The sequence below is a fragment of the Dermacentor andersoni genome, chromosome 2 (genome assembly GCF_023375885.2).
Source record: "Dermacentor andersoni chromosome 2, qqDerAnde1_hic_scaffold, whole genome shotgun sequence".
NCBI classification, from domain to species: Eukaryota; Metazoa; Arthropoda; class Arachnida; order Ixodida; family Ixodidae; genus Dermacentor; species Dermacentor andersoni.
This window is the reverse complement of record NC_092815.1, coordinates 98,064,860-98,186,755: the sequence shown is the minus strand read 5'-3', so window position 1 is coordinate 98,186,755 and position 121,896 is coordinate 98,064,860. Positions and strand designations below refer to the sequence as shown.

Here is a 121,896-nt window from a genome sequence, read left to right as displayed (position 1 = left end):
AGTGCATTTTGCTGTGTGTGCATTCTTTTTTTTAATTGGAGCATGCGATATGAGGTGGCAAAAATATACAAGTTCCTCCATATTACCACAGGGTCATGCAGACTGTACTGAGCAGTTTCAATTGAGCATACTTGGCTATCTCAAAACTGGGGAAAAAAATAACTATATTAAACAGGTTTAAATTTACCGAATTTTAACGAAGTAATCTGGGGGTATGAAAGTGTTATATGGCACACAAAAATGAAAACATACATAGCCATTTCTTTATAAAAGAAAGGCCTTCACACGGACTGCTAAGTGATACAACAGGTCTCTGTGGCACATATTTATAACCATGTTCAGCACTGTGTAGCACGCCGCTTCAGCAGAAGCATTAACTCTGTGATGAGAAGTGCAACAATGTTAAGATTAGTAATCTGAAAAGGCAGAAAATACACACCACGCAATGCAGCTTAGTGCTTGAAAATACACACAACACATGTGCAATGGTAGCCAATTGCTCTGCAAAGCCTTCATGGCCACATTTATTTGAAAAAAGAAATTCTTGTTGGACAGAACTCCTCCAAACCATAATAAGTAGCCTTGCACCATTCACTGTCATTCTTGTGCATGTACAGAGCTGTGGCTCCTCATGGTAAAATGAGTCCCTTGTTCTCGGACATACTTAGCGCATATGAGTAGAAAGCATAGAAAGGTAAATAAGTTGATAACATCGAAATAAATAATATGCTTGACAAAAAAAGCCCAAACACAAGGGGCTGAAGTAGACTTTAGCACTCTTCATTGACCGTCTGCTGCAAGGAAATGATTAACCTATGTTGGAAATAGCACCATTAAAGAATTTATGCTAAATCCACTGAATAATTCAACACTTGCTAGGGTACAATTTTATTGCGCATGACTCATTCCCATGTCCATTTCTTCTTAATGTGCTTGGTACTCTACCAACAGGAATTGCACAAGATGCTTTTTGTGTTCCATAGCATATCATACACTCCTAAAGAGAGTGAAATCAATCTTTTTGAGGTGTAATTAACCCGTTGGGCTGCATTTAGGGTAAAAATTAATATTCGTTTCAGTGTTTCTGTTTGACTAAGGAAAGGTTATTTCATCAAACAGCTGCTGCCTTCAGTAGATAGCTTTTAACAGCTATGGCATCGACATCTTGGGTCATTATTGCAGAGGCTTTCCAATTGAGCTGCCCAGTGCAGTGTTACGGCCAACCTGTATAAAACAAGAAAGCTGTACAGGTGTCCCTAGCTTCAGACAGATAATCCAGTGTAGTTGTACTGCATAAACAGTACAAGAATACTCGGATTACTAGCCTACGACAGCATTTCCCAGACAGCAGCACCCCATGAATGAAAAGTTGTGCTCTACGAGAACTTTCAAGTACTGATCTTTCAAAGTCCTTGCCATTCAGGCTAAATTAGCTTGCAGACCTTCTCAAAGTTGAAGCTGCTCTGACAAATGCTCTGTTAACCTGCAGACAGCCAGTTCCACGGCACCCCATTATATTATTTTACCTACACAGAAATCACAAGTGCCATGAGGAATTCAAGCTGTGCCTACTTTTAACAAGAACAGCCATCAAATGAGAAGGGGAAGAAATTCTCACCATAAAGACAACTGTGTACAGCAGTGTGAGCGTCATCACATGTTGATTGTAGACCACCTTCCTACCCTTCCACACTGTGTTTATAAACATGTAAAATCTTTCAGACTTTTATAAAAGATGTCGGACTAGAAAGGATTTCCATTCCTAGGCAAAGCCGCTCTTGCATTCCTGGGAACAGATACTGGACAAAAACGTGCTGCAGCAATTCAAAGTAGAAACTGCACCATAACAATTCAGAACAAGAAAGGAGGGGGGTGGGAACTTATCGTGAGGAATGTACGCCGAGTGGCAGAAGTTCACAGACCATGCAAGTGACCATCACCAGTTAGAAGTATGCCAGGCTTCTTGCGGAAGAACGCCTAGCATTTGTTGCCGCAGGAAAGTGTGATATGGCACATTCCAGCATTTAAAGGGGCATTGCAACACTTTATGAACACGGCAAGAAAACATTTCCAATCTGTAGCCAATGCTGCCATGAACATGTGAGCCAATAATTTGCTGCATGCAGTAGAGAGCCCACAATCTCTTGTAAAAAAATAGTTCTCTCTCTCTCTCTCTGTCCTGTGGCTCAAGGGAACCCCCATAGTGCCCCTTATCTATGACGTCGTACACCTGTGCAACAGCTCTTAGGTGGATCATGAGTTACTCAACAAAAGCTGGCACATTTGTGTACAGCCCTCCAATCTTCTTGTGAATGGGGAAGCAGCTACTGTTAACCCATCTTGTCACCGCTTCTTTGTCAATCTTGGGCACTTTTGTCAGACGCCAGCCTTTAAGGGTTACCATAAATGCACTGCCGAAAGAAGGAGCAATAGGAACATCACTATCAGCGCCACACCAGCCAAGACGAAATGTGTTAAGGAACAGGGTAAGTAAGCATCACGCTCTTTATATCTCCATTTGCAACTAGGTCGCTTCCGAACATTTTTGCAGGAATAGTATACTGTTTGGAAAGCAGTGCACTCACTAAAGTGCATGTTCAATATTGATGAAAACGTGTTTTGAGTTCCCTTTAATGTTAAATGCGCTTGGATGTGTATTCCCTCTATCATATTATGGCAAAGCAATGCTTGAGATACAGTTTTAAGTTTCCAATCCTTAACGCTGACCAGCACAGACCGAGGCAATAACTTGCTTGTCCGTGCATTTAACACACACAAAGTCCTTTTACTCGGCAGTGAATATTTTTCTCTAGTTGCCCAAACTTAATTGCACATGGACATGCATGATTTTTGAAGAAATGCTGAAAATGCTGAAGAACACTGCTGCTTGCACGTCGCTCAACGAAGTGACAAGGAAAAACCTGGCCCAAGCGTTCAGTACACTAGTGCAAAAGCCGAACAAAACAATTTTCATTAAATTGTTGTTCCACCATCATTTTAAGCAGTTTGCAACATACAATCCTCTATTGCTTACAGCTACGAAAGTCTGCAATGGCTACTCAACAGTGGAGTCCATGTAACTGCTCTTATCAGACTGATGCACAAGCAAAGCGAACTCGTGCATTCAAATTGTGAGCTTGCCTTAGACTTCTAGCAAAAGCAATGCAACCTGTTCAGTGGCAGCAGAAAGAGCTGCTGAATGCACACTTAGTGAGAAAAAAATGTGTTTCACAACACAACAAATGTATTAAGCCAATTTTAAAGGAGTACTGACATGTACTTTCAAAGTTAGAGACTCTAGCACGTGCTTCTTGTCATGCAAGAGGATCACACTTAGCAAGTACTTTAAGGTTGCAAAAAGCTTAATTTAACTTCATAAAGTTGTCTCAAACTGCTAGATGTCATTAGAATTTCAGCTTGTCCATAAACTACTCACTGTTTATGGATTACACAAGCCAGGTAGCATAAAGCCCCTTAAACTTCGTAAAGTAGCGACACTCTCCTCCTCCACCTTCACTCCTCCTCGTGTCTCCTCTCTTTCACGCTCCCTCCTAAACCGTGGCGCCGCCTACACTGCTCGAGCGTAGCAACGGTGCCAACATGTGCTCTTCACCACTCCATGCAAAAATAGCACTGATGCATGGCGCGAGGGCCCAAGTGATGCTATTAGGTCAATAGCGACGTGGCGTCGACCTCGGCCAGAGCGCGCGAGGAGGAGGTGGCACTCTTCAAAGCGTGGCACTACTTTACGAAGTTAAAGGGGGCTTTAAGGTAGCAAAGCTGGTAGCGACACCTGGTGACACACTGTCCCACTACAACGCATTTGAAAAATATTTACATGAAAAATCACAAGAGGACTGCATGTTCATGATTAAGTCACTGCTAATGATTTACGCTAGCAGTTAAGTAGGAACACAGGTCACGGCAGTACTACCTTTGCGTGTTCTCCAGTTAAACTATGCGCCACGAGATGTCGCTACCAGCATTGTTGCTGCCGTGTAGCTTTCCAAGCGCTAATATGTTAACAGACCAGCTAACACTCCCTAAAGTTATCGTGACACAGAGGAAAATTTTCCGGTTTACAGAGATGGAAAGGCTGGGTATGGCGATGTTGCCTTGTGGACTGCAGTTGCATGTGGCAGCCAAAGCAATCGCACAAAGCGAGCCTGTGTATATGCCTCCTTGGTACCAAAACCAAAGCAAATTTGTAGAAACAAGTATTATATAATAAGTTACCTCGGGTGCTTTGGCACTTGCCAGTGGATCTTCCACTGCTAGTTCATGTCAGTACTCCTTACAACTTGCAGCTTGCAGTGCAAGCCATCTTACTTGGTCTGCAAACTTCAGAAGCCACAGGATACTTAGCAGCTCTCATTCGTCTCCTCCTCACCTCCTCCAACTCTTCTCACCCTGAATCGTGCACCTCTGCTGCAAGCTCGATTTCCTAAGGAACATAAAAAGCTCTGTCTGCACGTGCAGCAGCAGTAGCAGCAGCAGCTATGGCAGCGGTGGGGAGCGACAGGGTGTGGAAATAAAGCAACGGCTGCAGCTTCTTGGACAAAGCCTATGTCTCATTTTCTAGCAGATGCAGCTGCCTTCTTCATCCTTCATCACCTTTGGCGGTTCTTGGGGCTTCAGCGGAACAGCTGGTGGAGGGATGACGAGTTAAGGCGACTGCCACACACAAACACACACACACACTTCATTTTCTTCAGTTTCTTTGAGTGATGGTAGGTGGAAAAAAAACAGTCACCACACCATTGACATTCAAAGTGCACAGCCTGGCCTAGTGCAGGGAATAGTTTCTCCATTCTCCAAGGCTGCGTTATTAACTTGACAAGCAAACACCAGCTTGCAATGTCACACAGGCCAGCCATACTTTTACAGAAAAATGAAGCAAAAGGTACTTTGCTTTTCTGCATTTTACTTTTAAGTGCTCCATGAAGTTTCCACCTTTAACAGTTTGTGAAATACAGCTTTGCATGTCTGCAGTCCAACTTTTCCAAATGTGGCAGCTATGAAATACCTAAACGTCCTGGCACTTACACGTGGTATAACGGAATACACTATGCACATGTGCGCATGATCAACTGCTGCCTTTCGGCTGTGCACCTGGGTCGTGAAGACATTCGGCTCTTCCATGACTCTTGAAAAACTGCTGTGGGAGGGCACATGTATCATTCAGTCATACAACAGCTGGTAGCAAAACTAGAAGACTGACGCGTGACAAAAGTTCAGTGCCACACAGCACTGTCAAAGTACAATCAGATTTTCCAATTGTCTCATTTCTGCCTACTTTGTAGATTTAGGAGAATGAGGCACAATGCAAGCTTGATATTTCTTAAAATGTTTTCAAGGTGGAACTACTCTCCAGTCTATAAACCTTGGCTGACTGCTGGAAAAGCAATGGGAACATTGCAATAAATAGAACTGCAGTGGGCATGCGTGCAAACTCAATGCAAGAGCTTTTCCTCCCCTTCAACTTTGCAGAAAATGATTTGTCCCGAGTGGAAACGGCACAAGGCGAGCTACAAGTTGGTGCAAGGCAGTACCACTGCCATCTTGATGTTTTCTTAATTTAGGATGACCAAAAACTATCTAAATTTAGTCCCAATGTGCAAGGGAGGCCAAGCTTCACTTGTGCAGAACATGCAAGAGACACAATCCGTCAATGAATTATGTGGCTTGGTATCGCCTGAAAATTGAATTACAGGAAGGGCTACAAGATTTAAGCATGGTAGCTATGGTCATGCAAATATCTTTTTCAAAACAACTCCAGTACAAGGATGGTGTGAGGTGAAATACAGCATTGCAATCTAACCAGTGCACAATATTGGCGGCCAAAGTGCACTCGCAGATGCAATCTGAGACTAAGCCTTTGCGAAAAATGTGCAACGAACAAAACTCTGGTGCTTGCAGTCATTTCTACAACGTAAACTTGGGCGGAGAACTGTACAGTGGAAAATGCACAAATCTGCACCAGCAGTCTGCAAACGTGAGAGAGATTACGTCAGCAATCAGCGTTACTCGCACATCTGTCCAGTTAAATGGTCGTCAACGTTATCTATACATTAGCATAATGAGCCCTCATTGTGTACCAATGTTTTGTGCAATCATGGCTCGCACCTAGGTGCATCAACACTATTCAGCTTTGCGCAACTTGCAGTTAGACTTGGATTCTAACGCTGTGTTCAAATGGTAGGTGCTAACATTGCCTCTGTCTCAAATATGTGCTCAGGAACTTGACTTTTCTCTAACAAAAGCTGCCAGTAAACAGCTTGGAAGAAAGCAATTTTACACAGACAAGAATGCCAAGAAGTATGAAAAAAAATTTATATTCTACAAAACGAGAACGAACAGGGACACAGAATGACAAACTAATGCAGATCAATGAGGACAAACAACTCGTAGAAAGTATGACAAACTTCAAGCACGCAAGTGCCTGTTAGAATTTAAAGAAAAGAAAAGTGAACAATGGCTGCTCCTGCAAATGCAGAGCGGATTTGAGAAAGGCTTAAATAAAAGTGTAGACGTAGAAAAGCGCACCCAAATAGCTAACAATTACAAAAGCCCCTGCGTGTTTCTCGCCTCTCTACAGCAGATGCTAATTCGTGTGCACTGATGTCACATGCACGCACTCTCAATGCCTGCAGCTTAAACCACCGCAAGACACAGAGCACACATTACAGCCAACTTGCCAAGAGCATGATAAAAAAAAGAAAGATCGCTGCATCAGTACCACCTGCGGCACCTGTATTCCCATTTTCTGTCTCTGTTTAACGCACTCGGTAGCACTTGAAGATCAGCAGTTGCTCCTGCCTACTGGATGTTGATCGTATGCACGAATACATGCTGCCTGCCATACAAATGCCAGAGATAAACTGCGTGTCTGTGTGTCATGTGTTTAACGATGCGCATCACGTTATGGCGGTAGTGGTGGACGGGTTAAGTGCAGCACAGCAGAGCAGCGGGTGTGGCGTGGCTGCCTTTTTTTTTTTCGTTCTCTTTTTTTTTCCGTGCAGGCTCGGCCTTAGCAGGCACAACCACCTTCGGGACGCGGCGTTTCCGTGGGGCCATCTTTGAGATCGACGTCCACAACTGGTGGTGAAGAGGGAAACAGAGGATGGGAAGGGGAAGGGGCTTTGAGTCAAGGAGACCAACGAAAACAAACATGACAAACCAAAATAAGCAACAAAAAAAAAGAGTGAGATGATGCACACCATGCTGCATGCAGGAACAGTAGCAATCAGCTAATAGGGATGTGCGAATCAAAGGTGAACTGACCATTCCAGCTATAAATTTGAGTGCGAACAGAATGTACCAAATAGTGCTTGCATGCACTCCCAAGGCAAGCAATTGTGTGCCTATTCACATACTGCTAAAGTGACACAGGGCAGCCAGAATGAAGATGCACAGTGCACCTGTGCCTTACACTGACTAGAGTAACAGGCATTAAGGGATCATGTATCATTGTTTTCTTGTTCAACGGTCAACACTTATCCTTACACTACAGAATCTAATTATTAAGTTTAAGACAATGTATGTACACCCATATTTGCTGAGACCAGAGATGACTGAAGAACTGATAAGATTTAATGTCCCAAGGGTTACATCTAGGGCACAAGGAGCATCATAGTTTTAATGGCTTCTGAGCAATATTGGCCGTCTCCTGTCTTTCAGTCTTCAATAAAACCGCTGTAGTGTGGGCGTTTTACTACATTCCAACCTGATCAAGCTGCAGTTTTGAAACCAGAGTCAAACAATGGCTAACGAAATTTACTTCAAGTATTAAATATTCGCACAGCCCTACTAAACTAACCATAGCGACGATGAGCAAGAAAACAGCACACACCAGAATGAGTAGCCAAAAAGGAACAGAAAGATAGGCAACACATGCTGCACAAGATTCAGACACTTTGTGAAAAAAGGGGAGAAAAAAACATATATAGTCAACTGCAAGATAACCACAAAGAAGAAGGGCACTACAGCAAACAGAAAACAGCCTGATGATCTCACTTTTTGCAAGACCCTAAGCCAACAGTACAAGTAAGAATGCAGCTGTGAAACTGTGCTAAGCCACTGACAACAAGTTATGTGCCTTAGACGTGCTTGCAGAACACAATTGCTGTAGGTGGCAGTGCCATTAGCAAAGCAGTGTCAGCATTCCATCACAAGCACACCTCGCTGAAGCAAGGTGGCAAAGAAGAGACAGGCAAGATGATGGTGTAACATGACAAGGCAATGACAAAGTGCAGCCGCCCATAAACTATTGCAAGGCATGCAAATGCATGGCGGCACTCCACAGAGTGCCAATGCAGCTGCTGTGGCTGTGCAATGCAGCAAATTTTTGCAGGCACAGTGATGCCTAAAGGCGGGGCTTCGTGTCATGTACTACATTGTTTGGGCCTGCCAAGCCTGCGTCTGTCTTGTAATGAGGAATGTCTGCTTTCAGCAGTACATTGCTGTTGTGGAAAGACAGCACTACGTTTGTATGCCATGCACCAATGGACAGTAATTTCACCATCTCAATTCTAGTACATCGCATCATCGGCTCCAGCAAACATTTCTGTTGGCGTGGCCAAGTATTGTAGCAGACGAAACGAAGCCACGACTCTAGGCATCACTGCGCCTACGCAGGTTTGCTTTGCACGGCAGCCACACTGGTGCTTCGTAGAGCCCAGCCACGAGTTCGCGTGCGCTGCAATATTTTGAGGGCAAGTACACAGTGCAGCCCAGTCTTAGGAAACAGGCGAACCAGATGCATATGTGAATTACTCTCCCACTATTCTGAAAGTATCCAGACTTCGTAGCAGTGGTAGGCATTTCTAGCTCCTCTCTGTGTGCCTGCATGGCACATTGAAGCTAAAGGTTATGCCAGAATTTGTAGCTAGAGTGTTTTCACCAAACTCTCAGCCACAGTGTTTGCCTGTTGCCTCAGTAGACTACACTGTACATGCCACAACAGCCTTTCCAACTATTTTCCTTCTTTGAAAAATACTACTGCATGAAGGTCTCCTAAAGTGCTGCAGCCTCTATACAATGTGCAGAACTTCAGTAGCCTACCAGTCTCAGCCTGGCTAACCTCCTTGCCTTTCCCTTATGAGCTCTCTCTCTCTCTCTCTATGACCACAGCTATGCAATCGAGGGAACCAAACTGCACATGAACAGTACGATCTGGCTGTTTTAGGACAGACAAGAAAACGTAGATTCACAGAATCGGCAGCAAACTGTTTGTGGGGATAGACAAAGTGTAATTCCAGTTGTCTACCGAGGCTGCAATGTTACAGTTAGCAAAACAATTTACATATTAGCCACAAGTGGTCATAATTTTGATTTTATCAGCGAAACAAGATCATATAGTAATACCAGAACGTAACAGAATGGTTCACATCATGTCGGTCTGGTTCATATCAGGTTGGTCTACCTCTGCTTTCCATTAACAGACATTTTCGTGTCACCAGAAGCCCCACTTATAAATATGGGGTTTAATGACCCAAAGCCACACATATGCTGTGATGGGGGGCTTCACATTAATTTCGACAACTAGTGTTCTTTAACGCGGACCTAAATAAAAGATTGAGCTGCAACACTAGGGTCTATCTGTGAGGGCTTGTAATGACAATAATGGTGCACCAAAGAAATATGACAAATACACCTTAACCCCACAAAGTCTGGAGACGATCTCACATCAAAGAAAATTAAAATCACGTGTTCACATTTATCTCTGGCCATGGCAAGTATATTGGCATTAAGAAAACAGTGAAATAATAATTGATTGAAATTGATTAGTATGGCAAATAATTAATTCATTTGTTTAACTATCAGCAACTGAAAACTGCTTCAAGCATATTAAAAATGCTAGTATGAGCTCTACATTGGGCTTCCAGCACTTCAGTACGAGTTTTTAGCATCAAATTCAGTGCATCAAAAATTATACGTTGGGCTTTGCGGGATTAAATACCAAATATAACTGCTGTAGTTACGTGCTCCAAAGTGACAGTTTAACTATGGTATGAGTGCGAGTGAATTAGTTTTGACCACCTTGGTTTTTTCAACATGTCTCAGAATGTCACTAAGCAAGCTCTTCTGCATTTTGCCCCCATCAGAAAGTGGTAATCATGACTGAAACAGGAACCCACAATCTCACCCTACCTTGCACATGCATTCCCATGACAATGAAAGCCCATCATCCTTTTCCGCAATGAAAAGTGGTGCCAGTCTACTTTCTAAAAATAAATCTCTTGACAGGTGTGCTAGTAATCACATATAAAAGCCTCACCAAAGTTTGGCCACAATTAAAGTAATGGAGCTGCCAGTGTTCACATAACGACTGAGCAACATGTGACAGCCTCGTCACATAAGCATGGCTGCCTGACTGAAGCTCTGCAAATGCTACAAGCTCAACTTTACAGAGAACAGCTGTTAAGGATTCAATACATGAATCAATGTTTTCTTTGTCTGTGTACATGACTGATATTTCCGAGTTCATCGCATTATTGATAGCTGCGAAGCGCGGCCTGTGTGATTTCACAGGATGGGAGGATATGAGATTACAGGTACATGCTGCCACAGAAATTATTCACCTGATCATTCATGCATTCAGCTGTTTACAAGTGCTGAAAGAATAATTTGACAAAGGCACACAGCAATGGATAGCAGCAATGGCAGTTTTATATTAAAGCACAGTTCAGCACCATTCCTTTACCTCCCTACGTGGCTACAACACAGGAGTGGTGAAGTTTTCGCACATGAGTGCACAGAATTGCACAGCTATAGGGAAGAAAACATCCATTCACTGTGTATGAGTCGGTGAAGCGATAACACGTGCAAAGATCATGCGAAGATGAAGTGGAAACTGTGTGGAAAACACATTCAACGTGCTTTCAGCATGCCACCACTATGTTCATTTCACACTGTGCAGTACATTCAGGGCTGAATGGCATTGCACTTGACTGTAGCTTGAAGCAGCCACTGCATAAAACGGATGGATGTTGTGTGGCAAACCTCCTGGCACATAGTGTACCTAATTGTCTGCACAAGGATGGATGATTTGAGTGAACTGTTAACTTAGCATAAATGAAAAGTACATAAATAAGAGGAGAAAGAAAAAGGACAGGTTGCTACCACATAACTAAAGTAACAGCAGGAGGCACAGCACACACCACCAATGTTATTCTAGCTTTCACCGATTCAATCGCAATATGTCAAGGAGTGAGATGCACTTGATGGAATGACATTTCTATTGCAGACAATAGTAATATCATTGACACCAGCTGAAACACCATCACAGGAAGTCACAACTGTTACATATTTATTGTCTAACTCATTCGTAGTTCTCAAGCCGTAGTTTGAACTATGGACACGATGCTCAACAGCCCATGGTTTGTGGGCCCACATAGGCAACCCTGAAAAACAACCTTGGTGTCAGCATGATGACAATGCTAATCTTCTCCTGCTCTGATCTGTCATGTTATCAAAAACTAAGGTTAATGTGCCGTAGCATGTACTTGAACCACTGTAACACTGTGGTCGTCGTGAGGCATAACATGTACAGGCTGCCACCAAGCACCGGGTCTCGGCAGATATGCCCAAAGTTAGCCAGATGTAGTAGTTGGTTTTGAGTCCTTGGATGGCCCCACTTTCACTTTTACAGCTGTCTAGATTAATTTTCTTAATTATTTTAATTGCTTACATTAACTTGTTTTGGTCTGGCCATGTAGCTATATTAATGTCTGAAAGCAGCTGCCCCAGTTACAGCTTTACAGGTGCATTCTCGCATAAATGATGGGGTTTCAAATCTACATTCGAGCTGCACATAAGAGATGCAGTAAAGATCTACACATCACTTCTGACCTCTTGGGTATTCCTAAAAAGTGTGCTGAAACCTAATGTGGAGGTTCTTGCACTCAACTTAGCTATGTTTAGGACGGCTGCTATGGTGTGCCGTCGGGCCTTCGGTCATTCAGAATGCCAAGTCAGCGTCACGTGTCCTCCTCCTACGATTTTGTACCAACTTAATGACAAGAAAGAAATACCCTTCTGGAAGAAAATGCTACTGCCTTCTTGACCTGTCCCCAAAATGTGTTCTGGCACTGGTGTATAAACAGTGGGAATATGTGTATGCCACTTGACTCTCGAAGCCAAATCCTCGGCAGTACTGACAAGTTTCAACTCAAATTGCAAAGCTGAACATCCTAAAACTGCGCGGAGGGTTACGAGTGACACCGCAGTAGGGGGGTGGGTGGGGGGGCTTTGGATTAAGTTTGGCCGCCTGAGGTTCACCTAAACTTAATAATGTCTTTTTTTTTTAATTCAGCCCCCAACTTCTACGAAAGCAGGGCCCTGGGCGTTGTCATAATGCTCTCTGGGATGTGCTACTTGTGCATGAGCTGAGCCCCTGCGCGAAAGCATTGCAGACGCTGCCGTGCATGCCTCTGTACTCCAACACTACAGTAGAGAGAGGAGGTTCTCATTCACCCCTATGAACATGTCTACAGAACTCATGACCTCGTGCTTAGCGGCAAAATGTAGTAGCCACTGAGCCCTCACAGTGGGTCAGAATCGACACCTGTCTCCAGATCTTTCGTAGACAATGGGCACAAAAATTGTGCTATGAAGATAGTCTAGTACAAAAGAAGGAGAAACACAGTCTGCAAAAGCACAGTGCGATGCAATGCTACATCAAAAGTGCCAGAAATTGAAACGGGGTGGCTATTTGAGGTTAACGAGAATGTGACTTGAATTAATTCCACGCATTACGATTGTGGTGCCCCTTTTGACTCCCAATAAAATCATACCAAATGGTACGACACGCTAAATATCACTGAAATGTGTTTGATGGCGTGCAAAACAAAAAAAGAAAGTGAGGCAAGGAATGAGCTAAACCTCAGTAAACGTCACAACAAGCCCTCAAGAAGCCCAAGTGCCAGCATATAAGGTAGTACCGGCCATTATTAACAAAGCTACTCAGCCCACCACTTGCTTGCCTTTCCTACCCTTCTAGGAAATGTGGACCGAAGGGAACGACACGTTAAAAAAAAGAAGTGGGAAGGTACACAAATAAAAGTAGCCACTTTTCAAAAATGAAAACCAGAATGCTAAAAGGATACTGTCTTCTTTCGTTCGCTCCGTGTTCTCCATTCCTGGTAGGGCAGCTGCCACACGTCTGAAGAGCTGCATGACAGAGAGGTGGATTCAGCTTGATTTCACAGCATTGCTCGGCATGCCCTGATAATGTGCGACGTAAGTCGTAGCAAAATTGCTCCCATGATTCATGACACGAATAAAATAAAAAACAGATCTAGATTTTCTAGAAACAGATTGATTTGCCTTGGAGACATTTGACTTAATTTAAAAATGAGAAAAAGTAAATTTTCAAATTGGAATGTACGTTAAAGGGATCCACACCATAAGATGACCACAGTATGGACCCAGCTGTAAAGGAATATTTTAGGGACGTTTGCTAAAAACTTTCATTAAACAATTTTTAAACACTCACCTCAAAGATAATAAATAAATTGTTGTAAAAAATTTAAGGTCCCAGTTCAGTGCTTTTATGAAGTACTGATTAGCAGGATAACAAAAAAACACTGCAAGGACAACTACAAAATTGTGGCCTCAAATATGTAAAATAAGGTCCACTGTTAGGAACATTAAATTAGTACTTCGAGACTGATTGTAGCTCGGTTTAGGAACAAGGGCCTTGGCAATAATTTTTTTACCATTGCAGGTGTACTCATTGAGTCATATCGAGCACTTCTTTTCATATGAAGTTTATTTATTTATTTACCCTGAGGGCTGAAGCATTATAGAGGGGAGTTGGTATACAATAAAGCATAGTAACACCAAAGTTCACATGTTCAAGAAGTGTTCTCTTTAAGAGTAGACCATACTGTACCTGTGCCCAATCCGCACATATGCACATAAACCTGTATAAACAATACATTCACAATCAGAAGCAAGATTTCCTGAATTCCTCTAGCAATGATTTTTATTACTGCATCTAAGATGCAGCAGTTCCACCATCCAACTTGTGAACTGATGGCAAATTGCATGCTTCCTGAAAGCAGTGTGGATTTTACAAGTTGCCCATATTTTTTTTCTTTACAGCGTTACAATGCTTTTTGAAAGTTCATAAGCTATTAAGAATCTGTAACCTATCAAGTTACTACCCATGCCAGAGATATTTGAGATTGTTTGCTTTTCGCTTTCTGTGAAATACATATAATGAAACACTGAAGCTCTATGTACCATTTCTTTTTTTCTTTTTCGTTGCTGTTTACTCATCAGCATGACTCACAATGGCACACACTGTATATATATATGCAAGTTAAATGAATGATATCCGCAAGTGAAGGCACTTTAATTGCAGCCCTTGAGAACAGTTCGAATGCCAACTGTGTTGTGTGTTTATTAATGTGCAGCTATTGTAGTTCACAATTAATGGCACAAACACACTGCAAAGAAAGTCCTGCCTCAACCCACACAAAGAAAACATTTCTTTTTATTCATGTGCTGACATTTCATATAATTGTTTCGGTTAAGTGACATATCCCCTTGAAGTGCTGTGTGCACAATTTTGCACACAGACAGTGCATGAAAAGCAATAGCACTTATGAAAATAACATTTAAGACTTGTCACACACATCTTAAAACACCTCGGATAGGACCTGTGCTGCAACGCTGTGTAATACATGGAAAGTGTTTTAGTAAAATGAGTTGGAAGGTAGACTAGGTGTTTGCCCTTGGTGTCGCTATGTCGTCACATAGTGAGTTCACTACTTTAATTGTTTTTCGCAACGTTTTACATCTGGCATATTTTTTCAAGTGGCTGGATAGTAGCTTTTCAAGCATGCTACAATATGAAATAGTTCATGTTCTCATATCCGATGCACCTGCAGTTGTCGCATAGAATCCACATTCTGCAAACTTGAGAAAACTCGCTGGAGAAGTTAAAATTCTTAACTTGTTCTGCAGCTGTATGCTTGTCACGATTCTGATGACGCAAGAAATGTGGCGAGACTAAATTTTCAATGGACAGAATTAATTGGTGATACAGTGCAAACTTGTCAGATGTTGCCAGCAAAAATCGCTGAAAAACCAAATACTTGTTGAACACCAGACATTTCTCCTTGCCTGCTCCGCGAAAACTTTCTGCTTCGTTAGTGTGCCATTGCTTGCATCCTCCTTGGGGCAAGTTGCGAGAGTTGAAGTGATAACTTGAGACGTTGCAATAGTCCGCCGACTCTGATGGAGTACGTGTAAAATTTTGGTGATGCCGTTCCCCACACCTTTAGCGCTCGAAAAACATTCGGTGGAGAACTTTATGCTGGACGTCTAAACAAAAATGTCGGTGCACAAGTTCTTACCAAAATCTCTGCAACTTTCTTCAAAAAATTGAATTCTCGGGTTTTATGTGCCAAAACTGTGATTTGATTGCGAGGCGCACTGCAGTAGGGGGCTCCGGATTAATTTTGACCACCAGAGGTTCTTTAATTTGCATTAAATCTAAGTTAATGAGCATTTTTGCAGTTCACCTATATCTAAATACAGCTGCCCTGACTAGGTCGAACCTGTGACCTTGACCTCAGCAGCGTAGTGCCATAGCTACTAAGTGGCGGGCCACCCATTCTTGCACTTTTCACACAACTCCAAGCTTCGAAAGCAATACGAATGAGAAGAAAGGGGGTTAACCGAGGGGCCCGCATTTTATTAATCATATCACGAGAAGTCAAACAATGACACCAAGGACAACATAGGGGAAAATATTTGTACTTACTAACTGAATTAAAGAAATGATAAATTAATGGCAATGAAAGTGGATGAAAGAACAACTTGCTGCAGGTGAGGAATGATCCCACGTTTTCGCAATACCCGTGCGATGCTCTAACCAATTGAGCTACCGCGGCACCGTTTCCCCATCCACTTTCTTGGGTATTTATGTTTTTACTACTAGAACTAACCTTGAGAGTGTTAGCCATGGCCACCACTCACAAACCTTGGCGGTGAATGTGGAACAACCTTTCTGCCACAGGTGTCACAAGTACGTGATCTTTTTGGGTGAAGGCAACTGGTCAATAAACCCACACATGCTACCTGAAGGCATCAATGTTGCCGGATTCGAGACCCACATTATGTAAGGACGAGAAGAAAGGGAGTTAATCAAGGGGCCCATTGTTATTAATCGTATCATGAGAAGCCAACAAACAAAGACACCAAGTGCAACATAGGGGAAATTATTTGTTCTTACTAATTGAATTAAAGAAATAATGAATTAATGGCAATGAAACTGGATGAAAAAACAATTTGCCGCAGGTGGGGAACGATCCCACGTCTTCGCATTAGATGTGCAATGCGGCATGTGCGCGAGCATCGCACTCGTAATACGAAGACGTGGGATCGTTCTCCAGCTGTGGCAAGTTGTTTTTTCATCCACTTTCTTTGCCATTAATTTATCATTTCTTTAATTCAATTAGTAAGTACAAATAATTTTCCCTATGTTGTCCTTGGTGTCTTTGTTTGTTGGCTTCTCATGATATGAAAAGCAATACGAGCATTTTATATCTTGTGTACGATAAATTAAATGCGTGCAGAAGTGTGCTCGAACTTCACATTTCTCCTCTTGTCGAGAAGGCATAGTTCACCTACCTGCTTGACATTGTAGCCAGACTTTGCACTGGTTTCTATGAACATAACATTGAGCTCTTTTGCCTTCCTCTCGCCCTCCTCTGTCGTCACCTGCCTGCAAGTAAAATATAGAATGCACATTAAAAGAAATCTTAGAGAAAAGTGCCCTAGCAAGTGCACCTACCAGACACTTAAACCTAAACTTTTCAAACTACTACACTACGCTTGTCTGTGAGACAACTTTATGCAATTAAGCATGAAACTTAGAAAAGGACCACAAAGTACATGAAATCATAAAGAAACTACAAATTTCATGCAATGTAGGACATTTCAGAGAGCAGATGTAAATTATGATTAATCAGGAGATAATAAGCTAACTAGGTGACAGATGACTCCATTACGTAGTTCAGTGAAAACCACATAATTAAAACAAAACCAAAGCTACAGCATGCACTCCCTCTATTCTAGCATACAAAGCCGTATGTTACACAGAAATAACATACTCCCACACAAGGCGTCCACTAAGGACTGGCAGGCCTCGTATGGACATAGGAAAATGCAAGACTTACGTATGGTAGACGTATTATTACATGTGAAAAATAATAATTGACGTACAAAGATGACTGTGAGTTGACAGTGTTTTCTTTGTTCCTTATGACTTGTTTATGAAAATGAGGTCCTCCATTTCTCATAACTTATGCGTTCTTTTGCTGTCGATTCTTCACATTGTTACAAAAGTAACCTAAGCACTTGAGCTTTAAAACACCCTCCACAGACACTATTCCTCCTGGAATAAAGCACCAAATTTCTCATCCTTCTATCCTTCAATTTAAAAAAATATATATAAAACCAGAAATAAAAGGTTCCTACTTAATTTCTCATGTTCTCGCATACTGTGCACCATCCAACACAAGCCCAAACACATACTTACCTCTTGTCAGAAAGGTCAGTTTTGTTGCCAACAAGCATGATTATAACGTCATTCCCCCTTTCCGTCCGCACATCATCTATCCACTTGGATGTTTGATGAAATGAGTTGGCATCTAAAATAGGATACAACTGTTACTGACTGTTTATAAATGGATTATTTAAACCAAAGAAGCCAAGAATCTGACAACTACACTCAACGTGAACATTGAGAAGAGCACACAAGAAAAAAAATGAAGGATCAAGATGCATGCTTGTCATATTACTGGATGGATATCAGATGTGCTCTTCATGCATCACTACAAACTGAACAGTGATTAAAAAAAAAGTTAAATTCTGGGGTTTTAAGTGCCAAAGTCGTAGCTGCATGCTGTAGTTGAGGACTCGACATTAATATTGACCACCTGGGGTTTTTTAATGTGCACCCAATGCATAGAACATGGGTGCTTTTGCATGCCGCCCCAACCGAAATGCAGCTGCAATGGCCAGGATTTTCTGCCACCTCGTGCTTAGCAGCGTAACACCAACCGAACGGCGACTGCCACATAAAAATTCCTTGCTAAGTCTATTTGCTTCTATGCTACTGCTAAAGTTGTAGCGCGAGAGCAATCAGGAAGTTGTAGAAACAGTGGTTGTAAATGGCAAAGTATACCCCAAAATGTAGTGCCTGTGGCACTGCACATGTGTGAAGATCAACCTATTGATTGACCAATCAATCAATTGATCAATCAATAGAATCAAACAAGCTTGGCTAGGGCTATCCTGTACACAAGGCAGATATGGCAGAAGTTTTGAGTCCACTATTTCTAAGCTCTCTATCTGTGCCGCATCCATAAAATATCAAAAGGCCACTTCCCCTGCAGAAACTCTGATCTCAGGAAAATAGCACACGGAAGTCTTTAACAGTGTGCCATGCATAGATTTAATGATTGTTCCATAAGTAACTAAGCTTTCCTGGGATACTAAATAAGGGGCTGTAGTGTTAACAAAGCTAGAAAAATGCTACTATGTACATTCATTTGTCTGCGTAATACAGCCTAATTGTTTTGCACAACCATCTGAGAGCACTGAAATAACATGTCAAATATGCACACTAGATTATACAAGATGAATTATACATGGTCAGCCCTTGCGCTGTTTGAAGGTCTCCTTGTGCACAAAAACCTAAATCCTTACAAAACAAAACTTGGAAGTGTCGCAAATCACATGGAGGATCACTTCACACTGATTCAGGAAAAACCTTAATGGCACTAAAACATTTCTATCCAAGAGAAATTTAAGGGCAGAACATGGCGACAACTCACTGGTTATGTCGTAAACAACTACAGCGACTGTAGAATCTCTGATGTAACTTGGAATGAGGCTCCTAAATCTCTCCTGGCCTGCTGTGTCCCACAGCTGTAGACGAACCTGCAAGGCAAGTATGCACATGAACGGAAATAATTATGGGGTTTTACGTGCCAAAATCACTTTCTGATTATGAGGCACGCCGTAGTGGAGGACTCCGGAAATTTCGACCATCTGGGGTTCTTTAACGTGCACCTAAATCGAAGTACACAGGTGTTTTCGAATTTTGCCCCCATCGAAATGCGGCCGCCGTGGCCAGGATTCGGTCCCGCGACCTCGTGCTCAGCAGCCCAACACCATAGCCACTGAGCAACCACGGCGGGTCACATGAAAGTAAAAAAAAAGTAGATTCACCAGTACCCTTTGCAGAGGTACTCTTTACGTTGCTTCTGTAACTAAACTACTGTAAAATTAAAGATAGTGATGAGAAGTTTCTTTTCAGCATACCTGACAGACATGTCGAACAAGTTAATGCATAATGATATCCATGCTAACAATAAGCCATTAATATGTTCAAGGATTAGCCTGCCTCTCTGTTCTGTAGCCTGTTCACTACATTTGAGAAACTGGTTGGAAGATGTGGTGCCATAAAAGACGAAGAAAAAAGGAATACAGTACAATAATAAGTATCTCTCAAATGCTCTTTAATTAAACTATGATGGACTTTATGGACTTAAGATTGATTGGTATGACCTTAGGTCCAACTGGACTCTGCTCAGAGGCACTGGGTCAAATTGACAGATGGCAATGGTACAAAAATGTTTCCAGTATACAACTACTACTACTACTGCTAATAATAATAATAATAATAATAATAATAATAATAGTAATAATAATAATAATAACAATAATCCACCTAATTTTTTTTATGTCCACTGCAGGATGAACACCTCTCACAGCAATCTCCAATTGCCCCCGTCTTGTGCTAGCCAATTCTAACTAGCGCCTGCAAGTTTTCCAATTTCATCACTGGACTTAATTTTTTTGCAATCTTGACTGTGCTTCGTTCCCTTGGCCTCTATTCTGTAACTAATGGTCCTGCAGTTAACTGCACTGTGCATTACATGGGCTGCCCAACTCTCTTGATGTCAACTAGAATATAGGCTATCCCTGCCTACTCTCTGATCCCACACCGCTCTCTTCCTCACTCTTAACATTGCGTCAAGCATTTTCAGTTTCATCACCCTTTGTGCTATCCTTAACTCGTTCCAGAGCTTCTTTTTGTTAACCTCCAAGTTCCTGCCCCATATATTAGCACCAGTAGAATGCAATGATCGTACACTTTTCTTTTAAAAGACGGTGGTAAGCTCCCAGTCAGGATTTAAAATGAAATTATGGGGTTTTACGTGCCAAAACCACTTTCTGATTATGAGGCACGTCATAGTGGGGGACTCCGGAAATTTGGACCACCTGGGGTTGTTTAACGTGCACCTAAATCTAAGTACACAGGTGTTTTCACATTTCGCCTGCATCGAAATGCAGCCGCTGTGACCGGGATTCGTTCCCGCGACCTCGTGCTTAGCAGCCCAACACCATAGCCACTAAGGAACCACGGCGGGTTCCCAGTCAGGATTTAATAATTCCTGTCGTATGCACAGAAACCCATTTTCATTCTTCAAATTTCCTCTCAATAACCGACAATTAAGTAAACTTTCTTCTTCACAGATTTAAAGGCTGACTGGCGATCATGAATTTTTGTTCCCTTGCCAAGCTATTGAACATTATCTGTCTTCTGCATATCATTCTTCAACCCTACTATACCTCAATTCTTTGTTGCAATTGATTCCCACTGTTGCAGAACAGTATGAGAATAATACATGCAATTAAATGAAAATGAAGAATGCTCTAGCAAAGCGAGCATATAAATTATGTATGCTTTTAACTATTTATTTCGAAGGCATATTGCAGCATTCTTTTATTGGAATGACATACACTCTAGAAGCCAACTTTCAATGATACAGTAGTCCACAAGAGTGAAGGTAACCAGCATAGTACTTCTAAATCAGCGTTTGATGCTTTACTAAAAATGGTAAATATGGTGAAGAACGTGGGATTGAAAACTTTATATCCAGCTTCTTTTACTCTTTCAAAGCTTTTCACACAGTCGAAATAAGTTTCAGTAGTTTTTATTTGTCAAGGATTATATAACACGCATCAGGAAATGCAAATATAAATTAATAAAGGGCATCACAACCTAGGTATGCAGCTTCTCTCGCCTTGACACATGAGAAAGTTGACAAATGCAAGACATTGAAGTAATTGTTCGCCAAATGAAAATATGTAGCAAACTTACTGTGCGGTCTTCTAGGTACATGGTCTTGGACAAAAAGTCTATGCCTATTGTGGCCTGTGAGAAGAATGGAGAGAACTCAGTGATTACAACGAAGACAAACTGCTGTACAATGCCCACATAGAAATGATTACAAGCTTTTCATCTGCAAATAAAGAGGCATATTTTTGCAGCCATGCTACGCAAAATGCATCGGCTGAAGGTGCCTGAAAAAAAAAAAAAAAAAACAGTGCTGCACGAGACTTTACAAAACTAGTTGCTTTTATTTTTTTAAATCATAATTGTATTTACCTGTCAATATTAACATGTCTTACCTTATTGAACTGCTGTGTACTAATGCTGTTAATTATGGTTTCTTTATTTTTTGTACTTTTCATATAATGTAACCTTTTTTTTTATTTGCTTTGTTTTTATCCTTTCCATTTTACTTGCACAGGAGGCCCCAACAGTGATTAGACATTGGGATCTCCTTCTGTATATGCATACATTTGTATTATTTGCAACAAATCTAATATGAATTTTGATTATTAAAACCTGGATTGAAAACAATTCAAGGGGGTAAAAAAACTGAGAATGGGTTTCGCAAGACCACTGCCTTTGATTACTATGTTCAGCAGCATTTTAACAGGCAAAATCATCATCAGGTGTGATAGAGTGCATCAAAATATTGGCAGACCATTGTACATCACAGGCAAACAGTATGACAACCTAAAATTCTCATTCACTTTGTTACACAAGAGTCAGCAACATTTACACAGTGAAGTGCATTGTGATGCACTTCACTGTTCCAAAGTTCCTTCACTGTTCCTTCACAGTTCCAAAGTTAAAGTTGCAGGAAGTGGCTCTGTAATTCTGTCACTAAGATCTAATTCACAACAACTCGTAACGACTAGTAATGAATTCAGAGGTGTGTTTTTGCAACTTTCGGTAAGACGAAAAAGATGGACCATGATGGGGTTTGCACACATTCTAGCACTAGCAAGTGTATTTCAACAATCATTGTGTACCCTTCCAGAAAAAATAGTAATAAAAGACTGCTTTGTGAAAGCAAAAATACTGTACAGCCACAAAGCACTAAATATATCATTCTAAGTGCATAAGCTCTACGGAGCACATAAGTGGAGATGCCACAGCGATAAAATAAATCTAAAGAAAGTGCATATATGAGCACATTTGTCTTTAGATATTCAGGAAGAACCTTCAGGCAATTGATAATATAACAGACAAAAAAAGCTTTGTGCCCACATTCAGGCTTTATAAAAATGAAGTTTGTGAAATAGCTTATTAAATGAAACTACAATATAGCTAACATGTGATTCATACTTGGAGTGACGCATTTGAGTAGCCTTCTCCCATTAGCTATGTTACAGCAAGACAACACCAATGTATAATGAAGAAGCAGACTGCCTGATAACATTGCGGGGAGGAAAGGTCAGTCACAAACAACACCACTGTATGCCACTCCAAACACCTGTGCCTCACTGCCTGCTTTCTACTCTTTGTACTGTTTTCTGTCTTTTTTTTTTTGCAGCACCTATGCAACACAGTAAAGGAAGCCATTTGAGACACTCACACCACTTGACATTCAGATACATTTGCATGAACTTTATTGTTGATGTATGACAGCATTCTAGTTATATGGACAGCTGCTAAATGTAGGTAATTTCTCAAGCTTGACCAGCACTTGGAGCAGAGACTTTTAGAATGCTACTTAACATCACACTGGTCAAGTTTTACACAATCTGCAAAAGCTTATCAGTGTTAAGTTGTATGCAGTTACTCCATGTGACAAAATTTTTGTGAAAGCAAAGTAGTTCTTAGAAAACATGCGATGCTACTTTTAATGTTGTACATTTCATGCCACAAAAGACCATTTCAATATCGAAAGAGTGTTCAAAAGAAAAGGCCATTCACGACGGGCTTATCACAGAACACACTACATTGCATCTTACAAAAATGCTGACATAAGCAGTCACCAACTTCTGTCAACGCAGCATTCAGCTCAGCCCATAAAGTGAGCAATAAAGTTCATTCTCTCTCTCAGCACACACACAGATGTAGTGATGGGAAATATAGGACACACCTGGTATGTGTTATCAAAGCTGTCATACATGAAACGTGTAATGAGGGAAGTTTTCCCAACTGAAAGAAAAAAGAAACATTTTCACTTTATTGCAACAGGTTGTACGCTATGAATAAGTGCACCAAAAGAAGTAGCTTCAAAGCACCCGACACTCATATGTATACTATCAAGCACACAGAACATTGACTTCAGTACTACCAGAATCCGTAGACTTCAAAAAGTCTCACCAAAGTTCTCAGCAGTCAAACTGAGTGAGATGTTACATTATAATGACAGTTTTACTTTGTGAAAGCGATAAACTTGCACACATATACAGAGCGAGGCCCTGTTAAAGGGAACACTTGAGTGCAGAGCACATCCAGATTTTCCTCTCTCGCAAGAGTAAAATCACCTACACTTGCACCAGATAACTTGTGGTTGGTAGCTCTGACTCCTTTCTACGTCGCTGCTCACCAGTGTAGTGCATTGACATTGCTCCTGCAGCCACTTGCAGCTAGGGTGGCAGCAAAATGAAAGCCGCACATTTGGGTGTAACTTAAAAAATGCACCACAGTGTTTGTGCTAAATAAGACGCACACGCATACTGAATGCTAACATGTGCATTTTTTACAGCGAATCAGTCATACGTTCTTCTCTATACTGCCCAAATACCAGCAAAGGCAAGGTTGTTCCTGATATGGTCCAGCAACTTACTCTGGCCTTTCTTATGATATATCAGTGCTGCCACATCCTGGAGCAACATTTTCAGTGAGACAAGCACCATAAGACAGATAAGCACAATAGTGATAAGACTGACCTAAATGAGCAAATTGCTTTACAAAATAAGAACGCAGATGTATGAAAAAAAAAAAAACAAGGCCGCAATGAAATGAGTCTTGTCGAACACATTCGCGTGAGGCTCGGTGAACCACCTTGCCCATCACCCTTTAACAAAATCGGCGTAATAACTGATGTCAGTTCAACATTATGCACCATTATATATGTGTTGGTTATGTGTGATAAGCAGCCTTGCGGGAGAGAAGTGCTGTCCTATTTGTCACCTACGGTGTGAAGATGTCTACTGCGTAATACTGCGGCTTCACGCTGCTATGTATAAACCGCGGAGAGTAACGGAAACCGAAACCCGCAGTGCACAGCGGCCTGGGCCGGCGACTTCCGCATTGGCGGCTTGTAGACAACGTAACCAGCTGACAGCATATTAATCATGCGCCCAAATCGCCTTCACGCGGGAGCGCACAATGGACCTGGAACAGCGGCACGCACTCCATTCACACGATCGGTAAGAAGAAAACTAGGTTAGTCGCTTTCATCCGCGCACCTTTCTTGCTGGTGCGTTTTTGTTCTAACCATTCTTGTTCCCCTCTCTCTATACCCGTACAGCCAGCTCCTGCCGAGGTCACTTACCCCCACGCTTCTTTTCTTACCCGGCAGCCAACCGTCTACAGCGACCAGCGGACGCTACGAAAGTAAAATCTATCGCGGCCGTCGTCTGTATTTTACCAATACGCTAACGTCACTACGTTAACTACTTGCCTATGCAGCTTCCCTATGCGCAAGATTTGCTTTATGACGGCCCTTAAAGAAAGGGGTAAGCAACAGTTATAACTTGCAGATGCGCACCCGTGCTCTAGATGCGGTCGCACCTGTTCTACAGGCGCGCGGCTTCAAGTAGCGAAAAAAAAAAAAAAAAGTAGTGACCGCATTCCAGTCGGTCACCGGACAGCGCCCTGGGCAGATAGGCGCTACGCTAATTCACGCGAAACGCAACGTCGTCATGTCCATCGAATTTTGCTCGAGCATTGCGCTCGAGCCGGCGGACCGATCGGTAAAACAGTACGAAACAGCGCGGAGGCGTGGACCCTTCACCGCCGCTACACCAATTTTGGTACTCGGTACACATTTTACTGCACACTTTACAGACGTCGTAACATGCCTAGCGAGAAAAATAAAGGCCGGTTCCAATACACACGCCTAGTTTTAATCTTTGGGAGCGTCAAGGGAACGAATCCTCAAAGTGACAGCATAGGCCTAGCCCTGTATACTGCAACGGGACCCTGTTCACGGCCAAGCGAAACAACGAAGCTAGAGCGAGATTCTTTTCGCTTTCAGCGCTGAGGCACTCGAAGGAAGAGCCCGCGGCGCCGAATTAAAACGAAGCAAAATCAAACTGGGCGCCCATGAGACGCGCAATTCTAGAGGCGATTGCGGAACCGCGCGTCACGCCCGCACCACCACAGACACAGACCGGCCTACGTGGAAGGGGCAGGAAAAGTTCGACTCACCGCTCTGTTCTCCCAGGAACACAAGCTTGAACTTTCGCAGAGGGTTGCCGAAATCGCCCGAACTGGACATGACTACACCTTCGCCCAAGAAAAAAATCACACACACCGGCGAACACGCGCACAAGGTATCCTGGGGACACGAGCCCCCGCACAGATATTTTTTTGGCCCGTCGAATATCAAAACCCAGTGGCAGACGGGCAGACGCTGCGCAATTTTTTTCGTCTCTTCTCTGGGCGTCTGCCGTCGAGGATTTCTCAACACCTACCCTCACACGCAGATCGATTTGACTAGTGCCGCCACCTGTGGAGAAGCCGGAGCGGCCTGTTTATGTGTTTACCGACAGCGATTTGCGCCGACCGAAAAGTGGTTCCTTATATACTATGCAGTGGCTTCAAAAACGAATGGGTGTCGGTAGATAAGCTAGTAGGTGTGCATACGTCAAATGAAAGAATCTGCGTTTGTCCGACTCGGTCTTTACAGTAGCTAGTATAACTGGATGAGTCTCGGCGATCTTGACGACCGGCCAGCTTCCAGTACACAACAGCTCAGATGACGCAGGAGAAAGCGAAAGATGAATGCTCGCCTCGAAGTCGCAGCTCGAGCGAAGCATCGAAGTCTAAGGAGAAGAAGGACAAGTCATTTCTCACAAAGGTGAGCGCGCCTTTTGTTTTTCTTGCAAGTTGATTTAAAGCTAAAACGTCGTGCTTCCAGGTTGTAATCCGAAGGCTGCCGCCGACGATGACGGAAGACCAGTTCCTGGAGCAGATATCCCCTGTTCCTGAAAGTGATTATATGTACTTCGTCAAAGGAGACTTGAGGTGAGCAGCAGGTTTTTTTTTTTTGTTATGAGCGGAAAGGTAACGATCGTCGTACGAACAAAGATTAACATGTTTCATCTTACGCAGTCTCGGCCCGCACGCGTTCTCGCGCGCCTACATCAACTTCGTCAATCAGGATGAGATATTCATCTTCAAGGAGAAGTTCGACGATTACATATTTGTTGATGAGAAAGGCAAGTCCTGTTGCACAATTTTGTCTGATATTGTATTTAGATTCAGTGCGACCTCGGCGGATGTGACCACGTGTGGCTTCCGTGTTTTTGGAAACACGTCCGGCTATAGCGTGTGCGTTATATACTTAATGCATGTGTTCAGCGCAGTTTGGCACGTCAGATGCCTACCATGAACGTACGTAAACAACACTGTTTGTAAATACAACGTGCAGGTTTTTTAGAGGCTTCATAACTTGGCAAAGACAATGCTGCCAACTTCTTTGGTCAGCCTATTTTTTCTTTCTTTTTTTTTTTTTTGGCAAGAACGCAGCGCGGATAGAGTTAGCGTTTTGCATTCGGGCACACAGCTGCATCAGTAGCTACATCGTTGGCCATGCTTGTTATAGCTAAGCATGTCGACAAGTGCACATGTGTCGACTGATGTGTTTTAGTTTTTCTCTCTCATTTAACCAGGCAATGAGTTCCCAGCCCTTGTCGAGTATGCACCCTTCCAAAAAATACCCAAGCGAAGGACTCGCAAGAAGGATCCGAAGTGTGGCACAATTGAACAAGACCCAGAGTACATCAAGTTTCTGGAAAGCCTAGAGCAACCGGAAGAAGTGACACTGCCTTCAATTGACACCTACATAGAGGAGATTGAAGCTAGGGAAAAAGAAATCAAAGGTATTTATATATTGCCCCGATACAATCGACCACAGTGTTCTTTGAGGATAAATGCATTGCTGAGCAAATGTAACTGGTAAATGAGTAGGGCTCTCACTTTGGGTGAACCATCATGATTTAAGAGCACTGCCTACAAATGTGACACTATGAGAAACAGGTTAATCATATTCATCTGTGCATTTGTCTGTCTTTTTATTGCATCCAATTTGTTCTCGCTGTTTTCAATTAAATATGGTTAACTAAGCGGCCTGTGTTGGTGCCCTAGGTATGTACCAACTTTGTGTAAGTGTGAGGTGGTGCCATTAACTTAAAAAAGCAAGCTCACATGAAGTAGGCGTAAATGAGGGGCCTTACAGTGAACTGGCAAGCTGAGAATTCAGGAGCAGCACCTTCCACAGAAGCAGACTGGACTTGCTCTCCATCCCTCCTATATTGAAAAAATAGTTTCCTTGGTGTTTATTGCATATAAATGAATAGACACCGCAGTAATTTTATCAGTAAATGAACATGCTATGATCACATACCACATGTACGCAAGTCGAGAGGAACTGTTCCTAGTGTGAAGATGGCTCACAGCCTAAACATATTTGCATGCAGTAACAGCTGTAACATGGGGAACTTTTCAGAAATATTTGGAGTGGTGTTATGCTGACAATGTGTCACCTAAAGTACTGGGGACATTTGCATTTTGTACAAGATCGTCTCCATTCTGGGTGATGTTCACACAGTAGAAGAAAAGGAAGAATCAGCGGAGGCCATTGTCTGGCTCACGTGTACAAACTCCATTTGAGATGTAGTTCTTGGGACTTTCTTAGTTTGTAACTGACTGAGTAACCCTAAACATCTATAGAGTAAAAAAGCAAAGCAAGGTGCTGTGTGTATGTGGTGTGCAATCTAACAAATAAATTTATTCAATGTTTGCCTTTAATGTCTTTTTAATGCCTGCCGTCTCTTGTAAGTCTTTGTACAATGCCATCTTCACGGAGGTTAGAGGACATATGCAGTGAATCTTAATTGCGATGAAATATAATATAGCAATAAATAAATGTGACTAGTGTAGTGTATAAACAATAAGTTTTGGGATGCATTTCTTTTTCCATAGCTAACAACGGCTGCCTCAAGGTGGTGACCCCTCTAATTGAGTACTTGCAGCAGAGGAAGCTGGAAAAGCTGGTAGGTCCTCCTTTTGAGAACTTGACTACTGTGATGTTGCAGCTGCTGAGAGATAATGATGGTTGGTTCAGAGCTTGCTTTCTTTTTTTTTTTTCTTTTTTTACAGTGAAGTTGTAAGGGGAGTTTTGCAATAGTTTTTGTGTGGCAAAGGCTGGCATGCCAATTTAAATGTAAATGCAATGCAACGTGTGCTGGAGCCCTTAATTTGCTTTGAAATGTAATGGCCAATGATTATAAAATGACATAAATGTCATTCTGGTACACTACTTAGATGCATGTTCTTTTTAACCAGTAATCTGCAATTTTTTTATTGCGTTGTGCTATGCCGGCTCCATGTTGGAGGTCAGCTAGGTGTTAGTATAGCTGCAGGCAGTGAAAGCTGATGTTGTGGTCCTGCACTGCAGCCTCTGTTGAGGCAGTCATTAAGAACAGCCAAACACAACCCCACTGTGTTCGAGCCGTGAGCCAGCAAGCAGATCCCTAGTGCTTCTGAAGGGTGTGAGAGCTTGCTTACGTAGCTTCGCTCTCTTTGATGTATCAGGTTCTAGATTAGCATACATCTGCAAAGAAATCTTTTCTTTTCTGAGCAAGCACCAACATAAACATTTTAATCACGTTTACTGTGTTATAATCATTAAAAAATTCATATAGTTGTGATTGGGCATTGGCCTCGTGGCACTAATTGCTGACTAGCATTATGGGGCTCAAATGCAGCCTCTTTGTTAGCTGAAACCAGCAGGGTTGTCAGGCAGTGGCTGTTGATTTATAACTTTCATTGGATAATGAGATGGGAATCTCCTAGAAAAAAGAAAAGACAGCCGTTGCAAGCCCATGCTGATTGTCAAAGACAGCCAGTTTAAACGAGTAAAGGCGTGTCAACTGAGAGGTGTGCGGGCTCTTCATTCGATGAAATGTGTGCTGTTGTCTTCTTGTTTCTGGGACGACTAAGAAAAGTATGAACTGGGCGTAGGCGTCCTTATGGAATACCAACAGGTTGAAACTGCCACGCCCATTTCCAAGACGGGGTCATTGCATTCCCCTATCCACATTTGTGCACAGTGATGGTGCATGTGTTTTGGGCTAAGCGTTCCTGGGAGGAGGCTTGGCTGAAAATGACATCCCGCTTCGAAGCATCTAATTGACTGAAGATGATATCACCTGTCTCCTAGCATCGAATTAGAGAATGATGATGTGACTGGAAAGATGGAAGGCGTATAAGACAAGACAGTCGTTTTGTTGAGAGATTGGCAGCTTGAGCCTGAACAGAACTTCTCATTGCTATTCCTATGTTTTTGTAAATAATGCAAAAATATAAATATGCTTTAAAACGTTCTAGATGTCAGTCCAGGGCCTACGATCACGACTGCACTACAGTGCATGAAAGTCCCACGTTCATATTCCTGTCGCAACAATATACATATTGTGTTTTATGAAACACCAGAACGCAGGCAATATGGACGGCACCAGCAGGGCTAGCAGCAACACCTCGTAGCAGTTTGTTCAACCACAAAGTGCCAGAAATGTCTTTCTGTTTCATGTTGTTTTTCTCAAAGGGAGAAAAAACAGAAAACCTGTGCATTGATGGTTATGCCGTTGCTGATGCCGTTGTGCCAACAGCCGAGTGTCGTATAACCCATCATTGTAATAGTTTTGTTCGCTCAAATTAAACTCGATGTCATGTGATGCTGCTACTAGCACAGCTGCTCATGTCAGCATCTCTAGTAATCCAGTATTTTTTAAATGGTAATATACCCACACAGGCTAGAAAACTTGTGGGGACCCACTTTCTCTTGATAACAAAGGAAATGACAGCACAGTCGTGCAAATATACGAAAAGGGGATGTATTGCTCCTTTTATACAAAAATGCCAGCTGGCGGAAATGCATTCACGGAATGGTTCCTCGAGGGAGACACACTGAGGAATCGAGGAGGTTCAACTCGCTGCGCAAGAACAATGAGCGAACAATGTCTGCTTGTTTTGGGCACCAAGGTCCAAGTCATTTGTGGGTGTGGTTCCACAAATGAAAGCATGCCCAAGTGATCATGCCTGCCAGTGTTGTGCTCCAAAGCCAAACAAAAAGCCTTCTGTAAGGCAGTTTCGTGGGAGAGTGTGCCAATGCCCCACCACCAAAGAGGAGGAAGCAGGTTTCTTTTGTGCCCAAGTTACTCAAGCCATCAGCTGGCGCTTGCATCGAAACGCTCGCACCATCTTTTGCCGCAGCCATGCAACTCAGACTCTCACCAACTTGTGTGTGTCATGCGGTGAAGCCGAACTTCGGAAGACGTGAGAGTCATGCAGGAAAGATGTCAGGGGACATGAGAGAGTCAAACACATCCACAAACTCTATTCTTTGTCCAATTGCTGCTTGAGAATGACAGTGCCAAATCTGCCAGTGTGAAATAACAAATTTGCAGTGAATAACCTTTAGCCCCTATGTTTTAGTTTTTTACAGTCAAACTCTGTATGTTCAACAGCAATATAATGTTACAAGAGCAGGAGAGCTACTGCACACATAGAATTGGCACTGGTCACAGGGAAGCAATGTAAAATTTCAGAGGCAGAGGCAAAGACAATGGTAGAAAATGTGCAATGATGTGTCTCCCTCTTTTTCGCAGACCACATAATCAAGACGAGACATTCCTACCACCACTTTCATGCACATGTCAGTGCATCGTACAAAAACCACTTAACAGAAAGAGCCTGAAACTGGAAATTACAGGGGCACATTTGGGAATTCTGCATTGTGAGCTGTGATTAGCAGCGATGTTTTCATTATCCCAAGCAGTGAAGTGGAAACTCGTGTTTTGATCTAGATACTGCTTTGAAATTTTTGACACGAGCAAGGGGCACCTGCACTTTTTATTGTGGCACATGAGATCGCAAGGAGCACAATGGGCAACGCACAGTTTCACTTTGCAGCTACCTTATAGAACTTGAGAGATTGAGTCTATATTGTCATGTACTAGTGACGGCAAAGAACACAGTAGCAATACTATGAAGGACGAAACTAACTTTTTTTGGGTTAACCTGTGCCCACGAAAACATGCTACACTTAAAGCACAACGATAGCAGTGAACACAGTCGGCGATCGTCAAAAGCTGATCTGGCGGTCAAGCGCGCCGGCTTTTATATGTGAACCATCAAAGGTTCCAGAGTAATTGCTGGTGCCCACGTGTCTTCCAGAATGTGCTACACAATTCGCGTCGCACATGCAATCAGATTACACAAGCTTTGGTGACAACAGACAGCAGCAAGAACCGTCTATAACGTTCGAGAAACTTGCGATAAATACGGGTGCGTCCCGTGCTGAGCGATAAAATTTTTTAGACGGTGAAAAGTGGTCACCCGAAAAAGATATACAAGCACACGTGTCAATATTCCTGTCATAGCATAACAGATTTTCAAAAACTGTGTGAGATTGAGGCATATGTGTCAGCTATGAGGTGCCTGTAGAACCTATTAGAATCATCAACAGAACACATTTGGTGAACTTCAGCAACTTAGGCAAATATTTTTGCAGGAAAGAATGAATAGAAAAAGAAAACAATGGTGGGAGAAAAAGGATGGGTGCTTTCAACTGCACCTGCTTTTTTGGCTGTGTTTCATAACGGCGGCCCAGAAACTGCGCGAGGAGCGTCGGGAGGAGCGCAAGAGGCGGGAAGTGGAGAAGAAACGTCTGCGGGATGAGGAGAAGAGAAGGCGGAAAGTGGACCGTGCAACGAAGGAGCCAAGCATGCACCGAGAGTCGTCTTCAGCCCGCTATGATGATGACCTTGCCCAGTTTGACGATACTGAGCCTGCATCAACTAAGCCTCAGGTGGTCAAGGTGAGCAAAATTCTTGAAATAGTAGCCTTATTGTCACAGGTCATTGCTGTGTGAAGTGTTTCAGTTTTATTTTCAGAGCTCCTTGCATCCTTTTTGTTCAGTGCTCCATCTAGCTCACTAATTTAAGGGATCAGCACAGAGGCTTTCTCCTTTGTAGTCTGGTCATCTTAAGTCTTCGCAATTATCAACCTCTCTGCCATTTTCTAGTACAGTAGGGGGTATATTTTGTTGCACTAAATAGAAATTTATCTGCATGTCATGTTGCAGTAATGTTCTGCCATTTTCACTACGGTATTCATTGGACTGAAACTTGCTTTAGAAATTTCAAATATCCCATATTTTGTGCCTTTCTCTTAGTCATCAGAAATATGCTGTGCTTATTTTGCTGCTATAGACTTTGCTAGGCATCGTTTTCATTACTTTAGCACAGCTCGCATTTGAACTGGAGCAGTTTAGGGGTTGGTGATTTCGTGGTTAAATATTCCCTGAGAAATTATTTGCTGCTGTATTGTGATTTGCTCTTAGTGTAGCTGTAAACCTCTCTTTATTGAATCTGATTGCTAGCTTCTCACATCTGTGAGAGAGCTCCAAATTTCAGTCAGCTTGTATCATTGCCAGCATCATTCCATCACATGCAGACCTTGTTCCACACAATTATTTTCCAGTTTCCCATTTCATTCCTAGGTTGTTGAGAATATTAGTTTATGTTGCTGGGTAAAACCTTGATGGCAACATTAGCAGAAGAGTTGCTGCTCTAAGAAGCAGCTTATAGTGTTCACTTGTTGCATTGGCCTTTGTTTAATGGGATGTTGAGCCTCATTTGGTTGAAACCGTTGAGTTTTGTTGGCAGCTTTAAAATGTTAGCCTAAGAGCATCACCCACAAGAATTATTATGAAGGACACAATATAATTGAGGTGCACATATTTGCGCATAATGTACACACTGCACATTTACCCAGGCCTGCCAATATCTTTACCATGTGAACTGAACTGTATTGGAGCTGTAAAATTTGGTGCGGTTAGCTACCCTATCTCTTTCTCATATAGTTTAACTTCACCCCGGCACATGCTTTGCTTCCTTGTGGATCTTTCAGGTGCTGTTTGCACATTGTGCATGCCAAGATAGTGCACCAACACAGTCACTGATCCTGAATGTACTGCTCTGTTATGGCTAAAATCACCACACTTTAATGAACAACTTATCTACATCATAAACTGCTTGCACACCGAAGCCTGTGGTATGCAGCACAGTGTTGCTTCGCAGTGGCTGACTTTTCACTGCGGAGTAGTGGGCATTGTACATGCAAACTGTGCTGCTGATTCAGTACACAACTTTACAGAGCTACTCCCAATACCTTTCTCTAGGAGTTACAGATTAGCTCCTATGTTGCATTGTGTGAGCAGCTAGCTGTCTTGACTGATTCAGAACAGCAGTATGGACCTGTTTGCACTTTGGATCCTATGTGCGAGTTTCACATGCCATGTGACCTTCATAGGCGCAATCAGGCATGCCTACTCCGTATTCGGCTAAATGGTGCAAATACTAAACTATTTAAAATCGAATGGATAAGGTTGCCACTGTGCTCTATGTGTAACATACAGGAAGACATAGCCCACTTAATTTGCTGTTGCTGCTTATTTACTATAGAAATAAGAGCCCTAATGTCTGCTCTGAACATTTGTTAAAGGCTGTCATATCTTGAGCTAAGACTTGTTCTTGTTCCATGGACTGACGCTGCCTGTGCGTCTCATGCAACAAAGGCACCTTTAAGCTTCCTCAGGAACACTGGTCTCATTGATTGTACTGGTTCATCAAGCTCTCGTTCGGTTTTGGCAAGCCTGCTTTTTTGTACCATTATTCTGCTCTAATAAACACCATTATTATTATTGAGATACTTCAGTTTGTTGAGTGTTGTGATGTGTTTTGTGCATGTTGGGTACTGTCAAGCGATGTGCACTGTGCATTTCACATTTCATCATACCCATCTAGAGTAGCACGCTAGGCGTGTCGCCGGGTAAACCTCTCTCGGGTCCTGAAATGGCACTTTCCTTGTGTATATTAGAGCACGACTGTTCGGCAACCCCTGGCCTAGGTAATCACAGCTATGTGCTCTATGTACTGCACTTGCTTGCTGAATATGTCCATTCCTGTTTAGGAATGCTTTAATGAGTGACCTCTTTGGCAAGTGAGGCTTGAAGCTTGGAATGCTGGTGTAATGCTGCTGCTGTTGTTGGAAAAGCAACTTACATGGTGAAATTACTAGCCACATCAGTGCCACTCTTTTTTTAAGCAAATGAAGAAAAGGAATGGCATAATCGTAAGTTATAAAAAAGGAGTGGAGACAAGAAGAAAAGGCACCACTTTAGTCTGTGGTGTAAAGTGTGCTGTATAATCCCAGCAGATGTTCCGTCGATCGAGAGGCCTTGCATGCATGGCTTATGTGCTGTGAGTAGCCAAAATGGTGCATTCTCAGAGTCCTTTATTCCTTTATATTACAAAGCTTCTGCCAGAAAGGCCATGTTATCACCACAATGAAAGCATTTTAGGTTAAGTTCATGAAACCAAGAGCATTGGTTTAATATGCGTGTTTCGTGGATTTCGTGGAAAAAAGGAAGAAAAGCATGACTTGTTCTCAGTGATGGTCATAAGCTGGGTGATGCAAATTCACCCTTTGCTGTCCAGCATTTTGATTGGGCTTAGGACTCCCATTCTAATGGAATATTTAAGGGTGTTTATCAATACAATTGTATAATCAACTTGTCATTGCATAACACAAGCGTGGTTTCGGAGATCATCGATCAGTGTGGCCTACCAATGTGGCTTTTACTGCCTTGATTACGCTTTACAACCCCATGTTCTGGCTCTACTCAGCAACTGCCATGCATGCAGCTCAAAAGATGAGGTAGACAGCATCTAAGAAGCATGCATTGATTTTTTTTTGCCACTAACAGTTGCTTTGTCGAGGGGACAACAATCGCAGCCATTCATTTTGACTTGGAGCACCAGGGGCAAATGTGAACGGGAGCAGAAATGCTTACTTTTGACTGATGTGCGAACGCAGTCTTCTGCCAAATTGTCACGGCGGCAGCAGGGCCCAGCCAGCTCCGAGTTGCGTCGTTGTCCGCCAGTTCGACCAGTCGACAGCACTGACTCCTGCGGTCACTCAGCGACTGTTGGTCAGGACGTATCACATCGGGAAGTGAGGCGATAACCTTGTTCAAAGAGTGATCAAGAGTCCCATTTAATAGGAGAAATGGAAAAGGATGCATGGTTCCTACATACCTTGGGGCAGCTTGGGAAGTGAAGAAATTATGAAATGATAGAGCAGTTTTCAGTGGCAAGGCGAGCCTTTTTTTCTTGCATTGCATCTGCATTATATTGTACACATTAATATACATTAAATTGTACCACATCATTTTGTATTACGTCTGCAAGGTAGTCTAACCAAGGCAAAGGCAAATGGAAAACATTAGAGACAAACAAGGCAAACGAAACAGAGCAAATGTAGAGAGCCAGTTGAGATTTAAATTGCTCAAGTTGAAATTATATACTAGTTGAATTTAAGAGAAGTGAGTAAAGTTGGTTAGGTCGTACAGGTTGTGCTGTTGAGCATAAGGCTGTTGGTCCTGTCAGACTGTGACCACCGTGGTTAGGAATCAAACCTGAGACTTTATTTGTTTGCTTGCTTGTTTGTGGCACACCATGAACCAACAAACAAGGTCGCAAGTTCATTTCCTAGGCAGGGGCAACCGAACTTGGCTGGAAAAACTGTTCTACTTTATAATTTAATTTCAGTCAAAACTTAGCTGCCAGGGGAAGTGCAGTGTTCTCGTCAGGCCACACTGGTGCAGCAAAATTTCAATCCTTGAAGAGGGGGCTGTCTATATTGCCGCCTACAATCAGTACATACAAGCAGAAGCCTGAGAATTTGAAGTGGTAATGAGTCATTGAGCTCTTGTCCTTTTCGCCTATACCACTGCCATGTCAGATTGCTTTGGCAAAGCACATTGCTGTTTGTGTTAACCACTGAAGTGTCACTACTGTGCATACAAAGATAGCATGTACATGATTTCAAGTATTCATTGTGTGGCTGACGGAGTGGTAATGTGTTCTAGAAGCACAAGTGTATAGCTTGCACATGTAGACACTTATTACTTCTTCCAAATTGTCTTTTCGAATATGGCAGTATTCAATATGTAAAGCAAATGATAAAGAGAAACAGAAAGGTGCTTGCATCTGTCATGCCGAAAGATAACATTAGATAATGTTATGCTAAGTGTCTATTGCTATTGAGGCACTAAAGGAGCATGTTATACTTAAACGCGGGCTGGATATGGGTTTTTAAGTTGATTTTCTGAATCGCCCCTTGAAAGATCTTTGAACTTTACCCACCTTTTTGCATTTGTTCTGATTCTTTCTTCACAGTATTCTTTGAAAAGCATGGCATATTGGCGATAGGCAAGCCATTCTTGCACAACTTTCACAGAACTTTATACCAAGCTGCCCCATTTTCCTTTTCTTTTTTCTGCAGAGAAAGGTTTAGTTATTGTGACTGCAAACATGGAAGTTTATGATTTACTTATGAAAGGAGCAGTCTTTTCATCAATTTTCATACAATTTGTTGCATTTAAAAAAAAACTAGGTCAAACAGAATCAGTTGATTAAAAATGAGGGCTTAATTTCTACTTGCCAATGAAAAAAAAAGTTTTGATCAAGGCTCATCAATTTTTTTGAAGTATTTCAAAAAACAAACATTTGTCATTGGTGCTTAAGTACTTTAGGTCAGCTGCACAAACATTGATGTTGCACATTATGTCTGTTGGACTGTGTAATATAAAAGATTGCCACTCAGTTCATGTTGCTTTGTTGCTGAACCTAATTACCCCAATTACATAAGTGCCTGCAGCAGTCCTGTGTATGAAACACTCTTTTGTTGAATAGGGCTAACATCTCATTTTTCAGGAGAACAGACTGGTGGGCTAGTTGGTACTGCATAACTTGAGGCAAAGCGCAAGAAGGCACGAGGACAACAGAATGGAACGAAGACACAATGCTGTGTCTTCGTTCTCTTCTGTTGTCCTCGTGCTTTTTTGGGCTTTGCCTCAAGTTATCTTGTTTTTGTTTGCTTTGGATGTTTTAGGGATCTTTATCTTTGTTAATATTATTATTGTTATAAACATTCGTATCACTCTTGTTTTGGAGCTTACAGCTTTGCAATCGTTACATGTTAATGTCTGGAGATGTCATTCCTGTTTTCACACAGTATACTAGAAAAAATTGGGGCCTTAATCAAAACTTCACTTTTATGAACAAGAAGGAACTTTCTCGATTTTCAGTCACTGCAATGTAGCAAAAGCTTAATGAAGGCAATCATGCATACCAGATGTGCAGTAGACACTTCTTAAGGTAAACATAAAGGGAGTTTGAAAATTTCTTCAACTTATCTGAACTTAAACCAAAAAGAAGTGCACTCCATCTCTGGAAAGCTCTTAACATGCAGATACTGTATAGCATATAAGATAATTGCACCTAGCAGAAGTAGCCTCAAAGAGTCCTACCGTATATTTAGAGGTATATGTTACTCTTTGTACCTTTGCATGTGCACTTGCCACTTTGTTCTTTGCAAAACAGCAGAATGATAACCTGTTGTCTTGCAATATCAGATTGCAACCTTTCATAAACCGCTGAGCATGGCTGGAACTTGCATGCTTGCATGTTACATCCTTGGTTTGGATTTAAATGTTTGCATCTGACGTATGTAATTTTGTATGCCATTCATTTGCTTGCATGCATTTGCATGTGTTTAGACATGTTTGCATTTGCATGGCTGATAAGCTGGAAATAAGGCATCGCTTTAGGTATGCACTGCTCTCACATTATAGGTGTGTAGTTGATGTCTCAAATAGCCCCCTGCTACTCTGAAGAAATAGTAAACGAAGCAGAAGAATTCTATACTGACCTGTACAGTACCCAGAGGAGTCATGATACCTCCATTAGAAAAAGTAATAAACAGGATACAGAAACTCCTTCTATAACTAACGATGAGGTCAGAAGGGCCTTGCAAGACATGAAATGAGGAAGAGCGGCAGGAGAAGATGGAATAACAGTCGAGTTAATCAAAGATGGAGGAGACATAATGTTTGAAAAACTGGCGGCTCTTTATACGAAGGGTCCCAGAAAACTAAAACAATGCAAACGTTATACTAATCCACAAAAAGGGAGACATTAAAGAATTGAAAAATTGTAGGCCCATTAGATTATTCCCAGTATTATATAGAATATTTACCAAAATAATCTCCAATAGAATAAGGGCAACACTGGACTTTAGTCAACCAAGGGAACAGGCTGGTTTTAGGAAGGGATACTCCACGATGGATCACATTCATGTCATTAATCAGGTTATCGAGAAATCTGCACAGTACAATAAGCCCCTCTATATGGCTTTCATAGATTATGAAAAGACATTTGATTCAGTAGAGATGCCGGCAATCATAAAAGCATTACGTAATCAAGGAGTACAGAACGCTTATGTAAATACCTTGGAAAACATCTACAGAGGGGTTTTACAGCGACCTTAATTCTAACAAGAAAAGCAGGAAAATGCCTATAAAGAAAGGGGTCAGACAGTGAGACACAATCTCTCCAATGCTGTTCACTGCGTGCTTGGAAGAAGTATTCAAGCTATTAAACTGGGAAGGCTTAGGAGTAAGTATTGACGGCAAATATCTCGGCAACCTTCGGTTTGCCGATGACATTGTTCTATTCAGTAACAATGCAGACGACTTATAACAAATGGTTGAGGACCTTAACAGAGAGAGTGTAAGAGTGGGGTCGAAGATTAATATGCAGAAGACAAAGATACTGATGAATAGCTGTGCAAGGGAACAAGAGTTCAAGATCGCCAGTCAGCTTCTAGAGTCTGTAAAGGAGTACGTTTACCCAGGTCAACTAATCGCAGGGAACCCTGATCATGAGAAGGAAATTCATAGAAGAATAAAAATGAGTTGGATCGCATATGGCAAACATTGTCAGCTCCTGACTGGAAGCTTACCATTATCATTGAAAAGGAAGGTGCACAATCAGTGCATTTTACCAGTGCTGACATATGGGGCAGAGACTTGGAGACAGACAAAGAAGTTTGAGAACAAGTTAAGGACTGCGCAAAGAGCGATGGAACGAAGAATGCTAGGCATAACGTTAAGAGACAGAACGAGAGCGGTTTGGATCAGAGAGAAAATGGGTATAGACTATATTTTAATTGACATTAACAGAAAAAAAAAATGGAGCTGGGCAGGTCATGTAATGCGCCAGTTAGATAACCGTTGGACCATTAGAGTTACAGAATGGGTACCAAGAGAAGGGAAACGCAGTTGAGGACGGCAGAAGAATGGGTGGAGCGATGAAATTAGGAAATTCGCGGGTGCTACTTGGAATCGGTTGATGCAGGAAAGGGGTAATTGGAGATCGCAGGGAGAGGCCTTCGTCCTGCAGTGGACATAAAACAAGCTGCTGCTGATGATGATGACTCTGAAGATATAGAAATTTGTTCTTTGTTTGCCCTGCAATATATTTTGCCGTCACAGTGCAAGCACTAGTGGTTGCAAATAATTTGAAATTCTGAAAGGAACCTGGAAGCACAGAAAATGTATTCTGTCTGCCACATGCAGTTGAAACACGATTCGCTAGATTTGTAGAAGGTTACTCTGTGAGCGATATATGACATTGTTAACTACACAAAACAGGTTCCAGTGCCTACAAATAATATGACGTGTCTCTGAAGGAACATAAAAAAAAGGAAGTATAATTGAACCTCATTATGACTAAGTTGCATCTGACACAAAAATAAGTTCGTTGTATTCAATCATAAGTCTGGACTCTGATATCAGCAAAAACAAATCAATCAATAAATTGCGATGGGATCTCTACGAAAGAAACTCAAGTATTTCCGATATCCCTGATGGCCAGCAAAGCTTTTGACGACCTGTCAGGGGCTTGCCATGCTATCAATATTTGTGGCGCATGTGGTTAGTGGAGGAAAGATTTGCAGCACTTGAACAACATTAAATTAACAATGCGCTTCGCACTGTTATTAATACACAATAGTAGTGCAATCACTGTTACCACACAGGATTTACATGTTGGCTTGCTAGTGGCGAGCCAGCCAAGCTGAGCTGCTAGCTTAATTGTGCAGGTGAGTCTGTACTCTGTCTCAGTAGTTCCTTGCAGCACTGTGGAAGCTACATGAATTCTTCACCAATAGGAAGGCTGAATGCCCCTGTGCTCTCATCCGCACCATGTCCTCTGCTTAGCATCTGCTTGCCATCCTGTCGGTACACACTCCAGGGTTGGTGCATTGATGTAAAAAATCTTTTGACACCGTAACCACAAGCTGCGCTTACAAGCATGCAACAGCAGGGCTTTGCTTCACCTGTATGCTTTCCCTGCATTTACATTGCAGCCTCCTTAGCAAATAGTAAGGCCTGTGCCACAGCCTCTGCTCAGCATCTACTTGGCGTTTGCTCGCTACCGTCATCACCCATTGTGCTAGAGTGGAGTAGCAAATTGATGATGCAGTGAACAATTAGACATTTATAGCATTGCACATTGTCAGCGCATCACCAGTGCTAATGCCGTGGTGCCATCTGCTAACTAGAAATCAGATCGATTTTACAGCTTGGCGCCGGGTCTGTAGACTTACCAGTGTGAAAACAAACAGCCAATCTCAAAAATTATGACAAAACATACCTAATGCTTTGACTTCAGCTTGTTTCTTGCTGACAGGGTAGATAGCCAGTAATAAGCGCAAATTCAGATTGAAGCGAGTGCTTGGTGATCACGGTTTGGGTAGTTGTTACGGTTGCAGGTGGTAACTGCCACAGTAATTCTCTGTATATGACACGCATGAGCAAAGGTAAAAGGGAACGTATTACTGTACCGTATCATGTCACGAGCAAAAATAAAACTAAAGTGGAGCCAATAATCAGCCAATTACGCCCGGAACCATATTCTGCTGCGCAAGGATATTGCCTGTGTACGCCTCATGCCTTCGGCAGTGCTGCAAGGTATTTATGAAATGAAGTATGTACCATGTCAAGTTGCTTTTGCTGAGTATATTATACATTCTTACTACCAGCTTACATATTTTGTGCTGTGAGCAAACAGATGTTCACTTCTCTGTATAATCGATATCGCCTTGGCTATTGCATTTGTGCTTTGGTGTTAGCACGGTAATACTTATCGAAGTAAAGCATGGCCAATAAAATTTTAGACTTGCTTCATTATGTCCAATAATTAATTATGTCCTTGTTCGGTATATCGAGGTTACACTGTACTCAGCTTGAGTTGGAGAGTCGCCATGAATCTCAGAAATGACAACATAATGTAGCTCTTTATATTTAGGCCAGAGAACACTTCATTTTTGCACTTGGAAAGCACAACAAAAGCCAAAGCTGAATAGTACTTTATTATAGGCATTGGGAAGCCAGAAAGGCGTGGACTATTGAGAGTGAATGCTTCTGAAGAGTGATGCATGTTCTAGCTTCATCCAGCGTAAATGCATGGCATGCATGCAAGCATGCGCAGTCATCCAGGCTGCATATCATCCACATATTTTCATCTGCTGCAAGCTGTTGAACCAGAAACCTGCGGGCAGGTCAGTGAGTGCTCGAAGAGCGCGGGGAGACCGCGCTGCAAAAAATGAGCGTGTTCCAGCAGTCCTCAAAGTGCTCGGTGTGCTTGGCCGAGCTTCTCGAGAAAGTCGGACTTCGAACAAACGTCTTGAGCAGCCTGTGGTGAGTCTGGGATAGAAAGTTGAAGCAAACTGCTGAATTAGTTAAGGTTGTTCTGCTGACTTCCAACCATACTTGCGTCATTAGAGCGGCTTATATTAATTTGTGTGTACAGTGTGCAGCTGTGACGCTTGTAGCTTGACTTGGGTAAAATGTTAAAGCAAGGACAGGAATGTTGCGAAACACTATTTCTCTGTTGTGCTATTTGAAAAGCTAATAAAAATTTTCTTATTTGACACAAGAGTGAGATATTGAAAGGCACAATAATGGCTTGTAGCAACATACTGTGATGATAAATCAGAGGGTACTATTATACTTATAATGTGTGCCTACAACACATGATTGACTCAGTGATTAAATATAATATCGAACAGAAAGAGGGAAGTGGTCATGATGGAGTAATTCAGGACATGATGAAATCAAGCGCTACCATAATTAGTAACCTATGTGTAGGAAAAAGCAACGCTACCTTGTATGCATAGTGTCAGGCATGTATTGTTGCCATAATTTTTAAGGTGTTTAAGGGTCTACTTAAATTTTATATTCCATTACAAGGATAATTACGCAATATGTATATATTAATTATGTAGATCAAAGCTCTCATTCTCGCCACTCTCTCTGTTCTCACTTACAGTCATCACTGTGCACATACGTATGTGCATCTGCTAACTCAGCAAGACAGCAATGCTTTCTAAATTCATTGTTCCTCTTGCTTGCTTCTTGTTCCCTACCTTGTCAATTTTTCTGGTGCTTGCCATTGTCTTATCCACTGCCTCTCTTGACGCTTTCAGCGTCACTGACGTACCTGTATGTTTCCATGTTTCTATCCCGCCAGGTTCCTTTTGACATTCCTTTTGTTAGGTAGGAATGTGAGGACCACACCAAGAAAGCATTTGCCATTATCTGTGTCATTTCTTCATTTCTGCATAACCCAAAATAAACTGTTGTGTTTGTTTTAAAATATCTGAGAAAAAAAATAACGAATTACAACGCTAGGGGTGCATCATCTCTGAAAAGGTTAAAGGGATATCCACAGCAAGGAGAGCAAATTGTGCATTTCTATGTAGCGAGAATTTCATGCTTTGTGATTTGACAGTGGGACATAAAATTTGTAGCCAAGAGATGAATGTTTTCACACATGATGCAAACCCTCTGCGAACGAGCTAGAAATATTTTTTTTTTACCGACATTGCTGCTGGTACCCTGTTGTTTTGTGATATTCAGATTAGGTGCCTGATAATGTGAACAATCTCGTAAAGTCAACGCTTTTCTCAGCTCCACACCACACAATGGAACAAAGGAACTGTGGAGGGAGCTTTGGTCTGTTCTTGCATAACGCTTCTCTGTCTGTAGACATCAAGCCTCCCACCAAGACACCAAGCCTTCCTCGTGTGAACAGTACTGATTTTTGCATGTTCACAGTGTGCTCACCACACCTTGCATCCTTCCTTTACTCTCTTTAGTCTTCATGCTTCTCCAGAACTGTTATGCAGTTACTGTCTCCAGACAAATTACGATTTCTAGACTGGGAAGTACAGCCGATACGGGCTTCAAGCAGCACAGAATAGGAGGCCTTTACTGCAGTATCTTTGAAAATCTAGATGCTGTTCTGGCATGTAAAACTTCAGACACTGCATTACCACGCAGTAATTTTTGTAGCACTGTGCTCTTGGCTAACACTCTTGCCTGTTTGAATGAAGCTCTCGTTATTTTTACGAGCTCTGGAACAGAGTGCATATGAACATCATAAAGAAAAAATGTACCTTAAAACACATACATATGAGAACGGGGATAGAACATTGGCTAATTGACAAGTTCCCTGGTTGTTCTTTTGTGCTCTGCATCATTGGATTGTCTATTGGTAAATTGTCAAGGTCGAATCTGTTCAACAACTTTCCATGTACTTCTAATTGCTGCCTTATTTTTTTGGTTGGTGTACTACTATTTTTGGTTGGTGTACTATTGAATTTGTAAGTGCAGGAGCCTGGTTCCTGCACTATAAAATTGGGTCACTGATGCTGTGGAAGCAACAGAAGGACAGAATGGACTGGTTTAGCTGTCAAATGCTTTTCTGATGTTGTAATACAGCCTGTTGGCAAGAGAGAGAGAAACAACTTTATTTGCTACTGCTGGGTTGGAAGTTAGGGCAGGTAGGCCTAGTGTGGCTCTCAGGTGGGGGCGTTGTCTTGGGCCCACGAGACGAGTGCCAGTTGTGTTTTCTTGTTTGCGCTCGTCAGCAGCTGGTTCCAACCCTCCTCGGAGGGAGCTGGCAGTAATGATTGTGGTGGAGGGTTACCCTCGCATCCCCAGAGAATGTGTGCCCGAGTGACGAACACTCCATGGTCGCACTTAGTACAGACGGGGTCGTAATCCCCGCCAGTGATTAAATAAAGCCTAGAATGACTGAGAATGGAATTGGTCTGCAGTCTGCGAAGCATGGTGGCTTGCGCTCGGTCGAGGTCGGGGTGGGTACATGCGTCTCGACTCCTTGCAGACGTTAGTAATGTCAGCATAGGATTTGGGGGCTTCTGCAAGAGCATCCGGGTTCGAGGGGCCGGCCTCCCAGTTAGTTAGGTAGGCCTCTGGCTAAACGGTCGACCCCTTCGTTTCCAGAGTTCCCCACATGAGCAGGTACCGACACTAAGCGTACAGTTCTGTTGAGAGCACAACCGTGGAGGATGTGAGTGGTGGGGGAGAGAAAGTGAGTTTCTTTAGAAATTTTGGATGGTTGTTTAGAGTCGCTGAGAACCGTGCGTGTGCTGGGATCCGCGATGGCTAGTGCGATCGCGACCTCTTCGGCAGCGGTGGAGGAGTGTGTGCGCACTGTAGCGGCGCCGATAAGAGTGGTGGTTGGCGTCGCTATGCAGGCTACATATGTGTTAGAGTCGCATTTCGCCGCTTCCACGTGCATGGCATGTTCGTCGGCGGAGTAGGTGACGTGTAAGGCTTGTGCCTTCAGTTGGCAACGCCTATCTTGGCGGCCGGATAGCGTATCCTTGGCCATGGGTTTGATGACCAGCCGACTGCAGACTCCAGTTGGGAGGGGAGCAGTGGGGTGGATGTCACCTGTAGAGTTGATGTTAAGATGGTTAAGAATGTAATGATCGTGTTTGGTGCAAGAAAGACGGTGTATCTGTGCAGTCTTGTGTGCTCTGTGAAGGTGTTGTATACTCCAAGCTGGAGGAGACACTGTGTGCTGGCGGACTGCGGCAGTGTGCTCAGGCATAATCTTTATGTTGCACCTGGAGTGGGTACTGGGGCCAGCACAGTTAGGTTGAGCGTCTGTCTGTCTCATGGGAGCAGCATGTGCAGGAAGGCTTATGCTCATAGACTTATACATGGTTCTTACTGATGTGGTCATATGACAACAGTGAATCAACCAGAATTGATAACCAAGCATATTTGTCAATGTAACATAGTGTATAGAAAATATCCTGATGTTTTGAGGCCTGTGTTGGTGCTGTTGAACCTAACATGGGAACATAAGGCACCTGTGTCTTTTGGCCCTGAAATACACAGATACAGGCATAGTTTCTAAATTGAATGCTGACAGGAGTAGCAACAGCTTTTGCTTATAACATTCGCAATGTCTTTTTAATGACGTGGCCTAATCAGTAAAATAATTGGAAATAAAAGCCAAATGCATGTGTGCACGGTACAGTGCAAAATGAAAAAGAAACATGATTGTTTTGAAACTTGCTTAGGTGCTGAGGAACCCTGTGCGAGAGCATGAGCCACCAGCTACGACAACGTTGAAGGACTCAGGAACAGGTGTAGTTCCGAAATCAAGTGCAGGAACAGGTGGCAGCCATTCTAAGGCCCCACCGGTGCGTAGCTCGACAGGTGGCGGCAGCAGCGCACGCAAGGACTGGGATCGACCCAAGTTGCCCAGGCCCAGCAAGGACTACCAGGGTGCCAAAGAGTACAGCAAACACAAGGCCGAACAGCCTGCATCCTCCAATAGGTTGGTCTGTTTGGATATACAATATGTTCTGAAGATGGCACCATCATGGTTGCCTGTCTGTATTTTTAAAAGGTGACGTTGCCAGAGTTGCTGGTCAGAAGTCGGACACGAGCACACATGTTAGAATGTTGGTTTTATTAGATTGCACTAGAACAGCTCCTAATCAATAATGGTATTTAGAGAATTGGCATTCGTAATTGTGGGCTTGGCCATCTTTGTGTCTCTGGTTCATAGTTGTGCAACTGTTTAGAATAATTTCAGTTGCCCGGCATAAGCCTAGAAGATATAGTATTGCAACAGCCAAGCTTTTATGTATCAGCCTTCTAACTTATTAAAGTTGCACAAATATTCCGAAGCTGTATCGCTTATCAGATTATTTGGCCTAACAGATCTTTATCTTGAAGGGAGTGTAATGTATACTAACCCTAGCTAGGAGAGCAACAATTTGCTGCTGTTGTATAGCAGGTGACTTTTCAACTTTCAGGCTACTGATCACTGCCACACGTCGAAAGTAAGTATTTGATGTAGTTGAACTGCAGTTCAAAAATTCAGAGCCGTGCCACAATACCATGGTTTTGTATACATAAGTGTTTAAAAATTTGCAGCAGCTTGGGCGGATAAATGTGCACGCCAAAAAATTGTTCAGAACTCACCACTGGTGCAAAGTGCTTTTTGCAGGGACATTACAGTATAACATCAGCCAAGCTTATTCAACAATTGTGCTCTACACTGCGAGAGATAATTAACACTTAAGTGCTTTGGACGAGCCCAGTTTGTCAACACAATGGTGGTAATCTTTGCTTTGGAGGAGCTCAGCGCGTCCACAGCAATATTCTCGTTATCGAAGTATTCAGGACAAATGGAGTGCAGCCACTTAGTTTTTCTTCTACTGCATAGACACCAGCGCTTTTCCAGCGCTTAAACATGCATTTTTGAAATCGCACTCTTTCAAACATCACATGGTGTTTTGAAAGAAAACCAGTGTCTGGTGCAAGCTCGGTGGCATAGCTCTGTGCGCCATTCTGTGGTTCATGAAATTTTACGCACTTTGTCACTTGCCTTAGCAGTTAAAGAATGGGAGAAAAATTTTCCTTGGTACCGTTCTCTGCTTTGCAGAGTAGTTGATTTTGAGGCACTGTAAAATAAACCATTTTTCTTGCTTCTGACTGTACTGCTTGTAGCAATCACTAATTAATATATATTGCTTAGTGAAGAGATAAATTAGGTTTGCATGCAGAAAGTAGGAAGTAAATTAGTTAAAAACACTTAAGTTTCTAGGAAAAAGGGAAGGTTGAAAATGTGCCATAGAAAAGAAGCAAAATAAGGTCACTCTTGGTGGGAATAATAAAGTGCCTAAACGGTTAAGTGCTTTTGTGGTACCTTTCTGCCTATTTACTGTTGATGCCATAGTGACTGCTTGGCCCTATTCATTCGTAGGCTTACAACTGCCCAAAACCGCAAACTTCATCTAAAAGCTGGTTACAAATTATGCTATAGCGAACATCTCAGTTTGCTTTCTTAGTTTGTTTCAAATCCAGATGAGAAACAGGTTTGCAAAACAGTAAGTTCTTTTATGTTGTGTATGACTATTGTGAAGGTCGGGGTCTCTTGCTTCCTTTTACATTATAAGAGTCTAACCTTGATATAATAAACATGAATATAGTGAATTATCAGATATATAACAAACCAAACCAAATATTTTTCTTGCCAATATCAGTCTGTAACTAATATCAGCTATAGCTAAGGTAGTTTTGTGTTGGATGTGAATTTGTTATAACCAGGTTCCAGGGTATAAGTTATTTTTTCCTGTGGTAATGCACAAGACAGCTTAAGCTGCTGAGTTGTGCATGAAAGCAACAGTACTTCTGATGAAGAAATTGCGGTCACTGACCAAGTCAAGGTGAAAATAACACAGAGATGTTTTGGGTGTGTTGAGTTAGTTTTACCTTGACTTGGTCAGTGACCGCAATTTCATCATCATCATGTTACCTGACCAGATAAACTTTTGTCGAACTCTTGACTACAACAATTCTTCTGTAGGCTTGTTGCACTTACAATGTTTATGTAAATACAGTCAAATCTCTATATACTGAACACGGATATATCGAATTATTGTGTATATTGAACACTTTCTGTATCACCTGGAAAATCACATGCATTTTTAATTTTTTATTTCGAACGGGGTCGGACATAAAATGGATATATCAAACTCCCCCACCCTAGACCATGTGCGCTCTGTTGACAGGCAGTGAGCTGTCCATCACGCCTGTTGACGGGCGAGATGGGCGTTTCCGGATGCTGCATACTATAGCTGCATACATCGATCGCGCGAAGGGTGCTTTTTGAATGTAGTTGTGTACACATGAGGCAGCTTGGCTAGTTCAACAATGTCAACGATGCATTGCATTTGCCGCACTGACTCCTCCTCGGTGCCACGCTCTGCGCCTGCTGCGCCTCACGAGAACTGGCGGTTTGCATCCGCAAAGACGTGCGACAGCGTGCACTCACTGGGCTCACTCATAGACGCCTTGGCAGACCCCCCTTAATACTTTGTTATTGACAGTGTTTCAAAATGCTTCGACTGACGGACATGGAGATCGCAGCAGTAGCAGCGACCAAACGAAGGCACTGCCGAGGTTGATCCCGCAAGCGCTGATGTTGCCCCACTTCCGACTACAACTGAGGCTGTAGCTGCTTGGGCCCTTCTACGCCATCGGCCTATCGCTTGTGGATCTTTTAGACTATGTTGAGGACTCTGTGTTTAAGCACGCGGCTGCCAGTAAGAAGCAGGCTACACTGCTGCAGTACTTACAGCCAAATAAATAAATGCTTTGTCTGAAGCTTCAAGTGAGTATTTACTGCACCACGATTGAAGCACAATCAGGGATCGTTGCTCGGAGCGCGCATTCGGTTGCGCCATCCATGATTGGCCTAGACCGCGCCGACTTCGCACGGCTAACAAAATAGGTACGGCATACATGGTGCAATCGACTGCGTGCTCCTGGCTGACGGAAGTCGGTGCGGCCTAGGCCAATTGCACGCGGCGCAACTGAATGCGCACTCCGAACAGTGATCCTCGATTGCACCCTTGGTTCATTGATTGATTTGCAGAAGCTTCTGACGCATTTTTTACGTGATTTGATTTATGGAATTCTGGCTATATCGAATTATTTCGCGACCACCGCGCTGTTTGATATATCAAGGTTCTACTGTAATAAGTAATGACACTGACGACATGCAAACATTTATGGGTTGTTTTGGAAAAGCAGATTAAACATGCATTGAAGGCACTGCAACATTTGTGATTGCTTTGATTTATTGGTGATATGGTGCCTCCTTCACAGCAGGCGTGGATCAACAGGTTCTGACGGGAGAGGCCAGGAAACAAGCACCCCGAAAGCATCGGCAACGACTCCAGCCACAGATGACGAGCGATCTGTTGTTGAAAGCTCTCGGGGTGCCACGTCCACCACAAGCACTCCAGCCGAGGGCAAGAACACCAGTTCAGAGAAGGATCGCGAGCGACCATTGGCACCCGAGGAGTCCTCGCAGTCCCGAGCTAAAGACCCTCGAGCAGAGAGGAGGATACGCAACAAGGTAGGCTTTCTTGCATGGCTGTCCGACTGGGAACAGCCTGAAGACCATTCAGTTAAAGCAGCGCCCATAAAGACTTTGTGATCTTCTCTAGTCAGTACCTTAGGAAGGGAAAGGAGGAGTTCTTAATGACGAGAAAAGTGGGGAGGACGGCCAGAAGAACGTGTCCTTCTACTCCTGGAAAATGGGAAAGGTGAAGGGCATGAGACTGGGAAAAGGAGAGGTAGATTAAAAAAAAATTGTTACTGGCGTTTTATGTGCCAAAATCGCCATGTAATTATGAGGCACGTCGTAGGAGGGGACTGCAAATTAATTTTGACCACCTGGAGGTGGTTAATGTGCACCTAAACGTAAGTATGCGAGTGTTTTTGTGACTTGCACCTATCCAAATGCAGCCGCTGTGGCTGGTATCGAGTGCGCAACCTCGAGCTTAGCAGCGCAGTGCCATAGCCACTGGGTTGCTGCAACGAGTAGAGAGGTAGATTGCTGGCGAGTGCACAGTAGTACAGTGTTGCTGAGTACACAGTATGGTAGTGTACGTGCACTACTCATAGGAGTAATGTGTTCACACAAAATGTTCTTGCACAAACACATTTTGCACATTCTCATTCACACCCCACATGATCTGAAGTGAAGCGTTTAAGCTCATCTCACATAAGAAGTTCAGCAGGGAGGTGAGAAAGGCATAGTACAGTCAAACCTGGATATATAGAATCTGAAGGGGATCACCAAAAAGTTATACATATAGGTAATTCAATATATAAAATAAAAATATTATGCAAAAATTTTCAAGGGGATTTTACAGCTGTTCATTCTACAGAATAACTTGTTATTTGTGGGTTCTATATATCCATGTTCGACTGTACTACACACTAGTAGAACTGTCATGTACAGTGCTTTCTCTTTTTTTGTTTCTTCTTTCTTTTTGGCTACAGTGGATGTTTTTGCTGCACTCTTGTGTTAGATGTGTATGCTTATGACAAGACATGAGTGCTTTAAATGTTAATTGAGACTTCTCATTTGGTTCTTGAATGCTACTTCCACATGCCATTTCTACAAGGTGTGTCTTTATGCTCATAGAGAAGTGGGCCTAACTTACCTTAGTTGATGTTCCTTGCACTGAAAGTCATTGGTTGTAGTTTACATGTGTTCATTTGACAGTATAGAAGGAAATGTAAGAAAACAGTTTTGGCATAACTAATGTAATATTATGTGCAGTTATGCATAAAAATGCATTTCAGTGCATTGGACTGGTATCCTGGCTTCACTGTTTTTATAGGCTGCCTGCTAACCTCTGCTGACTAAGTCAAACCAGCTTTCGACAAATTTCACTTATGTAATGACCTGCATAGCTCTGTAGGCTCTTTTATGTTCAGGTTTCATTCAATATGTAGTTTAGTAAAACCTTGTTCATTTGGATTTCATGGGACTGAAAAAAATGACTAAATTAACCGAATGTCGAATCATCGAGAGTATCCAGAAAACCATAAGCAAGTGCTTACTACATCAACACACTTTTATTTAGCGAATGAATGAGCAAACCCTTTTTCTGTTCTGCCTAAAAGCAGTGCAAAATCTGCAATTCTCGTCATGCTATGACTCGTTCGCTCTCGCAGCTGCGATCGAGGCCTCGTAACTTCCTTCACAGCACAGCCACGGCACACGCATCCTGATTATTTTCTCGCCATTGAGCTGATCGCCAACAGATCGTCTGTCCATGGCGATGTAGCTGGTGCTCTTCATCCTCGACAGCTTTGCATCGAGTCAAAACGAAACTACTGTTTTTTGCAACTGCATCGAAAGAAACTGTGGCTGCTATTGATGCAATTACGAATGGCGACATTGCAGTGCTGAAGGCACGTGACTGGCTCATGCACCATGTCAGAATGAAACTACCATTCGCTACAACAACTGCAGACGAAGCCGCAATTGCTATTGACACGATCATGGATGGCAACTACACAGTTTCTTTAGGTACGCGGCCGATGTGTGTAGTGAGTCAAAACGAAACTACTGTTTTCCGCAACTGCTGTGGAAGAAACCGTGGCCACTATCGACACAATCATGGATAACGATTATGCAATTATCAAAGCACAGGCCCAGTGTTACGTGCATGCGTTAGGCATGTGTTATGCGTGGCGGTTAGTGCAAGCATAAAGGCGTTGAAGGCACAAATAGGCACGAAGCGTACCTCCACTGCTGTCGTTAACATACGATTTCTGCTGACTATTGCGATGTGAACTCCACTGCTTCGTTTCGATTGTACGCTATTGCTGTTTTTGCTCTTTTGCTTTGCAAATTTGCGGTGCTCCTCGCTTGCTGAGCTCCAAAAGTGGTCCTAATCAACCAATGTGCAGCCAAAGACGTCCGAATTAACGAGAGTTTGATTGCATTGAATAATGCATATGTCTGCTGGGACCAGAGGACGAGTCCGAATGATCCGATTTTCCTAATTAACAAGGGTCCAATTAACGAGGTTTTACTGTAGTTGTCTGTTCCTGAGCAGTTTTTCGTGCAGCTCAAGAATGTTGGTTGTGATTCACATTTTATTGAGTCAAGCAGCTGTTGTGTATCATCACCTGTTGGCACTGAATTCAATGCTGATTAAAGCCTTCACAGTGCCAGCCTGGCAATGCTGTTATAGAATTATGTTAGCCATCTTTAGAAAAAATCAGTGTTGCTGGAACTTCCATGACATAAAAGAACACAGACAGGAGGAACATGCAAATATGTCAATCTTTCTGCTGAAAACAGTCAAAGCTCTGTTTAACCCATTGGCTACCATATAATATGCATGCTGTGGGGCTCTACGTATCAATTATTATTGCTGCTTACAAGTGCTACACAATTTACTCTATATACTAAATACTAAATATATTGTGAGCATTATATTACCCCTTCATCTTCTTCATCTGTATATATTCATCATCAGGGCCAGCGTCATCGTCTTCAGCGCGCGACCTGCGCAATAAACCGTTGAGGCTTAACAGCTGTCTCGCAACAATATAAGCATGTGAGCATTATATTGTGAGCAATATAATGCTCACAATATAAAATATCTAACTACTGCTGTCGCGAACAAGTAGTGCCATCTCTTGACAACATTTTTGATCAAGTATATCATATGTTGCTTGTCACGCCATCCATAAAGTATTTTTAGACCAACCATACCAGCCTAGCAAATTGCCAACTTTTGTAGCCAATGGGTTAAGCTTAAAGGGACCCTGAAACGATTTTGACGATATTGTACAAATGTGCCGAGGCGTTACAGTAGGTCCTTCTGATCATTAATTGATGCATCTAAGTGCTCTGCGTAAAGTTTGGAATTTATTATAAGGTTTTAAAAATGTACATCACTGCCGATCGCAGCACATCGCTCGGCTGAATTTTAAGCGGTCCCTACCATTTGACCTCATTGACCCCAGTGACGTTAGTAGGGCGAGCTATCTGATTGGCTGCCCAGGGCACGTCATCAGTAATTTTTCCAACTTTATGGTGAACAAATGTTGTTTGTAATAGTTGGAATGTTAGTTAGTTTGTTTCTGTAAAAAGAAAGTAACAAGAACAATTTCCAAGCACAAGCACTTCCGGCATGCAGCAAGCGTCTATTGCTTGTGTTACAACATGCTCCATTTTGACGACAGCTCCGCAGTCAGAGTCAGTCTCAGCCTTTTCATGAGCATCATGATTCGACTTTGTTGCGTTGTGGGCTGCAAATGTAGTGACTGGCAATATGTCAAGCTGTGACATCGTGTACCTCTGCAAGGCGGCATATGAGCAAACTGGCTGCAGCGTATCGGACTGCCGCTATCCAATCGGCGCCAGGATTTGTGCGTTTGCGGTCATCGCTTTACACCGGATGGTTACTACGGCAGTAGTGTTTCGTGAGTCCGGTATTCGTGTAAATGCAAGTGCAAGGGGACAGGGCCTGGCCGTTTGACCGTGCCGTTTCACGGGATGAGCAGAAGCGCAAATGTGAATGGTCTATACGGTGCAGCCAACTGGTGGTATAGAGCTCAACCACACACAGTAGCAGTAACCAAATGTATTCTTTGCTGCTGGTGTAAATTTTTCACAGGAGTGTAATCAATACGTTTTTATAAATGTTTAAAATGTTTTGCACTCGGTTAGAGCAATATTAGCGCTTTGTTTGGCTGGTTAAGCCCTGCGCCAACATGCGGCTGGAGTGTGCAGACTGATCAGGCCGCTCATGTACGTCTATGCTAAAGTTCCTTCATCATCTTGAGTTTATGCCTCCAGCCATCCGTCGAAATGCCCAGCTCGCCTGTGGTTACTGGAATACCAGACACGTTCGGCGCCGCAACGCATGCTGCTTCGACAGCTCTCGCTTGGGGTCGACTTCCAAGCAGCTGCCGGAGAGATTGGAGAGGCTTCGTGTGCTCGCTCCCAGAGAATCGGAAGTAGGCGACACAATGTGCCATCATGACGCAGAGCCAGTGCAGGCAGAGCTTAGCCCCGATTACTTGGCGAGCGAGTTGAGGAGAAAACACATGGCTATGGAGGAGGGTAACTTGTAATCGTCCGTAGCTCACTTAATATGAGATGCTTCACACAAATTGTGGTGCGAATGATTAACTTTAGCTGTACCCTACATGTCTACAAAATTTGTCCAAGCCGTTTCTGAGGCCCTTTAATGGAATAATCTTAATCTTCTTTGAATGTTTGTATTTGAATACTGAGCATTATATTTCTCAATTTCGCAAAGTGACTTTTTATTGCAGTATTATGTAAAAAAATTTATTGTGCAATGCATATGCACTTGGCAAATGTCATGAGTAGGACCCATGAAAGACAGCTAGAAAAGTGCATAACTTTTCTGCTTGCCACTTTTGGCAAGGAAAACCTCATAATTTAATTTAATTTCTTGCTGCTTACAACCAGAGTGGGCGCTTGATGCTCGTGCATTGTATGTATTACCAGAATATTATGCCCACATGGGCATTTAGGTATTTCTGAGCAAATATGGCACGAATGTCTAAACTCATTGATACAGTGGAACTTAGGCATATTATGTTGAATTCCAATGGCGGAGTCGGAGCGAGTTTTTCTGCTCGTTTCGGAGCAAGTTTGTTCCAATGGCAGAGTGAGGGCAGGAGTAAGGTGTTCCAATGAGAGAGTCGGAGGGGATTCAGAGCGGGAGTCGGTCCGTGGAGCAGAAAAAGATGCTCCGCCAAAATCGGCGGAGTGGACCGGAACTCTGCGTGACGTATTTCCTTTACCACGTTTGTCTGCTGGGAGGCGCCACCGGTCACGACTCGCGAGGAAGCAAAAGCTGCTGCACGCTTGCCGAGATATCCATTCTGCACTTTTACAAAAACAACAGGTGAACGGCGCTGAAGAGACAAGTGACCGGTGCGGCGGTGCTGGGAGCAAACAGCGGAAGGAAATGACAACACGCAAGGTATCCTGGGTAACTTGGGGATAGAACTTCCGCCTCCGCCTTGCTCCAGCGGCGCAGGTTGTGTTCCACTCGGGGACCTGGAGGCATTGCTCTGCGCCAGAGTCGAGTGCTCGCTCGCGGAGTCCGTCGGCTGCTCCGACTCCGCCATTGGAATTCAACATAAAATTTTGTTAACTTCCAAGTTCAACATTGCCCCAGATTTTAATGACAGTTTAGTGCACAAGACAACGGTTATGTACCTGCTTACTATTTGCGAACAGGAGTGTAAAGCCACGGAATTTTCAGTAACCTGCTCTTTGGCTGCTGCTGTGTCTTCTTCACCTTGGTCTGTTCCCTCTTAGCTAGAAGAGACTATAATTGCGGCATGTGCTCTCAGAGAGAGCAGAGTTGCATGTTTGCCTTCCGTGCACTACCCACACTCCAATTTTGCTGAGCACAGTCATGTGGTTCAGAAAGCCACCATGCATTGTGGAGAAGCCGTCACCAAGGCGCAGATAAACGAAGTTGGTAATGGCAGTGCTAATGCATCGCCACAGTTTGGCGCCTTCTCTGAGGACGAATGCCCGCAAAATTGCAATTGGTCTGTATGGTTTTTACTTTCGTTTGGGAAAAAATTATAATGCTAAGTGCTTTCTTCTTTCCTCATGTAGGTTTGTTGATCGGCATGCGTTTGGACGTATAGTGAGCTTGAGGTGTAGCTTTCCCTCAAAGCCATATCACACTTGGCATGCAAGTTGGCTGGCCTATGCGCAACTTGTACAGTAAATCTGGAATAATGACATGCACATTACCACACCTCGAGACAGATGGTCCAAGTAGCTTACCGAAGTGCACATAGCTTGATTTGTAATCCCACAGAGTGAGGCTAGGGACACAGTGAAAGACAGTGGAGCCAGCTGGGCTACTTGGGCTTTTGAGTTTAGCTGCATCATTAAATAGCCAAAGAATGCTTTTATCTGCGGTGTTAGTAGTAGCTGGCTGTAATTTTTTCTTTTCTCAGAATCGGTCATTATATTGATTATGTTGGCCCTCTTCTTTGTAAACACTGATGAACATGGTTGCCAAGGTTGTAGCATAATTCGCATACTTGATTGGATGTACTATGCTAGTGTGCCCTTCATACCAGAGCCTTGCAGCTTGTTTAAACATACAGAATAATCTCCATGTGTTGTAGCATTGTCATAGCTGAGGTGGAGGCTATTCGGAGTTGTCGCTCTTGTGTCATGCAGTGTACCGCATTGATTGCAAGACTCTGACTTACTAACTAGGCCTTTGTATTTTCAAGTCTTGCTAGTACGTAGTTCTATTCTTCAAACGTAGAAGAAATTCAAACGTATGTAGAAATTCTTCAAAAAAAGTTTGTGTTCTTCAGTGACCTAGTTAATGTCTGACTTTTCATCAAGATATTATATTATTTTAACATGCACACTCACAGCTGGTAAGCCAGCATGACTCCCCTAGAAGCTTATAATATTGTTCATACTATTAAAGCACGGCCATGTAAAATCAAGGTGGCATTAGGTGCACACAATAAAGCTGGTACTTTCTGTATGAGCTCTCTCTATCCATTTTTTAGCATCAAATAGCTCAGGTTAATGTTCACCTGAATCTAATGCTCCCAAATTTAATGAGTTCAAACTCACAGCAGGGAAATAGTGCTCATCCAAATGTATTGCATGGCCACTTTTTATAACAAGCAAAAGGTAGCATGGTTTGCTTGTCCCTAATTTTTGTGATGAGAAAAACCTTGATTGATTGAAGTGCTTGTTATGGACTACAACTTGCCTGTTAACATTTTGTCATCAGGCAGGGTAATTAATTACGCAGAATTTAGCTATCATAATTAAGAGTTCGACGAAAGTTCGTCTGGTCAGGCATGGAAATGAAGGGATTACGGTCACTGACCAAGTCTGATGAATAATCCAACGTTTCGGAACCGCGTACGGGTTCCTTGTTCACTGAATTGGACATGAAATTGTCGTCACTTATATAGCCAGCACGTGACGTAATGAACGTGCGTAAACGGCAGGCATAGTCCCTGGTGTCCGGTTCATTGTAGCTGGCGTCGATTGAATGATTAGAGATTCTAGCAGCCTGTACCTTACATCTCTAATCTCTAAATCTCTAATCATTCAATCGACGCCAGCTACAATGAACCGGACACCAGGGACTACGCCTGCCGTTTACGCACGTTCATTATGTCACGTGACGACGATTTCATGTCCAATTCAGTGAACAAGGAACCCGTATGCGGTTCCGAAACGTCAGATTATTCATCAGACTTGGTCAGTGACCGTAATCCCTTCAGAATTCAGCTATACAGCATAGAAATTTAGTCAGTCGCTGTGCATCGTCGTGAACCTCGGAAAGCTCATTGTCACTTTGTTGTGCAGCGTTGTGAACCTCAGAAAGCTCATTGTCACTTTTCATGGTCCATAAAATGTCATTCTTCGTGCTATTCATTTTGCATTCGTTGAACGCCTTCACAACTAGTATGTGACCGGGAGGGGGCCTGTCACCACCAACTACTTTGACCAGTAGCAGACAGAAGTCTCCAAAACGTTATGAACATCTGATGCAGCTTAGTTTCCATTAGCTGCAAAATATAAAGTGACTTTTCTTTTGAGCTTTTGTAATGAAATGAAAAGTGTGTTTTCACCCACTTAAGTACATAAAAATGTGCGCTGTTGCCACCTTGAGCAGACAGTGGCAATGGCAGTGGCTCTGGGAGCAGGCCATTGACAATGCTGCAAATGTGGTTTTGGTTTTGTATCCGAATATAAAGTGCAGACAACTTTTTTTTTCAGTCAGATATGCTTTAGAATTGGTTAAGTACAGTGCCATTACACTGTATTTGCTAAACTCTAACCGGGATGTAACTTTATTATTTTTCAACAGGATCGACCATCTATTGAGATTTACCGGCCTGGGATGAGAAGACTGTCTCAAAAGGCTACATCATCACAAGAGGAAACACCAGCTGCCAGCCCAAAACCAACGAAAAGCAACAGCAGTAGCAAGCTACCCACTTAAACTTCTGTGGTCAGTCAGTACTGCTCAGGATGACAATTAGTGTACATGAATTTCCACAACTGATAGCACTTTCCTGAGACAGTTTATAGTTTTCTTTGCTTATTTTTACAGAAACAAAAATCCATGTTTTTTTACATTCGACTTCTTTTTTTCTGTCCCTTGTAAATAAATTCAGTTGCGGTGATGTCCAGTGTCCAAGTGTTAGAGCATGACGCATTGTGATATACGTACTCGATTGGAGAAGCATTGACATTGTGCAGGACGGCCAGCTTGAAATAAATGGTATATTATAACTGTGCGCTTGAATTTCTATTGCGTTTAATTTTTCTTTGATTCAATATAAAACGTGAGCAACATGGTTTCATGTGTATTCTGTGAAGAATTGCCACTGCATATCATGAATATTGTACTATGGCTATAATGTGAATTGGGGAGAGCTGCAAAAATTGAAGTGTCACAGACTGGGCACGCCGGAAGGAACTGAACACTTATTGGAAACACTCGGTTTTAAGCTATTTTGAGTTCTTGACTTGAGCGTGTGCCAACAAAGTTGCAATGATAACGCTTAATAGTACCCTTGAAATTGCTTGTCTTGAGCTGGCGATGGCTGATCCTGATACAACAAAAATGAAGTAATACTAAGATTATAATATGAACAAATAATAATGTGTAGTGTAGTACAACCTTAGCCGTGCGCTTAAAAAAGAAGTGTCAACCACTGTTGATGCTAAAGAAGACAAGGTTGATGTACATGGTCGCACAAATGATTAAATGTTGATTATATGTCTCTAGTCCATCTATTCTTCATATTTATTTTTCACTTAATTTGTGTTTTAGTAGTATCATGTTTCACGCACCATTAGCATGATGCCCGTTGGGTCTGCTTGACCATCCTGCAACGTAGGAGACGCTTGCATTTGTCAAATGTTTCGGCATCCACACATCTGTGTTGGGTGACTCTTCCACTGTGTCCTCCAAACGCTGCTTGACGTCCTGTGGCTCTTGGTGGGCATGATGTGAATTGCGCATTTGGGCAATACGGGCCTAGCGAGTTTCGGCCATGTTCTTAGCGTGGCTTGCAGTGTAACTTCACCCACGCGCAATGCAGTTCCACTGCATTGTGCGTGGGTGGCGTATGTGCGTGCTACATTGGAGTACAACGTGCCCTTCACACACTCTGAGATACCGCACCATGCTAGGGCTTCGTAAAGGACAGCCATTGGGTACAGTTCAGTGTGGTTGGCGCACCTCTCTTGCCTACATGCGCACAGAAGAATGATGGCGTGCATGCCTGCATGCGTGCACTTGTCTGTCCCAGCGTTCCTCCCTCCCGAACACTAGGATGTCTCAATGCACATGCCCTCTCTCCTACTGTGTGCAAAAGCATGTGCACAGCAACTGCACCTTATCGAACTCTGACACCACACACTCCCTCTGCCAGAACAGGGAGCAGCGGCACAGAGACCCGTATCCCACCTTATTTATGGCTACTCACACTCGTTTTTTATTATACCCTTAGTTGCTGACTACTACTATGTATTCTCAGCATGATGACCATTGTCATATTCATAAGACATCTACAAGTCACCTAATCGATCGTTTCTTTCTAGAAGTGCTTACAAGGTACCGAGATACTGTTTTTGTTGTTTCTTAATGATATCGATGCACTAGTTGAACCGCCTGTTAAAATGAAACTTTTTGCTGATGATTGTTTGATTTATTCCCCAATAGGTTGCGCAGGTGACCAAATTAATCTGAATAGACGCTTACAGGCATTAGAGGAGTGGTGTTTAAAATGGGACATGGAAATAAACTATAGCAAAACAACATTTACGCATATTCGCTGAAGTAGGAGCGAACTTTCCTTCATATACCACATCGGAAACCATCCTCTGAATAATGAAGCTTCTATCAAATACTTAGGAGTCAGTATTATGCACACATTGCAATGGCATTCACACATTGATAATATATGTTCAAAGGCAAACCAAAAACTATACTTTTTAAAGAAAAATCTGGAATGCACTACACGGGACGTGAAATTAACAGCCTACGAAACTTTTGTACGACCAGTCTCGGAGTACGCTTGTGTTGTAGGGTCCCCTCATTAGAAGGTCCTGAAAGCAAAAATAGAAAAAATACAAAGATTGGCAGTCCGTTTCATATGCGGAAAATACCGACGCATGGAGTCTGTTACAGCCTTGTTAAAATCTTGTGAACTAGAACCTCTGGAGGAATGCAGACGTAAGCATAGGCTAAACTTTTTAAAATCATGAATGGGCGAACAAAAATAAACAAGGATCTATATCTACAACCTCCAGGAAGGAGATGCGATCGTCTCAACAATAGCAGAGCTATTCAACCTTATCTAACAAGTACTGATGCTTTTCGTTTCTCCTTTTTTTCCTGACACGATTGAAATGTGGAACAGATTGCCTAATGCAGTTGTGAGCAACGAGGGCTCTGCCGAATTTGAAAATGCGTTAAATACGTACTTTCTTTTGCGAGGATGTATACTAAATTTTTGCTACGAGCATTTTTGTTGACTTTTCTTTGTATAACTACTGTTCTTTGCTCCTTTCTTTTCTTGTTGTTGCTGTTAACTACTAAGAGCACCAGTGAATTTGTATGTTACATAGAAAGAAAATTATGTATCATGTATTCTTGACACATCACCCTCCCTGTAATGACCCCAAGAACGGGGTTGACAGTATCAAATAAATAAATAAATAAAATAAATAAATAATGAGGCATGCCATAGCTTGGAGCTCCAAAATAATTTTGGCTGCTGAGGGTCTGTAACATGCACATAAATCTAATTGTGGCAGGTTTCTGTGGGTAGGTCGTGCCACATCTTGCTTCAGACCATATCACGATGACGAAATGCCCAGGCGAAAGGAAGCGCTGGTACAAGTTGTCGAAACTGCTTTGAAACTGGCTCACATAAGGATAAACATATCTATATAACTTGCAAATTTCGAAGTATAATTCGTTTCCAGCACATGACGACCTTTCTCAGATATGTTCCACTTCCTAGTACTCACTCGAAAAGTGAGTCTATGTCTGCAGAAAAAAGGTAAGCATTTGAGAAAATAGGTTCCAGCATGCACATTGACCCGCGTACACATTGAGCCGTCATTTCCAAATCAGTAAACAATCGTAAAGCAGTGCAAGAGCATTCGTTTCTTGCCTCATCCAAGCTGCGGCAACAGTACCAACTCCTGAAAGCCTCTGCGACGCAAATGTATGCTAGGGGGGTGCCTTAGTGTTCCTGTATGTGCATATACAGGGACACTAGGGTGCCTCGATGTTCGCGCCACCTCCAAGCGTGATGTCCAGGCAACCTACGACGCCTTAAAGCAATACCACCTGGATCTAGGTGGTATTGCTTAAAGCCCCTGTAAACGCCTCGTTTGCGAGCGTCGCGGCATGGAGGAGGAGGTGGCCACGCCCACCTCTGAAATAATGCTCTCTCCGTTAAAGGTATGCGCCGTGTTGGTTTCGACGGGTGGCGGCATGGTTATGGTGGCTAGAAGGGCCACCATAGCATATTCGTCGTTTCTACCCTTCGACACCTCAGTGATTCAGATCTACATCATCTAACAAATCTATTCAGTGATCATTGGCATCAGGGCAAGCTCCCACACGCATGACGTCATGCTGACATTTCGCTAATATCCAAGCAAGGCAAACCCATAGCCATAGAAAATTTACGGCCGGTATCTCTTCATGCATCGGAAAGCTAATGAAACACCATGCTTTTCTGGCATCTACAATCTTTCCTCGAAAGATAGTCCTCCCACTCACAGTTAGGATTCCGGGAACATCTGTCCACGCAGGAAGTGCTTCTACAGCTCGAGGAAGAGGTTATCAGTCCCCCATCCCGTGCCCAGCTAGACGAGGGCCATCCTCACCCTTGATCTAAAAGGAGCATTTGATAACGTGGCACACGACTTGATTCTTCAATATCTTGCTTAATCACATTTCAGTGGCTGCATGCATAACTACATTTGTTCCTTTCTGCACAACAGAACAGCCTCCATTGGGATAGGGGCACATCGGTCGGATACGATTCGTCTCGCAGGTCGCGGCAGACCACAGGGATCAATTCTGTCTCCCACTCTATTTAATATCACCCTCGCAAGGGGGGGGGGGAGGCACTACCTGAGCGGCTCGACCAGATTCCCAATGTTGCACATGCGATTTACGCATGCAGATGACATCACGATATCTGGACAACGCGAGGGTCAGACGAGGCCATTCAGGATTGGCTGCAGCAGGCTGTCAACATCGTCACCACTTACGTATGACAGGGCAGCTTGTCCTGTGCTCCACAAAAGCCTGAGCTTGTTCTCATACGCACGCAAAGCATCACCCCTCCACCCGACATCACGGTGTTCGTGGATGGCCTTCCTGTACCCTAGGTGGACCATGCTCGCATTCTTGGACTGCCATTCAAGTGAACGGGAAGGCGAGCTACACTGTCTCTCTTGTCCCGACAGACCGAACAGACTCCGGCCATGATTCGGCGCGTCTCCAACAGGCATTCAAGTCTATGAGAACGGGACCTCTTGCGCCTGGTGGAGCTCTGCGTGATCAGTCTCATTATTTACCACTTTTCCTTCCCCAGACTTAACCAGTCGGAGCAGGTACAGGTCAATGCGATGCTGCGAAAGGCGACCAAGCTTGCCCATGGCCTCTCACACTACGCCATGAAACGTCTGCTAGCCCTAGGGACGCATTTCGACGATTGGTAGCACAAAATGTCTCGGAAGCGTCCTACATCCTGACAAAAATGTCCTTAGGGCATACTGAGGATTATGCAATAAGAATAATCCACATTTAAACATCTCTTGGACGTCCGAATATCCCATTTGACATTCGTGGGATGCTTCTATGAACGTCAATTTGCGTGCATGGGACGATCCCACGGACGTCCAAGAATGATCCACAGGCTTCTTACATATGTCCTAGGGACGTTAAAATGTCCTGTTTTGGATGTCTGCTAGACATCTGTAGGGTGTTGGTGGTCCAATGGGAACGCAAATTCCCGAATGGACAATAAGTGGCATCACTTGTTCTGAATATTAATAACCCTTCGCTTATGTAACTTTTCTTATAAATTCCTTTTTTCCTTGAAGAAAAAAGAACCGAAATACTTTTTTTTTCTGCAGCAGGTGAACATTTTTTTTCAGCTGATATATGTTATGATGCGGTAGAAAACAAATTTGCACAATTTTTTAACTCGTCATCACCAGCTTGAATGAGTAAAGTGTGGATTAATAGAAATGAAGGCATTGCTCGGATGCATATTTATTTCCGGGAAAGAAAAGTTATTTTTTTAACCTGCAAGTCGAAACTGTTTTATAGTTCAGTCTCAGTATCTTATCACCATCAAAAATCTAATCAGACATCTTACAGGTATAACTGTCGAATTTTATTGGGTAATCACGACTTATCGCAGGTGTGCTTGAGAAAATGACCTTGGTCGAACATGCAGAGCCATTTCAATACCAAGAGAACACGGAATTGAATTTTTTTCTAAAGGCGTGTGTCACTTCTGACTTTGAAGATATCATTTTCAGGCGGTTTATAAATAAGAGCTACGCTATTACTTGTTTCCCGGCAAGTGCAAACAATGAGGCCCACTTTTTGATGACGTGTACCGAAAATTTACGCTGTGTATGTTGCTTGTGTGCTTTGAAAGGTTCCTGAATAGTTGCTTTCTCACAATTTCAAGGCGAAAACCTTAAGGGGCTCGTACCCCTGACGGTCTGGAGAACGTGGCGTGCGGTATACAAAAGGTCACATATGAGCTCGCCTCGCAGACACGCGCTCGTGCCACTGCTATAGTATATACCACTACTCTCGAATTCGTCGTCGTCTTCTTCCACAGCTGGCTCCGATGCCACTCATAGTGCTAAGGAAAAGGTAAGGTTAATTGCGGTAGATTTAATTCAGGCACTCCAACCCATGACCTTCGGTTGAAGTCGAACCCACGACCTTTGGTGTTAAGGCGAAGTTTGTTAAGACGCAGTTAATTATACAATATGCAGTTAATTAAGGCACTTGAACCCACAACCTTTGGGGCGACTCGCACCCTAGACTTTTGGTGGTAATTAGGACGGAGTTAATTAATGCATAGTTAATTAAGTTAGCGTCAATTAAGGCACTCGAACCCACGATCCTTGATATATGTTAAAGTGACTAAATTTTTTATGCTTTATACAGGGCATTTACTTGTTTCCCCCCTGTACCTTCAGTAAAATATGCGGGGCATGGTGTTTATATTTATTTGAAGTACGATGCAATGTTCTGAGTGACCAGCGATATATGTTTATTCAGTGTAGATTCATTACAACCTGTTGTAGAAACTTACTCATTGAAGCATTACAGGGCGTCGTAATGCCGCTAATCGAAATGTTTCCTAGACTTCTAAGACAACCACACGAGAGACGGTGGAAATCCCGTGAAAATAGAATTTTAAACAGAATGGATTGCAAAACTTTTACTTTCCTGCTTTAAATGCAAGTGTTGCAGATAATTACTAAACCGCCATTTTGCCATATGTGTTTTCGTGCATCATACGAGCTTCGTATACGTTAAAAATTAAATTATGGGGTTTTACGTGCCAAAACCACGATCTGATTATGAGGCACGCCGTAGTGAGAGACCCCGGAAATTTGGACCACCTGGGGTTCTTTAACACGCACCTAGATCTAAATAAACGGGTGCTTCCACATTCCGCCTCCATCGAAATGCGGCTGCCGCGGCTGGGATTCGATCCCGCGACCTCGTGCGTAGCAGCCCAACACCATAGCCACTAAGCAACCCCGGCGGGTATTCGTAGTTCGTTTATATCTGGGGAAAATCAGGGGCCTGGCATGGTCAATGTCCAGGCAATGTTCGGAATAGGTGGGTTAAATGCGCATTTTCCAGTAGAATACGTATGCAAGTGGTCCATGGTGTTGTTAGTCTGTTTTACGAGCGGTGTAAAACTTAGACGGTTGCGCTGGCATAAATACAACCACAACTGAAGTCAAATTTCGCGAACGTAAGGGGAACAGTACGCTAAGTTTATGTGCGATGGTAAATGTGTGTTGATCAAATACAGCGTTAAAAAATTGTTAAGTGTTCAAATGTATCACGCATTTGCTATTAGCTATGTTTCCCAATGTCCCATGAGAACTCTGCGTTTCCGTTATTTTATGCTTTGTAGGAACAGGCAGCATTTTAAGTGCAATATGTCGTGTAGTTTTAACGTTTCTGGTTTATTGACAAGCGTTACGAATAATTATTGAGCCCTCATCTTTTCTTTTTATATACTCTCTCACGCGTGATATATACTAGTTTCGCCTGGTGTCCTCGCCAAACTAAAGGAGTCAGCTTCCTTATGTGTGGTGACTGTAAGGATAAGTTAATAAGTGATGTGCAGGGGAAGTTCAAGATAGATGGGTAATTGGGGCTTTCGCAACAAATTACATATGCAAGCACTCTAGAATGTTACAAGCGTGTCTAACGAGCGGGAAGAATTGAGCCGCTGCCCTGACCGATTAGCGTATTTCCAACAGCTCGTAGGTACAGCGGGGCGTGGAACTTGCGGAGACGACGGACGTTTGCGCGCATGCGCGAGTGAGAGCGGGTGCGAGAGAGGAAATGTGGGGAGTTTTGCTCCTTGAAAATACGACTCTACCTAGGTACTACGGAGGAGTTTCTTGGCGCGCTGTGTATGCGTTTGTCCCTAGGCGTGCCGGCAGAAGTCGCGGGGCGCGGTTGTGCTGAACTTAGCATCGCAAGTTGGCGGCTCGACGCAATCATATTTAATCGATCATGTTTTTACTAATGAAAACAACGTGTCATTATTTCGCATTATTGGCGGCGCCTCCAGGACACCAAAGCGGCAACGGGGAATATATCAGAGCTGGAAGCCGGGCGGCCCGTGGGTTGGGGCCGCAGAGGCCGAAGCGTGCCTGGGGGTGTTCGCATAAAACATTGGCTGACCGCGATAGCGGACAGCCGATCTTATACTCCCCTGGCTCTCCGATCCCCGATCCCCGATCTTATACTCCCCGATCTTATACTCCCCCCCCACTCCCGCTTGGGTGCCCCGGAGATCGTGCGCCGCCTGCTTTAATATAACCTCAGGTGCTCTCCCGAGGCCTCCGTTTGCCGGTTACATGTGCCTTCCTGGAGCAGTGCTCGTAAAAAATCCAATCTATCGTCGCGACGAAAAAAGCGACCCGCGACTTATAAAACACCAGTCAGAACATTCTCCCTTCAGACACAGCGATCACCAAGCGGCGTCCGCGCCCACTGCCTCACCGCGCGGGCAGCCAGCGGCGAAGCGTATAAACCAACTCGACCGAACTCCGCAATGCCGGCATGTCTAGGCACGGCCGCTCGATGCAAAGCAAGGTGCGGCCAGCTACGTCGCGCCGCGGACAATAGGCGGGCGCGTCTCGGCCGAGTTTACAGTTGCGACCGCTTTTCTTGGTGAGGGCGCCACTGCTCGGGGATGCTTTCGCGACTTCGCGTCGGAGCTAAGCGAGCGTTGGTTCTCGCGTCAGAACGTGTTCAATGACGTGTTTGCCTCGCGCTCTATGCACTAATCTCGTGCTTTTTCCCGTGCGTGTGTGTGAGCAAGTTGGTTCGCGTCAAAACGTGTTTGCCTCGTGCGATATGCATTAATCTCGTGCTTTTTCGCGTGCGTGTGTGTGAGCAAGTTTGCCTGTGCTTGCTGTGTTGAGGCTCTTCGGTGTGCGTGTGTGCCGTAGCCAGCCTCGTTCATGTGGCGCGATGCCGCGAAACTGTTGTGTGCCACTCTGCGACACAAATGCCAAAAAGGACCCGACTGTGAAATATCACGAGTTCCCCTGCGGCTTGGAACGTCGAGAAGCGTGCCTAAAAAAATATCTCTCGCGAAGGAGGGTCGGGAAAAGGAAGCAGGTGGGAACCGAGCGACAGGTCTCTGGTACATTCCCTGCACTTTAAAGACAGTGACTATAAAAAGAACACGAAACTTAGGCACGAAACGCAGCGGGCCGCACCTTGTGCCTTTGGATCGAGCGGCCGTGGTCTAGGGGACAAACGAATACAACGCGCTCTAAAAAAAAAAAAAAAAAAAAAAAAAAAACAACTCCGTAGTGCCTAGGCTGAGTCATATATTCAAGGAGCAAAAGCCCCCAGATTTTCTCTCTCGCGCCCGCTCTTACTCGCGCCTGCGCAGATACGTCGAGCTCCGTCAAAAGTGGCACGCCCCGCTGTATCTACGAGCAATTCTAAATACGCGGCCGAATAGTGTTCATCAATTACTGGCGTTTTAAAGATTTACAACCATAATGTTCCAAAGCATTACATGAGGGCAAGCTTTCAAGTGTAAGAGTCATATATATACGGGCGACTTTTTAAAGTAGGCGATATAATTACAAGAAACTGAAACTTTTTTTGTTGGAAATCGGGTTGTAAGTTCGCTCGCATCTGCTGTCTTCTTTTCCTTGTGAATATTGCAAGTAACTTATGTTGATTGTACTTCGTTGTCTATAACCTCGACAATACTATTATGTAAACTATCGATACATTTATGCTGTAGACGTAAACACCAAGTTCAATTTTTTGTTTAATCATTAAGATTGTTTGTAGCAAATGTGCATTTTTTATGTGCGCTGTACTTCTGCTACTGGGCGAGATCTGTGACTTCTGTGAGGCACTTTTTCTATTGTCCCTGCATCATCTTGAGACTTTACAATATTACATGAAATAAATGCAAATTCAAATAATTTTTTGGGCCCCATATGGTTCACCATATGTGAATGATAAGTAGGTCTATGTCTGTCAAATAGTACTGACAGAAGCATTGCCATGCTGTTTCACTTACTGCAATAGTAATTCGCAATATATATATATATATATATATATATATATATATATATATATATATAGAGAGAGAGAGAGGGTCCGATCGCTTGCAGTTTGCCCCCCCCCCCCCTCCCACTCGAGAAATAGTTGTTACTCCACTGATTTTTTACATGAGTGCTTCAAAGAAACAGCACCATGCAGTAGACATGTAAAAATATGTTTTACGTGTAGCAATGTAGCAAAACTCCTTTGAATGCAACGGCCGGAATAATGCGAAAACTTCCAACCGGCATCTTAAACACATCGGGGCCAGAAATTTCTTTCTTGCTACAAGTTGCATCTGTCGCGTTGATGCCGCTTTCAGACATATCGCCGATTCTGCCCGCAGGTAAGTGCCCGCGACCCTCAAGCCCTGATTCCGACGTTCCGAGGCCACTGTTTATTCTCGTTGCGCCATATTGCGCTTTTGAAGGAGAAGTTTCGGAATCCCACGTTGCGCTGACCTGTGACGACACGCATGTGCAGACGCGTGGAGAGCAGCGCTATACTTCTGTTTGTATTGTGTTGCTTCGCTGCGCCCCTGCTTGACGTGATTCTGTATGCTTGATACAGGCAAAATAATTAAGAAAGGCAACACAAAAACCCTAACGAAGCTGGAAATATTTATTACTATTTAGATGGCACGCCGATCAGTTTGCGTCGGCGGCGGCGCGCCGACGTCTCAGCGCGCACCTCTACTCCCCGCGCGATTGGGACGACCGGAGGAAAACCAGCCGGCGCGCGCAAATCTCGGAGGCCATGAATCAGACAGTCTTTCGCCAAATTACGACTGTATGCGAAGTCAACATATCCATGGACGTCAGACTCTGGAGTTTTGCAAGACGCGTAGCGCCACCTGCCGTTGCGAAGAGGCGGTAATTGAGTAGTTCGAAGCCCGACTCCATTGCTAAGTTACCTATGCAGCTAGCGACTGCGAAACAACGATTTAACTAGATTTTGGTCCATATTGCGAATGTTTTGCGCATTTAACACCCAGACAGAGAGCTTTGAATTTCTACGCTAGTCGGACGCGCCGCCGAACTGCCATAAAGCGCTTGCTGGCTCACTCTCAGACTGATGGCAAAAACGACGGCAACCGCGATAGCTCCGCGCGCTACGAAGAAACGCCGCAATCGACGCTACTGTTGTGTACTGTTGTGTTGTAAATTGTCATGAACGTGAAGGACGGAATAACAACGCGCAGTATTACCGATTTCCATCGCGATCGTATGAAGGGGAAAGTCGAGAGCGCTGGATACGGGTTACTTGTATTCTCCACAACACAGCGGCTCGCATAAGAAAGTGCGACAATTTTGTTCTTCTGTAATTGTGTTACGTAGCCCTGACGGAGGACCATGGTAACCAAGCGAAAACTCAAGAATCTGCAGCCGCCACTTCGTCGGTAACAAAAAAAAAAAAAAAAGCTACGTTGCGAACCATCCTGCGTATGTGCCATCGATATCTCCACCTTTTAGCAGACGTCCGCCTCCGCTTGACTCAACAAATGGAACGGAGAGATTTGGCAGGTCAGCCTAACCAACATTTTGGTTCTTTTATGAATTCAAAATCCTGTTCTAGAGCATCGTTCTATCGCGAGCTCATTTCTACTTTCGGTATTTTGTATGTCCTGCGCCGATACAACAAGCACGCTTCGCAATGTGCTGAGCGTGCTCGACTGCGTTTTTCAAATGTGAGTAATAAAGTTGCTGTAGGAGCACTGGATGAGTAATTGCGAAGTAACGCAAGTGTGTAAAAAAAATGTTGCGTTTATTTACATTTATTTGTGCGCGCTTGTTGCTCGAAGCGTCTGCGAAAAGTTCAAATTAAGGTACTGAGCGATGCTGTAGGTCCTGCGAGAAAGAAAGATGCAGCGCGTAGGCACTGTAGGAAGCTTACTTTTGTTAAGATCGCACGCTGTTTGCTGCCTTGGAAAACGTTTTCTGTTTCCTACCCTGGAAAAGGCTATGAAAGGATTTACTCTCTGTAAATAATTGGGAGACAAAACATTACGATAAAATACATAAAAATACAGGAGATACTTAATAAGTCTTGTGTTCAGGACATATTCAATATGAAACAATTTGAAATGCTTAGATTTTTATGCTGATATGCCTATAGACAAACCTGATGCTCTCTGTACTTGCGTGTTGCAGGACGCCGAAATAACACTTGATACTTTATTTTATATTGTACACGTACTTCACCCTGCTGAGCTTCCTTTCCGAAGCGTGGATGGGCGGAAGAAGCTTTCCAGGTACTTGATTCTTAGGAAACCGTGCCTCAACACACACAAAAGAGAAGGGTGTCCATTGTGGCCTATGCACCTTCGCTTGCGGACAGCTCTCCTTGCACTACTCAGTTAGCGCCAAGGCTGCGATGGGGGCGCTGCTGACGGGTTTTTCCGCAGCGCCGCCTGGGCAGAGTCTGGGGTCTATTCCCAGCGGTGGACCTTTATTCTTGGACTGGCCTGGCCTCATCTGCCGGTAGCTCCGCGACACGGCGCTGCTGTCAGTTGTTGAAGATGACGGTTCTGCTTCACTTGTCCACGGCGTAAGAGCAACGAAGTGTGATTCGTTTTCTATGGAGCAAGGGACGAACGCCCATCGAAATCCATAGGGAAATGCAGCCCACGTATGGGGAAATGTTACTCGCCTTGAGAAGTGTGAGGTGGCGGTGTTGCGAGTTCGCAAAAGGGCCGTGAAGACTTGCTTGATAATGAGCTTTCGGGCCACATGTGGCAATCAGAACCGCGGACAAACTCCGGTCATTTCACTGGGAGAGTCTGGACCATACAGTCCGGACCTCGCCCCTAGTGATTTCCACGTTTTCGGTCCGCTGGAGTAGTTCCTGGCAGGCCAGCAATTCACGTGCAACGATGAAGCCTAGACAGCACTCAGACGGTGCGTTCCACAGTCAGCCAACCAGACGAATTCTATGTTACAGGGGCATCTCAAATTCAGTACGTATACTCTCAAGAATAGTACGTATATTTGTAATTACTCGTACTTGTTGATCCCTCAGCAACACGCATTTCGAAGTGGGTTTTCTTGTATTACTCAGCTTACAGAATTAACGCACGACCTAGCATCCTCTCTTGACAAAGGGGGCTGTGTAAATAGCATCTTTTTAGATTTCAGGAAGGCTTTTGACCTAGTGCCCCATTCTTTACTGCTTGAGAAATTGTCGTGGTACAACATAAATCAAACGGTTGTTGAATGGATAAAAGAATACTTAAATTGTAGGACACAACGCGTAGTCGTTGGAGGTAGGCTGTCGCATGGTGTTGATGTGTCATCGGGGGTGCCTCAAGGTTCAGTTTTGGGTCCGCTATTGTTTTTATTATACATGAATGACATTACCGTTGGCATATCATCTTTCATCCGATTGTTTGCGGACGACTGCGTTTTGTATCGCGTTATGAAAGGTCCCGATGATTATAATGAACTACAGAAGGATTTAGACAAGGTTGCAGAGTGGTGCGATAAATGGGGCATGAGTATAAATCTTGATAAAACTGTGCAGATGTGCTTTACGAGACAAAGGTCACCAAATGTATATACATATAGCATTAACGGGACAAATCTTGCATCCGTGTGTGAATATAAATACCTTGGGGTGTACTTGACCCCTCAACTATGCTGGCACCGTCATGTTAACTATATAATTGCTAAGGCGTATAGAGTTCTTGCTATGCTACGTAGAAATGCGAAGTGCTTTCCTTTAGAAACAAGGAACCTGCTTTACAAGACTAACATAAGACCAATACTGGAATATGCTTGTACTATCTGGGACCCGTGGACTGCGACAGATATAAAGAAACTAGAAAGAGTACAAAACTTAGCAGCCCGTTTCGTAGTTCAAAATTATACTCGGTATTTCAGTGCATCCCAAACAAAGGAAACATTAGGCTGGAATACACTTCAAAATCGTAGAAAAACATTCAGATTAAAATTTTTGCACAATATATATCATTCTAAGACCGGCCTCAATCGTGATAGCTACATTAGGCCACCGGAGTACACTTCTGGCAGGCGCGATCACCCACTTAAAATTAAAGAGTATAGATGTAGAACGGAGCTTTTTAAGATGTCATTTTTTCCTAAGACGGTCAGTGAGTGGAACAGGTTGCCCAGCGATGTTGTATCGCTATCTTCAAATGATGCCTTTGCTTCAGCCGTATGACTTGCATTTTTTTTTTTCTGTACGTTGTGCTTGCGTCAACAGAACCGCTTTGTTTCACTTCGCACATGTACGGTTATGCTCTGCTTCTTTGTTTCTTCTTTTTGTTGTGACGGCGATTTGCCCTGATCTGTATCTTTCTTTTTCATGTATTGTATATTAACTGCTGTTTGTCAATGATATATGTACTTCTCCCCCCCACTGTAATGCCAAACTGGCGCTGTGGGTACTGTGATAAATAAATAAATAAATAAATAAATAAAATGTACCTTATTCTGGCTAATAAAAAATAGGGGCAAAGACTTTCTGAGTCGCCCTCGTACATGCTATGCGACGGGACACATGCGCGGCAACCGTCTCAAACCGCTATAGCTTTCACGTAGGAATTAAGGAATGTGTTAAGGACGTTATTCTCTCGTGCACGGAACGAGAGAATGCACGTCGCTCCACAGCGCAAGCGAAATCACAGATGATCGTTTAGAGCCGACGAGACTGCGTGTGATCAGCGTGGGGCAACTCCAGATGAACTGAAACATAATGCAGAGTCACAGACGTGGGCAAGATCGATCAAACGGAGAAAACTTGGCAAACTGGAAGCGGTGAGTTGAGCGAGGTAGTGAGATCACTGTGGCAAGCTGCCTTACTGCTTCCGATTCAACGCTTCGCGCGCTACGCCGATTTGACGCAACACGCATGCGCTCGTCAGCGCAGTCTTAGGATTTCAGCGATTGCGACTACCTTGGGCTGGACCTCTGCTCGAACCAGTTCGGAAGGGCCTCATCAGAAAGTGCACGTTTGAGTTCTGTTCCAAGCCAGCGGAAGAAGTATCGGTTCAATTCAGCCGAAAATAACAGTTCGGCTCTGGTCTTGATCGGTTCAGCTGCGGTTCGATTCGACACCCTTACCACAAGGCCACAGGTTGGCTTTTCTGGGAGGATCACTCGCCTAGTGGTAGAGCTCATCATAACTGCGCGACTAAAAAAAAAAAAAAAAGAAGAAAGAAAGGAAGAAATATAAAAAATGAGCCATTCCACTCTGTGAAGGTGGTCTCCCAGCGAAGCTGTTTAGCACACGAGACGGAGGTTACACATAATTTTGAACAATGCTACGAACTCATTTATTGTTTTGATGGGTGGTCATCGTGACGAAAGGTACGCACACTCATATATTGTCTTGATCGGTGGTCATTATTTCACTCGCAACTTCAATCACATTCTTTGATAAGGTCAAATCGATGCACGTACGCCGCTGGGTAGTCGTTTGGGCCGGATCGGTGTGGCATAACAAATGATATGTCTGCAACACGGAAGGCGTGAACTGCTCCCTTTTCAATACCGACACATCCACATTGATATCACCGACAATGACAACATAGGTAGTGTCACCGTAGCTGATTCATGCAGAGTAGCCATGAACCTTACGGGACTATGAGTCATTGCATTTTTTGCTTGCTTACGGGGGGGGGGGGGGGGGGGGGTATGAGCCATTGCTCGCGGGGGTATGAGATATTGATGATGACAGTTTTCAACATGCTGTTCTGTGTGTTTCATGCGTGATTAGAGAGAACTTCAGCACTGCTCACTTCACTTTGCTGAGTGCTTGTAGCCTCTGCCTTACTGGGATATGAGTCATTGCATTTTTTGCTTGCTTATGGGGGTATGAGCCATTTATGATGATAGTTTTTGTTCACGGAGAACAAGAATGCGCGGAACCCTAGCCATATAAAGCCTAGCTGTAAAAGACAATGAGAAGAAGAGCTCGCTTTATATTTGAAGCACGTTTCCGAATGTAGTACGTACGTACGTACGTACGTATGTAGCACGATGCATGGCTTCCCAAGCTGTATGCTGTCCCTTGAGCCGAGGCTGTTGATGCTCCTGCGTTTTCTCACCGACTTTCTCCGCGGCACAATTAAGACGATTGTCGTGCTGACTTATTGGCCCCGGATTACTCATTTAATGTGATAGTTCTCGGCATGCCAGGTTATGGTCGAAATCGTTCTAACGCCCACTTTTCTATTTCCTCGCGAAAGCTAGCTAGATCATTAATTCGCATTAATTTATTATAGACAGATTTTTTGGTATTAATTATGCTACTTCACTTTCTTTATGTAGGATTTACCTTCCTGTTCCTACATATGCCTTCGGCTTCTTGGCCGAAATCTACAATTTCGCCCTCTTAGCGTTGAAGTGCCATATTTGGGTAGCAAGAAAATCTTATCCAGGTAGAACCCTTCGTTGATCGACGTGCCACATATTACCGCGATTAGCATTCTTTGCGAACTTTATCCACTTCGCGGTATGTTTTTCTGTCTGTCTGTCTGTTTCTTTGCCCACAACCTCTTTCACGCCAACTTGGATGACTAGTTATGGGCCACATAATGTTATGTGCCCCTCTTTATTTACAAAAAAGTTCTTTCAAATTTATTTGGTGCCTAGCGGAATCGAACCCAAAGTATTTTATGCAAAAATGTAAAATTTCCAGAAAAGGACAAAAAGAAACCCGTTCTCGCACCATCTTGAGACCGCAACAACAACATCGTCATCGTGAATCTTACAAGCCTAAATTGTGCACCTGCCTGTATACCTGTCCTCCAGACGAAGAAGAAGGAAACAAAATCTGGCGCTCGGTGGTTGAGAGAATTTTCGCTGCCCAACATTGCCCTGTGCTCGTTCCGCGTCGTCGAAGAACGTTTCGACAGCCTCGTCGCCTGCAGAGAGAACGAGCTCGGCTCCCACTTCGAAATGGCGAAGCGCAACCTGCTCCTCCCGCTGGTGTGCCTCCTGCTGCAGCAGGCTCACGGCTGGGAGAACACGCGTAAGCATGCACACCGTCAATGTAGCAGCGCTTCAAGGTATATTGCAGCACTATAGGCACCAAACTTAAGCGTATCATACCGAAAAATTGCAACGCCACTTCGTGAGGCATACTTTTTGCCGCAATAAGTTACTAGCACGGATAGTAAGCGCAATAAAAAAAATCACCGAGAATCACGATACTCCCTAATGCGAAATTTAAGCGTAGTACTGTAAGTGTTTTCATTTCGCGATATATTGGCTGGCGTGGACAATCTGTCGTGCGGCACGTTGCAAACGGATCCAAGTGTGGCGCGACTGCCTCGCTAATTAGAAGATCGCGACAGGCAGCGCGTGGGTGAAGCGTGGGCACGATTCACAGCAGCCGGCGCAGCCAGACCTCTGCTCATGCAGCGCTTTGTTTCCATATGTCTGACGCGCGCCGCTCTGGCGCCATCTCGTAGTCATCGTCGCCGCAGAGCCCGTCTTGCGAGGCATTGCTATTTTCTTCTCACGCTTTCGCCATACCCTCCTTCTCCGCTTTCCACCTCATGGTTCCGCTGCGCCCTTCTCCTCCACTTTGCTCCTCGCGCTCGATCTCTTCGCTATCTCCGTCTTCCATCCCCCGCTGCACTTCGCGTTCGCTCTTTCATCCTTCGCTGTGCTCGTTCGCTCGGTTACGAGGGCTGCCTACGCTCGCCGCAGGAACGGGCGCCTAAGAGCTGCGCTTTGAAAACTTTGCACACAAGGTTTGCGGGTATCATTTAACTGTTTCATGAACAATCAGTCACAGAAATGGAGAGAAAATATGCAGAAACCATCGAGGATTATAGTCAAATAAACGAATATAGCTTTCTGAATACGCTGAAATATCTGTTGAAGTCGTTGTCGCAACATTTCTTCTCGTGGCTCGGTGATCATGGTAATCTCTCGTTGACAACAAATAACGCGTTGGTTTTCCAACTTTTGTTCTTTTCCTGCAACATTAATCGCAGCAGCATGCTGGGCCGCCGCTTCACCGGCCCACAGACACATCTGGCGTGACGTCATCGCCTCTCCGACCAACCAGCTAAGTCCAGAGACAGTGGCGGCTTTCCCACTGCCCCGATTACCTACACTTTGTTCACTAGGCTCTGCCTTGGTGTTAGACTTCTTCTCCTCCCTACGGCGCTATCCTCTTCTCATTCTATCGTCGGAGAAATTGCGGCCGCCGACCAGGAAACGGGGGAAGGAGCGAAATAAAGCTACTCGCTTTAAAAACGGAAAATGAAATCCAATTTGCTTCTTACAGTATCCAACGCTCTCTGTGACCCGCTAGCAATACGTGCTAGTGAAGTAGGGCGAGGAACGGGAGATGCGCTCTTACCGAAGGCGGCAACCTGTAGCTGTCTCGCCCCACCTGTTTGCGTGAATAAGGCAGCCACGAGATCCTCAAGTAGGTTACAAACTAGTATCTAAATAGGGTTGTGCGAATAGTATTATTTAAAGACCGAATACGAATCTAATCGTGCCAAAAACGAATCAAATCGAATACTATTTGGATAGTTTTCGCATAATGAACAGCACTTTTCATCATTAAATGAAACAAAGCTTACATCCGAGCATTCGCTACATCAGAAAGTTTCTGTCATTCTACTGCGCATTATAAAGTATGCTTTATTAAAACCTCGAATGGAGCATTATCAACAATCAAGCAGGATTCTTGAGAGCCTGCGGGGCCGTGCATTATCAAAATGTGTTTTTAGAAGACAGTCTTGTGAGTCCGTTAGCATCTGTGCCTAACTCGGAGACTAAAACCGAAATGCACGTATGGGCAGAGTGAAAAAATAACTTTTTGAAGTTGGAGTGGTGGCCCCAGATGACGCTACCATAATGTTGCAATCGACTTTACTCCTCTTTAATCGCAAGAGAACACACTTGCAACACAATACCCATTTCCGAACGTCATATCTGAGCGAAATTTTAGTGTGAATAATTACGGCTTAGCGGGAAATGTCCAACTCCCTTAGCGGCGCAGCGTGCTCTACGTAACTTTCACCTATCACCAATTTCACTTATAGGAAATCGAAACTGAAAGGCCAAAGAACCTAAATAACTGTCACGCCCGTAACCACGGAGAACCGATGCCTTTGCTTCCTTCGTGCTCATACAGACGCCCATGAGTACACTGTCGTGCGAGCGTGAGCGTGGTCCACGTTTTATGAAGGCGCGATCTGGTTCGCCGGAAGTGCCCCATGGACTCGCTCTTCTGTAGCAAACCAGCGGCAAGTAATAGCGTAGAAATTTTCTCCAGCGTGGGGGGGGGGGGGGGAGGGGAGTGCGGGGTGGAGACACCTAAATGATGTGCTCCCCACCTTCCTCCTCGGCTACGCGACTAGCGGTGAGGACGTAAAAGAAGAAACATCGAGGCGCGCGACTGTCGCATAATGGCGTAATTTAAATACGATACCTCTTTCCCTTGAACAGCTATTGTGGGCTGGCTTACGCAACTTGGGGTTGCCTTTCCTGTTTCTCCATAGTTTTTAGAGCGCAGCTCTTACCGTTCCTGCGGCGAGTGTTGGCGTTGTCCCTCGTAACCGAGCGAACGAACACAACGAAGGATGAAAGCGAACGTGGAGCGCAGCGGAACACGAAAGACGGCGACAGCAAAGAGCGCGAGGAGGAAAGCGGAGGAGAATGGTGCAGCGGAAAAATGAGGTGGAAAGCGGAGTAGGAGGTCCGTACACGGCGAAAGCGTGAGAAGGAAAGCGTAGTGCCGCGCAAGACATGATTTGCGGTGACGATGGCTACGAGATGGCGCCAGAGTAGCGCGCGTCGTCTGTATGGAAACAAAGCGCTGCATGAGCGGAAGTCTGTCTGCGGCGACTGCTGTGAATCGCGCCCACGCGTCACCCACGCGCCGCCCCTCGCGATCTCCCGTTTAGCGAGGCAGTTGCGCTACCTTTCGCTCCGTTTGCAATGTACCGCACGACACAGATTGTCCGTGCCAGCCAATATATCGTGAAACGAAAACGCGTGTAGAGCTGCATGCGCTCAAATTTCGCATTAAGGAGTGTCGTAATCGTCGGCGAATTTTTTCTCTCCCCCTTAAGGTCAGCACATTGAAACCAAGAATTTATTCTGAATTCGCGAAAGCGCTCGTGTGCACGGCCGCCAGTGTGCGGGCAGGACTGCGCGTGTAGTCCATAAACGCGCTCCATGTGTATCGGGATCTAACTATACCCACACCGCGGCACGCAGACCTGTTCGGCGACGTGTGCTGGTCGAACGGTTCGAGCGTGCTGTGGCTCCACCGCGGCGAGCTGCCGTCGGCCGTGGTGGGCCTGCGGTACCCGCTCGAGACAGCGCACAACTGCAGCTTCGCCGTGGCCAGCGACAGCGGCGCGCTCATCGTGGTCGTCCGGCTGCTCGACCTGCGCCGGGATCTCAACGGCACCTGCCTGGATCACGTCGCGGTGCGTGGGCTTTGGTGAAGAGGGGTAGACTCGCGCTCGAGCAACCTGCCGTACGTGCGCCTTTACGAGAAATTCCACGCGTGGCCATCACCACAACTCTCACCCAATACACATGCATCACCGTACTTTTTTCTTTTACACCGTTGGTGCTGGTTTGTCCCATGGCTAACACCGTCACCCTTGAGGCTATAGAAACCATATTCTATACGACAGCGAGCTCAAGCTGCGCGAGCAATGAGAGATGCCGCATTTGAAAACTAGTTTTGACCCGTTGCTGAGCACGGAACTATCTGACACGAGGATTTCACGTGTCGATAGCTGTTAAAGATTTTTCTATGCAGTTTTTGTACCTTCTGTCGCAGCTACCATCGTTCCTACTTGCTACCAAAAGGACGCAGAAATAAAATTATCGTCAAAGGTTAGGCCATATATATCCCACAAGAATTAGCATGTTAGCGATCGGACAGACCAAGCATCCTTCATAAACACAAAATGAGTTGGAATGTTTAGTGTATGACCAGTGGCTCGTACCAAGTAAACCACAAAGACGCTCTGGTAACGTGTGTCACATTCCCCTTCTTTCGCGTTGTACGGGAGCGAGACTTTGAGTGCATTCAGGTATGTGTTTACGCGCGAGATGGAACATCTCGGTTTCGATTGTCTTGGCTAAGAAAAAGCCCACTTGCAGAAGTTCGTGTGTGGTACACTATACTACTTTATTATAACGGATGAGAGCTAAACGGTCGGTCGGTGCATGGTGTCAGGCTTTCTCATAGTGAAACACCCGCCGTTCCGCCGCGGAATCAGTGTACTGCAAATAGGGTTGTCACATTTGCAGGAAAAAAAAAATACTAAGAAGAGGAGGACGGGAAGGGGACGCGTGTATTTTGTTGAAAAGTAGTGTAAGCAAAAGCAAAACAAAATGAAGAAGGAAATAAAATGTTGAATTTGCGATAGGCCGAGTGCAACATTTGCATGCTTGAAATAAATTTATCGAACGGCTTAGTTGTATTTTGTACTCTTGGCGATCACGTGGCCCCGGGTTGTCGGGGCCAAGATCGAGAACGTACAGTGTGCGCCTGCTTCGCTCATGTAGCCCGTCCTGGTATAGTGCTAGATGATGTCATAAGCGCCTACATTGGGAGATCGCCGAGAAGACGTACTTGAAGTAAAGGATGCGCTTGGACTTACAGGAGAAAGGGGAATCGTTACAGCGACCCTCCCACTCCCTCATCGGTGCTCGTGCATCACTGGTCTGACGTTCCTTGTCTCCATGTCGCACTACTTTTCATCCCAATTCAACACGTATGTGACTGCGGACGATCTAGCGTGGAGCGTACAATAGGGTGGGAGAACTATTCGTAGTCGTCTCTCTAAGCGCCGCAGCGTTCAATAGTGCAACAGCCGAATGCGAGTACGTATCGCAAGCTAGCTGGGGCGCACCGTCAAATGGTGCCACGTCTTTGAATATATAGCTCATGCCGCTTTCTACGAGCCGATCGGGCTACACTAGCCGATCAGAGAAGACGCGACCCCTTTTAAGTCAGCAATATAGACGAATGAAACAGCAGTATCCGAACGAAGGAAGCCTAAGCCTGGAACCAACGTTTCTACAAGGGGACTTTTTTCTTTGTCAGAATGTCCCCTGACGAAGCCGTCCCCTTGGCTACCATGACTGAGGCTTCCCTCGTTCACTCGCTGGCCCGTTGGCCATACACTTCGTCTTCATCCTGCGCAACCATTTGTCTATAAATGACGAGGTTCGGCGGAGTCTAAATATATAACACTTCCCCGCGGTCAGATCCCGCGCTTGCGAGCTAACTCCTTCGGGTGGGGGGCACGCTCGCAGCTGGAGGAAGGACCAGGCGGCCGTCCCCTGATCTTCGACGGTCCCCGGTGCTGGGCGAAGCAGGGAGACGAGATGCACGCCCTGGCCCGCGGGGTCGTGCACGTGCGGCTCAGCGTGACGCCGCCGGTCGCGCGCGTCTACAGGGGACTCAACATCGCGTTCACCACACACTTTCACGGCGAGTGCACGCAACACACGCGCTTGCCGTACAACGTGATTGCGTGAGCGCGAAAAAAAAAAATGAAGAAGAAAAATAAAGAAAAAAAGGGCCAGGCCGCGCGCCCACGTCGGGCTAAGTTATAATGTGGCGCGTACGTTGACACGTCGGACTGAGCGAGTTCTTCTACGTCGTGGCCGACTCCGGTCGCAATCGCTGGGCAACTTGATTAGTTTGACCCGTTGACCGACTCATTGGGCACCCAATGATTGGAATTCTAGGAAAAAAAAAAAGGTTAGAAAAAGAGAAATATAAAAAGAAATGCATGGAAAAAAGAAAAAGGAACACAAGGCCGCTCGCATAAGGAGCGTAAAGAACTGCGCGTGACGACACTTAGATTTTCTGAAGCAACTTGTGCGCAATCATTGGCACGCAGCGAAGCTGTGGAATCGGTTTTTTGTTCAGCGTGTTCGTTACCGCTCCCCGCTGAAGAGCGGTGCGTGTTCGCGGCAATGCGAGGAGTATTGCCGTGAAGCCGCAATGCAAAATTCGCACACGACACGGAATCCCCCTTTTGTACCAAATTTGTTGAAGTTTTGGTGAGGCGAGTGTGCGCGAAAATAGGATAGTTACCTGTCTGGCGAACACACGGAACGTTCATGAGGCATGTACGGGAAACCTGGAGTAGTAGAAGTGTGTGCGACGCGGTGACGAAATACTCGTGATGTCACACTTCTTCCCGTCAGCAGCCCAGCTCCATTGTCGCCTACCAATACTCCGGGCGCCTACACCGCTTGAAATGCATGTTGAAGAGATGCGAATATCGCAGATTTCGAGCACGATCGGAATATTTATTTCTATTGGATTCTTAATTTGATTCCGGAACCGCATGTTGAAAATTTGCGGATAACTCGATTGGGCCGAATATCAAGCTTAGCGCGATTGCTGGGGCCTGTCCGAGGCAAACGTCCATGCATATTGCGAATTCATTGGGATGTCTTCAAGCGCCCGCTGTTTGCTAATGAGCGAACCGAATCGCAGCCAGATAATGATACGCCTGCAACCTCCGTTCCGAGTGAAACTGCGTTCGCTTGTGCGAGTGTTGTTGACGCTGGGTAGGAAGGCGGTATGCTCAACGAGTACGCGGTGAAGTGAGTGTGGTGCATGATAACTTGTACTGACATACGATCGTTAGCAAACAGCGGGCGCTTGAAGACATCCCAATGAATTCGCAATATGCATGGACGTTTGCCTCGGGCAGGCCCTAGCAATCCGCTTGAAATGCACGTTGAAGAGATGCGAATATTGCAGATTTCGAGCACGATCGGAATATTTATTTCTACTGGATTCTTAATTTGATTCCGGAACCGCATGTTGAAAATTTGCGGCATTTGCCTTGATCTTATGCTCCAGGCAAACGTGCAATGTAAGCCTGGTCGCCTCTGTAGAACCCGCAAATTTTGCGTCGACAATAACGTGCCACATGTCTGGTATTTTTTTCATTTTAACTCGAAATAAGAGCTTCCTCAAAGGGCAGGCTTAACCAACCGACCATTACAGGTGCATCATACCGTGTGTACTCAAAGCGTCCCGTTGTTACCGTTGATGTGTTCACACATATTCTGGTTACATTTCATCTTTCGTTTAATCACGTGCTTCGCGATTGTGTGTATGCATAGGCATATCTCAACGGCCAAACTGTAGGACATGTACTGCGCTAAATATTTTGCTATTTGTTTTCTCTTTTCCTGTTTAAGCTTGTACATCATATTTAATGTAGAAAGAAATCCACATTAAAATCAATATTTAAAGCCATTAAACCCCCCCCCCCCTCCCAGATATTCGTGTTCAACCCACATATTGTAATGTTTCAACAGCACTAATCAATATCGATTACCAGTTGTTACAGTACGTAATGTTGTAGCTCTGGGCGTTGCTTGGAACAAAAGAGAAATACTAAGTCAGACTAGAGTGGCACATTACGAGCTTGGAATACCAGATACACTAAATCCTCGTTATAACGAAATTGATTTAATGAAATATCGCTTCAATTCTATGTCTTTTGGAGTTACCACCTCAGCGCATGCATTTTAGAGCTGAATATTTGAAGTTCAGTGGTGCCAGATACCGCTTAGTCCTAACTGCGAAGCGGGAAATTCGCACAAGAGCGCGCGGTGCCACATATGCGGTGACCCTTTGCGTTTCTTCGTCTAAACTCGGACAGGCAAACGGCTCCGATAACATCACTCCACCACGAGGTGGTAGCTCATTAGGCCTAACTGTATCACGCAATGATGACAGGCAAACGAGGAAGCTACATGCTTACGGACGTCAGCAGAACTTCTTTACTGCCATGTTCCCACTGCCGATCAAATGCTCATCTGTTTCAGTATCTTTTACGAGCTCCCGCTTCTGGAGCACACGTACTGGCTTTTTCACAGCATCTGCGCTCTTGACAATATACTGCTCAAAACTAAGTACATTTTCGCCCCCTATGATTTCGTTATAACAATGTTTTACTGTACATCAATCCTACCGTGAACGGACGCTTCAGTAACCGGAATAAGCGCAGAAAAAAAAAAAAAAGACATGGGTAGAAACTTCGCCATGAAGTTCTCATGTCAGCTTCCCATGGCTATATAGATTTTGGCAGCGTATGCTCAGGGTCTATATAGTAAATGTTATATACCTAAACAATGATTGCGTTACATTCGAATGTAAGCAGAGTCTAAACTTTGGGTAGCTTTTCTTGCACTAAAACGGCTTATACAGTACGGTAATATACCTGAACCTAAATACGTTTCAATGACGTCACCGGCTCCGCCACTGGGGGGAGAAATGCAGAGAGGGAAGTGTTGCATTAATTTTCTATGTTGATGATAAACACTTTTCCGCATAATAAATTGAAATGGATCTTTGAAAGGCCATCTTAGCAGTACAAACTACTCTATATGATGTTTCCATTTAGCGCTGCGTCCCTTTGAAGCCGCTGCTACATCATTGATGAAGTGAGCCGTCTTTTTGACGAAATAGGTTTCGATTTGTTGTGTTATGGCGTGCCGCTGCCTGGCCCGATCGCCGTAGTTTCGATTCGCGGCCACCGCGGTTGCGCTCCTGCGGGGCAGGGATGCAAAAAGAACGCGCGTGCATGCATCGTAATTTAGGGGAACATTAAAGAACTCTAGCAGGTCAAAATTAACCCGGAATCCTCCACTGTGGCGTCCCGGTAACACACTGTTACAGCTCACAATTTAATTTTAATTTTTGTGGCAAGTTTCTTGAAGAACCGTCCCTTTTAAGCACATAGGGAAGGCGTCCAGCGAACTGTCTCAGGACCACTACGTGACCTTGTTGGTGCAGCAGGGAGACCCGTGACCGCTCTCTGTCTCGGACCATTGTTCCACAGCGAGACGGGCATGAGAGACGTGGCAGCAGCACATAATCGACTTTTCCGTCTTGGGAATATACTTATTAGCCCACAGCTTCGTGTGTGCTCACTGCGGCTTTGATAAGCGCAAACCTTGCGACTACGCACACGCTATCCTTGTTCAGCCGTCTGGACCCGCAGTGGTGGCCCGTAACTATCGACAGAGATTTGTTCTAAGCTATATAGGTGGCGCATTATTAGCGCAGCGTACAGCCTATGTAGGTATACGATAAGGGACACGCACCACGGTGGTCCCGGTAGCTACGGCGCTCGGCTGCCGAGCACGAGGTTACAGGTTCGATTCCCGACTGCAACGCCCTCATTTCGATGAGGGCAAAACGCAAAAGATGCTCGCGCATCTAGATTTGTGTGCACGTTATAAAGAACAGCAATTCGGAACTCTCCACTATACAGTATGTCCCTCACATATGTCGAGTGTAGAGTTACCGCATAAGGTTACCTTTAGGGAGCCCACTAAAAGGAGCCTATACAGTAACTCTAGTCCAGTGTTGCAACAGGGTCGGTAAAACCTGTCTTCTCCGTTATAAACGATAACGGAGAAGACAGAAAGCAGGGCGAGTCAGTCGATAGACGCGCGTTGATTGCCGATTTTGCCACAGAGAGACGCTGTCTTCCACTTGTTGGTGTGCTGTAGGTCGCGCCACCTATGTAGCCTCGTGTGCGCAAGACGCGTGACAGCGCGCGCATCTCGCTCAAGAGAGCGGCCGTGCAGCCCGCCCTTGTCGTGTGTGAACGGTACACGCGGTTGACGCAGGCAATCTGTGCGACTCGGAAGAGATGTTCCGCTGTGCCACGGGTGGAGACGTGTGCATCCCGCGCCGGCTGACCTGCAACGGCATCAACAACTGCGGCGACGACAGCGATGAGCCCAGGCACCTGAGCAGCGAGCACTGCCGTCAGTATATATATGCGATATATATCCTTTCATGTTGTTAACCGGTTAAACAAAAATCGCGCACGGCAGTTGCAGCTCACTTTCGCCTCTTCAACTGGAAAACATGAAGGGATGTGCGATACTTGCGCGACATGTTGCAGTGTGGAATAAGATAACGAAAAAAAAAAAAAAAACTCCAACTGAATAACATTTAATTGATTACTTCACGGTGCATATTGAAATTGCTATTGTGAAGTCGGTTAGTGCTCAAGGCGTGTTCATTTAGCTAGAATCCTGAGACCTTCCAGAATTTTGAGGTATTGATAGCGTCACCAAGCGAACCGCCGCATATATGTGTACATTCCGTTTCGTATCTTTGTCAGACCCGAAAACTGCGCAGGGACATCGCCGCTTTTCAAGCCGCTTCTTCTTACCGACTGGCATGCTACGAACGTGAAAAACTCGTTTTGTGTGCGTGTGCGCGTGTTAAATACCTCGGTGAGATGTGGAACTAACTAGCCTGGTCCCATACCTTAGATGCGGAAGGCAGCATCTCCATGCACAGTGTAGAAAGTAACCGTCACCTCCCTCATATTTCTTGTCGTAAAAGATCCACTCTTCTTTGTTTAAACATAGAAATAAATGCGTAACGTTGTGTGATACAGGTTGGCGTGTTGACGCTATACATCCCGTATTTTCGAGTCAGCTCGTGGTATTCGGACCTGCACTTGATGCTTGCTTTTCGTCGTCCCCGACGACACAGCTGTCTCGCTCAAACTACTGCCAATTTTCACGAACTGAGCTAGCGACAAAAGTTTGCTTAAACCATTTCCGTACAGTTCCGCATGCATCCTACTTTATATCTGGGATGAACATATTACGTAATCGCTTCCGAGTTCGTTTCTAAAAATGATTGAAGGGCAATGTTCATTATAATGTACCGGGGCTCGCACGGGTATATCTATGCAGGGTAGATAAATGTTCTATGCACTTAGCGATCTACTTCACCAAGGCAGCTTCTTGCTGGTTGAACGAAGCCGAGTGGCTTGTTGATTATCTCGGTGCTGGTACCATCGCGCGTCACTTGGCGCTGTGGAATTCGGTGCGGTGAAAACTAGCACCGAAACTATCTCCCCCAGACCGCGCCGTTCTTCCTAGCCATTGTATACGCATAGCGGCGCGTGCTGCGGCACCCGCTCCTCATTAACCTAATGCAAGCAGACTCAGACTTGGACGTCACGCGTCCTGCTTTCACGGTCGTGGCACCCCGCTGTCCACACACGGTCTGCATTTCGTCTCCTTATTCTGTCCCGCCATGGGTGCCAAATGGGAACGTATATGTCTTGGCGCCAGTAAGATGGATGCGTTCAGCGGCATCTGAAGCGTACGCACGGTCACTTAGCGCTATAGGGCATACCAAGTGGCAACAAGCGTAGTAGTTGATTAGTCGCAGTAGGCTAGCTTCACAAAGCAAAACATTCCAGGGGTTTTGCGGGGAAATTAGAACTGTCAGACATCTCAGCAAAGAAAACGTCCCCCGGGGAGTGAAAGTTTTGTATGTAGGTTAATCGAAGGCAGAATTTCGAAGATAATTGGGCTAAATACAAAGGGAAATTCTCATTATATTAATCATGGGGTCTTACGTGCCAAAACCACAATCTGATTACGAGGCACGCCGTGGTGAGGGTGTCGCGAATAATTTGCACCACCTCGGTTTCTTTAACGTGCACCTAAATCTAAGTACACGGGTGTTTTCGAGTTTCGCCCCCATCGCAATCCAGCCATCGCGGCCAGGGTTTGATACTGCGACTTCGTGCTTATTGGCAGCCCAATACCATAGCAACTAAGCAACCACGGAGCGGCTCTCATTACATCAAATCCTCAGCTTTTCGCTCGGTGATGCCCAGCGTATCATATATTTTAAAGCTGATCTTGATACCTAAAAATTCTGATTGAAGCGCGGGCACTTTAAGGAATAACCTGTAATAGCATTCTTGATAAGCTGGAACAGGATTTAAGTTGTTGATAGTTCAGCAAGACATTCACTAATTACTTATTCACTAACTAATTAAATTATAGCTTAAGTAATATTTCATTGTTCCATGTACAAGTATATTCTCAGTGAATAAAGGTGAACACGTTGTATTATTCTTCCTTAATGTGGAACTCTGGAAATTACAGCGTTAAACTAAAATCAAGTGTATTTACAATGCAATGATTCGATCTCTCTCGGCTTTGCCATTGAATATGCTGGTGTTTTTTTTTTTTCTGCTAAAGGACCCAGCAATCTTTTTTTGTAGTAAGATTATCTTGTGTCTTGTGCATACGTGTTTTGATAATTCATGATTTTCAACTTGTGGCTCACAATTAGGCGGTGATGACTTACTGTTGTGTGTTGAGCATCACTGCTTTAAAGTGTTGTGGACACCTCTATCGAAAAACAGTCATAAGCACCACATCCAATAATACCGTGTAAAAACCGCTATCTTCTCCTACGTCATATGGGTCATGTCCCATATGATTATATGAACGTGTGGATACATCCCATGTGAAAAAGTCCGTACGTTTACATATTTTATGAAGCATATGTCTCATATATTATATGGGAGATGCCCGGAATGATATGTGGGAACATACAGTTCCCCATATCCGCATATGTTCACATTAAAAAAAAATTATGGGGTTTTACGTGCCAAAACCACTTTCTGATTATGAGGCACGCCGTAGTGGAGGACTCCGGAAATTTCCACCACCTGGGGTTCTTTAACGTGCACCTAAATCTAAGTACACGGGTGTTTTCGCATTTCGCCTCTATCGAAATGCGGCCGCCGTGGCCGGGATTCGATCCCGCGACCTCGTGCTCAGCAGCCTAACACCATAGCCACTGAGCAACCACGGCGGGTATGTTCATGTAATCATGAGAGACATGCCCAATATGATATATGGGAACATACGGTCTTTTATATGGGATCTCATATGTTCATGCGGTATTAATGAACATGCGACATATGGGTCGTTAGTAGGGGGGTGGCGGGGGGTATTGGAAGTGTTGAATACCAACCGTATATCGCACATTAACTATTCGTATTCGAAAGTGAACTATTTGGTATTTCCGAATGTTAAAAGCTGACCAAGTACTTCAAAACCACCAACTGTTAAAGTTTAGTTACCGTTCGGCGTCTGCTAAACGAAGTCATCATCATCATCAGCCTAGTTACGCCCACTGCAGGGCAAAGGCCTCTCCCATACTTCTCCAACTACCCCGGTCATGTACTAATTGTGGCCATGTTGTCCCTGCAAACGTCTTAATGTCATCTGCCCACCTAACTCTCTGCCGCCCCCTGCTACGCTTCCCTTCTCTTGGAATCCAGTCCGTAGCTCTTAGTGACCATCGGTTATCTTCCCTCCTCATTACATGTCCGGCCCATGCCCATTTCTTTTTCTTGATTTCAACTAAGATGTCGTTTACCCGCGTTTGTTGCCTCACCCAATCTGCTCTTTTCTTATCCCTTAACGTTACACCCATCATTCTTCTTTCCATAGCTCGTTGCGTCGTTCTCAATTTCAGCAGAACCCTTTTCGTAAGCCTCCAGGTTTCTGCCCCATATGTGAGTACTGGTAACACACAGCTGTTGTACACTTTCCTTTTGAGGGATAGTGGCAACCTACTGTTCATGATTTGAGAATGCCTGCCAAACGCACCCCAACCCATTCTTATTCTTCTGGTTATTTCAGTCTCATGATCCGGATCCGTGGTCACTACCTGCCCTAAGTAGATGTATTCCCTTACCACTTCCAGTGTTTCGCTACCTATCGTAAACTGCTGTTCTCTTCCGAGACTGTTAAACAGTACTTTAGTTTTCTGCAGATTAATTTTCAGACCCACCCTTCTGCTTTGCCTGTCCAGGTCAGTGAGCATGCATTGCAATTGGTCTCCTGAGTTACTAAGCAAGGCAATATCATCAGCGAATCGCAAGTTGCTAAGGTATTCTCCATCGACTTTTATCCCCAATTCTTCCCACTCCAGGCCTCTGAATACCTCCTGTAAACATGCTGTGAATAGCATTGGAGATATCGTATCTCCCTGTCTGACGCCTTTCTTTATAGGGATTTTGTTGCTTTCTTTGTGGAGGACTACGGTGGCTGTGGAGCCGCTATTGATATCTTCCAGTATTTTTACATATGGCTCATCTACACCCTGATTCCGTAATGCCTCCATGACTGCTGAGGTTTCGACTGAATCAAACGCTTTCTCGTAATCAATGAAAGCTATATATAAGGGTTGGTTATATTCTGCACATTTCTCTATCACTTGATTGATAGTGTGAATATGGTCTATTGTTGAGTAGCCTTTACGGAATCCTGCCTGGTCCTTTGGCTGACAGAAGTCTAAGGTGTTCCTGATTCTATTTGCGATTACCTTAGTAAATACTTTGTAGGCAACGGACAGTAAGCTGATCGGTCTATAATTTTTCAAGTCTTTGGCGTCCCCTTTCTTATGGATTAGGATTATGTTAGCGTTCTTCCAAGATTCCGGTACGCTCGAGGTTATGAGGCATTGCGTATACAGGGTGGCCAGTTTCTCTAGAACAATCTGACCACCATCCTTCAACAAATCTGCTGTTACCTGATCCTCCCCAGCTGCCTTCCCCTTTTGCATAGCTCCTAAGGCTTTCTTTACTTCTTCTGGCGTTACCTGTGGGATTTCGAATTCCTCTAGGCTATTCTCTCTTCCACTATTGTCGTGGGTGCCACTGGTACTGTATAAATCTCTATAGAACTCCTCAGCCACTTGAACTATCTCGTCCATATTAGTAACGATATTGCCGGCTTTGTCTCTTAACGCACACATCTGATTCTTGCCTATTCCTAGTTTCTTCTTCACTGTTTTTAGGCTTCCTCCGTTCCTGAGAGCCTGTTCAATTCTATCCATATTATAGTTCCTGATGTCCGCTGTCTTACGCTTGTTGATTAACTTAGAAAGTTCTGCCAGTTCTATTCTAGCTGTAGGATTAGAGGCTTTCATACATTGGCGTTTCTTGATCAGATCTTTCGTCTCCTGCGATAGCTTACTGGTTTCCTGTCTAACGGCGTTACCACCGACTTCTATTGCGCACTCCTTAATGATGCCCATGAGATTGTCGTTCATTGCTTCAACACTAAGGTCCTCTTCCTGAGTTAAAGCCGAATACCTGTTCTGTAGTTTGATCCGGAATTCCTCTAGTTTCCCTCTTACCGCTAACTCATTGATTGGCTTCTTGTGTACCAGTTTCTTTCGTTCCCTCCTCAAGTCTAGGCTAATTCGAGTTCTTACCATCCTGTGGTCACTGCAGCGTACCTTGCCGAGCACGTCTACATCTTGAATGATGCCAGGGTTCGCGCAGAGTATGAAGTCGATTTCATTTCTAGTCTCACCATTCGGGCTCCTCCACGTCCACTTTCGGCTAACCCGCTTGCGGAAACCGTACATTATTAGAAGAGAAACAACTACAAAAGTTTTTAGAAGCAATTCAGAAACAAAATTGGCCATGCGAGCTTTGTTTAGTGTTTCGCAACGGAAAGCTACATGGAACCTGTGGTTTTTGCTTGTAGTCTGTCACTCAGTGTTTTTGACAGTCTAGTCATGTCACAGGTATATTTTTTGCGCAGCAACCAGCGATGTTTTATATTTAATGGGCCTATTTACACGTGCCTACGGCACACAAATAATTCGGCAGCTTCCTCGACTTCTTCTTCTTTTTTCACGTCAGACCTATTTTCGGGAACCACATAGTGCTTTTGGAAAGCTATTCATTTAGCAGCTATCCATTCTTTTCTTGGCAACCAGGCTCTAAAAAGGTTGAGAAGTTAGTCGTGCAGATTTTCAAATGACAATAGCGATCTTGTGTAGGCGCGGGCGCGGTACATAGCACAGGCGCGGTACCTAATTGCACCGGCATAAATATTCTTGCTGTAAATATATGCGTCTGAGTTTGACTATTAGATTCGATATTTGGTGCTTACCATTCGATTCGGACTCAAGGAATTTGATATTCACCAGCCTCTAGTTTTTTAGATAGGGGCGTCCACAAGACCTCTAAAACAGTGATGCTCAACACACACTAGAAAGTTATCCTTGCTTAATCGTGAGCTGCAAATTGAAAACCGACAATTATCAAAAATCACATCGAAAAACGATGTGTCCTCAAATAATATATAGAACGTACATGCCCCATATTATAGTACGGGGTGATCATTTTCAAGTTTTACGGAATGTTTTAATATATCCTGTGGCAGATAGCACAATTATTGTCCTTGAGCTGGATTACTCGAAGAGACGGACTTTACTAGCACAAGAAATCGAAAAACGTATTCAACTATTTAACAGAAATGCACTAATAACTTCTTACCTAATTACTTTACGTCACATATTATAATTTATGAATTGTAGCCGGTGAATTTGCCGGGTGTATCCACTTGGAATGAATTTCCAGAATGACACCAGTTTCGAGATATTATTTCCCAAAGTGTGGGCTGAAATACATGGGCGTTTCAGTCACTTTTGTGCTTCAATGCATGAAAGAAGCGTTTTGTTAAAAGAGCAAGTGGAACAACAGTGCCTTGTTACAGCGCGTTTGATGACGCATATTTCCAAGCTGGTGTCATTCTGGAAATGACTTCCAAGTGGATACGCCTTGCAAACTCACCTGCTACAATTTGTTAACTGCCATATGTGCCGTAATATAAATAATTAAGAAGTTCATCAGTAAAGCTTGTTATTTAGTCGAGTGTGTGTTTCGATTTCTCGAGCAAGTAATGTCCTCCTCTCTGAACAATCCAGCTAAAGGACTAGAATTATGTTATCTGCAACGGACTGGCGATGTTAAAAAAAACTTCTTAAAGCTTAAAGAATGATCACCTCTTATATCACATACGGCTTTTTATATTGAATCGTTATATGTGCATTTGGGATTACTGGATCTGGGGGATATGAGTTTTTTAGATGGAGAATACAAAGTGCTTTGTTGAATAGTTTGCTCTGTTTTCGTTTGTCGCTTAACCGAGAAGCTTCGTGCTGTTTTGTACATGCACATGTATGCTTTAAGTTCTCGTTTCAAACCATGTACGAAAGGTATGGGGTCAAAAACCTAGTTGCCTGTGGAGCAATGCCATGTTACCCCTTCCCCCAATCTTGCTTCTTGTTTCCCGGACGTAATAAACTAGGAATGTTAAATAAACGAAAACGAAGTGACATGTCACCCTGCTCAGCAGCTAAGAGGGGCAGGCGCAAGCGAGGGTTCCCAAGGTCGGCTTGGAGACGTCGAGAATGCATCGGTGGCAGCCTGCCACGGGTGCGGTTAATAGCCGGCTACTTGGCACGTGATGAGAGGTCGAAGGCATAGAGCGCGAACGCAATATTATCGCGTCAAGTCAGAGGTAGAGACAGGGATTTGAATGCACCAAAACCGGAATCCGCCGCACAGTACTTGCGCATGAATATAAAACGAAACTCGGAACCATATCGGTCTGTCACATCTCGAGCTCCTTCACTTCTCGAGCATGAAAAGCGTACGTGCCTCACTGCTTCTCCGATACACCCCCCTCCCCTTAGCTTTTACTCCTTATTATTTATTACAACTTTCACAGGAGTCAAGTTGTCGGTTGTCAAAACGAAAGAACCGTCGAATTGCTTTGAGCGTGCATACCGATAACTCCGCTCTCCTGGCGCTGCACAGCTGCCATATTCTAACTTGCACTGAGCACTGAGCACGTTCGCGCAGCCATGCACCTTACGCTGGACGGTTAGCGTGTGTAGCCGGGCCCACCGGTCTCGCTCTTCTTCAAGCCTGTGGCACAGGAGGTTAGCACGAAGAAGAAAACGAAGGGGTCAAATCGCCCTTGTCGGGCTAATAGTCAATCGTATATACTCATGTAAATGATACGGCGGGTCACGCAGTTCGCTCGTCGGCAAGGACTGAGTGTATCGGCCGTGTAACGCAATGCGGGTGTGGTGTGGTAGCTCAATCGGGTGTGGATCCGGCTGTGCCTGCAGCCACATCGTGGCGGCACAGTCTTTGTTGTCTCGTTTCGACACTTTGCTCATGCGACCTCGACCTGCCCAAAGGTCCAGTTCGCTCGCGAATGCCTGAGCTATCTATTCTGGATCCTGAAGCAATTCCCGAGTTAACGTGCAGATTCCTTCATGCTGGCCTGCTTAAGCGAACAGTAAGGTGTAGCAGGTCCTGAAGCAGTGTAGAAGGTGGCACAGTTTTCTCCGTTTACCGATAGCGCGACACGACTACTTACGCAGTTCTCCATTCGTCTCACGCGGTGCAGGCATCGTGAAGAGCGAGTGAATACTTACACTTGCGAGGAGAGGTAGCACATGCAGGCCACGTGCAAGAGTTGTCGGACTCGTTCCACGCGAATGTGGAGTTGGCACTGAACTATCGCGGAATATATATATATATATATCATGAAATGCTTGGTGATATAGAATGCGAGCTTAAGACGTAGGCCTGAAGCGAGTCCTTGCAAACGCGGTCGTGTTGTACTGCGCCTCCCCTACTCTGACAAGACTTGCTAACGCTGGATTCGTGCAAGCTGCGCTAGAACCTAATTAGCATAGTTCATAGGGGCGCCATAGTAAAAAAATCAGGACTTCTTCTAATAATTACGTACTTCTTAACCCCCCCCCCCCCCCCAAAAAAAAAAAAAAAAAGAAGGTGGCGTCATCGCCATAATTAAACTCGAACTAACCCAGCCTTATCATCACCATAATCACATGACGCGACGGTGATGTCGCCGAGCCCGATGACTAGGCGTTTTGTACCACTACTCCAGGCGCCACAAACAAAGCTTTGTTCGTCATCTCACTCGCAGACGTGGGTCCGGAGGACATCTGGGGCCCCATCGTGTTCTGCACCATCCTGGTGGTCTTCTCCGGGATCGTCGTCTACGTCATCGTGCTAGACATATGCATGGCGCGCGTGTCCTTCGGCACGAGCTCGACCAGCAGCACCAGCGGCGACACCAGCACGGACAGCGGCGACAGCGGCAGCGGCGACACCTCGCTCACACCGTTGCCGGAGGGCGACCAAGCCGCTCTCTTGCACAACGCGGAGATCGAGGTGCAGGCGTGAGGTGCAGGCACTCGGGTTCGGGCGAGCGCGCAGAGCCCGGCGGACTACGTATGCAACGTCCGAGAGGCCCAAGGTTGCAGCGCGCGTCAAAATTGCGAGAACGTCCTTACTACATCATATGCCGAGTGGTTCGATGGAAATTAAAGTTGATTAGCTTTCTTTTTTCCTCGCGTGGTTAGGAATTTCGCTGTTTAGGAACTCTTGGCGCAGTGAATGCTACGGATGTTGTACGGTGCGCTACAGTCGCGATGGTTTGGTGTCGAGGTGCTGGCGAACGCATTTAATTAAGCGAACGGTTTGATACACGTTGACTTACTATATACGGAATGCGAACATGGACGTGGCGGTTCCAAGGCGATCGGAAGTACAGGAAACATAAGCCCAGGAAAAATACACCTCTACAGAAGTAAAAGGAATCATAAGTTGCACGTAATATACATTCATGCGAATGAAAGGCGGAAGAAAAAAACAGTATATAAGGCTATTATATAAAGATAATAAAATGCATATGAAGGTAATGATTAGGAAGCCAGTGCATAAGAAAAATATTAAGGGCAACAAAGGTAAAAGCACAATAAAAGTCTATTAAGTGTTTCATTAAAAAAGAAGGCATGTGATTTTGTACACAGAAGAAAGCAAACCTATGCCGCAGATGGGTTAAACAAAAGGCAGTACAAGAAAGGTAATGGTTACAGTGCCAATGCTCAATAAAATGCAAGGACCAATAAACGGAAAAGCCCAACAATAGGCTACGTAATGTTTGATTCAAATCTTCGATAGGTCATGATGGTGTTACACATATCTGGCGATATGTATAAATCTTTAGTGGTCAAAAGGCACTATCGTTTTTAATAAAGAAAGAAACAACTTGTTGCTGCAACAAATTCTTACGAGTAGGGGGGGAAGGCAGGCGATTCCATTGACGGGTGGCTCTTGGAAAGAAATGTGCTACTAAAGGCTGACGTATTACATTTGTACTCTCGTATCTTGTGTTCATGATCTCGGCGTGGTGATATGTAGTCAGGTTGGTAAATGTATACGTCACGGGGAACACGAGTATTAGAATCATATATGCTGTGTAGCAGCTTCAGTCGCAACATCGCTCTTCGGTACTCTAGAGATTCCCATTCCAGTATCACCTTAGCTTTTGTTGCGCTAAACTGCGTGTCATATGTATGACACGCAGTTTAGTGCAACAAAAGCTATAGTGCATATCAAATACACTGTATCTTGCTGTCCTGGACTGTACTTTTTCTAGCCTTTCTTTGTTGGTTACAGATGAAGGGTCTCACACAGAGCACGCATACTCTAGCGCAGAGCTAACACGTGATTTGTATAGTATACGCCCCGACTTTGCCGAGGAAATGCACGTGTATTTTGATGCAAAATCCCCCAACGCTTGGTAAAAACGATCTACAGCGCGAAAGACAAGGACTGCGAGAGACGACGTTTGTCGTCTCTCGCAGTCCTTGTCTTTCGCGCTGTACATCGTTTTTACCATGAATTACCAACTAGACCAAGCCACCACTCTTGTCCCCAAACTATGACAAGCTTTACTTTCGGTATAATCCACATGCCGATTCTATGATAAAGAGGGGCGAAAGTAAACGCCTAAGTATTTGCATTCACAGACCATTTTAACCACATAACTGTTTATTGTGTACTCAAATGTACCATGGTGTTCTTTCATATAGATAACTTGTTTGCTGGAAGTCCTGCGTTCGAATCCTGCCGTCGTGCAATTACATTATTGTTTATTTGATTATCTATAACGACGCACATTGTCGAAAATGATGAATTAGCGAAGTCACAAGGTCGTCTGAGGCCGAAAGGACTAAGTTTTAGGTAAATACATGTACTAACCATCATTTCCATATTGGCTGAATCGCCATGCTTGCAGCTTCCATAGACACTAGCACCACAATTCCCTCTAGTAATTAATGTATCAAAACATACGTTTGAAAGCGTAAACTACTACTTAGCTGCACCATTCCTAGATGGCGTTACCATCTCGTTAGCCGTTTGAGGCCCGATACGTACGAAAAGTGCCGCGAACTCGGCGAGAAAGCTTCGCTTGAAGATTCAATTGGCAGTCGGCACTTGTTCTGTGCAGTAGTTGTTTCTCTGTGAGCTCTTGTTTAATTCGCGCTGTTTGAACATAGTCCTGATCCCTCCCACTCGCGCATCACGTCACCTCTTTAATTCTTGTAGCGTGCGGCGTTTACAAGGCTCTATTTCTTCAAGTATGTTAAACCAACTCCCCCACATCAAGCTTCTGCTGCTCTATTAACAGCTTCACCCAATCATTTATACCATCACCGATCGAAGAGTGGAACAAGCTACAGATCCATAAATTTGTGAACGAGCGCAACCATTTGAAATTCAAGCAGCTGCTGTCAGATCATCTCAGAAATTAACAATAAGTTATTCTATCAATGTTCTGCATGGTCTGACCCAAATGTTCAGTTGTTTTGCACGTTAATGTAAATCCAAGTTTCGACGTGTCACTGTAAGCCATGTATTGATGTATTCTCGTTGGGTCCACCCCTTGTGTAATACCCGAAAGGGGCCTTTAAGGGCATACTGAATGATGAAATGATGATAATATACCGCTTCTAGCAAATTGTTAATGTTCTTTTCACGCGGTGTACACTCGTAAAGGGGCGCTAAAAGGGAATAATAAGTTGAACTTCACGAGTAAATCGCGCTTATGCAACCGCAAAGAAGCCACTCTTACCGCCAGAGGAGTCCTGGTAAGCAGGCAACGACGCAAAAACGGAAGCGGGCGGCGTCGTTGCCCCGAAGCTCTCTGGCAACGTATGGCTGTGACGTCATGAATATTTGACGACGCTCCGTAAAGAAGGAAGACATTGCCTTCCTAAGCAACTACAGGGGCTCAACATTTTGCATGTCTCAAAATTGTTCATGCACCAAAGCGGCCCTAACACGAGAAATAGTTACGAAAAAGTTTCGCGTACCGAGGTAGAATTTTTTTTATACCTATTGTGGTCATCTGATTATTTGTGTCGTCGTACAATCCCATCGGAATGAAAAGCGAACAAGAAGAAAAAAATCAAAGCCCCTCCTTTAAAGAAAGACGGTTGAACGCGAAGCTTACCCCAATGCTAACTGAATCAAAGTCAGAGTCCATGGCCGACGACCACGCAACGAACCCAAGAACTTCTGAGCCACTCGATGCTATGCATATGTGATTTGACTGATTGTTTAGGATTGTATTTTGTGAACGTTGAAGTTGAATGAAGGCACATTTCGTTAAGTTGCACAGTCTTTATTTTAGATCATGTAGCCTTTGATTACACGCGCACACACACACGCACACGCACACACACACTTTCACGGATGACTCTACACTTGCGTTCGCGTACGGCAGCCTCTTCTGCCGTGCGCTGCACCCGCGGCCTACCCATGGGGACGGCCGGGAATGCATTGCGTGACGCGCGTAATGCAATGCAGATATATACAGTTCGTCTGGGTAACGTGGCGTTCAACCATCTCTTAAGGAAGGGGCTTTGATTTTTTTTTTCCAGATCCTAAGACGAGCCCGTGTTCACGCGCACTTGCTGTATCCGGTAAGCAGGGAAGCTCAGTTAATCGCGACAGGGGTGGTGTCATCTGCTTCCAGTGAACTTTGTGCGCATGCGCTACTCTTTCTAAGCTCGTCGCTGCACCGACCGGCCGGCCGACGCTGGCGTGGTACTGCGAATGTAAACTGTAGTGTTCCACGCAGATGTATAAGTTGGCTTTCCTGCCGTGAGTTTTCAGTGCTCACGGACGAATCAGTGATGCATAGATAGCTTCGCTTTAATAAAGAGCAACTTCTTTTCCGCCTGATTAGTTTAGAGTGAGATGTGCAATCGTGACGCAGGCGGGTGCTCTATCAGAACGCTTTGGCCCCGAAACCAGGCATGTGCGCACGAATCGCCGCAGTGCCCAGTCATGTGCGTAGCGGCGAACGCGGAAAGAAAATTCCGCCTTCTCCCGCATTAGCATTTCGTTCCAGCGTGACATTAAACGCATGTTACGCGTCTCTTTGTCGGCCTTAAAATAAGCGAGCAAGGTCAAGTAAGGAATCGGTGGCGTCACGGACGTACCACCTGCTCTGGGGCTTCGGAGCGAGATTAAACGAAATGTAGTCCGGCCTCCGTTCTCTCCTCTATAGTTATCGATCACATTCCCCCAAATTAACGAATAGAATCTTGAAAGGAAGCTTCACCATTCTAAACGAATTTAGTGTTGCTGGTTAGTGTCTCTTAAAACTATCCATTGTTTCGCGCCAGACGTCAGACCGTTAACTGGAAGCACGCAAGCGCAAGTGTACGTAGGTCAAGAAAATTACAACACGAACAAAAAAGAAAGAAAGGGAAAGGACTGATATATCGTACTCTCTGTGCGTGAATTAAGCAAGCCAGTGTCATATGACGTCGTCCATTTGATGCCTTCGTTCCTCGTTTACAGTTTTTCACCCGTCCGTGCATATTGACACGTGTATACTTATCTTTATCGGGCGACCACGTTTCGCCGCTTAACAACTGTAATCGCACAGCGACGGACGCGCCTGCATGTATCCGACGTTTCTGGAAAGTTATTGATGCTTCTACCCGGCTGTCTGTTGTCGCCGAACCTTGTGTTATCTGATTTCATCGCGTAACGCGAATGGTGTAGAACTTTGTGGAAGGCACGCGGGTCCAAACGATTAGTCTGGAACATTCGACGACTGCTCTATAAAAACCGACGCGCTTGACCCGCTGATCAGATTTTCGACGATCGCCGACAGTGTTCGCCGCTATCGTTGTGCTATTAGTGTAGCCTGTTTTTGTGGGCACAGGTTCGCCCAATAAAAGTTAGTCTTGTTCTTCACAGTATTGCTACTGTGTTCTTGAACGTCACCACCACGTGACATCTGGTGGAGGTGCTTTTCGTTCATGTACCGCACAGCCCCCACAAACCGTGATCCAAGCCCGGACCGCAAAGAGAACACCAACGTAGTCCCGGAGCATCGAGCAAGCCGCCGTCTTCAACAGCTGCCCCCGGAGCACGGACTTCAACCTGAGAAGACCAAGAAGATTGTGGACAAGGCAACCCCAATGGCAGCCCCAGCGTCCCCCATCGTGCTGCAGCAGCCCAGGGAACCTCCGACGTTCCGCGGATCAACATTTGAGGACCCGGAAACCTGGCTAGAGACGTATGAGAGGGTCGCTACGTTTAACAGTTGGGACAGCGACGACAAGCTGCGGCATGTCTATTTCGCACTGGAAGACGCCGCCAGGACCTGGTTCGAGAATCGAGAAGCCACCTTAACGACGTGGGACCTGTTCCGAAGCGGCTTCTTGCAAACGTTTACAAGCGTCGTGCGAAAAGAGCGAGCCCAAGCACTACTAGAAACCAGAGTGCAGCTGCCAAACGAGACGATCGCGATCTTCACGGAGGAGATGGCCCGCCTTTTCCGGCACGCCGACCCGGAAATGTCAGAAGAGAAAAAAGTCCGCTTCCTGATGCGGGGCGTCAAGCAAGAACTTTTCGCAGGACTTATTCGTAACCCGCCGAAGACCGTAGCTGAGTTTTCGGCAGAGGCATCGACGATCGAGAAAACTCTGGAGATGCGCACCCGGCAATATAACCGCCAGGGGCTCACGCCGCAGTACGCCATCCAAGGACTGGATTCCGGCGACCTTCAGGAGACCATCAGGGCCATTGTGCGCGAAGAACTGCGCAAGGTCCTGCCTTCGTCGCAGCCCCAAGTGGCTTCGATCGCCGACATCGTCAAAGAAGAGGTGCACCGATCGCTTGGAGTTCCCGAGCTGCAACCACAATTACCGCAGCCCCAGCCAGAAGCGATGACATACGCCGCCGTCGCACGCCGTCAAGGTCCCCCTCCGCGACCACGCCAGGGCCCTGCAACGACGCAATTCCGTCGTCCGCCGCCGCCGCCGCCAGCACGCCCACCCGTCACCCAGCGTACCTACGCGAGGAAGACTGACATTTGGCGAGCCCCCGACCACCGCCCGCTCTGCTATCACTGCGGAGAAGCCGGCCATGTGTATCGCCGATGCCCATACTGGGAGATGGGACTGCGAGGCTTCGCCGTCAACGCACAGCGCCCGAGGGAAGGTGAACGCCCTCGTGACATCGCCGACTACCTCGCCGCTACTCAGTGGAGCCCTCGACGACCGTCCCGTTCGCCGTCACCAGGCCGCTACCTGTCGCCGCAGCGCCGACCATACACTGGCCCAGCCCGAGGCCGGTCCGTCAGCCCATATCCGGAAAACTAAAAGCGGCAACCGATGGAGGTGCGGTTGCTGTTCGTCGAACTGACGAAGATCCTCCGCCGCCGACGAAGACGCCGAAAAGACTATCTCCACGACATAACAACGACGACACACCGCCGTCCCGACGAAGTCTGGCAGGAAAGAACACGCTGACGAAAGACCACCTGACGACGCCACGTACCAACCACAGGTCAACGCGACACAGCCGTGATCCGACGCCAAGGCCTAACTGTAACGCAAGACAAAGAACCACCGACCTCGACGTGCTTCTCGACGGCCACGCAGTCACCGCGTTAGTAGACACAGGAGCCGATTACTCCGTCATGAGTGGACCCATCGCAGCCCAATTGAAGAAAGTTAAGACTGCATGGGAAGGCCCGTTAATTCGGACCGCTGGAGGACACCTCATCACGCCGAGTGGAATCTGCACGGCAAGAATTACTATTCATGACCGGACTTACCCTGCCACCTTCGTTATCCTGCAACAGTGTTCACGAGACGTCATTCTCGGCATGGACTTCCTGAACCAACACGGCGCAATCATCGACCTGAAGTCGAAGTCAATAACGCTGTCGGAAGATCAAGCGATACCGCCGGAGAGCCCTCGTAGTCACCACGCCTTGAGTGTGCTCGAAGATCAAGTGAGCATCCCGCCTCGCTCCAGCATTGTTATTTCGGTCGGCACCGAAACACCCGCTGACGTAGAAGGCGTCATCGAAGGCGACCAACGTCTACTGCTCGACCGTGAAATTTGCGTCGCAAGAGGGATCGCTCGACTGCACGGAGGAAGCACGAAAGTGTTGCTGACAAACTGCAGTCAGGAGTTCAAGCACATCAACAAGGGCACGACGATCGCATACATCGAGGACATTCAGGAAAGCAGCGATGCGTTTGTCCTCTCAGATTCTGTCGCATCTACCCCGACGACCGTAGTTCCCGAGCCAGACTTCGACATAAATCCAAGTCTCCCCGTGATTAAGCAGCAACAGCTCAGAAGTCTGCTTCGACGATACAAAGACTGCTTTTCGACGTCGTCGAGGATTCGACAAACACCAGTCGCAAAGCATCGCATAATAACCGAAGAGTGCGCTCGACCACTCCGCCAGAGCCCTTACCGAGTTTCGACGCGAGAACGCGAAGCTATAAGACAACAAGTCGACGAAATGCTGCGCGACGACATCATCCAGCCGTCGAAAAGCCCGTGGGCGTCTCCAGTTGTTTTAGTGAAGAAAAAGGACGGAACTCTACGTTTCTGCGTCGATTATCGTCGACTGAACAAAATCACGAAGAAAGACGCATACCCCCTCCCACGGATAGACGACGCATTAGATCGGCTCTGCAATGCTAAATACTTCTCGTCAATGGACCTCCAGTCTGGCTACTGGCAAATAGAAGTCGACGAAAGAGATCGCGAAAAGACCGCCTTCATCACGCCAGACGGCCTCTATGAGTTCAAGGTTATGCCATTTGGACTGTGCTCGGCGCCTGCAACGTTCCAGCGCGTTATGGACACGGTTTTAGCAGGATTGAAGTGGCAGACCTGTCTTGTTTACTTGGGTCAAAAAAATCAAATCAAAATCATGTTTATTTTTCCAAAGAACTTTGGAAGGAGGCCCGAACAAAAAGTGGAAGCTAGTCCACTTGACGGGGGTTCGGGCCCCCTTTTACAAGGCACAGCGAAGGTGACAAGTCGACAGATAAACAATAGAATCAATTATACATAACAAGATAATAACTAGTTTACAATAGCACAGGCGTACAAATGAGAGGAAAACAATCTTATCAACATATAAGTGAATTTTACATTTTCTTATAAAATTGTTATTCGACATGTACAAAAAAGTTGCGGAGCCTTGTTCTATTACTATTTTTTATCGTTAATGTCTGTTTGTGTAGATAATTGATTAGCATAGGAAGAGTACAGCGAAGCATTTGGTCCCCATAGGATGTTCTCGAAAATGGTATTTGCCAGGGTTCCGTGCTACGAGTGTCATGTATCGGCGTTCGAATTGTCAGGTCTGCAAGGGAAGCTAATAAATTTCCAGGATTGTTGATGCTTTGTTTATATCTTATCGCCAGATGATACGAGTAAAGATTGTGAGTAGAAACTAAATTAAAACGATGAAAAAGTGGTTTAGTATGAGCGTGGTAATCTGCATTGGCTATATGTCGAAGAGCTTTCTTTTGGAGTACGAATATGCGATTTAAGTTCGTTGTTGTGGTTTTCCCCCAGACAAGGATACAGTAATTAAGATGAGAAAGGAACAGAGCATTGTAAATTTGACGTCGTCGTCTTCGCCGGAAATTTCGACGATCACCTTAAGCGGCTTGGGACGGTATTAGAGGTCATCAAGTCATCAGGGCTCACTCTGAAGCCGGAAAAGTGTCGCTTCGCTTATGATGAGCTTCTATTCCTAGGCCACGTCATCAGCAAATCTGGAGTACGCCCCGACCCGCAGAAGACAGCTGCCATCGCAAAGTTCCCGCAGCCAATCGACAAGAAGGCAGTGCGCAGATTCCTTGGCATGTGTGCCTACTATAGGCGCTTTGTCAAGGATTTTTCACGCATCGCGGAGCCGCTAACATATCTAACGAAATGTGATGTGGAGTTCAAGTGGGAAACGCCGCAGGCCGACGCATTTCAAGAACTGAAACGACGCATGCAGTCGCCGCCGGTACTTGCACACTTCGACGAAGACGCCGATACTGAAATCCACACTGACGCCAGTAGCCTAGGCCTCGGTGCCGTCCTAGTCCAGAGAAAAGATTGACATAAACACGTGATAGCTTACGCTAGCCGGTCGCTGTCAAAAGCGGAAGGCAATTATTCTACAACCGAAAAGGAATGCCTCGCCATCATTTGGGCTACAGCGAAATTTCGCCTTTACCTCTATGGCAGGCCATTCAAAGTGGTCAGCGACCATCACGCGTTGTGTTGGCTAGCTAACTTAAAGGACCCTTCAGGACGGCTGGCGCGGTGGAGCCTCAGACTACAAGAATACGACATCACTGTAACATACAAGTCTGGAAGAAAACACTCAGATGCCGATTGCCTATCCCGCGCCCCCATTGACCCACCGCCGCAAGATGACGAGGATGACGACGCCTTCCTTGGCATAATAAGCGCGGAAGGCTTCACCGAACAACAACGAGGGGACCCGGAGCTAAAAGCCCTAGTCGAGTATTTGGAAGGGCACACCGACGTTGTCCCTAGGGCATTTAAGCGTGGATTATCTTCATTCACGCTACAAAACAACCTGCTCGTGAAGAAGAATTTCTCACCAGTCCGCGCCAGCTACCTTCTTGTTGTACCGTCAGCGTTGCGTCCAGAAGTACTGCACGCCCTACACGACGATCCAACCGCTGGGCACCTTGGATTCTCCCGGACGCTGTCGAGGATACAGGAAAGGTATTACTGGCCGCGTCTGACCGCCGACGTCGCTCGTTACGTCAAGACATGCCGAGATTGTCAACGACGCAAGACACCATCGACAAGGCCAGCTGGATTACTACAGCCGATCGAACCTCCTCGCCGACCATTCCAGCAGATTGGGATGGATTTGTTGGGGCCGTTTCCGATGTCAACATCCGGGAATAAGTGGATCGTCGTGGCGACGGACTATCTCACCCGCTTTGCTGAAACTAAAGCTCTACCAAAAGGCAGCGCAGCCGAAGTGGCGAAATTTTTCGTCGAAAACATCCTGCTGCGACATGGTGCCCCAGAAGTCCTCATCACCGACAGAGGAACGGCTTTTACAGCAGAGCTCACCCAAGCCATTCTGCAGTACAGCCAGACAAGCCACAGGAGGACAACTGCCTACCATCCGCAGACGAATGGTCTCACGGAGCGCCTGAACAAGACCCTCGCCGACATGCTAGCAATGTACGTCGACGTTGAACACAAGACGTGGGACGCGGTCCTGCCGTACGTAACCTTTGCGTACAACATGGCGGTGCAAGAAACAACACAGATCACGCCGTTCAAGCTGGTCTACGGCAGGAACCCGACGACGACGCTTGACGCCATGCTGCCGCACGTAACTGACGACGAGAATGTTGACGTCGCTAGCTATCTCCAGCGCGCCGAAGAAGCCCGACAGCTCGCCCGCCTGCGAATCAAGAGCCAGCAGAGGACCGACAGCCGACACTACAACCTCCGACGACGCTTCGTCGAGTACCAGCCTGGCGACCGTGTTTGGGTCTGGACCCCGATACGCCGACGAGGACTCAGTGAGAAGCTACTCCGACGCTATTTCGGACCCTACAAGGTCATCCGACGTATTGGCGCTCTGGACTATGAGGTCGTGCCAGACGGCATTTCGCATTCACAGCGGCGCCGCGCACGATCTGAAGTGGTCCACGTGGTGCGCCTTAAACCCTTTTACGGACGCTGACGAACTTCGTCATTTTTGTTCTTTTCTTTGCTACGAGTGCTTTTGTTTATTAACTTCGTTTGTTTGCAGCATCGGGTCGATGCTTTTTAAGAGGGGGGTATTGACACGTGTATACTTATCTTTATCGGGCGACCACGTTTCGCCGCTTAACAACTGTAATCGCACAGCGACGGACGCGCCTGCATGTATCCGACGTTTCTGGAAAGTTATTGATGCTTCTACCCGGCTGTCTGTTGTCGCCGAACCTTGTGTTATCTGATTTCATCGCGTAACGCGAATGGTGTAGAACTTTGTGGAAGGCACGCGGGTCCAAACGATTAGTCTGGAATATTCGACGACTGCTCTATAAAAGCCGACGCGCTTGACCCGCTGATCAGATTTTCGACGATCGCCGACAGTGTTCGCCGCTATCGTTGTGCTATTAGTGTAGCCTGTTTTTGTGGGCACAGCTTCGCCCAATAAAAGTTAGTCTTGTTCTTCACAGTATTGCTACTGTGTTCTTGAACGTCACCACCACGTGACAATATGATAAGTGACGGCCGTGATACTAGTTGCCCGGGGCACGCGATGAACGCTTCTCATAAATTGCACCCTGTTACAACCATTTGCAAAACGGGATTGCCACGTGCAAGCGCAGAACGCGGCAGTTTTGCCTGCCCACACGCGGGCCTTGCCCTGAAAACGTATCTGTCCGAAACAGGTGGCCAGCCGTAAGGTATACACGCACTCTCCGAAATTAACATTCGCTCTGGGGCGGACGCGGCCTCGCCTTTCTCACGCTTACATTACTATGTTGCATTAGCGGCTCTCACGTTTGGTTAATCACGGCTCGCATAGCGCATACACGTGCAGATGAAATGTGCGTCCGAAACGACGATAACGGCGGCAGTTAGTCATGACGCGCGTGGCGCATTGCGTTCCGGATCTGAGCACAAGGGGAGCCGGGGCAAGCTGCAGGGTCAAAGGTCGCGGGCGCGTTTCGGACCCTCGCTCGCGTCGGCGGCGGGTAAACGTAATGCTCTCTGCTTCGCGGACTAAGCAGCTTGTGCCTTCTACAGGCGAAGCGGTGCTGATTAATGCGGCGTGCCCGACTCAGTGCGGTCGATCTGCTGCCGAGTGTGCAGAGCCCGCCGAACGGTAAAATTAGACGCGTTCTGTCATTCCGTGCTCCGTGATATATGCCCGACGAGTAGCTAGATAGCGGCTCGTACACACGCTGAAAGACGCCGCCGGCGCGCTAATTAACGTCGGGAGAAGGCCTGGTGCAGTTCTCAGTCGACATCCCGAGAAACGAAGTCTGCGAAAAACGAATTGCGTTTTCCAAGAAAGAGGAGCGTTTACAGTGCTTGGCCCAATCGTCGTCACGGGAGGCATCTTTCTACGTGTGCAGGGAGGAGCACAGAATGCACTATGCGGTGCGTCAAGGTTTACTCAAGGTTTACTTTTCATGAACGAGAAAGAGGAAAGAAAGAAGGAAGGGAAAGAAAAAAAAAAGGGAAGGCATTATGGGTGTGCGGTTAGTGATTTCTGAGACCGAATCGAATACGAATGGCTTTCGAATAATGAATAGCAGTTATCACAATTAATATTAAACGATGTTCACATCCCAGTATTCTTATAGTTAACAAGTTGCTGCCGTTACATAGTAAGGTATTAACTGTTGTTTATTAAAAACACAAATTGAGCATTATAGGAGCAAGCAGGCTAGTCGTTTCTTGTCGTGCAGAGGGCTATTCAGGGAGCGCGAACGATCGCTGCACAGCCCGTAAGGTGCGGCTGCCTAAGCAACGTAGCCTGCGCCCATATACGCAAGTTCTCATGTCTTATGTCTATACTATGCCCGCGTGTGTGACAATTTACCATACTTTTGCTCTAGCTTTATGTTTGTTAGGGCGCAGCTGACATTTGAAATATTCAAAAACTATTTGAAAGATATTCGCATTTACGGATAGTGACTATTTGATTCGTAGACCGAATCGCATTAGAGACTATTCGATTCGTTATTGAAAAGTTTCGAATATTCACACACCCCTTGAGAGCGTTAACAAATGGAAGCCCAGGATGCGATCTCGGAAACATTCTCGGATGTGTGGTATGGAATTCACATAAAAAATCAGACACCGTGTGAAGTTGGAAATGGTTCAGAAAAAGGCTATCAGGTTCATCTACTGTCGATACGATAGCAACTTTTCTCCGTCTTCTAAACTTTCAGAGTTAAATCTAACTACTCTCAGCAACATAGAATCCCTAAAGCCCTTGCACTCATTAACTAAGTCACCAAACACTTCTTCCCTTAGTACGTACATAACATTTGCTGAACCTTAGTCATCTAGGAGGTATCACCATCTTAATATTTTATCCTATCGGTCAGGAACTGATGCGTTTAAATATAGTTTTTTTCCTTTAACCATTGAATATTGGAACTCGTTGCCTGGTGACATTCGTTATCTTCCATTGGACGATTTCTTGCTTAAACTTGAATGCCATTGATCTATTTTTTTGTTGTTTTCTCTCTCTCGTGCTGCTTTCTTTGCACATTTTGGTACGATATACAACTGTATAATTCCCCACTCCTGCCATAGCTCTAATAGGGCTGCCCAGTATGCAAAAATAAATAAATAAACATAAATCGGTATTTCAGTGCACAAGCTAGCTTAACAGATGGACTGGACATTCGATATTGCCCTACAGTATGTTAGTGCTGTCACTCTGTACTTATTTAACATTTTCTACATGCGACCTTACGGTCAGTAGCGGAGTGCCATAAATGCCGAAGCTGGGGCATGGTGTAGGGATTGTAGTTCAGGAGGGGTTCCTTGCAGGAGTGCTGTTGAGCATTGGCGGACAGTTACTGACGAAGCACACGTGACCGGCTAGTGGTTGCTGTGGTATTGATCCTTCTGTGGTCCCTTCTCACGGTCTGATCTTGTGGCGCATGCAGCAGCCGTGAATGCTATAGGAGACTTTCCCGCACCCTGTGCGGCAGTCTTGGCGACACTGGCTTTTGTCCGCCATTGTGAGGGGCAATAAAGGTAGGCAGGCTCCAGAAGCCGCGGTTTCTCACCCTAGTCACTATCTCCTCATCTACAGCCCCACCGCCACCGTATTGCGAAGAAAAAGCATAGCACCGCCGCGGTGGTGTGCGGGCCGTGTGCGGTGGTGTTTCATTGTTTTGTCTAGGCATTAACAATAACACGGAATGCGGCTAATATATATATATATATATATATATATATATATACACACACACACACACACACACACACACACACACACACAAGACGTCGGCTCGTATTCCACCTGCGGCCAGTTCAGTTTTCTTCACACAAATTCATTTTCATTTATTCAGCTTTACTTCAATTAACAACTACAAATAATTTCCCCTATGCTGCCCTTCGTGTCATTGTTGGCTTTTTATGATTATGCTACATACATTCCTCTATAGCCAGCTACTCTGTGTGGGGTAAGGCGGAATGGAATAGAAAGAGAAACAAAAATGGATGACGACGGAGCGAAAAGGCGAACACACGTAACGGACAAGCATATGCTGAAAGCCTATCTTGATGTGTCACTCGATGGCAGCAGCCGAGCTCTTGTACGCGAGAGAGGGTATGCGAATCTTGGAATCGGATTGAGAAAACTGCACTTTGTTCGCGTGCTCAGCAATTGGGGAGGGGACGACCTTTGGTCTCCGGCTAGTCCACGGTGTACAACCACCAACGTATTATCAAAACAATAACCGCCAGTGACTGCAAGTCACGTAGAACCACAGCAACCAACGACCACGACGACGACAACGAAGAGGTTGTCTCTAGGAACTCGTCCTCGTGAAGACCCGTGCCGTACCGTATAGGGTCAATTATCGCTAATGCGAAGGCCGAATATTACAGGGCCGACGAGCTTGGCTTCGCTAGGTATCAGACGGCGAAGCTCTGCGAGATACTTATCAGTGAAGCAAAACGAAACGCAACGACTCGCTTTTCGCAGTGTGACCCGTGCACATGCGAGTCGTATTTCCAAGGAACGACGGCACGCCTTGCTCGCGATCGTCGTTCTCAACGGCCTTGGCTTGTGGCCGTGGACGGCCGCGCCGTTTCACTCGAAATGTTACTTGTGCGTTCGACATTCATGGGACAAACAATCGAGATAGCTTGATTGGAGCGCTTGTCGCGATGTGCAGATGCACACGCGTTTAGAGGAGCACGTAAATTAGTTGTGGGCTATATATCGCATCGCGCACAGATTTGGCGCGACCTTCGTCGGTCGGTACGAAGGCCGTGCACCTCGAGCGTAACAAAGCAACGGATGAGGCCTGGGTCGACGAGGGGACGTGAAAGCCAGTGTGGGTTATTTTCGAAACGTTATCTGTGGCTTCAGCGGACGCCGAAAAACGCGTCAGCGCGTGCCTTGGTCGCGTCATCGTCCTGTAGAATTAAGTAACGGTGGGTGTACGCGATGTACTTGCTAAAGTGCAACCGTGTTCGACGAATATTTTTTCTTGTATAGTACAAACGAGAAGGTACACACCAAGAAAGGGTAAGCGGTATGGGGAAACATCGCAAAATGTAAATATTTTCCAGGATTCCAGGATTGTACAAGATGTTTACAAATTTCCAGCTTTACTTTCTTTTATAGAATCATTCGAGAAAGAGATTGCTGTTCTTTAAACAAGTGAACTCGGGTCGCTCTGTAGCCGGGCCAGTGCCTGTCTTATTTGTCTACATCACAGAAACACCATGTGACACCAAAGAAAAGAAAATATTTCACATTTATTTCTTGCCATGGCGAACATATTGGTGCGAAGAGAACAGTATAAATGATAATTGATTAGAAAATAATTATTAAGATGATTAATTAATTAATTAGTAAATGATTTGCTGAATTATACACAACTCTAAGCTTCTTCAAGCATATCACGAATGCTATAGTATGGGTTGTGCATTGCGTTTCCAGCTCTTAAACCAGAGTTCTTGCGCATCATATTCAGCGTATCAAAAATGATATGTTGAACTTTGTGGAGAGAGGGTAGGTGGGGGAGGGGAGAAGAGAAAGAAAGAAAGAAAAGAGAGCGAAAAAACGAGAAAGAAGTTTTTACTGAAAGCTTCTCAGTTTTTTTTTTATTTTATTCCGCAAGAAAGAAATCGCATCGGCTGATCTGGTTTGTTCAGAAACAGTGGGTATTCAACAGCTCAACATGCAAACAACACTTAACAGGGAGACTTGAGAAATGTATCATTGCTTTGTTTGGGCAGGAAGATATAGCTCGTCAATATGCATGCTGGCTTATATTTACAAAAATGAATTCTGGGGTTTTACGTGCCAAAACCACTATCTCATTATTGAGGCACGCCGTAGTGAGAGAATCCGCAATAATTTTGATCTGTTAGTTTTAGGTTGATTGCTTTCTTCACCTGTTATCTTTTCGTAATCTTTGCCGCTTTTGTTGCGTCGGATACCGGTGTATACGTTACGATAGTAAGGCCTTGTTGGACCTGTCTAACAATAGGCGACGCAGTCGCTTGCTTGCTTCATCCAAAGCGAGATGTTAGGTAAAAATCTGCTAAAATGACAAATTATAAAGCAATGCAGGTGTTCTAGTTGACTAGACGTCCACGGTTCGATGATGTTTGTGCATAGCGCTTTTTGTAAATTTTTTTTGCAGGGCTTGCGTCTTTCATCATCATCATCATCATCATCATCATCATCATCATCATCATTTATTTTTCCTTAAGGACCCCTGTCGGGGTATTACATAAGGGGGGGTTACAGAAGATAAGGATAGAAACAAAGATATGGTTACAATTTCTTACAAGACTCAGCCTGTGGATTCGCATTAAAAAAAATAAAACAACAACAACAACAAGAGGCACACTGAATAGAATGCAAAAGCAAATCAGCAGAACAGTCACAATGTGAGACAGCAATCGCAAAAGAATGAAGGCACAGTACGGTCATTGTAAGGTTAGGGTTTAAGGTGATCAGTAAGCAGCTGCTTGAAGATAATGGGGTTGCGCTCATTGACAACTCTATCTGGTAAATTGTTCCACTCTATAATGGCGCTAGGCAAAAACGATTGATTAAAGGAAGCTGTTGAACCATGCAAGCGCTGGATGCTGCAAGAGTTAAAAAGGCGACGAGATGTACGGGTTGGTGGGATTAGAAGCCTTCCATGCAGTTCGGGGAAGTTATAATAAGGTCGCTGGAAAAGGCACAGTTTCGCAATTTTCCGACGCAACACCAATGGTTCGAGTCCTAGAGATGATTTAATCGCACTGACACTTTCTTCACGGCTGTATCTGGAAGTGATGAATCTAGCGGCACGATTTTGTATTGATTCTAACATATTAATTAAGTAATGCTTCACCTCTTTGCTTCACCCCGTTTGTATTTTTTTTTTGTACCGGTAGTATTTGCACAAAAGCAATAAATAACTTCACAGGGAAGTAAATTTGTTGGACTAGTTCGTATTAAAATTAAATGACATTCTGGGGTTTTACGTGCCAAACCTGCGCTGTGATAACCAAGCACACCTTGGTGCGACACTGCGGATTAATTCATCACCGCCTGTGATATGCTTTTACGTGCACCTAAATCTATGTACACGAGCGTATTTTCTTTTGCATCTCACCGCCATCGAAATGCGGTCATCGCCGCCGGGATCGAACCCGCGACCTCGGCAGCGCAACGCCGTAGCTGCTGCGCTACCACGGCGGGTATATACCAGGTATACGAGTTGGCATGTGTGTGTACAGGGCGTGTCACGTAACTTGAGCCAAACATTAAAAATATGCAAATGTCACGCAGCTGAACCGAATCAAGGTAACGTTGCTAGCTGTCGCTTGGAGATACTCAGATTATTTCTTACATTACGCCTAATCACATAATTAGTCTTTATTAATAAATCGACTTCTCAGTTATTGTAGTTAGATGAAAAGTGTCAGAGAAAATTGTAGAGGGACACGAAAAACTCCCGATGCAGCTTTCTGTTGCTCGATACGGGCTACACAACAGGGTCTTCCCGAGCGTGAAAGGAGCCCGCGAATGCACGCAAGATTGCCGCGCGACTCGCCACTCGAGGCACTTAGAATAGAAGAAATAGAAGGAAGAAGTAGAAGAAAAGACATCACAACGGAACAGAGACGAATACGGGAAAGACGACAGGACTAGCGCTTATATAAAATTAGTTCTTCATTTTCGAGGGCACAGTAATATACAACATCACCACGCAGACATGCGCAGACGCCACAGACACGTCTCGGTCTATCGACACAACGCGCGTATTCAAAGGAGTCTTCTGATCCGACCATGTTCACTTTTCATATTGTCAGCTTTATATTAATAAACATTATATTAACTAATTAAGTAAGTAAGTAGTCAAAATATTTGTTATTTCATTCTTAGAATAACAGACGTGACTGTAATATACTGCGAACTACTTTGCCGGATAAACGAGTTAGTGAGCCCTTGTACTGTCATCTGCCTTGGTCTATTTTTCGGGCTCGTGTTTTTTTTTTTAATCTCTACATTTGGAAAGAAGATTATACGTTAAGGTCACTTATCGAACACATCGAATGGTCAATTAATCAAGTTTAAATGTTTCGAAAAAGTCGTTCTTCGTATTTGTTTATATACACCTACAAAAGGTGATCCCGAGACGTCATTCTGTTTTCTCGGCCAACAGCGCAGGGTTTAAACGGGCGACACGCTGGGGAAGCAGCTAAGCAAATATCGTAGCTGCAGGCGTAGAATTGGTCAACTATAAGACGCCGAGGAAAAAAGAAAGAACTTCTGATATCTGCTAAGCAAAAAAAAAAATATATAGCTCAACTTTGAAGAGTCCGCTTTCTGGAGTAATGATATTCACCTGTCAAGAAGTGTAAGAAACCTCTACGGTTCACACAATGGCAAGCTTTCAGAGAGATGTATTTATTTTCGTGATAATGCAGGCAACGAAGCTCTAAACAAGACAAAAAGAAAATCTCTCGCATGTACGCGCAGGTTATCTACACCCCATCACCGACTCCTCCGAGATACAGTGCGGTTGTTTGCGACCGTTGTTTCGAAATTACGTGACCAGAATTTCGTGTTTTCTTCTTCGCGAAAAGACGGTGGGGAAGGGGGAGGGGGATTGTCTATAGAACAGCTGTACACGAAGATGCAGTGTGAGTAATACGAAGTTTGTGAACTACGTCCTACGCCGCACAACAAAGTAGGCAGACCGCAGCATGCTAACAGGCAAACAAGCGGCGGGAGGGGTGTCACGTTGGCATGCACACATGGGAAACTTGCCCTCGCCATAGCCCCGTCGTCGTAGTGCTTAAAACATCTCTATCGCGAGGCGAAAAATGCGGCGGATCACTCGAGCTTGCGTCTGTCCCTATTACCGAGTACGCTGAAGCCGTGATGCATGCGGCCGCTGCTCGTGATAAATGACGGTTGCGCGTGACTGCAACGCGTGCGCCGTTCCGCTGCGCTCGTTCGCAGTGCCACTCGTTGACAGCTTGAGTGCGGCTCGCAGAAACACGGCTCGTCAAACGACTCGCTTCCCTCCGGCAAATGACCACTGTAATGGGGACGCGGAGCGTTTTCACTTCATTGCGGCTACAACGCCGCTGACGACTGCGTCGAAGGCAGCGTGCGTATAGTATAGTATGTACATGGTTTGCCAGACAAGTGGCTCGCACCGGAAAATGACCCCGGCTGACCCTCTCGCACTACATTCACCGCCATCCTATAGGTCCGAACGAACGTACTGCGATTGCGAGCCTGCGACTCTGAAGAACGACTCCGTTGAGACGACGAGTGGTCGTGCATGTACGGATGCCGACCGATTTGGTCCTCGTAGCTAGGGGTCATGCGACGGAGATACGATCCTTAATTGTCGGGAGTGGCGTTCAAGGCCACATTGCGGAGCGACGGAGACGGCGCTCAAACTCGCGAGACGTATTTTCTTACGCCGTCAATATACGCTCGTCCTGTGCGTTCGGTTGCGAGCACCGTGAGATTTGCATCCTTATCGGGTTGTCGGGGCCGGCGTGCGCGCGAGTCTGCCAAAGGGGAAGATTTCGTGAACGAGAAAAAGAGAGAGAGGAAGAGAAATGTTGCAGGGGGCGATCTTGGGAGGGGTTACGACTTTCTGCATGAACGTGCAGCAGGTGAAACTTTATTATCGCAATGCACAATATTTTGCTGCCGACTGCGCGCAGGTGGCCCAGAAAAAAAAAAAAAAAAGGCAGGCAGACGCTACTTGCTTCCAGGGGTATGTGCATGTTGATCTTGTTGCTCGCGAATGCAAGCAAGCAAGGAAGCAAGCAAGCAATTTGCCACACGCCGTGTCCCGTCTTTAGCACTGTTTCGTTCAAACATACATATAGACACATACAGTATATACGCCCGCAAGGTGGACGACTGGGTGAGTCGGTAGAATTTTCATTAGGTTGTTTAAGCAAACAGGGCGAGCGCTGAAAACTCATACATACATACATACATACATACATACATACATACATACATACATACATACATACATACATACATACATACATACATACATACATACATACATACATACATACATACAAACATACATCCGCACACAACATATACATGGTGTGCGCACATAGGCAAACAATACAAAACCAAGCCTACATCAAGATTATACATGTTCATTTGTTTAGCGGAAACATTTACGCAATATTCCGACTCTGAAACATTTGTCTCCAAACCCTACAGACCAATCATTTAGGTAGCTCATAAGGGTCACTTTTTACCGCAACGTAGAAGAAATGTGCGAGCCTTATTGGCTTGGTAACGTGCTTCCCCTAACTGAAGATGACCGTGGACGGCATCTGTACTCGCTGCGAAGCGTTTTCTCTCGATGACGTAATGTGGCTAACGGTTGTACTGGTTGTCGCGAAGCACAATTAAAACAGCGAAATGTGATGGCATCTCGCTCTTAAAGAATTAGGTGTTTTAGGTGCCAAAACCACTTTCTGGTTATGAGGCCCGCCGTAGTGGGGGACTCCGGAAATTTGGACCACCTTGGTTTCTTTAACAGGCACCTAAATCTAAGCACACGCATGTTTTCGCATTTCGACTCCATAGAAATGCGGCCGCCGTGGCCGGGATTCAATCCCGCGACCTCGTGCTCAGCAGCCCAACACCATAGCCACTAAGCAACTACGGCGGGTCGAGTTTCATTCTTCTAAACCATCTCACATGAGCCGTCGTTTTTATTAATGTTCACTCTTCTCCACTATCTATTCACGTTGCCGCATAGCACCGTTAGATTTCTCGCACAGATTCGTCAATTCTTCTGTTACACTTTCGAAAAACAACTATACTCACCTCGCGCCAGAGTCATCGACGAGACGCCATCACAAGTTGAACTTGGTGCCCTACTTAGCACGGCCGCCAATATGTTTAAATTCAGTTTTTCCCCTCGTTCCATAAAAAACTGGACTTCCTTACCTGGGCCTGTTCACTCATGCTCACCCCGAAGTTTTGTATCTGCCATACAGGATGAATGGTCCTAGCACATCACCCTCATAGTTGTATGGTTGTTTTCTGTCTATAATTTTCCTGTTAACCCACTCTTACTATAACGCTTATTGCGCGGCAGTATGTACAAATAAATAAATAAATAAATAAATAAATAAATAAATAAATAAATAAATAAATAAATGCCGTGTGAACATACGCATGGAACGGGGGCGCGAAGGTTCTGTAATGATTCCATAGTAAAGCTAGAGGCCTTATTGCGGCAAGGTAACAAATGTGAAAGGGCGCTCGATTGAGAATTCCGACGCTACCTTCTAAGAGGGCGCCTTTTGAATATACTGGAATTACTAAAATATTGAGCGTTGGGCTTCGCCGCTATGTACGAGACGACCGCACAGCTCGTCGCGAGAAGTTGGCACCAATCGATGCTCTTCCCTTTTACGTGCGCGACAACCTCCTTGGTTCCTGTTTTGAGATTGTACATGTACAGGTATAGCGCGCTTAGACGAATGCAGCGTCCGGATGGCCCAGTGCGCGTCAGAATGAAGGAAACCATTGCGTCACACTTCGCAACCTCGGCCGCTAGCAGATCGGGCAGCGTGCCCCGCGCGCTCGAAAAAAACGTTCGCTACCACGTGTTCGCACGTAATTGACGCGGAAACCGGAATTTCCCTCGCAGCGGACGCGAAATGCTTCGGCGGCCGCAGATCGAACTGCGGCCGGACGCGAGGGCCACGTCCGGAATAAGAAAGAAGAAGAAAAGAAACTTAGACCTCCCCCCCCTCCCCACATTTAAATATGAACGCCATTTCCAATTCGCTGGTTCGCTACAGTGGACTCAGACGTCACGCGGTGGGTTCCTGGCGGTGGTTGCAGCTAGGCCTTTCAGTCGGAAGGTTCAGGCTGGACGTGGGCTTTTTTTTTCTTTCTTCGCTTCGCCATGGAAAGCGCCCGTTCGAGGTGTGCCCAGCACGTTCCCCGCTCTGTCTGTAATGACGCTCTCGCACACAGTGACTGGAAAGACAGCCTGGAAGTTATAGACCGCGGGGGAAAAGCCCGTGACGAGCATTAGCGGCTGCTCGGCGCTTCTCTGCCGTCACGCGCTGTCGTGCTTCGTGACAGCGCGTGCTTTCCAGCGGAGGTGGTGCGCGCGCGTTGCTCCTTCGATCTCGCTCGTGCGTGCTGCACCGCCCAGGGGCGAACGTACGAAACGAACCGACGGCACCTGCGATGCGGCGCTCGACTCCCCTGTCTCGACGCTTTGTTTTGAGCCGCGGCAGAGTGTGAAGGCGCCGCCGGGTCATCGGGTTAGCTGCATAGCGGTGAAGTGTGTCGAGATTTCAGATGCGGTGGCTCGTGCTTCTTTTGTCACTCTTCAAAGTGCGAGCCGCCGAAGGAAAGAACGTTAGCTCGTAGGGCACCATAAGTTGGGAAACAGAACTGCGTTCTCTGGCTAGAAACGCTGCCTAGTTGGCGTTGTGAATCGAGTTAGTTCCTTTCTACGATTTGCCTCGGTATAGGTGTTTTAGTTAATTGTATTGCACTGCAGTTCGTTGTGCAAGTCTGTTTCGGTGTAACCACGGAAGAACGGCCTGGAACTGCCGCGAGTGGGTGAATTCGCAAGGCTAAAGCGGCAACTAAGATGATGCGCGGCAACTCCGTGAAGTGTAGTTCTGCCGTATTTACGACGTTGGGTAACGTGGTGGCGCCGCGTACATAGAACGCCGCCTCGCAGCCATATTATTACCACGACAATACAAGCCCAGCAATTCCGGTCATTGCCTTTAGTTACAGCTTTTACACCACGTGGCGTACGGAGCGTCCAGATTCAAAATTCACGCGATGACGCACGCAGTTTACTAAATGAAAACAGAATGCACATAAAGAAGAAAAAAAAATGTCCACGCAAGCAGCTTTCACCGCCGAGCCCAAAACGGGAATGGTTGATTTGATAACCGCCACGCATTATACGAGCGGCCGTCTAGTCGACTGTGAGGGATCAGCAGCTTCGTTGCAATTGATAGGCGTGCAGAGGCTCATGAAGTCGTGCTTCGAGAAAGCGGGTGCAGAATCTCGAAAAAGGCTCCCCGTTTATCTTATTCCTCGTCCAATGTTCTTGTACGATCGGATTGTCGTGCCGCTTAATCGGCGTCTTATAAAACCAAAAAGTCCTTTTGTTGGTGCAGTTCTCGTAATCTGATAAGCGTATTTTCAAAGAACAATGACAGCACCCTAAATGGTGGTGACGGGAGCATGTTTCAAGATATGCAGACGCAGGTTTGACGTCCTTAACATAGTACTTAATCTCCGTTTGCCTTAGTTCACAAGTGAATTTGCGCATTTGCAAGCAGGTGCCTGGCCGCGTTATGTTCACTGCCGCACACATCGATGTCTTTTATTTTTCGTTTTTTTTTTTTTGCGCGGGACGTGTACAAGCCGAGTAACTTTTCTGGGGGCTTGGTGAGCAACGGGAGTAAATGCAGAAAATTGTAACTGGTCGATGTTGAAAGACCTGCTTCATTGAAGGGCTGCTAGCAAGGCGCATCAGTTCGACGGTCTGCTGCTTTGCATAAGATTGTGAGTTGAAACCCGGCTATTGCGGTCGGTTTCCATTTCAAAGACAAACTACTGGCGCGTGTATCTTTACGTTCTAATGAACGTTGAGAAACCCAAGCTCAAGATTATTCCGTACCCAATGCCCCCTGTTCAGATTCCGATCATTAAAATCTGTCAACTAAAAGCACCGATATTTTACGCCGAGCCTTAAAGTAAAGCAATTGTTTCTCGTGGTGCCTGTTTTTTTAGCCGTCTAATAGGCTGCGAAATTGCACAGCATGACTGGGTACTTAATACGGGAGTGGCTAATGTCTCTTGCCATGCCGCACCGTAGCCAAAATGTTCAACCAGCTTGAATAGAAAGTTTTCGAGTTTTCATTCCTTTTTTTTTCAATAATATATATATACTAAATCATTAGAACACAAACTTTATGCAACCCGCCGTGGTTGCTCAGAGGCTATGGTGTTAGGCTGCTGAGCACGAGGCCGCGGGCTCGAATCCCTGCCACGGCGGCCGCATTTCGATGGGGGCGAAATGCGAAAACACCCATGTACTTAGATTTAGGTGCACGTTAAAGAACCCCAGGTGGTCGAAATTTCCGGAGTCCTCCACTACGGCGTGCCTCTTAATCAGACAGTGGTTTTGGCTCGTAAAACCCCATAATTTAAAGCTTCATGCATTTTCAATTACACAATAAACTGTTGAAGTTGTGTGGCTAATTTCCTGAGCTTATGGCCTGAGACTCTAGGCTACGTGAAATCCAAATAAATGGTCATTCAATTAGCTCTCTGTACTTAGCTCTGTTTCCAGGAGTCGAAGAATCGCCTCTGTTAACGCCAGAAACAATAAGCATACAAAGAAGCCTAGCGCAGCTCAACTAAAATTTCAGACATACAAACAAGATGGTTTTCTTTCTCATCGCCATTGTGCTTTCTTTGGTTTATGTGAAGTTATCCGACACATTCTTTTCGTTTGCTGGGAGCTACCTATACGAGATAGTAAATAACTTCTAAAGCCACTAAACAGCGCCACACATCCGCAAACGTTTCACGGCGATTTGCAGTATATTTACATATTTGTGGCATTTTTCACCTTTGTCAAAATATCTGTGGAAGTTCTACGATCAAAACAATAGTTCTTTGTGTTTTCGGGAACCTGATGGATAAGAGCGAATTCACTGATCTTTCAGTCACATGCGAAGGCGAATCGACTTTTCGAGTTTATAAAATGCATTCAACACTCATAACGCAAGCAGTAAGCGGTAGTTGGCACGCTTGTTGAGCGTTATATCTATGCGACTTCTGCAGCCTGCACTGCCGCCCTCTGATATCGTGCTCCATCTGCCGGAAATGGAGGCAGCATAAAAATTTGTAACACCGAAGCGTGGCAATCGCAGCACTGCATAAGCTTTTTTTTGCCAGCGGGGCCGTGGGAGCCTCCAAAATAATATGGAGCGAAGCTATCGGCGTTGATTTAGGTGCCCTCCAGTGTCTCCACCTCAAATCAGCGTCCGCTTCGTTTCTTCTACTTTATCTACGTCAACTCTGGTCTATCGTTCTCGCTGAGCAACAACCACCGGCTAACTAACTTCTAAATAACTTCTAAATAACTTACCTGACCGTGTAAAAACGAAGGTAGCCAGGATAATAGTCACTGCTACAAACTTCTACTAACACTACTACTACTACTACTACTACTACTACTACTACTACTACTACTACTACTACTACTACTACTACTACTACTACTACTACTAATAATAATAATTATTATTATTGTTATTATTATTATTATTATTATTATATAAGAAGAGGAAGAACAATGAAATCTTTATCGCAGATCCAACGCGTGTTGAGCACAAGTGATTCGAATGTTCCCTTGGCGTTTATAGAAAACTTTCCATGCGTTAAATGTGTGGCATGGCTGTCGACTTGATGCAGATTGACGGTGGAATCGACACTCTGTGGCTCACTAAACTCCATTTTTTAAAAAAAATTTATAATAAACGAAATCTCCAATCGCAGATCTCCTATAGGCGAACTAGAGTGGACTCTGAGCTTGGTACTGCGTATACTCAAGGATAGCCTCCCTGCATATGCCTATCGCAGGGTCTTTCTTTTCCTCGCGCCACCCGCACCACCTTTGGCCGAGCGTCGTGACAAGTGATAACCGTCGTTCTTCTCGATACAGAGAAGCCGACCTGGCGGAAGTAACACCGTCATACCAATTGCTTCAGCTCTTGTGCAATCGGTATCGGCAAAGGCGCGTTGCCACCATGGCATCAGTAGCGCATTCTATAGACTGAGCACTTTTGGCCGCTTCGGCCGGAGTAGCTGTCTATATCTTGTGAACTGGAGCAGTATACACTCTAAGAACAGTTTACACCCTTTGGAGTGCCCCTTCTGCCACACAACGATAATCGTCATCTGCCTTAATGCGTTACCTTTCTTTAACGCTGCGAGCCCGGTACTTTCCAGTAACGAACGGCACACGCGTTAGCAGCATGATAGCATTGCCGACAGGAAATGCTATCATGCTGCTAACTATTGTCGGGCTGCTGATCATGCTGCTGCTATTATCGAAAACTAGCCGCCTCCCCGCAGGACGGTCGACACACACAAATGCACACACGTTCGAATGTCCGGAGCCGACGTCAGAGGGGCCCCGTAGAACTCGGAGCCGTTCCGAGTAGCGCGTTGGGGAGTTTGGGAACAATAGTTGCCCCGCCGAACTCATCCCGTCACAACGGCGATGAGGCTAGAGGTTGGTGGCGGTTTCAGCACAAAGCCTGCTTCATCGAACGCATCCTAGCTGATGCGACGGAGAGTGGGGGATGCCCATATTGTTCCCGACACAAAGTCGATTTAGTCACGCTGTGGCTAGAAGTTGGCGTCGACGCTCCCGGAATGTTGCCGCCATAGTTGTAACTGGGTGGCAAACTTGCACTGCAGCTGGCCGTTCTTAACAGCGCCGTAATGTTGTCGCCATAGTTGTAACTGGGTGGCAAACTTGCACTGCAGCTGGCCGTTCTTAACACTATCCGTTGTCTCACTCCTTCAACGACCGGGTCTGGCGGGTGAAAAGCTGTAACATGCTGTGACAAGCTTCGCGGTTTTGATGGCGTTAGAGGATAAGAAAAATTGGACTATTGCCACACAGACAGTCTCAATGGCCATTGAACACCAGTTTAGTTTAAGCTCCCGAGACCAAAACCGTTCTCTTGACATAGTTGTTATATAGCTCGCAATGCTAAATGATAGTCATTGAACTGCTTCTATGGCATACGACACACCCAGTCCAGCTACGGTTGGTTTTCACGCTTGCGAGCAAGCTCTGCTATTTTAACGATGATGACTCCTTCCAGTGACCTTTCCAAGGGTCACTGTCTTCGTCTTCATATATGAAGGCCGATCTTCTCGCCTCATTCGCCGGCTCGCCAACAACATTCACCGGCGTTCTCCGCAAGGTAACACAGCAAGGATGGTGGAGGACTCGCGGATCGCAGAAGTGGTGGGTAGATCGTACGAACTGAGGGTAATTTTTCAATGTCTCCGCTATCACATTGGCACTGCGAATTTGGGATGTACTTTCGGGCGATCACTTTCTGCGATGTCGCCTTCAGTGCTTACAAGTGGCCCCAGATCGAGAGCTCTAAGGAGCAATAAATAAATAAATAAATATATATATATATATATATATATATATATATATATATATAGAGAGAGAGAGAGAGAGAGAGAGAGATAGCTTAACGGAAGCTTAAGATGTGTTTGTGTGGACAGGACATGAACAGGAGAAAATAAAGAAAAGTAAAGTAAAATAAAAGTGAGAAGCTATAGGAATAAACAAACAAAAGTATAGTTTAACAGCAGGGCCATCATGGTTACCAACATTTTTAGTTGTACCCTTTGTGAACACCCTCATTCTATATAATATCGGATGCTTTATTAGCTACCTAATGTTACTGGGTTCCTTGCTTTTCTTCGCGATGCTCTAGTATTTAAAATGTACACCCTTTAATCTACAAGTGCTTTTCTACTAACACTGAGGTTTTGTATTATGCATTATATGCATGGCTGCATTCTGTTTATGTTCATCACGTGTCTTTACTTTATTTTTTTCTTGAATTGGTTTTTTTTTTCGGATTCTTCTAGCTACCCGAAAATTATACCCGTGTCTTAAATTTGTGATGGTATACTTAATTCTGCTGTTTTAGCTAAGCAAAATTTTTTGCAATAACACTCTTGTAAATTATACAGGGTGTCCCAACTGTCATGCACCAAGCTTTAAGAATGTGCAAATGCCACGTGACTGGACAGAACCAATTTAGGTAATGTTGTTTGCCGTCGCTT

The 121,896-nt window shown here is 45.0% G+C and overlaps 4 protein-coding genes across 9 annotated transcripts; 3 read left to right on the top strand and 1 right to left on the bottom strand.

Moving 5' to 3' along the window:
* Positions 1-481: 481 nt before the first annotated feature.
* Rab6 (RAS oncogene family member Rab6) lies at positions 482-25,800 on the bottom strand. Of its 2 annotated transcripts, none has more exons than XM_055076759.2 (8): positions 25,556-25,765; positions 23,274-23,332; positions 21,194-21,247; positions 18,858-18,963; positions 17,558-17,669; positions 16,648-16,741; positions 13,110-13,173; positions 482-4,646 (listed from the first exon to the last, which is right to left on the bottom strand). In XM_055076759.2, the coding sequence occupies exons 1-8, from the start codon at positions 25,623-25,625 to the stop codon at positions 4,579-4,581; spliced, it is 627 nt and encodes a 208-aa protein (XP_054932734.1). In that variant the 5' UTR covers positions 25,626-25,765; the 3' UTR covers positions 482-4,578. The 2 variants fall into 2 exon arrangements, with proteins under 2 accessions (XP_054932734.1, XP_050044368.1); XM_050188411.3 differs by lacking the exon at positions 482-4,646 and adding an exon at positions 6,310-7,098 and having other exon boundaries at positions 25,556-25,800.
* An 81-nt stretch (positions 25,801-25,881) lies between these two features.
* LOC126541578 (uncharacterized) lies at positions 25,882-58,824 on the top strand. Of its 5 annotated transcripts, none has more exons than XM_050188400.3 (11): positions 25,882-26,207; positions 26,268-26,374; positions 26,462-26,568; positions 27,022-27,231; positions 28,334-28,404; positions 32,025-32,231; positions 35,294-35,431; positions 41,859-42,023; positions 45,725-45,984; positions 49,329-49,581; positions 57,899-58,824. In XM_050188400.3, exons 1-11 carry the CDS (start codon positions 26,106-26,108, stop codon positions 58,031-58,033), a joined length of 1,755 nt encoding a protein of 584 aa, XP_050044357.1. In that variant the 5' UTR covers positions 25,882-26,105; the 3' UTR covers positions 58,034-58,824. The 5 variants fall into 5 exon arrangements, with proteins under 5 accessions (XP_050044357.1, XP_072142582.1, XP_072142581.1 ...); XM_072286481.1 differs by having other exon boundaries at positions 28,334-28,405; positions 32,017-32,231; positions 49,332-49,581; XM_072286480.1 differs by having other exon boundaries at positions 28,334-28,405; positions 32,017-32,231.
* A 15,849-nt stretch (positions 58,825-74,673) lies between these two features.
* Positions 74,674-81,128, top strand: LOC126541958 (uncharacterized). The gene is made up of 3 exons (XM_050188928.3): positions 74,674-74,923; positions 78,142-78,356; positions 80,206-81,128. Exons 1-3 carry the CDS (start codon positions 74,851-74,853, stop codon positions 80,428-80,430), a joined length of 513 nt encoding a protein of 170 aa, XP_050044885.1. The 5' UTR covers positions 74,674-74,850; the 3' UTR covers positions 80,431-81,128.
* A 3,232-nt stretch (positions 81,129-84,360) lies between these two features.
* On the top strand, positions 84,361-93,972 carry LOC126541449 (uncharacterized). Its single transcript, XM_050188184.2, has 2 exons — positions 84,361-84,705; positions 93,547-93,972. The coding sequence occupies exons 1-2, from the start codon at positions 84,588-84,590 to the stop codon at positions 93,804-93,806; spliced, it is 378 nt and encodes a 125-aa protein (XP_050044141.1). The 5' UTR covers positions 84,361-84,587; the 3' UTR covers positions 93,807-93,972.
* The last annotated feature ends 27,924 nt before the right edge of the window (positions 93,973-121,896 follow it).

What these genes read in the sequence shown, in the direction of transcription:
- Rab6 (XM_050188411.3), bottom strand. Translation starts at nt 25,625, where the DNA reads ATGTCCAGTTCGGGCGATTTCGGCAACCCTCTGCGAAAGTTCAAGCTT. An exon ending in TGTACCTAGAAGACCGCACA is followed by an intron (nt 18,964 to 21,193) that starts GTAAGTTTGCTA and finishes CTTGCCTTGCAG; the next exon opens with GTTCGTCTACAGCTGTGGGA. An exon ending in ACTGACCTTTCTGACAAGAG is followed by an intron (nt 16,742 to 17,557) that starts GTAAGTATGTGT and finishes TTTTACTTGCAG; the next exon opens with GCAGGTGACGACAGAGGAGG.
- LOC126541578 (XM_072286480.1), top strand. Translation starts at nt 26,106, where the DNA reads ATGACGCAGGAGAAAGCGAAAGATGAATGCTCGCCTCGAAGTCGCAGC. An exon ending in ACAAGTCATTTCTCACAAAG is followed by an intron (nt 26,208 to 26,267) that starts GTGAGCGCGCCT and finishes TCGTGCTTCCAG; the next exon opens with GTTGTAATCCGAAGGCTGCC. An exon ending in AGGACGTATCACATCGGGAA is followed by an intron (nt 35,432 to 41,858) that starts GTGAGGCGATAA and finishes ATCTGCTGCAAG; the next exon opens with CTGTTGAACCAGAAACCTGC.
- LOC126541958 (XM_050188928.3), top strand. Translation starts at nt 74,851, where the DNA reads ATGGCGAAGCGCAACCTGCTCCTCCCGCTGGTGTGCCTCCTGCTGCAG. An exon ending in TCACGGCTGGGAGAACACGC is followed by an intron (nt 74,924 to 78,141) that starts GTAAGCATGCAC and finishes CGCGGCACGCAG; the next exon opens with ACCTGTTCGGCGACGTGTGC. An exon ending in CCTGCCTGGATCACGTCGCG is followed by an intron (nt 78,357 to 80,205) that starts GTGCGTGGGCTT and finishes GCACGCTCGCAG; the next exon opens with CTGGAGGAAGGACCAGGCGG.
- LOC126541449 (XM_050188184.2), top strand. Translation starts at nt 84,588, where the DNA reads ATGTTCCGCTGTGCCACGGGTGGAGACGTGTGCATCCCGCGCCGGCTG. An exon ending in CCTGAGCAGCGAGCACTGCC is followed by an intron (nt 84,706 to 93,546) that starts GTCAGTATATAT and finishes TCTCACTCGCAG; the next exon opens with ACGTGGGTCCGGAGGACATC.